This window comes from Pongo abelii, chromosome 3, assembly GCF_028885655.2.
Source record: "Pongo abelii isolate AG06213 chromosome 3, NHGRI_mPonAbe1-v2.0_pri, whole genome shotgun sequence".
NCBI lineage: Eukaryota > Metazoa > Chordata > Mammalia > Primates > Hominidae > Pongo > Pongo abelii.
The window spans coordinates 152,914,153-153,058,331 of NC_071988.2; the positions used below are offsets into that span (position 1 = coordinate 152,914,153).

At 35.7% G+C, this 144,179-nt stretch overlaps 1 long non-coding RNA gene across 1 annotated transcript; it reads right to left on the bottom strand.

The window, feature by feature from the left end:
- Positions 1 to 64,182: 64,182 nt before the first annotated feature.
- Positions 64,183 to 107,082, bottom strand: LOC134761300 (uncharacterized). The gene is made up of 3 exons (XR_010139781.1): positions 106,403 to 107,082; positions 65,329 to 65,369; positions 64,183 to 64,297 (listed from the first exon to the last, which is right to left on the bottom strand). It is a non-coding gene; the product is annotated as an uncharacterized LOC134761300 (long non-coding RNA).
- Between the last annotated feature and the right edge of the window lie 37,097 nt (positions 107,083 to 144,179).

Here is a 144,179-nt window from a genome sequence, read left to right on the forward strand (position 1 = left end):
AGAAATATTTTACTTCATTAAAGTCATAAAAACATTCTCACATGTTATCTTCCAGAACCTTTATAATTTTAATTTTCACATTCAGGTCTTCGGACTATATGAAATTGGTTTGTGTTTATTATACCATAAAAAAGAGAAAGTGTAATTTGTTTTCTGTTTTCACACTCGTGGAAACTCAAAAGACTCAGCAACATTATTGAAAATATCGTCTTTTCTCTTCGATGTAATGATATGTTTGTCATAAAACAAATATGCTTGTGTAAATTATTTTTATTTTGGAACTTCCTATGATCTAGTTGTTTATGTCAATATTATAATATTTTAATAAAAATAATTTATAATATGTCTTGAGCTCTAGTAATGTAATCACATCAATGTTCTGCTTTACATTTCTCTTTTTGTCTTTGGTTGTTTCTATTTAAAAATAATAGACTTATCAATTTATGCAACCATATTATTGATATTTTTATGAATTCTTTTCAATTAATAGATCAATTTGGAAAGATTTGATGTCTTTACAACATTGAATATTAAAATAAATTATTGATATTCAACATTTTATGATGCATTAAAATATTTTATATAATTCAACTTAATACTTTAATTTATTTGGAATAAAATAATTTAATTTACCACACTGATGGTCTGTGGACTTCTGCATAGACAACTCACATATTTTGCTAAGTTTTTCTGGGATAGTTGATGTTTTATGATTTTAAGGTCATATCTATTTTTAAGTTTGAATTTGTTACTGATATGTATACATGTACAGATGGTCCCCAACTTATGAAAGCTTGACTTACAATTTTTCAACTTTATAATGGTGCAGAAGCAATACATAGTCAATACTGTACTTTGAGTACCCATATAACCATTCTGTTTTTCACTTTCAGTATTCAATAAATTACATGAGATATGCAACATTATATTATAAAATAGGCTTTGTTCCAACATAGGCTAACGTAAGTGTTCTGAGCCTGATTAAGGGAGGACAGTCTAATCTTCTGCAGGTTAGGTGTATTTAATGCATTTTTAACTTAAGACTTTTTTACTTAGTAATGGCTTTTTCAGGACGAAATGCCATCATAATTTCAGGAGCATGTGTAATTGAATCGTCTGTGTTGGTCTTGTATTCTGCAATGTGCTCATTTTCCTTTTGAAATATTTTAATTACCTGTAGAGGCACTGAGATTTACTACATGTAAGAAAATGTAGTCTGGAAATAATGACAGTTTTAATTCTTCTTACCAATCAGCACATACTTTTTCCTTGCCTTTTTACACTATCTATGACCGCCAGGTCAAAATTGAATAGAAATGTTGACACTGGCCATCCTAGTCCACTGGAAAACTTTTACAATTTTTGACATGAATATGTTTTTTAGTGTAAGATTTTTGGTAGGTATCCTTTATCAAATGGATGTTGAATGTTATAAATTAATTTTCTTTATAAAGCAAATTGAACATTACTGTTTACCTTGTTCTTCTAATTTGTTGAATTAAATTATTTTAAATAAAATACAACATGCATTTCTGGAATAAACTCAAGTTGGTTACAATACATTATTCTTTTCTACATTACTAGATTATTGTTAGATTGTTTTGATACTCTTTTATGAGAATTTCCATTGAGATTTGTGATGTTACATTATATTTTGTGCTGTCTGCCGTATTTTAGAATCTATGTTATACTGGCCTCATAAAACATTTTCAGAAATATTTTCTTTATTTTTCTGGATAAGTAGATAAGAATACTGTTTTTTTCCTTGCTTAAATTTTTAAGGAAAGACAATAACTCCATTGGTACCCTATAGACTCCAATTTCAACTTCTTTTTAAGTTATAGGATACTACCTACATATCACATTTTCTGTAGGTTCCTGTGACACTTGTGACAGATCATGTTTATCCAAGATTTGATAAATATGTTGTTTATCAAGTGTGAAGTTTGTCAGCAGATATACTGTCCTGTATTCTTTTTAATATATGAAAAATTTCTCTTTTTACTCATGATGCTAATTATATGTTCTTTCTTTTTATATCTAGTACACTGTTGTGTCTTTAATCAATTTTATTAGTTTTCAAAAAGTTAAATTTTATAAATTTACACATTATATTGCATATGTTTTCTATTTTACCAATTTCTGCTCTTAGCTTTGTCTTAGTGCATTTTCTCACACAGTAAATTAAGCATCCTAGTAGAAATCGCCACTTAAATATTTTTTCTTTCTAATCTCTGTCCAGAATTTGTCATTTGTCTTCTTATATTATCCACACTGTTTTCAAAATGTACTTGTAATAAAAATTCAATCATGCATGTATTACTCTATTCAAATCATTTGATAGCTATTTATTGTCTATTGAATTTTTTTTAGCATGGCATACTGGACCTTGAACTATGCCTTAACCATCTAACATATTTTTTACATCATTAGCCTTGTCTAACTACTTAACATTAGTAACTTACACTAGTTACTTATCATTATTTTAAATGTTTTCTTGCTTTTAACATATCTGAAAAGCACTTTCTTTCTCCCTGGGATAATACAAACATTTACTATTGCTTTTGAGTCCTGACCTTCCCTGACTTATTCAGACGGAATGTTGTACCCAACACCAGGCTTTTGCAGAACCCTATAGATAAATATAATCAGAGTACTAATATACTGTGCTTTAATATTTGATTTTCTTGTCTGAATTTCCCAGTAGAGACTGATTGTACTGATCTCTCTGCCATGATTTGAATGTGTCCCCTCCTGAATTCAAGTGTTGCCAATGTGATAGTATTAGGAGGTGGTGTTTTTGAGAGATTATTAGGCAATGTGGACTCCTCCTTTCCTAAACTGGATAAAGGTCCTAAAAAAAGAAGCTTCCTGCAGCATTCAGCAAGCTTGCTCTCTCCCTCTTCTGCCTTCGGCCAAGTGAGGACACAGCATTTCTCCCATTTGGAGGATAGGACACCAAACCTGCCCATGGCTTGATCCTGGACTTCCTAGCCGCTAGAACTGTGAAAAAATAAATGTATGTTCTTTATAAGTTTCCTAGTCTCAGATATTTTGTTGTAGCAGCACAAATGGACTAAGACATTATTCTCAGCTCTTAAAAGAGTCAGGAAGATAGGTCAGGCTCCTCAAATTTTTTTTAGGTAAATGAATTAATAAATAAATACATTTTTAGTATTTGAATACATAAAAATACTGCCACTATATTTTGTTATATTGTTTTCCAGAATTCATTAAAATATTATTTTTGTTATTTTATGATACTCGCTCAATTCATACTTAATATACTTTTAAAAGGGGGTGAAAATTTCCGATTTTTTAAAATACTTTTTTGGAGATTAAATTTTAAATTGGCTATTTCCTGAAGATATACAAAAATATGTTTTTACTCTTGGAGTGAACAATCCTCAAACTGTAATCTATGTGGCTTTTTTTTATTTTTGTGAAAGATTTATCTTTTTGGTGGAGTCCAACTTTACAGTGATTTTAGAATTATCTCACTTTTTAAACTCTTATTTTTACTGTATATACTCACAAGAGGGTCTTTTTTTTTTTCTTTTATTATTATTATTATTATTATTATTATTATAATACTTTAGGTTTTATGGTACATGTGCCCAATGTGCAGGTAAGTTACATATGTATACATGTGCCATGCTGGTGCGCTGCACCCACTAACTCGTCATCTAGCATTAGGTATATCTCCCAATGCTATCCCTCCCCCCTCCCCCCAACCCACAACAGTCCCCGAAGTGTGATGTTCCCCTTCCTGTGTCCATGTGTTCTCATTGTTCAATTCCCACCTATGAGTGAGAATATGCGGTGTTTGGTTTTTTGTTCTTGCGATAGTTTACTGAGAATGATGATTTCCAATTTCATCCATGTCCCTACAAAGGACATGAACTCATCATTTTTTATGGCTGCATAGTATTCCATGGTGTATATGTGCCACATTTTCTTAATCCAGTCTATCATTGTTGGACATTTGGGTTGGTTCCAAGTCTTTGCTATTGTGAATAATGCTGCAATAAACATACGTGTGCATGTGTCTTTATAGCAGCATGATTTATAGTCCTTTGGGTATATACCCAGTAATGGGATGGCTGGGTCAAATGGAATTTCTAGTTCTAGATCCCTAAGGAATCACCACACTGACTTCCACAATGGTTGAACTAGTTTACAGTCCCACCAACAGTGTAAAAGTGTTCCTATTTCTCCACATCCTCTCCAGCACCTGTTGTTTCCTGACTTTTTAATGATTGCCATTCTAACTGGTGTGAGATGGTATCTCATTGTGGTTTTGATTTGCATTTCTCTGATGGCCAGTGATGGTGAGCATTTTTTCATGTGTTTTTTGGCTGCATAAATGTCTTCTTTTGAGAAGTGTCTGTTCATGTCCTTCGCCCACTTTTTGATGGGGTTGTTTGTTTTTTTCTTGTAAATTTGTTGGAGTTCATTGTAGATTCTGGATATTAGCCCTAGGAATCCAACTTACAAGGGATGTGAAAGACCTCTTCAAGGAGAACTACAAACCACTGCTCAAGGAAATAAAAGAGGATACAAACAAATGGAAGAACATTCCATGCTCATGGGTAGGAAGAATCAATATTATGAAAATGGCCATCCTTCCCAAGGTAATTTACAGATTCAATGCCATCCCCATCAAGCTACCAATGACTTTCTTCACAGAATTGGAAAAAACTACTTTAAAGTTCACAAGAGGGTCTTATGGCCAGTCAAGCTTTCAGAAAAAAGATGCATCCCTAACTATTACAGACAGTATGATAGATAATGAATTATATTATTATTATTATTATTATTTATTTATTATTTTATCCAAAAGGCTCAATTCACTAAAGACTGTCTTAGAATTAATTGATAAAATTAATTTGTTAAATATAAAACAAGAATACGTGTTATAGAAAACCAAGAAACTCTGTAAATTCTAAGAAATATCAAAGATTTTTAATAATTTCAATCACTTACAAGTTAAATACTAATGACTGTTCAATAATATAAGAAAATATTAAATGAGCTAAATTTACTTAGTTTAGACATTTATTTTCTCCAAATGGTTTTTCTGGTATAAGGGTTTGTGTGTGTATAGGTGTGTGTGTGTGTGTGTGTGTGTGTGTATACGTGGATCCACGTATATATATATATACGTGTATCACACTTATATATATATATACGTGGATCCATGTATCGTGTATATATATATATGTGGATCCACGTATCGTGTGTGTATATATATATACGTGGATACACGTATATATATACACACACACACACACACACACATATGTATATATATTGCTCTAAGAACCTAAATTATCTTCATTTTACTGACTTACTGTCCCTAATATTTCAGATAAACACGTCCAGGAATAAACATCAGCCTCTTTTTTTAACTGAAACTGTAATTATATTATGTCATCTTTTTTAGCAAAAAGCTTCTGTTTAAGTGCACTGTCTGATTATCTGTGTTCCATTATAGATTAAATATTATGTCCCATCACAAGAGAAACAATAATTCATTCAACCTGTTTTTACTTTTTCCATTACATCAAGTATGTACATTTTCCATTCTCACTGTCCATTTCATTTTTATTCCAATATAATGATATTGAATAATCAACAGTAGTCAGGACTTAAATCAAAAGCTGTATTTTAAAAAGTATATAATACATTGACCATTTAATTTTTAATCCAACTCCATCTCTAATCTTTTTTACAAAATGAAAAGAGCAGGAAGAAGTAAAGAAACCAGATTATTATTTAACTGTTAAAAACACAAATAAGTTTAAAAAGTACAGAAACACCGAAGTTAAAAATATTTAAATCAGAATATACATTTCTGCTTGCATATAAATGTCCTACTGCAATGAATTTGCTTTGGAACTTTTTCTTCCTTTGACTCAATATAACTTACATGTAGTCATAAATTATTATCTTCCTTTTCCAATCCTTTGTGGAAGAAAATGTTCAATGCCTCTTCTCTCAGATCATATAATTTCATTTTGTCCTTGGTTATTCATAAAAATCTCAAAAATTAAAGTCAAGTTTATCTCTTTTCCTTATGGATAAATAAGGCCTTACTGATATCATATTTGGTTTTGGATTACTGCAAAGATGGCTACATAGGAATAGTAAATAATACATTAAACTAAAAATTATAATTGGAGCAATTTTGTAGCAATTCTTTCAACAGTTATCCACTCACATGTAGATATAATATGGAGGTTCTATGTAAATCTCACCATAGCCAACATTAGTTTAATAATTCCAAGTCTTATGATATTGTTAAATAAAAGTTTTTAAAGGCTTTACTTGCATTTACTAACGTTTTAAATTCTTTGTAACTTACTAATTTATACTTTGATGTTATTAGCAGAGTGTAGTAAAAAGGTTTTGCACTTGAGTTTAGAACTTCAAGAGCCTGATACTATTTCAAGCTCCTGCCCTACTAAGAATTTGATTTGAGGCAAGTCACTTAAATTTTAAAATCACAATTTCTTCAGCCATAAAAGAAAATTGGGATATGGATTTTTTTGTTAATTCTCTGAACAATTTTATTGACTATAGAATCCTCTGGTATCAGAGGATTGATGTCGAATAGTCCTATTAACATTAATAAGACAATTGGGTATATTACAATTAAACTCAATTTTGACACTAACTGTACAGAGCTACTGCAGACCCTACCAAGTTAAAAGTGAAGTTCTTCATAAGACTGCCATTACTTCAAACACCAGTCACAAGTCTTGGAGATCATCTGTACTACTGACTGACCAACCATAAATTTGGAGCTTATCACACTCTGCTCAGGTTTGGTAATTTGCTAGAATGACTTGTGGAATCTGACAAAAGCACATACTTATAATTGTAGTTTTATTATAAAGGATACATATTAGGAACACCACATGAAAAGACACATGGGGAAGGCTTTCAGAAGGTGGAAGTGGAGCTTCTATGTCCTAGCCTCATAGAATCCAGGTAAGTCATCACCCAGCACATCAGTGTGTCTGCCAACCAGAAGGGTCTACTGAGCCTCAGTGTTCAGAGTTTTTATGAAATTTTCACTAGATAGGTATGCTTAATGTAATTATTGACCACATGATTGAACCGAAGCTTCAGCCCTGAAGGTTGGGATGGCCCAAAGTTCCAACCATGTAATAACATGATTGGTCTTTCTTGTGTTCATTCCCAATGATGAAACTATCAAAGAGTTCATCTTAAGGTACCCAATTAACATAATAAAGGCATTTTTATCACCCAGGGTATTACAAGTATTTTGAAAACTTACCAGGAAGTAGGAACAATTGTAAGTATACACATTTTTGCAATAGGTTCCTATAAAACTTGATAGCCATAAACTTTGTAAATATATTTCTAACTATATAACTATAGGCCTATAAAAGGCTATTCAAACTTTTTTCTCTTTGGGTTAATTTAGGTAATAAATTTGTTTGAGAACTTGTGTTTATTTCATGTTTATTTATATTGTTCTCAAATCGTTGAAAATTTAATCATTGAACTTACTTTTAAAACTGTACTGACTCTATAGATATGCCCGTTTCAATTCTAGTATTACTTATAGGTCCTTCTCTCTTTTTAATGTACTTTGGGTGAAAAATGTATTATATTATACCTTTTAGAGAATGATGTTTCACTTCATTTGATGCTCTAAGTCTTTATTGTCAATTTCATAATTTTCTGGCTCATTTTTACCCATACTTCTAAAATATGTTGAAATGATATTTCTTTCTTTTCTAACTTCTTATATTAAACAAAAGTCTTTGATTTCTAGCTTTTCTCTAATATCTGTAAATCTGTTTAAATTTTCAACAAACTTTTGCATTTGAATTATTATTTGGTTTTGATATGTATCATTTTAAATAGTAGTCAGTTATAATTCTTTTAAAATTTCCAAAATAATTTCTTATTTGCCACCCTCATTATTTAAAAACATGACTTTAAGCATCTAAAAAGGGAAGCTTTTTAAAAATTTTTGAATATACATATGTAGACACAATTGACAATGAAATTTGTAACCTCTGTGGCACACAATAATTTAATATAACAATTATAATTATTACTGATAACATATACTAGGTTATATCAGAATTATAGGAGTTTTATATAATTTTGGGACATATACCAGCACGTTTACACAAATATAGCCCAAAGAAAGCCAAACATCATTTCATATTTGATAATGCTTCTTATATAATTTTTACACCAAAAAACCAAACACATCATTTTTGGACTTCAAGGCACCTAATGTCTAAAGGATCAATTAGGTCAGAAAAAGACATACTTTATAATTTGATTTTGGAAAGTTTGTCAAATATCAAAGGCTTAAAACACTGGATATCACCAAATAGAATCACAGGTTATTCATTTATCCAAAGTGGTAACTCAAAATTTTTAAAGGTAAAAATGTTTACTCTGAAGAGAATTAGCTTTCCAAATAAGACCCAATTAGGTTAGCATGAGGTCAACTGAATACACCTCTTTTCTCTCCTCCTTTTTTTCCCCTGCCATTTACCAAAAGGGCAAACAAAACCTTTTCATTATCTTTTAATATTACATACAAACCTTTTTTAAAGGAGAAAAACAAATTTCACATTTGCATTACTGCATCTTTAATGCTTAAGCTAGTTTTTAAATTATATTTTATAAATCTATCCAGTTTTAGTCAGTTTGACCATGAGGTAAGATTTTCATAAACTTAAAACCTTTTACAATTTTTTTTTTTAAACAGCAGATGAATTTTCTAAGAAAACCCTGTTGTTTGAACACGTGGGCCCAGATTCTGGCCCTGCATTAGTGGGCTTTCATTTTAAGATTCAATCTAAGGAAAATGATTAAATAATCCCCTTCAAATCTTAGCCAACTTGCTTATGCCAACAGAACTTTCTTTACAAGACTAACCCTTCACAAATCCTTTTCACCTTGCTGAAACCATCAGTTTTGTCCCATTCTTTTTTCAGGTTAAGACAATCTTTAAAATCCTCTGTACTAGACAATATTGCACTCCCTTTAACAAAAGCCATATTTCCATGCTTTCTTATAATCTGTGATCAAAAACACATTCTACTTTCCATACAAACATTGTATGTAAAACTATTTCTCCAGTAGTCTCAATTATATGTTACAATGTACCTCCACAACTTTTATTTTTGTTAAAAAACCTGATAAGTAAGCAATTTTAATTATGTGTTAGGTGTGGAGCCTAGGACATAAGACAGAAGTGAAGATAAGATCTGCTCCTTGCAGATCTAGGTGGGGGATGGCTAATTCCACACGTTACCCAGCCTTATCTAGAATATAATGTCCCAAAGTAGGTAAATTGAACCATTTTCAAAAGTCAAGAAATGAGATTATGACTTTAAAGCATTTAGAAAGTCTGATATCTCACCTTAATTTAGACCAAATGTCTACATTTTGAAAACATTTTATTTTATTAATAGTCTTTAAAACTGTCTTTATTTCCAAAAGTTTACTACAGTCATATGGACACAATGGCACTAAAGTTTCTATTTTTCTGACAAAATATTTGATTTATACACTTATTTTTCTAAGCCAATTAATCAGAGCTCTTTTTATATAAACATCCCACACACAGCACATATAAATACACAGACAAATGGAAGATCCAGCACTTATAAGATTTTTCATTTGGCAGTCTTTTAATTAAATTACTGCTTCAGGATGGAGCCCTTGGAGGAACAGGACCAGGAAAGCGTGGAGTTTGTAGGGCCTAATAAGTAGGCAGAGCTGGAAGGCAAAGATGGATCCTCAAAATTAAGGGTGACATTTTATACTGGGTCCTGGATCCCCCTAAAAGAGGGAAATACTACAGGAGAAAATAGTGCAGTGCTTCTACTGTGCATTTTGTTGCAAGGCTACCCAAAGCCAATCAGCCCATTTTGTAATCAAGACTATCCCCCAGAGAACTCTCATCTCTCAGTGGAGGTTGGGGATGTTTTCATATCTTCCAGGTGGCCAGGAGCATGCTTCTCTAATAGAAACATCAAAGAACTGAGTATCCCCTCATAACTACCACTAAACATCCCAAGAAGTATATTCCCTAGTTAGTTATTACACACCAAGTTTCTCTCATAAGATGAAGTAATTTCTGATACCCAGAAAAGTCAAAAATGTCAGGGAACAAAATGAAAAACAGAACAGAGCCTTACAATTTGAGAAGAATCTATTATCTTTCAATTCCTGGGCTTCTGTGAGGAAAAGAGAGTTTTCCCATAATGGGGTTTGAGGTGCCTCCTCTGCTTTTCCCCAGGAGTCCCAGGATGTTAAAAATTATCTTAAGTTCTTTCATGTGGGCATCAAGAGTGGCAAGAAGACAAAATGGAGAAGAGCAATTCAGTCTACTGAGAAGGAAAAAAAAAAAAAGCTTTTTAAAGAAAAACACAATTCTGCAAAAGGAAAAAGATAAAGCCCTCTGAAATACATTTAGCTTGATTATCCATTTTTTAACTGAGCTGATTTTAACCATAGAGCTCTTTTTTTCTTAAAAAAAAAAAAATTAAATATCTTATTACCAGACTCCAGCCAGGGCAGCCAATATTTCTGGCTTTTGAATTCTACCACAGGTAATTTCCCGCATGAACTTAATAAGTTTTAACTAGGGTTATAACTTAATCATTGACACATAATGTGTCTCAAAGAGATGGTAAGCAGTTTCTTTATCTTTATTTATTTATTTTTAACAAGATTTAGAATCTCCCCAAGGGTAGTTTAGAGAAAGGAAAATCCAAGACAGGAAATCAGAAGCTATCCATGGGGAGAAAAAAGAAAAAAAAAACCTTAATAAATGGCAAAGTTACACAAATAACAAAGCAGAAAGGATTCAATCTGGAAGCCAAGAATTGAACCCCAGCCATCATGTCAAAAGACAAAGCCTTAGCTTCTGAGCTACACAGCATTGAGCAGTTTCACATGCTCTTTCCAGAAGAATCTACAGAAGGCAATTTCAAGCTTGCAAAGGCTCTTAACTGCTCAAGATAATTTTTAATGCTAACTATGATATGAACCTCCAAATTCTTGTCCTCTGGATGGTGGAAACCAACAAAAAGTATCCCCACGTGGTCACAAGATTAAGCTCTTAAGGACGCAAAACAAGACAGACTTTAACTTAAATAAATAGAAGTTTCAGGGACCAGTAGCAAAGTTTGTAACTGACTAGCCTGATGGTCTGGTTTGAAAAGCAGAATTATAGGGATCCAAAACCCATGTTCTATCCCATGACACCCCTCTCTCCACTACAGAACAACACAGACAAATTCTTAGTACAAAGTACACCAGATTTGCTACAGCCTAAGACTAGTCTCACAAATCTTTTTATATTAATCAAACCCTTGCAGAGAAGACAAATAGAGACATTTAGCATTCACACACACACACACACACACACACACACACACACACACACACACACACAGAGAAATCAGAAACTTGACTGGTAAGAATTTCTTACCCTTTTGGCTGGCATGCCAGGTTTCTGAGTTCCCTTTCTCTGCAGCTTCCAGAAGAATGGAGTGGCTTTGATGACCCTGATCACTGTGCCATAGCTGAGGGGTTCAAGCCACTTTACAAAAGAAAAATCAACCTTTTCTGTTTTATGGAACCATAGGCAAAAGATTTTCAATTTTGCAAGATGTTGCCCAATGGGCTTCATTGGAAACCAGATTAACATTTTCCATCTCAGCAAAATATACATAATAAAACAGACACTAGTCACTTTGTTCAGCACCTAATATCAACCTGGCATAGCTCAAACTTTCTCTGGTTGGTCCTTGTTTTCTTTGATCCACTCCAGGTGGGCAAAAATGACCACCGGACTGTAATTCACAATTGCGGGGTGGGGGGCGGTCTCTAGGCAAGGCAAAGAGTGGATAGTCACCCAGAGATAGGCCTGTTGAGCTTTCTTCAGGGCTCACCAAATGTTACTGGACAAATAGGGAGGGTTCTCTGAGTTAGGCCTGCTGGACTTTCATCAGCAATTTCTTCTGAGATTCCTTCCACATATACAAACACACACTAAGATGACATGGACAGAAGGCCTTCCAAATCAGATTTCTAATCAAGAACTCCAAGAGTATCCCTTCCAAACTATCCTCCTATTTTCCATCTAAGAAATCTCCCCAAAATCTTCCTGACTGGAAAGAAGTCTCCCAAACCAAGACTCTTCCTACTAGTTAAGGAGAGCCAACTGAGACCTGACCCCCCCAGGAGCTGAACTGAGACAGACACCCTGCAATGGTGCTACAGACAAACTAAGACCTTCAAAGGACCCAAACCAAGACGGACACCCATGGTCGAGCTACAAACAGACACCTCACCATGGGGCTACAGAACCAGCTGGGAGAAGCAAGGAGATATTGGCAGTGCCTAGGATACTCACCAACCCAGACACTCTGAAATGGGGCTACAGACAGACGCCCTTTCACGGGACTTCAGACAGACACCCCACAATGGGGCTACAGACAGACACCCTGTGAAAGAGCTATATTTAAGGGATGTCTCCTCAGGACTGTTTCTCTATTGCAATTAAATCCATGCACCTTGGGTCAGCAGCACCCTACCAGTGGAGAGAGTATCAGAATCAGTCTCTAGTCCAAGAGAACTAGGTGGCCACTTGGGCTGGCTTCTGGATCCATCGCCAGAGGAGGGCTACCAAACAACAGGCAGGTAGCCACAAGGGCAATCCCGACAAGCCCCCAAATTTGTAACTGCCCAATGGGTTCACCTTGCCTCTTGCCTAGATAAAACTGATTTCTCAAGATAGGGGAATTACAATAGAGAAAGTAATTCACACAGAGCTAGCTGTGCAGGAGGCTGGAGATTTATTACTCAAATCAGTCTACTTATTGTATTTTTAAAAACTGTTTTTTCTGAATAAAAATAGCAGCCCCCTGCTTTTTTTTTTTTAATTGCTTTGTAGATTTTTCTCCATCCCTCTACTTTGAGCCTATGGGTTTCACTGCATGTGAGATGGGTCTCTTGAAGGCTCTACACACAGGTCTTGCTTCTTTACCCTTGTCACTCTGTCTTTTGCAGGGGGCATTTAGCCTGTTTACATTCAAGATTAATATTGATATGTAGTATATTTGATCTTGTCATTGTGCTGTTAGCTGATTGTTATGAAGACTTGATTGTGCAGTTGCTTTATAGTGTCAATAATCTATATACTTAAGGGTGTTTTTGTGGTGGCCAGTAACAATCTTTTGTTTCTAGGTTTAGCACTTGTTTAAGGGCCTCTTATGAGGCTGATCTGGTGGTAATGAAATCCTTTATCACTTCCTTCTCTTATAAGAATTTTATTTCTCCTTCATTTAAGCAGCTTAAATTGGCTGGATGTGAAATTCTTCATTGGAATTTCTTTTCTTTAAAAATGGTAAATATAGTCCCCCAGTCTCTTCTGGCTTGTAGGGTTTCGGCTGAAAGGTCTGCCATTAGCCTGATGGCATTTTCTTTGTAGGTAGCCTGCCCTTTCCCTCTTGATACCTCTATTTTTTTTTTCTTCTTTTGCATTGATCTTAGAGGATCTGAGGACTTTATGTCTTGGGGATGGTCATCTTGTATAGTATCTCTCAGGGCTTCTCTGAATTGTTTTGAATTTGACTTTCAACCTCTCTAGTGAGGTGGGGGTAATATTTTCAAATATATTTTCCAAAGTGTTTGCTCTCTCTCTCTTTCTCTTTCAAAGATGCCAACGAGGCCGGGTGCGGTGGTTCACACCTGTAATTCCAACACTTTGGGAGGCCGAGACAGGTGGATCACCTGAGGTCAGGAGTTTGAAATCAGCCTGGCCAAAATGGCGAAACCCTGTCTCTACTAAAAACACAAAAATTAGCTAGTTGTGGTGGCATGCGCCGATAGTCCCAGCTACTCAGGAGGCTGAGGCAGGATGATCGCTTGAACCCGGAAGGCGGAAGTTGCGGTGAGTTGAGATTGCACCACTGCACTCCAGCCTGGGTGACAGAGTAAGACTGTCTGAAAAAAGAAAAAAAAAAAAGATGCCAACGTGTCATAGGTTTGGTCTCTTTACATAATTACATGTTTCTCAGAGGTTTTGTTCATGCTTTTTTCTTTATTTGTGTTTGACTGAGTTTATTCAAAGAACTGGTCTTCAAGCTCTGAGATTCTATCCTTGGCTTGGTCTATTTTGCTATTAATAACTTGTATTATATTATGAATTCTTGCAGTTTTTCAGCTCTATTGGGTCAGTTTAATTTTTTCTTAAAACAGCTATTTCAACTTTCATCTCTTGCATTATTTTACTGGATTCCTTAAATTCCTTGGATTGGGTTTCAGCTTTCTCCTGAATCTCAATTATTTTCTTTGCCATCCAAATTCTGAATTCTGTGTAATTTCAGCCATTTCACCATGTTAAGAACCATTGCTGGGGAGCTAGTTCAGTTATATGGAAGTAAGAAGACACTCTGGCTTTTTGAGTTGCCAGAGTTCTTGCACTGGTTCTTTCTTATCTGTGTGGGCTGATGTTTCTTTAATCTTTGACATTACTGTCTTTTGAATGGGGTTTTTGCTTTTATATTTTTTGTTGCCCTTGAGGGTTTGACTGTGGTATAAGTTGAATTCAGTTGTCTGGCTTCATTTCTGGATGATTTCAGGAGGCCAATGCTCAGCTTAACACTGCTAGGCTGTGTGCTCTAACACTGAGGGGCTGGGGCCTGCCTCATGGCTGCCCCATGAGGGCATGAGGGCTTCTCTGGGCCCTCAAGGATAAACACTTGCTGCACTGGAAGGGCTGAGGTGTTTTCAGTCCACTGACAGCAACACTCCTATAGGGGTTGCTTGCAAAAGTGCTTCTTTTAAGCAGTGGCAGCAAGTTCTATGCTCACATATGAACTGGCCAAGTGGTAGAGAGAGGCTTTAGGCACCTGTGTGCTTGTGAGGGCCCATCTGCTGAATCTCTGCAATGCTTAAACAAGGTCTACCAGTGAAGGAGTTCTTGTGGTGGACACTGGGAAGCACCCCAGTTGAGCATCTGAGGCTGTTCTCCAAGGAGGTAAGGCCAGACAGAAACCCTGAAAAAGGCCAGCAGACAGTGGTTGCTCAGATCAGACTTACGTTGTCCCATGGGCAAGATATCCCTGTTCTGTCCAGTTCCAAGAGTCAACAAAAGCTGAAGACACCTAAGGGAGCATAGTGAGGTGTGGTGATTAGGCGTCCCTGGCCATGCTCAAATGCAGTTGTTCCTGTGGCAAACCCTCTGAGCTCTGTAGGTGCTGGAGTCCTGTCCCTGCCAACTCTCCAAGCAGCTATCCTTGTCAGATCACACATGTCGATGGGGTCATGGAGTCTCCTGCAGCTAGGATTCCAGAGGTTAACGGCAAGAATGGGCCACTCTACACCTGTTTAACTCACCCCTTTTCTAGGAGCTGCTAAGGGCCAGCCATGAGTCCTGGTTCTCTGCAACCCCATGCAGGGTTCCCACTTTCCTCCACTTTCAGTCCAGCATCAGCATACACCCTCCTTCCACTCTCAATGTCTTTTTCAGAAGATCTGCTTGGAATGTGCTGGTCATCTTGATGGTCTTGTCTCTCAACAGGAGTAGCTCTTCCTGGCTCTATGTCATCAGCCATCTTCCAAATCTCTCATATATTTGGATATTTTGTTCTTCTAGATGTATTCTTATGTTTAAATATATTCCCTGTATATTCTATATATCTTCTTATAAAACTGGATTTCTTAATTTTCCCAGTAAGTGATTTTTTTACAGAATTTCTATATAACATTATATATTGAGTGGTATACTGTTAGATTCTTGCAAAATTTCATTTACCATCCTGTCTTCATTCTTCTGTTGGTTTCTTTGAACAATTAAACCTCAGATTATTTGTTTTATTATTATTCATCTTCTCACTTTTAGCTTGTTATTTGAATCTACTTATTTTTTCTAAGTTTTCCATGCATATTTAAAACCTTCAAAATGTTTATTTTTAAATCTTATCCCAAATTCTACAAAGACTCTAAAATATATTTACCTAAATATACTACATTTTATTTACATGATAATGTTTATCTGACCATGCATACATTTTTATTTAACACTTTCATAACATAATCTCTGTTGTGTACACTAGTTTGTTTTCACAGTTATATTCTGTAAGCAAATTCAAGATATTATTCTATTCATGTCTGGCTTCCTTCCATAACAATTGTTTACCAAAAATAAACAAACTTTGGTAAATTCAATAGTTCTTCCTCTAGCTGATTTTTATCTGATCTTTTCTTTTTCTTTGATGTTTTTTAGTTTTGCTACAATAAAGTTCTGAATTGCTTCTTTTATGCTTCTTTTAAAAAATCTGTCTCTGCCTGTGGATGTATATCTTTCACCAATTCTTTAAAAAATGCAGTGATTGTTTTGAATATTTTTTCTTTTTTAAAACATTTTTCCTTTATTTTCGCAGGTAACGTATACTGGATCTTCTTATTTTTATCTGCTATGTTTCTTAACCTTCCTTTTATCTCTTCCATGTGCTAGTTATATTTCGGTAATTTCTTCAGATCTAATTTCTAATTTATTTATTCTGTTTCCAGCACTGCCAAAATTTCTGTTTAATTCATTTACTGAGCTTTTAATTCCAATAGCATAGCCTATGAGTTTTAAAACATTACTTGATTTTTTTTCCAAATAATCTGTTATTTTAAGTAAGCTTTAATTTCTGACTCATTTTTTACTACAAGATTTATCTTTGTTTTTTCAATACTTTAAATATTTTTTAAAATTTTGAACTCTACATTTCATAATTTAAGGGTTGAAATGTAATATATTTGATATATTTGTTGTTTTTGTTGACATCAATAGTGTTAATTTATTTATATATTTGTCGTTTTTGTTGACATCAACAGTGTTAATATATTTAAACATAAATAATAGTTTATTTAATATTTATTTGTAACTTAATATTTATAAATACCAAGAACATAACTTTGTAAGTTCTTATGTCCACAGATATATTAACTTTGTTTCTCCTAAAAATTATCTACATCTTATCAATATAGGTCCACTAAATCCACCTTCAAGGATGCCAGCATGATCTAGGACGCTCATGTTTACTTTGCTCACACTTTGGTGTTCCCAGTTTTAGGGTTTGATTCTAATTTTGATATTATAATTCCTCACACCCTGAACAAGTTTGGACTAGATTAAAATATAAGTGGTACAAGATAAATGTCTATAAAATCAATAAACTAACAAAATATAAAAGAAATATCTTTCAGAAGAGATTTTTTATCTTGTTAGCTTAGACTGATAATTAGATAAATATGATATCTATGTAACATATGCAGTAATATATGTATCTATATAATACATAACACACATATATTTGTAGCATATGCGTATATGTGATATATATGTAATAAATAAATATGCAACATATAAAATACATGTGTACCATATATAGGTAGTGTATATAAATCAAGGAAATAAAAAAGAATGATAAAAGTACTTCACAAATATCTATTTTTTAAAAAAATGAATGCATTCTTAAGGTCTTTATTATGTTCAGGAACTCTTGGCAGCTTTCCCTGCATTCTGCAACACAGAGTTTAGTAGGACTTTCTGGAGTCTCCTCAAGTTTTTCAGGCTAACTTTAGCTAATTATTACTACTTAACTTCTCAAACACCATCATGAGTGCCCAACTTCTCAATGAGGCTTAGAGTGTTCTCAGACTACTGTTGAGAAGTGAGCCACATGTGTTTGAGTGCTCTGAGAGCACTCTAAAAAAATTCTCTCTCTTTTAACATTCTGACTCTTAGCATCTACACCAAGAATGTATTCTATTGTTCATTTTCCCCCCTCTAAAGATTTTCTTGTCACAGCCTTCTGAGTTATCTTTCCTGAAAAGAACACGGATAATAATTTATATTTTAAAAACCATGGCTCTTAAATTATGTATTTTTCTCTACCAAGTTACATATGACATAAAAACTATGCAAAGTACTCTGAAAATTAATATTTTAGATTTCAAAAAAATCTTTCCTTTTTCAAAAAGCTAGTTTTTTAAATGCAAAACTTTGGCAATGGTTTTATTATGAGTTCAAAAGAAATATATGTAGATACTTAATTGTCTTCTTCATCTTCTGTAGTTAATGTGTGTCTTCTTTCCCTTGGGACAATAAGACAGACTCAAGGTCTAATTTTGAAGCTCAGAACCATATAAATAAACTAATAAAAAAGTACAGATAAAAATAAATTACTTTAAATAATAAATGTATCACTAATTATCCAAATATCATGGATAAAAATTATGATCATATAATCTCATTGCATAATATTTAACATTGGTTTATCTGTACCTATAAAAGGCAATATATATATCATAACTTGTGTTAAAATTCCTTAAACTTAACCTGGTTCTTGCTTATCTCTTCAGAATTTTATTTATTTATTTATTTATTTTTTTGAGATGGAGTTTCATTCTTGTTGCCCAGGCTAGAGTGCAATGGTGCAATCTTGGCTCACCTCAACCTCTGCCTCGTGGGTTCAAGTGATTCTCCTGCCTCAGCCTCCCGAGTAGCTGGGATTACAGATATGCACCACCATGCCTGGCTAATTTTGTATTTTCAGTAGAGACAAGTTTTCTCCATGTTGGTCAGGCTGGTCTCAAACTCCCGACCTCAGGTGACCTGCCCGTCTCGGCCTGTGCTGGGATTACAGGCATGAGCCGCCACACCCGTCCCTCTCCAGGATTTTCTATAGTCAACCTTTCTCTAATACTCACTGATAGAGCTCACTCTTTACATAAACAAAATTTCATGGAGTTCTGAAAAATGGCAGATTATACTTAATGTTAATTTTGTAGTTTCCATCATTCTGAACTATATCCTTCACACAATCCCGAATATTCTTTTCCATTAACACTTATTCATTTTTGTAAACTCAATGCCATTTCAATTTCTCCAATAAAATCTTTACTGCCATTCTTAACTAAAAGGGACCATTTTCTTCTTTGTTTACTATTCATCATCTGCATATGTGATGGTTAATATTGAGTGTCAACTTGATTGGATTGAAGGACGCAAAGTATTGGTCCCTGGTGTGTCTGTGAGGGTGAGGCAAAAGGAGATTAACATTTGAGTGAGAGGACTGGGAGTGGCATACCCACCCTCAATTTGGGTGTACACCATCTAATCAGCTGCCAGAGCTGACAGGATAAAATCAGGCAGAGAAACATGGAATGACTAGACTGGCTAAGACTTCTGGCCTCTATCTTTTTCCCACTCTGGATGCTTCCTGCCCTGGAACATCAGTCTCCAAGTTTTTCAGCTTTTGGACTTTTGGACCTACACCACTGGTTTGCCTAGGGCTCTCGAGCCCTTCAGCCACAGACTGAAGGCTGCACTGTCGGCTTTCTTACTTTTGAAGATTTGGGACTCGGACTGACTTCCCTACACCTCAGCTCACAGACTGCCTATTGCGGGATTTCACTTTGTGATCGTGTGAGTCAATACTCCTTATTAATGAACTCCCTTTCATATATACATCTATCCTATTAGTCCTGTCCTTCTAGAGAACCCTGACTAATACAGCACACATCTATTTTTAGTTAATAATACATGTTATTACACTTAAATGTTGATATGCCTATTTTCTAGTATAGGCTACAATAACTTTGGAAGAATGTCCTAGTTAGTATTGTATCAATAAAACAAAGTACACAGCAAGCCCGACATAGTTATGCATAAAATTATGCTACATTTTAAAAGATAAATGATGTCTCTTGATTAGTAAGCTTTTGTGGATTATTTCCCCTTGCTTAGAGATGGAAATACTTCCTAGAAAATTAGTATTCATTTTTAATTTTATTACATATTCTAATATTAATGCATGTGCAACTCATAATGATAAGAGTAAGTGAATATAGAAAAAAAAGTGCCCTACTAGATGGAATTAATTTACTTAACTCTTTGATTTAATGCTAAAAATGCATCTCCTAGGGGATTTTTACTGAAAGAAATGTAATTACTGATTATAATAGGAAAGATCAGAAAATGAGGGCATATTTAATAATTGCATAGAAATTGCCTCATTGCATTCATGTTCTGAAAATGTTTCTTAACAAATCATCATTGTATTTATTGTTCATTGAAAATATCTTATATTTTATTTCTTTTCCAAAAATGCAATATGCTATTTTTATAGAAAACTAATGCCTGAGATTTCTGATAATCTCCAACTGGAGGCAAAACTATAATTAGAGATATGTAGGTATAGTAACACAGTACCTGGGCTTACAGAGTTCAGAATTCTTAGACCTCAAGGGCATCATGGATTCTAATTATCTTCTCATTGTTCATTCTTTGTAATGCACATTGTATCCCTCCCCTCAAACCCTTCCCTTTTTTTTCTATATTTTTAGCCAGGCTTGAAATCCTTATGAGAAAAATTTTCAGGAGAACATAAAATGATGGTATAGAATATGAAAATATTAATAAGGAAGACTTAAAAAATGTGATTCCGGAAAGCTCACCCTTAATCATTTACTGAATGTGAGTCACAGTCAGGGTTATTATCTCAGAGCTGTGTAATATTTAGCAGAAAAAAATACCTATAAATGAATCAAGAAAATATAAAACGTAATAAAATTAGTACACATTTGTGTTTGGAAATTCATTTCTCATAAAAAATAAGTCATTTTGATTGTGGGGTTTGTTTAAAGAAGCTTTAGTTTTTAATGCATTTAAATAATTTTGTCCAATTTAACCATTATAAAAACAATTCTATCATGTTCTTTCATTCTAATTGCATGTTTCATATTAATGCTGCCACCATTTACCTTAATTTAATACTCTCCATATTCATTTATCTTTTATATATCCTTTTTTTAAACCATAACCAACATGACCAGCCATCATAGTAGCCCTCTGTCCAAAGTATTCTTTTTGAAGTGAGTGAAATAACCTGTAAATATAGACAATACTTATTTTTCACAGTCTCATAGATTTGTGACCACTGTCTTAAGGAAAAAAAAAAGCAACAACTTTTCTTTATCATTTTAACTATATGTCATTATAATGGACCACACAATGAGGAGAACCTCTAGCTCTCTGGCACATGTATATCTATGTAACCTGCACGTTATGCACATGTACCCTAGAACTTAAAGTATAATTAAAAAAAAAACAAGAAAGAAAAGCAAGAAATAAATAAATAAAAATTACCACACACAAAAAACTTATTCTCTACAAATGTCCATAGATGAAAGTGACTACTTTTATGCCAAGTCTATGGGATTAAAGAGATATTTTGAGATGTTATGTCTATAAGGCTGACTATAGGGTCTGTGAAAATACCGTAAGAATGATAGAATGGAGACTGTAGTGAAGAGTTTTGGAAAGGAAAGGAATTTCTAATTTCTGGCCAGTTTATAGATTTCTACAGACACTGTGGCTTCAGCATTGTTCCTCATGTCCATTTTCTCAGAGATTTTTCTACATGCAGGTCTCACTCCTTAACTTTTGTGGCACATACAGGTAGTATTTGAATGAAGTGCCTAATCTTCTCTCAAGAATCACTGTCCCAGAATTATCCATTTCCTTAACAGTAAATTTTTAAAAATACATTTTACATGTTTGTGGGTAGCTATGTGTATGTGTGTCATTATATATGCTTATATAGAGATGTTATACATGAAATAAAAGAGAGGGAAGAAGAAACAAAGAAGCATTATTTCATATCATTATTTTTCTTCTAGAAATGTGAGGACATATGAAAACAGGACATTTCCTTCTCTGTGTTTAATGCAGCATTAAGGAAAATTTACATAACTAGGTAATTACATAATAACCTGAGATATTAAAAAATAGGTTCTTTAGATTGAGAATGAAATCTTTTATATTTGCTTTAATCATCTGTGAGCATAAAATGTTTAGGCTCACAGTAGATTTGCTAATTTCATATTCTGTTCAAAATCATTTTAATAACTAAATATGTTGTCTAGGAAATAGAGCAAGAAAAAAGAAATAAGATTCCTAAGGTTTCCTTTACTTTAAGGCTGGTTGGTAGAGTTTGATTTCTTCCTTGCATTCCCATAGTAGCATCTGTTACAAAGAAGTAGCATTTGATTTTCAAAATTCTAATATGCTATTAGTACTTGAGAGTATTAAGCAAATAATAACTATAGATTTTTAATGCTGCTAAGGGGAACTGCATGACAAAGTGTAGTTATTATGTGTTATTTTTTGAAAATCTGTGAATAACTTATTTAAAGAGTTGGCTACGAAAATGTTTTCTTAAAGTCATCTTTCTAAAACAGTGTTATTCTCCAGTGGATACCTGCATTTAAGAAACTTAAAAATCTTTCTGTTCGTAGACTATTATAGATTTCAATAAAAAAAAAAATAAGTGAGTCCCTTGGAAACAGAAACACTAATATTGTTACTACTTTAGCTGAGGCCAACGAATACCTGGATATGTATTGTTGTATTTAAATTTTTTAGAGATAAAATACTTATAAATTTATTAATAAAGAATTCAATAAGAACCCATGGGCTAATCATAATAAATTCATCATAACATAGTAGCATATTTTATTGGCTTCATGAATTGTATCTCTCTTCTTGTGAAAAAAAATGTAAGTGAATGAAATCTAACATGTATCCTCCTCTCTACACAAACCCTATGTGCTGCTCTAAACTCTGTGAATCAACTCCCATTCATAAAAGGGCTACTTCATTACTGCCTAATGAAGAAAAGCAGTCCTTTTTACTGCTATAACTGCCTAACTGATGTTCCCAATTTTATGTGGGCATTTAGTATGCTAGGTCTGTTTCATTAGATTAAAAACCATTTACAGCTACTCTTAACACAATAGAGCAGCATCTCTCCAGAAAGTAGCTTTTGACATGCAAATACAATGCTTCTGACAAATCTTACAGATTTTAATCAGAGTCTAGTAAGGGAAACAAAACCATTAATAGTTATTTCAAGAGGGTCAAGATATCTGAGTACACACAACTTGTATGCATCTCCTTCATAGAGAGGAACCAGAACAGCAAGTAGATATTTACACTTCAAACAGATTTCCTAAGAGAGAATGCTAGGATTCAACAGAGAAGTGTCAGACAGCACCAAAAGCAAGTAAAGAGAGGGTTTGAGGTAGCTTGCCCAGTTAGAAACTGGCTGGTAGCAGGAAGAAGCTCCTGAATGCAGGGGAAGAGTAAGAGAGAAACCCCTGGGACTCTACATTTCTGCAATGGGATTTTTGCCACCTTCCTTATGGGAGAACACCTTAGCCCATGTGGGACTCAGGCTTAACATAGGGTGTTGCCTAGAGATTATACAGAGACATTGCTCCAGAAAGAGAACTCAGGCAGAATTCTACAGACATCACAGCCCAGGGCAGCTACAGCTTGGTGCCATTCTGAGAGCCTAGTTACCAGTGTCAATGCCCTGCACTGAGGCAGTTGCTGCAGCTGCCACCTCTGGGCCAAAAGGAATAGGACAGACTGAGTGCTCCCACACACCCCTAAGACAATACCCATCACTCTGCTGTAGGCTGCTGTGAGACCAAGACATCAGAAGACTGCACTTCTTACAAATTCTTACCCTCGCTGCTCACCCAAGAAGAATCCTGTTCTCTCTGTTTGTGGGCTTGTGATGCCATCTTGAGTTGAACACTGAGCTGTGCCTCATCCTCAGGTCAAGATTGGAATTACATAGCTGCTGCTGCCACCCGGCCAAGGAGGGAGAAGGGAGACCAGGCACTCAGATACAGCTCTAGGACAATTTTCACCACCCTGCTACAGGCTGCTGTGAGCCCAAGGTGTTAGAAGACTGCATTTCCTATAGCTTCTTACCCACAGAACTCACTGTAGAGGGCCCACAGCTGGTACTATTCTGAGAATTCAGCCACAGGGAATCTGCATCCTGCCCTCAGGCAAGGCTTGAGTTGATGTTGTTGCAGCTACCATGCCAAGGAGGAAAAGAGATAGCAGGCACTTCCATGCATCCTTAGTACAAGTCCCACTACCCTATTATGGGCTGCAATGAGACTAAGGAATGAACAGGCTGCACTCTCTACAGTTATATTACCATGCTGCTCCAGCTAAGAATTCTGCCAACCCTGTTGGCAGGCCCAGAGAACAGTCACAACAGCCCTTACCTGAGGATTCTGGTGGTGTCCTGATGATTACCACTTGCCCTGACCCCCATCTGTCAGCAAACGTATCAAGGCACTACCAGGAGGCCTGAGGGCAAGTCTTCTAGCCTGGACCCATTCCCATAGTACTTAGGATGCACCCAGGGGCCCTGATATTTCCCAGCCCCAATCCATCACTGTTGACACCTGTTGGGTTCTGAGGTTGGGCCGGCACAACTGATGGATATCACCACAGCTAACTCCACCTGCATGCACTACCAGTGGGCCAGAAGACTATCCTGCCCAAAGCATTTTTGCCACCAACGACACTAGCATGGACTTCTTGGTTTCAGGTGGTTCACTCTACCTCTATTACTCACATCACCTACATCACTCCAGCTGCCCAGAGGCCTGATAACCAACCCCTATGCCTAGCCCACTGCTGCCACAACCAGAATCTGAGCAAGACACAAGGAGGGCCAATTATTCAGCCCACCACTACCACTACTGGGGTCCAAGGACCGACCCACCTGATGTTCCAGTTCCCAGAAAAATTTCACCATAGCCTCAACTAATAACCATACCTTAAATGACCAAGAAACTCAGAGACCACTGACCCTTATGTATTGCAAAATAAATTATGCTGTACTCAACCAACAACATATACACACCTTCAAGAAAAAATTTCTCCTACAATAGCAACTTCAAAAAACTGGAACAAGTGACTCTAACAACAGATGTGCATATATCAATATAAAAAAAAGAAAGTAAAAATGTCACATTGCCAATAAAAATTGAAAATATTGATTTAAAGAAGCTCAATAAGATGTAAGAGAAATATGAGAACCAATTAAAAAAAAAATCAGAAAATCCAGGATATCAATGGAAAATTTACCAAGGAGATAGATATCTTAAAAAAAGCAAAAAAGAAATTCTGGAAGTAAAAAACGTATTAAACGAAATACAAAATATGTATGAAAGCTTCACTAATAGACTAGAGCAAGCAGAAGAAAAGAATATCAGAACTTGAAGACAGATCTTTTGAAATAATCTAGTAAAGCAAACAGAAATAAAAAATAATAAATAGGAATAAACAAAGTCTTTGAGATGTCAGGGGCTACATAAAGTGACTGGACCTATAAATTGTCAGTATTCCCAAAGGGGAAGAAAGATTTAAAATTTAAAAATCTATTTAAGGATATAATTCATCAGAACTTCCCAAGTCTAGCAAGAGTTAGACATTCAGTTACAGGAAACCCAACAATCTCCAGGACAATGGGTCAATGAAGAAATCATGACATTAGAAAAATTAGAAAAAATAAATTAAGACAGAAGAAATGCATACAGAAGAAATGATGAAATACAGAAATTGGGTCAATAAAGATATTAAGGCAGATTTTTTAAAAAATTGAAACAGATAAATAGAAACACATAATAAGACCTCTGAGACAGAGCAAAAATGATGCTGATGGAGAAGATTATAGCACTAAATGCAAAATCAGAAATGAAATGTTAGAAATTACTACTGATACCAGAGAAATACAAAAGATCTTGAAGACTATTATGAATAGCAGTATGCTCACAGACGAGAAAACTGAGAGTAAATAAATACATTTCTGGAAACGTACAACCTCCCAAGTGTAAACAAGGAAAAAATAGAAAACCTAAACTGACCAATAACAAGTAGTGAGATTGAAGTAGTAATAAAAAAAAAATCTCTCAGCAAAGAAAAGCCCAGGACCAGATGTATTTATGGTTGAATTCTATCAAACATGCAAATAACAACTAATATCAGTCCTCCTGAAACTATTCCAGAAAATCAAGGAAGAGAAAATTCTCCCTAAGTCACTCTAAGAGGCCAGTACCACCCTGATACCAAAACCAGACAAGGACACAACAACAACAAAAACTATAAGCCAATATTCCTGATGAACATAGAGGCAAAATTTCTCACCACAACATTAGTAAACCGAATATATTAGGACATCAAAAAGATAACACACCATAATGAAGTGAGTTATATCGCAGGAATGCAAGGATGACTCAACATATTGAAATCAACAAATGTGATACATCACATAAACAGAAATTAAAAAAAACATATGATCTTCTCAATAGACACAGAAAAGCATTAGATAAAATTCAGCATCTTTTCATTATAAAAACCCTCAATAAACTAGGCATCAGAAAAACATACCTCAAAATAATAAAGTCCATGTATGACAAACCCATTGCCAACATCATACTGAATGGGGAAAACTTGAAGAAGGCTATTCCTCTAAGAACTGGAACAACATAATGCATGCACAGTTTTACTACCTCTATTTGATATAGTACTGAAAGCCCTAGGCAGAGCAATCAGGCAAGAGAAAGAAATAAAAGGATTCTAAATTGGAAAACAGGAAGCAGATTTTTTCCTGTTCACTGATGATATAATCTTATATCTAGAAAAATGTAAAAATGACTCCAAAAAGCTCTGAGATTTAATAAATAAATTCAGTAAAATTTCAGGATACAAATCAACATACAAAAGTCAGTAGTGTTTTTATACAGTAGTAATTATCCAGCAGAAAACCAAATCGAGAAGGCAATATTATTTGCAATAGCTACCAAAAAAAGAGAAATATTTAAGAATCTATTTAATCAAGAAGGTGAAAGATCTCTATAAAGAAAACTGTAAAACACTGATGAAAAAAATCATACATAACACAAACAAACGGAAAAGCATATCATGATCATGGATTGGAAGAATTAATTTTGTTAAAGTGACCATACTACTCAAAGTTATTTACAGATTCAATGCAATCCCTATCAAAATACCAATGTAATTTTCACAGAATTAGAGAAAAACTCTTTTGTAATTCACGTGGAACCGAAAAAAAAAAAAGGCCAACTAGCCAAAGAAATTCTAAGCAAAAATAATAAAGCTGGTGTCATTATATTACCTGACTTATACTTACACTACAAGGCTATAATAATCAAAATAGCATAATATTGGTATAAAAATGGACACATAGATCAGTGGAACAGAATAAAGAGCCCGGAAATAAAGCCACATTATTTACAGCCAAATGATCTTTGAGAAAATTGACAAGAATATACACTGGGGAATGCACAACATTTTAAATAAATGGTGCTGGGAAAATGGGATTGCCATATGCTGAAGAATGACACCAGACTCATCTCTCTCTCTCTCTTTTTTGGGGGGTGGGTGCGGGGATGGAGTACTCCTCTTGTCCAGGCTGGAGTGTAGTGGCACAATCTTGGCTCACTGCAAACTCCGCCTCCCGGGTTCAAGTGATTCTCCTGCCTCAGCTTCCCGAGTAGCTGGGATTACAGGAATGCACCATGATGCCCAGCTAATTTTTGTATTTTTAGTAGAGATAGGGTTTCTCCATGTTGGCTAGGCTGGTCTTGAACTCCTAACCTTAAGTGATCCACCTGCCTCAGCCTCCCAAACTGCTAGGATTACAGGCATAAGCCACCGCACCCGGCCCATATCTCTTATTATACACAAAAATCAACTTAAGATGGGCTAAGGATTTAAACGTAATACTTGAAATTATAAAACTACTGGAAAAAAAAACCTAGGGAAAACTTTTAGGACATTGGTCCAGGCAAACAAATTATGACTAAGACCTCAAAAGCACAGGCAACAAAACCAAAAATAGATGAGTGGAACTATATTAAAATAAGAAGCTTATATATAGCAAAATAAATAATCGATAAAGTAAACAGACCACTTGCAGAAAATATTTTCAAACAATGCATATTTCAGGGGATTAATATCCAGAATTTACAATTACCTCGACATAACAACAAAATAGCCCCAATAAAAAATGGGCAAAATCATTAATAGACATTTTTCAAAAGAAGGCATACAAATAGCCAATAGGCATATAAAAAATATTCATCACTAATCATCAGAAAAATTGAAATTAAAACTATGAGATATCATCTTTTACCAGTCAGAATGGCTACTACTAAAGAGAAAAAAAAAACAGATATTGGCAGGGATATAGAAAAAAAAGAACTCTTATACACTATTAGTAGGAATGTGAATTAGTACAACCTGTATTGAAAACAGTATGGAGATTTCTCAAGCAACTAAATGTAGAACTACCATTCAATCTAGCAATCCCACTACTGCATACGTACCCAAAGAAAAAGGATTCGTTATATTGAAAAGACACCTGCCCCCATGTATTTACCACAGCACCATTTTCTGTAGCAATTACATGGAATCAACAAAAGTATCCATAAGTGGAAGACTGTATAAAGAAAATGTGGTATATATACACAATGAAATACTCTTCAGCTATAAGAAAAAAATGAAATTATGTCTTTTGCAGCAACATGGATGCAATTGAAGGTAAATATCTTGAGTAAATAAGTCAGACACAGAAAAACAAATACTGAATGTTTTCACTTACAAGTGGGAACTATATAATGTGTAAACATGGACATAGAGTGTGGCATGATAGACAGTGAAGACTCAGAAGGATTGGAGAGTGGAAGGAAGGTGGGTGATGAGAGATTATTTAATGAATAGAATATATGTGATTTGGATGATGGATACCCTAAAACCTCTAACTTCACAACTGTACAATCATGCATGTAACAAAATTATGCTTGTACCTCATAAATGTATACAAATAAAATAAAATAAAAACAATTTAAAAAACAAAATAAGGTAGTAACCACCAGCAGCAGTGTATTAATCCATTCTCACCCTGCTATAAAGAACTACCTGAGACTGGGTTATTTTTTATTTATTTATTTATTTTTTTGAGACAGAGTTTCATGCTTATTGACCAGGCTGGAGTGCAATGGCGTGATCTCGGCTCACTGCAACCACCGCCTCCTGGGTTCAAGTGCTTCTCCTGTCTCAACCTCTCGAGTAGCTGGGATTATAGGTGCATGCCACCATGCCCGGCTAATTTTTGTATTTTTAGTAGAGATGGGGTTTCATCATATTTGTCAGGCTGGTCTCAAAGTGCTGACCTCAGGTGATGCATCCACCTTTGCCTCACAAAGTGTTGGGATTACAGGCATGAGCCACCCACACCCAGTGGTGAGACTGGGTTATTTATGAAGAAAAGAGGTTTAATTGACTCACCGTTCCACAGGCTGTACAGAAAGCATGGCTTGGAGACCTCAGGAAACTTACAATTATGGTCAAAGGGTGAAAGAGAAGCAAGCATGTTTTCACATGGGGGCAGGAGAGGGAGAGAGATAATGGCGAAACGCTACACACTTTTAATCGACCAGAACTTGTCACAACTCTATCAGGAGACAAAACTAGGGGGATGATGCTAAACCCTTAGAAAGGACTCCCATGATCCTATTACTTCTCACCAGGCCCCACCTCCGACACTTGAGATTGCAATTCAACATGAGATCTGGGTGGGGACACAGAGCCAAATCATATCAAGCATCATCACCTTGGAGCTTACTAAAAATGTAGGATTTTGGGCTTCACCCCAGACCTGCTGTACCAGAATCTGCATCTTAACAAAATACACGGGTGATTTGTTTGAACAAGTTTCAGAAGCACTGAAGTAGAAGTCACAGCAATATCTAGAAAAAGAACAGATGTACAGATATAATCAAACACTGAATGTGTTTCTATTGACATACATTCAAGGTTCCTTTTAAAAAATCTTCACTGGAGAGAGGGAGGAAACACAGAGTTCTTGGTCAAGTGCACAGTGTTTCACATAGACAAGAGAAATAAGCTTTCATGTCTATTTCACACCAGTGTGACTACAGTCAATAACAGTGTATTTTATATTTCAAAATAACTAAGAAAGTACATCTCAGACCTCTCACTGCAGAAAATTGTAGGTAAGTGAGGTGCTGTATTCATTATAGGTAAGTGAGGTGATGTTAATTAGCTTGGTTTGATTATTCCATATCGTATACGTATTTCAACACATTACGTCGTGCCCCATAAATGTATACAAGTATGATTAGCCGATTTAAAATAATACCAAGAAAAAGTCCATATTAAAGAAATTAATGCAGAAAAATAACTTTATTCTTAATGAAGTCATCTAGTCCCTAACTGTTATTCTATTATTGAAATAAAATTTTAACATAAAAATTGTTGTTTCAAACAGAGAGATATAAGAAATTGCTCATAAAGTGTTGAAAAATATCAATGAGCAAAAGGGAGCTAAGAGAAGTAAAGCAGGGAAATCCTAAGAAGCCTAGTCACACCAAAGACTGTTGGAGTCGGCCGGGCACGGTGGCTCACGCCTGTAATCCCAGCACTTTGGGAGGTCGAGGCAGATCACGAGGATCACGAGGTCAGGAGTTTGAGACCAGCCTTCCCAGTGTGGTGAAATCCCTTCTCTACTAAAAATACAAAAAAATTAGCTGGGCATGGTGGCGTGTGCTTGTGGTCCTAGCTACTTGGGAGGCTGAGGCAGGAGAATTTCTTGAACCAGCAGGTGGAGGTTGTGGTGAGCCAAGATTGTGCCACTGCATTCCAGCCTGGGCAATAGAGCGAGACTCCATCTCAAAAACAAAAACAAAAACAAAACAAAAACGAACAAACAAAAAGACTGTTGACATCAACAATCAACAAACTCTACTGTCACTACAGTAACCACCAGCAACTACCAGCACCTGCCTCCATGGACAAGAGCAGAATTGTGTTTTTCTTCTGCCTTCTAATGAACCAAGGTTCTCGTGGGCATATTCCAATTTAAAGCCAGTTAGGAAGTACATTCAAAATATCTGAAGCTTCAATAGTACAAAGAGAATTAATAAAAGTTATGAGGCTAAGAAATAGTGAAAAATAATTCACATTAGATGTCTCTGAATAGCAAAGAGCTTTTTGCCTTTATGATTTCTGAAGCCTTCTTTCCAACTAAAGAGGAGAAAAGTTGTGTCCCTCATTATTCACAGAATACCTTTTCTATATCTGAAACATAATTAAAATCTCCTTCTGACTCAAAACATGGTTTCAATTTATGTTTTCCAATGCAAACCACTCATTGTCTCATATATTACATTTTTCATGCTCAGTGGGGGTTGGGGAGATGGGAGTCAAGAATTTCCACTGTCTTCTGTCAACTTGAAACTGAGTACTTTCATCTGGCTCTCATTTTCAGAAATCTCAATCACCTCCACTTAATACTTCCCATTCTGAGACTTAGACCACTTTACTTTCTTTAAATTTTCCCAGGGTTCTCAAATTTTACTAAATAATTAAATCATACCTTTAAAAAAAATTCAACAGCCTTGCCAGATTCTGAACCTCCTTATCAGGAATAGATAGACTCCATTTCAGTCACCACTTTCTAGGAGCATATCTGTAACTTGTTGTCAATAATTGCTTTAGTAAAAATCTTGAACATTTACATATTTTTCCACACTTTCTTATTCAAAGCATATTATACCTTCATTCCACTATGCATGCTTTTTGACTACATGTCTATATAATTGTCTTTCCATTTTCTCTGTTTGTTAGAACTGTAGGGAAGAAAAAATTTCTCCTCAACCCTTTTAGGGTCTCTGACTGTACAAAAGAATTAAACTTATATGAGACACATTAACAGAAGAAAAGCATACAGTATTTTCTTTTTTAAAAAAGTAAGTGTTATGTCACATGGAATAACTCATAAGGAGATGAAGACCCAAGGAAGCAGTTAGCACCGCACACTTATATACTAAATTAGACAAAAAGTACTAAATTATGAAATCATGACAACACAAAAGGGCTTGAGCCAGAGCAGGTAATTCTGAAAAGTACCAGAAAGATAAAATGTAATTTAACAAGACTTATTCATACAGATGTTTTTCAGTTTTAACTTCTTGTCTCTGGTTATAGGAATAACCTCCTGCTATAAAAAGGACATTTTTTCCAACAGTGTGAAAGCGTTCCTATTTCTCCACATCCTCTCCAGCATCTGTTGTTTCCTGACTTTTTAATGATCACCATTCTAACTGGCGTGAGATGGTATCTCATTGTGGTTTTGATTTACATTTCTCTAATGACCAGGGATGATGAGCTTTTTTTCATAAGTTTGTTGGTTGCATAAATGTCTTCTTTTGAGAAGTGTCTGTTCGGCCAGGCGTGGTGGCTCAAGCCTGAAATCCCAGCACTTTGGGAGGCCGAGGCGGGTGGATCACGAGGTCAGAAGATCAAGACCATCCTGGCTAAGATGGTGAAACCCCGTCTCTATTAAAAATACAAAAAAAGTTAGCTGGGCATGGTGGCGGGCACCTGTAGTCCCACCTACTTGGGAGGCTGTGGCAGGAGAATAGCGTGAACCTGGAAGGCAGAGTTTGCAGTGAGCCGAGATCATGCCACTGCACTCCAGCCTGGGCGACAAGCAAGACTCCATCTAAAAAAAAAAATAAATAAATAAATAAAAATTAAATAAAATAAAAAGTGTCTGAGTGTCTGTTCATATCCTTTGAACACTTTTTGATGGGGTTGTTTTTTTCTTGAAAATTTGTTTAAGTTCTTTGTAGATTCTGGATATTAGCCCTTTGTCAGATGGAGTGGCATATTCTGCCATTTTTCAAATTCTTCAGAATTCATCTTTTCACTGTTTACTATCTTTTACAATATTTTCCTATTCATCTTCCTTGAGCATGCAAATATTCTGGTCATCAGAAAGCAATTCTCAAGTAACCTTGATACATGGAACTTCATTATGCTGCATTGAGTATGCACCTTTTCATGATGCACTTAGTAATAAGGAATAGAAGTTTTCCCAGCTCTGTTCAAATGAAATTGAAATATTCTTAATTTGATTGTCATGTCCTTCTTTTCCTATTCTTACCTTTATTTTCAAATGTAGAAAGTAAAATGGCTTTCTACTTGAAAACACACTGGCAAATATTACAAAATGTGATTCTTGCTCTGTCTAGCTATTACCTTTATTTTGTTAGGTTTGACCCCCTATAGAGACTATTGAATGAGTTTGATTCAAATACATGCCGATAGCAAGCTACAGCAAATGATGTTTCTCTTATGGCTTTCTCTTTACTCCTATGTGGGGCAGACAGGAAGTACTAGGCTTTTGGAAAGTAGGGGGATGTATCTTCCAATTCATATTCATTATTGGAGAAGGACTGTTTATCTACTAATAATTGTGAATTGGAAGATACATCTCCTTACTTTCCTGACGCTGATGTGAAAAGACTCTTAGGCATGTTCTACGATGTCTCCTGGAGTTCTTTAACAGGTGGTCAGCTGTTCAGAACTGTAACCTTCTCAATGATACTCCTTTGACAGAATTCTTTTATTTTCTCTCTCTTACCAGTGCTTTCTGAGATCAACTGCAAAATAAGTTACTTGTCTTTGATTCTTATTCTCAGGGTCTTTTTCTGGGTAAATCCAAATCAAAACAATATATCAAAGGAAACTTAAAAGTATTAAAACACTATCTGTATTGATTTTCATAAATTTTTCTGTTAGAAAAGTAATTTCAAAATTAAAAATTAAAATGAGTTTTGTGGAAATAATTTCTAATTATTTGTAACAATTAGAATAAGACATTCAGATGATAAAACTATGTGCCCAGAAGACAGTTGTGTTTTAAAGTAACTTTTACATATTTATGTTTTTATAATAAAATATTCACAAGATTGGATCACAGGATAAAATAATATACTTCAAGGAAACCTTATTATGACTATATAAATCACCATTATATACAACTTAAGACCGGTTCAGCTTGTATTAGTAACAACTCTACATCATGAGTGTCTGGTATATCCCATGGAATTACATTTTGGCTACTTGTGCATATTTAGTCTTTTCATGAAAAATATTACATTTTTTCAACCTTAGCAATTCAATTAAAAATATTAATAAAACAAGATACATTGGGAAACGAGAGTGTTGAGACGGTTTCAGAGTTACAATAACTTGCTCTTTGCTCTACTTTTCTACTGTCTCAGTTTACACTTTTGTCATCTCTAATTTGGGCCAACATAATAAATTCAATCATGTTTAACAAAAATTTGAGCAATAATTGGTGATGCACCATGAATTCTTACCAGATACTTATGAAGAAATTAATGAAGTTAAAAAACATTGAGAAAAGGAATGGGACAAGTTTTATTCTACTGTGAGACAAACAAGCATGCAATCTGACTTATGTACTTTTCTAAAGATCTTGTTCCAAGGTGCTAATATTTGAAAATACGTTTGTTTTAAATGAAAACTACAAAAAGGTAGTCTCATTTCCTCTATTTATAAAGCATACTGAGATGGCTACTACTAGTCACAGTGCCTTACAAGCATGCATTTGTATTTGTCAGCACATATATACTGCTGAAGAGCCATATCTTATGTTTGTATGCTACACATTAAAATATTTTTCATACTGTATTTGAATTTCCATATTGCCTCTTGGCAATAAAATAAAATAAAATAAAAACCCTTCAGTGTTTGGAAAGATTGACTATTTCAATCTTTAGTTTATCACATTTTGATGGCTAATATGTCAACTGGGCCATATAGTACCTAGATATTTGGGTAAATATTATTCTGAATGTGTCTGTGAGAGTGTTTCTAAGTGAGATTAGTATTTAAGTAGATATATTAAGCAGATTGCCCTCCTCAAAGTGGGTGGGCCCCATCCAATCTAGTGAAGGCCTAAATAGAATAAAAGACTGAGTAAAAAAGATTTCTTTCTTGCTGCCTAAAGTCTTCCAACTGGGACACGGGCCTTTTCCTGCCTTCAGACTTGGCATATAATTGGAATATAATTCAATATACCATTGGATCTCCTGGGTCTGTACTTCACATCCTTCATAATTGTGTAATCAAACTTCTCATCATAAATCTCTCTCTCTTCCTCTCTCTTTTGATGTGTGTTTGTGTAATCTATTATATACAAGTATAGATGTAAAAAGATATATCATAAACAAATGGATATGCAAATATACACACATCCTATTAGTACTGTTCCATTGAGAAACCCTGAAGAAAACACACATATTATATTTAGAATACCAATAGGAAATATCAAATAATTAGAGTAAAACAATACTGGTTTGTAAACTTTAAATAAAACCGATAAAATTATTTGGCAAAATACTGAACTAATAACTGAAGAATAATAAGAACTACAAATTGAATTAGACCTACAAATTAGAAAAACAAAATGAAATAATAATCTGAATAAGTCTTGATTTGAAAACAATAAAACTAATTAACAACAAAAAATATGCAGCATATATTGTTAACGACTGTTAAATTTATAGAACCTAATGTTTCTGAAATTCTCAGAAAATGTATGTAATGAGAGAGATTTTCATGGCTTCCAGAATCTCAAAATGATTGCTCATAGTATGGGAACACCACGATATTCCGTGAGCTACCTGGAAGGAGTGAAAGTAGATATTTCTTATGTATGATTATCAAAACTTTAGCACTTCCAAATTTAATAATCTTATTAACTAATATTTTAATATTCCAAATTTTAGGACAAGCGGTAAAGTCACATCATCTATCTGCTCTTAGGTTATTCTTATAAATGTATTAAACACTGTGGCGCCTTTAACCACCCGTAACTTCTAAAATAATCCTAGATCAATGGAAGTTATTTTTACATGTTGATATTTTCTTGTATACCTTAATATTACCATCATCATTAGATGAGATTAATTCAACATACCACAAACATTATATAATCTACCAAATGAAAGTGAAAGTAGAAAACAAAATGGAATGCAAGCTCTTAACAAATGTGCCTGTTAAATAAAAATGGAAAACATAGCATGTTAAAAAGCTTAATAGTCTTAATAATGGGAAATGGAGTAAAGAGAAATACTGGTCAAATAAAGAAAATTTAGAAACACACACTTAAATATATTTCCAAAAGACCTTATTAGCTTTTCTAGTATCTGTACTGAAAACAAGTGACTAGAAACAAAAAATAATTTTGATACATTTTATTTAATTTAGTTATATCCAGAATATTGTTTCAACATTCAATTACTATACATTATGATGAGATATTTTACTTTTTTTTCCTATGACATCTTTGAAATCTGGTATACATTATATACCTATAGTATATCTCAATTTGAGGACTCTACCTTCCAATTGCTCAATAGCCAGAGATAGCTACAGACCACCATATTAGACAGACAACTCTTGGGAGCTTTCTAAGACCAATTATCTTTTTATTACATTTTCTGAATATATATATATATTTTATATTTTATTGTATTTATATTTTATTATATATATGATATATATTTTATATACATATATGTATTTTTTTTTTTGAGACAGAGTCTTGCTCTGTAGCCCAGGCTGGAGTGCAGTGGCTTGATCTTGGCTCACTGCAAGCTCCGCCTCCCGGGTTCATGCCATTCTCCTGCCTCAGCCTCTCTCAGCTGGGACTACAGGCGCCTGCCACCACGCCCGGCTAATTTTTTGTATTTTTTAGTAGAGCCAGGGTTTCACTGTGTTAGCCAGGATGGTCTCGATCTCCTGACCTCATGATCCACCCACCTTGGCCTCCCAAAGTGCTGGGATTACAGGTGTGAGCTGCCGCGCCTGGCCCTGAATATATTTTATTATAAAAGACTCATGTAACTTCTGACTATTGTGGATTAATATGGTAGCAGAAACTAGTATTAATTATAAACATATTTTCTCACTTTAATATGACAAAAATTTTGCTTTTTGGTGTTATTTTGTATTTCATTTAAATTTATTTTATTTCTTAAATTTTCATTTTTATTTTAGATTCAGGGAGTACATGTGCAGGTTTGTTACAAAAGTATATTGTGTGGTGCTGAAATTTGGGCTTCTATTGATTCTGTCACCCAGATAGTAAACATAATAACCAATAGAAAGTTTTCAGCTATTGTTCTGCTCCCTCACTTGCTGCATATAGAGTTCCCAGTGTCTGTTGTTCACATCTTTATGTCCATATAAACCCAAGATTTACCTGCAACTTGTAAGTGAGAACATTCGATGTTTGGCTTTCTGTTTTTTGTTAGTTTGCTTTGGACACCAGCCTCCTGTTGCACTGATGTTGCTACAAAGAACATTATTTCACTCTTTGTTTTATGTGGGTAGTATTCCATTGTATGTATGTGCCCCATTTTTCTTTATTCAATCCATCATTGATGGGCACCTAGGTAAATTCCATATCTTTGCTATCATGAATAGTACTGCAATGAATATATGAGTACATGTGTCTTTTGGGTGGAACAATTTATTTTCCTTCAGTTATTTCCAGTAATAAAGTTTCTAGGTCAAATAGTAGTTCTATTTTTCTTTGTTTAGCTTTAGTTCTTTGAGAAATCTCCAAACTGCTTTCCACGAGGGCTGAACTCATTTGCATTTCCAACAGTGTATAAGCATTCCCATGTCTCCACAACCTAAATAACTTGTTTTTTTGACTTTTTAATAATAACCATTCTGACCTAGTGTGAGATTATGCCTCATTGTGGTTTAGACTTGTATTTCTGTGATGATTCATAATGCTGAGGATAGTTTCATATGTTTGTTGCAGTATGTATGACTTCTTTTGAGCAGTGTCTTTTCATGACCTTTTCCCACTTTAATGGGGTTGTTTGTTTTTTCCTTGTTGATTCACTTAAGTTTCTTGTAGATTTTAGATATTAGTCTATTGTCAGCTACATAGTTTGCAAATATTTTCTCCCATTCTTTAGGTTGTCTGTTTTCTCTGTTGAGAGCTTCTTTTGCTGTGCAGAAAGTCTTTAGTTTAATGGCATCATATTTATTGACATTTCATTTTGTTGCATGTGCTTTTAGAGTCCTCATCATAAATTCTTTGCCTGGGGCAATGTCTAGAAGAGTATTTCCTAGGTTTCCTTCTAAATTTTTTAAGATTTGAAATCTTGAATCTTGCACTTAAGTTTTTAATGCATCTTCAGTTAATCTTTGCATATGGTGATAAGTAGGAGTCTATTTTCATTCTTCTGCATGTGGTTAGCCAGTTTGCCCACACCGTTTATTAAATAGGGAGTCCCCTTTCTCGCTGATTATTTTTGGCAACTTTGTTTAAAATGAATGGACTATAGGTGAGCAGTTTTATTTTAGGGGTCTCTATTATGTTCTATTGATCTATGTGCCTGTTTTTGTACCAGTACCATGCTGTTTTGGTTACTATGGCCTTGTAGTATAGTTTGAAGCTGGGTGGTATGATACCTCTGCCATTTTTCTTTTTGCTAAGGAGTGCCTTGTCTATTCAGGCTCTTTTGTGGTTCCATTTAAATTTTAGAATAGGTTTTTTTTTTTTTCTAATTCTGTAAAAAATGACATCAGTAGTTTAATAGGAATAGTGTTGAAAGATAGATTACTTTGGGCAGTATGGCCATTTTCACAATATTGATTCTTCCTATTTACAAGCATGGAATATTTTTCCATTTATTTATGTCAACTGTCATTTCTTTTAGAAGTACTTTGTAGTTCTCTTCATAGAGACACTTAACCTCCTTAGGTGCATTCCTAGGTATTTTACCTTTGTGGCTATTGTCAATGATATTGCATTCTAGATTTGGTTTTCAGCTTGAACATTACATGTATATTAAGATGCTATTTATTTTTGTTCATTGATTTTATATTCTAAGACTTTGCCAAAGTCATTTATCAAGCCTAGAAGTCTTTTGGCAGACTCTTAAGTGTTTTCTAGTTATATAATCATATTGTAAACAAAGAGAAATGATTGGAATTCTTCTTTTCTTACTTGGATGCCTTTAATTTTTTTCTCCTGCCTGATTGCCTTGGCTAGGACTTCCAGTACTATGTTGAATAAAAGTGGTGAGAATTGACATCCCTGTGTTTTTCCATTCTTAAGGGGAATATTTCTGGCTTTTGCCTCTTTAGTATGATGTTGGCTGTGGGTTTGTCATAGATGGCTCTTATTATTAATATTTTGAGGTATGTTCTTTTAATACCTAGTATGTTGAGAGTTTTTACCATTAAAAGAATGTTGAATTTATCAAATGTTTTTTTTCCAAATCTATGAGATGATCATATTTTTTGTTTTTATTTTTTTGTTTATATGGTGAATCACATTTATTGATTTACATATGTTGAAACATCCTTCCCTCCCAGGATTAAATCCCAGTGGAACATGGTGTAATAACTTTTTTTTTGTGCTGCTCTATTCAGTTTGTTAGTATTTTGTTGAGGAATTTTGTTTCTATGTTCATCATGTATATAGGCCTGTAGTTTTATTTTGTGTGTGTGTGTGTGTGTGTGTGTGTGTGTGTATGCACAGTTTTGGTGTCAGGATAATACTGTTTTTGAAGAATGAGTTAGCCAGGAATCTTCTCTTTTTAATTTTTTGAAATAGTTTCAATAGGATAGTTACCAACTCTTTTTTGGGGAGCTGGTAGAATTTGACTGTGAATCTCTCTGGTTCAGCACATATTTTGATTGGTAGATTTTTTATTACAGTTTAAATTTTATTACTTGACATTGATCTATTAAGGATTTCAGTTTCTTCTTGGTCCAAGTTTGAGAGATTGTGTGTTTCTAAGAATTTATCCATTTCCTCTACAATTTCTAATATATCCATATAGATGTTTATAGCAGTCTCCAAGGAACTTTTATATTTCTGTGGGATCAGATATGATGTCAACTTTGTTATTTCTGATTACGTTTATTTGGATCTTTCCTCTTCTTTGTTAATCTAGCTAACAGTCCATCAATTATGTTTATTCTTCTGTAGAACCAACTCTTTGTGTCGTTGATTCTTTTTATGCTTTCTTGGGTCTCAATTTCATTTATTTCTAGTCTGATTTTGGTTGTTTATTTTCATCTTCTAGCTTTGGATTTAGTTTGTTGCTGTTTTTCAAGTTCCTTTAGGTACAAAGTTAGTTTGTTAATTTGAAATCTTTCTATCTTCTTGATATGGGTGTTTGGTGTTATAAACTTTCTTCTTAACACTTATTTTTCCATATCCCAAAGGTATTGGTATGTTTTGTCTCTATTTTTGTTTGTACTATTTTTTGTTCTACTTTTATTCCACTGTGGGCGGAGAAGATGCTTGATATGATTTTAACTTTTAAAAAATTTGTCAAAACTTACTTTAGAATTAAGTATGTGGTCAATCTTTGAGTTTGTTCCATGTTCAGATGAGAAAAATGTATATTCTGTGGTTGTAGAGTGGACTATTAGGTAGATTTCTATTTCATCTAATTGGCCAAATGTCAAGTTTAAGTACAGAATTTCTTTTTTAGCTTTCTGCCTTGATAATATGTCTAATGCTGTCAGTGGGGTGTTCAAGTCTCCCACGGTTATTAAGTGACTATCAAAGTATTTTCTTATGTCTATAAGTAATGGTTTTATAAATCTGAGTGCTCCAATGTTAGAGGCATATATATGTAGGATACCAAAATCTTCTTTTGAATTGAATCTTTTATTATAATGTAATATCCTTATTTTTTGTACTATTGTTTACAGTCTATTTTATCTGATCCAAGAATTGTGGCCCCTGCTCTTTTTTGTTTTCTATTTGCATGATAGATTTTTCTCTCTTTGAGCATTTAGTCCATTAATGTTCAAGATTCATTTTGATATATGAGGTTTTATTCTCATGATAGAATTAATAGCTAGTTTCCTTGCAGTCACAATTGTGCAGATGCTTTATAGGATCTGTGAGCAATGTGCTTGTGTATGTTTCTGTGATGGCAAGTATCATTCTTTTGTTTTCATGTTTAGAACTCCCTTTAGCATCACTTGTAGGGCTGATCTGGTTGTGACAAATCTCCTTAGTGATTGCTTGTCTGAGAAAATTGATTACTCCATCATTTCTTAAGCTTGGGTTTGGCAGGATATGAAATTCTTAGCTGGCATTTTTTTTCTTCTTTAAGAATACTAAAAATGAGCCCCCAACTTCTTCTGGATTGTATAGTGTCTGCTGAGAAGACTGCTGTTAATGTAATGGGCTTCTCTTTATAGATAATATGACCCTTTTCTTTAGCTATCTTTTTTTTTTGTACATTGACTTGAATAGTGTGATTACTATGTGCCTTGGAGACGGTTATCTTATACAGTATTTCACAAGGGTTCTCTGCATTGCTTGTATCTGCATGTTGACCTCTCCAGCAAAATTGAGGAAATTGTATTGAATTATATCCTCAAATATGTTTTCCAAGTTGCTTACTTTATCTTCTCTCTTAGAAATGCTAATAAGTTTTATATTTGGTTGTTTTCCATAATCCCACATTTCTTGAAGGCTTTGGGTTTTTATTATAATAATAATTATTATCACTTTACCTGATTGGGTTAATTTAAAGGGCCTGTCTTCTAGGTCTGAATGTCTTTCTTCTGCTTGGTCAAATCTGTTGTTATGGCTTCCAATTGTATTTTGAAATTTATGTAGTGAATTTTTTAAATTCTAGAAGTTCTTTTGGTTATTTTAAGGTGGCTATGTTGTCTTTCAACTCTTGGATTATTTTAGTGTTTTCTTTGGACTGGGTTTCAACTTCTGTATTTTATTGAGTTTCTTTGCCATTTATATTTTAAATTCTATAACTGTCATTTCAGAGATTTTATTCTGGTTAGAATTCATTGCTTGGGAGCTAGTGGAGGTGACCACTCTATTTTTTTGTATTGCTAGAGTTGTTTTGTGCTGGTTTCTTTTCATCTGAGAGAGCTGATGTTTCCTGTTGTGTGTGTGTGTGTGTTTTTTTTTTTTGAATTGCTATTTCTTGGATAGGGCTTGTTGATTTTCATTCTCTTTTCCCTTGAAGGTATGACTGTAGTATATATTGTGTGACTGATTGGCTTTGTTTCTTGGTGCTTTCAGGTTGCCAAGGCTCTGCAATTTTTCCTTCATCGCAGATAGGTTCATGCAGTGGCTTTCTCAGATGTTGCTTATTGTAATAATGTAATTTTGTTTGGTAGTTAGCTTAGAAATACATTCTTCAACAAATACCATCTACCAAGATTGAGTCATGAAGAAATAGAAAATCTGAACAGACTAATATTAAATAAGATGATTGAATCAGTAATAAAAAATCTATCAAATAAAATACTAGGAATTGATGGTTTCCCTGCTGAATTCTATCAAACATTTAAAGAATAACTAATACCAATTATTTGCAAATGCTACCAAAAAATTGAAGACTATGTAATAACACATTTTATGTTTGCAGCATCACACTGATACTGAAGCCAGACAAGGATAATAGAGAAAAGAGAATTACAGACGTATCTCCCAGATGCATAAATCTTCAATAAAAGGCTAGAGAACTGAATGCAACAGTATCTTAAGAAGATTATTCACCATGATCCATTAGAATTTATTCCCAAAATGCAAGAATTGTTCAACATATGCAAATCAATAAAAAATACACATCACATTAACAGAATAAGGGTCAAAAACCATATCAGCATTTCAATAGATGCAAGAAAATGTATTTGACAAAATTAATTTTTTTCATAAGTTCTTAACAAATTCGATGTACAAGGACTGTATTTCAACATAATAAAAGCCATATATGACAAACACATAGCTAACTTCATATTAAATGGGAAAGCGCTGAAAGCTTTTTCTCTAAGATCTAGAATAAAACAAGCATGTTTACTCTTGACACTTATATTCAACATGGTACTAGAAGTCCTAGCCAGAGTAAGCAAGAGATATCTATATTTGACATAAAAAGTTCAATTTTTCCTCCCTGTTAGTAGACAGCATGATCTTAAATAGAAGACCCACAATACTCCACCAAAAAAACTGTTAATTACAACTAACTAAAAGATTAGTAAAGTTAAAGTTTACAAAATCCACATATTCAAATCAGTAAGTCTTTTTTTTTTTTTTTTTTTTTTTTTTGGTGCTAGTAGTGAACTCTCTGAAAAAGAAATCAGGAAAACAATTTTATTTAAAACAGGTATAAAACATTTATTTAGCAATAAATTTCACTAAGAAGGTAAAAGAGCTCTGCACTGAAAAGTATAAAATGGTAATAAAAGACAACGAAGAAGACACAAATAAAAAACTCCCATGTTCATGAATTGGATGAATTAATATTTTAAAAATTTCCATACTACCCCAAATTATCTAGATTCAATGCAGTCCCTATCAAAACACCAATAGCATTCTTCACAGAAGGAAAAAAAAAATCTTACAATTTGTATAGAAACACAAATGACTTCAAAAAGCCATAACAATCTTGAGCAAAAATAATAAAGCTACAGGCATTACACTACCTGACTTAAAAATATACTACCAAGTATACTAACCAAAGAGCATTGTACTGACAAAAAAACAGATACATAGACCAATAAAATGAAATAGACATCCCAGAAGTAAATCTATGCATATACAGCAAACTGATTTTCAACAAAGTTAACAAGAACATACAATGATGAAATGAGTCTCCTTAACAAATATTTTGGGACAACTACATGTAGACATGCAGAAGAAAAAAAATTAGACCCTTATCTTATGCTTTAATCTGAAAATAAGCTTAAAATAAAGACTTAAGTGTAAGACCCAAAACAATGAAGCTACTAGAAGAAAACATATAGGAAAAGCTCAAGGACATTGGTCTAGGAAATGATTGTTTTAGCTATGACCCAAAAACACAGGCAGCAAAAGCAAAAATAGACAAGTGGGATTGCATTAAACTAAAAAGATTCTGCACAGCAATGGAAACAATCAACATAGAGAAGAATCAACCTACATTACGGGAGAAAGTATTTGCAAACTATACATATAATAAGAGGTTAATATCGAAAATATATTAAAAACCCAAACAATTCAATATCAAAAAAAACACAATTTTTAAAAGTGCAAAGAATCTGAATAAATATTTTTCAAAGAAAATCATACAAGTGGCCATAGGTATATGAAACAAAATGTTCAACATCAATAATCACCAGGGAAATGCAAATTATAACCACAATGAGATATTACTTCAACCATGTTAGAATGGCTATCATCAAAAGGACAAAAGATTAGTGTTAATGACGATGTGGAGAAAAAGGAACCACTGCACACTGTTGGTGAGAATATAAGATAGCACAGCCATTATGAATAACAGTATTGTGGTTTCTTACAAAATTAAAAATAGAACTACCATAAAATCCAGAAATCCCGCTACTGGGTATATATTCTGATATGGTTTGGTTGTGTCCCCACCCAAATCTCATCTTGAGTTGTAGCTTCCACAATTTCCATGGGTTGTGGGAGGGACCTGGTGGAAGATAATTTAATCATGAGGCAGTTCCCCCCATACTGTTCTCATGGTAGTGAATAAGCATCATGAGATCTGATGGTTTTATAAGGGGAAACCCTTTTGCTTGGCTTTCATTCTCTTCTCCTGTCTGCTGCCATGTGAGATGTGCCTTTCTCCTCCTTCTATGATTGTGAGGCCTCCCCAGCCCGGAAACTGTGAGTCCATTAAACCTTTTTCTTTTGTAAATTGTCCAGGCTTGGGTATGTGTTTAACAGCAGCATGAAAACTAACTAATACAGTAAATTGTTCCCAGTTGAATGAGGCACTGCTGAAAAGATACCCAAAAATGTAGAAGTGACTTTGGAACTGGGTAACAGTCAGAGATTGGAACAGTTTGGGGGGCTCAGTAGAAGACAGAAAAATGTGGGAAGTTTGGAACTCCATAGAGACTTCTTGAATGGCTTTGACCAAAATGCTGATGATATGGACAATGAAATCAAGTCTGACATGGTCTCAGATGGAGATGCAAAACTTGTTGGGAACTGGAGCAAAGGTGACTCTTGTTAGGTTTAGCAAATAAACTGGCAACATTTTGTCCCTACCCTAGAGATTTGTGGAACTTTGAACTTGAGAGAGATGATTTACGGTTTCTAACAGAAGAAATTTCTATGCAGCTAAGCATCGAAGAGGTGACTTGGGTGCTGTTAAAGGCAGTCAGCATTAAAAGAGAAATAGCATAAAAGTTTGGAAAATTTGCAGCCTGAAAATGTGATAGACAAGAAAAACCATTTTCTGAGGAGAAATTCAAGCAGCTGCAGAAATCTGCATAAGTAATGAAGACTTGAATGTTAATCACCAGGACAATGGGGAAAATGTCTATGATGCATGTCAGAGACATTTGAGGTGGCCCCTCCCATCACAAGTCAGAGGCCTAGGAGGAAAAAATGGTTTTTTGGGCTGGGCCCAGGGCCCCCTTGTTGTGTGCAGCCTAGGGACTTGGTGCCCTGCATCCCAGCCACTCTAGCCATGGTTAAAAGAGGCCAAGGTACAGCTTGGGCCATAGCCTGAGTGTGCAAGCCCCAAGCCTTGGCAGCATCCATGTCATCTTGAGCCTGTAGGTACACAGAAGTCAAGAATTGAGGTTTGGGAATCTCTGCCTAGATTTCAGAAGATGTATGGAAGTGCCTGGATGTCCAGGCAATTGTTTGCTGCAGATGCGGGGCCCTCATGGAGAACCTCAGCTAGGGCAGTGTAGAATGCAAATGTAGGGTTGGAACCCCCACACAGAGTCCCCACTGGGGCACTGCCTAGTGGAGATGTGAGAAGAGGGCCACCATCTTCCAGACCCAAGAATAGTAGATCCACTGACAGCTTGCACCGTACACCTGGAGAAGCGTAGGCACTCAACTCCAGCACAGGAAAGCAGTCAGGAGGGAGGCTGCACCCCACAAAGCCATGGGGCAGAACAGCCCAAGATCATGGGAGCCCTCCTCTTGCATCAGTGTGACCTGGGTGTGAAACATGGAGTCGAAGGCGATCATTTTAGAGCTTTAAGATTTGACAGCTTTTCTGGATTTCGGACTTATCTGGGGCCTGCAGCCCTTTTGTTTTGGCCAATTTCTCCCATTTGGAAAGGCTGTATTTACCCAATGCCTTGTATTGTATTGTATTGTATTTAGGAAGTAACTAACTTGCATTTGATTTTACAGGCTCATAGGCAGAAGGGACTTGCCATGTCTCAATGGGACTTTGGACTATGGACTTTTGAGTTAATGCTGAAATGAGTTAAGACTTTGGGGGAACTGTTGTGAAGGCACGATTGGTTTTGAAATGTAAGGACGTCAGATTTGAGAGGGGGCAGGGGTGAAATAATATGGTTTGGCTGTGTCCCCACCCAAATCTCATCTTGAATTGTACCTCCACAATTCCCACATGTTGTGAGAGGGACACGGTGGGAGATAACTGAATTATGGGGGGCAGTTTCCCCCATATTGGTCTCGTGGTAGTGAATAGGTCTCACGAGATCTGATGGTTTCATAAGGGGAAACCCCTTTCACTTGGCTCTCATTTTTTCCTCTTGTCTGCCTCCATGTGATATGTGTTTTTTCCCTTCTACCATGATGGTGAAGCCTCCCTAGCCACGTGGAAGTGTGAGTCCACTAAACCTCTTTCTTTTGTAAATTGCCCAGTCTTGGGTATGTTTTTATCATCAGCATGAAAGTGGACTAATGCACATTCAAAGCAAATGAAATCAGTACGTCGAAGAGATATCTGCACTGCCATGTTGATTGTTGCATTATTCACAATAATCAAATTATGAAATCAGTGTTCATCAATGGGTAAATAAAGAAAATGTAGCTTAAATAATTAATATATAATTATATATAATTACACAAGTAATCTTCACACACTTAAAATATTCTGTCATTTGAGGGAAAAAAATGCTTAACCTGGGAGACACTATGTTAAGTGAAATAACCTAGAAACAGAAAGACAAATGCCGCATGATCTTACTCATCTAGAATCTAAAAAAGGCTACCTTATGGATAGATAATAGAATGGTGGTTATCAAAAGATTGAGTGTTGCATGGGGGTGTTTGGGTTGATGGTCATAGGATACAACATTTCAGATAGGAGGAATAAGTTCAAGGGAGCTATTGCACAACATGATTACTATATTTAACAATATATTTTATTCTTGAAAACTGATGAAAGAGTAAATGTGAAGTATTATCACAAATAATAACTATAAAGTAATAGACATATTAGATAGAGGTAGTCACTTCATAATTTACACATACTTCAAAACAATATGTTGTAAATGGCAAATACATGCAATTTTAACTATCAATTCAAAAAATAAATATATATGTAAGGAAAAATTGAAGCACCTTCTTTTTCAACTTTTGTGTTTAGTTCTCATATTATGATGAATCAATCAGTCAACCAATCTGTAGGGAGTAGAATATAATTTCCCATTTTCACCATTCTCCATTTCTTCTGGCTACCAAGGAATTTTTGCCCTTTCTTCTGATTATGATTATTTCTTTCATCAAGCTGTAAGTCAAGTCATAGGACCTCCCCTCTCCTTTAATAGCTTATGAATTTCCAAAATGTTAGTGAAAATTAAGTATGTTTTACATTGCTTTAAGGTAAAATTTAGCCATCTGTTACCTGGGCTATTGCATTTTTCAAAATCAGGTTTTGCTACCTTCCCCTTGTCACATTTTTTATAGTTTCCATACCAATGTTTCTAAAATACAATTCCAATAGTTCCACCCACTTGGTTACATATTTAGAATACTTTCTGGCTTGCTATACAAAAGTTACTAAAGACCTTTATGTTTAATTAGAAGCTCTTTTATGTTATGGCTCTTTTATGCACCTTGAAATTAGGTACTTGTATCCTCTCATGTCCTGGACCAAAGACTCTTTCCATTCTCAGCTACACCGTATTAAGTGTTACTCTTCTATGCTTTTGAAGATGTTGTTGTTGTTTGTCATCTTTTCTCAAACCTTGTTTTCATGCAATGCCTTCAAGACTATCACTCTGTTTTTGTTTTTCCTTTGTTTTCTTCTGGAAATATTTCTATTATCTTGGTAGATTATTGTGGAAAGGCACAAACTCAAAAAGAAAGTAATCTCATTGCATCTGCCCTGAAATTTATGCTCTCTTTGCTAGAGAAGATTACAGAATAATATAGTATTTTCTATTACTATCAGGTGAAGGTTAAGACTGTTTAGGTTCATAGGCAATGTACAACAGTATTTATCTATAACCTTGCTCCAGGGCTATGTCAGTTTTTCTCCACCGTAGCCTTTCCTCAGAACATCATGCTTTCCACCATCTTAACCACCTCATCTTAATAGGATAAAATGATTTTAAAAAAGTCCAAAGCACATTAGAAGCCTTAAAAATGACAGATGCACTTTACAAGGTAGAAGATAAACCCTGATGCCCTAATTTTCTGTACCAAATGTATATTTTAAAGTAAACCCCCCCCCCAAAAAAACAACTCGTGCTTAACAAAGACAAAAGCAATTGTTCTTACATGATGGTCCTTAAGCCTGTTATAATTAGTTGAAAATTATAAACCACACCTTTATTCATAGTACCTGAAATAATAGATGCTCATTTTCTAAAAAGATATTTATCAGAATACAGAAGAGGTAGATTACTAGGCTATCTATTATATAATAGTGCTTCAATAAAGATATGAGCAATTGCATGTTTAAAATGAACTACGTTATTAAACAACTAAGTTTAAGTTTTTGATTTGAGATTGTAGAATTAGAAAATGATTACTTAATTGAAAAGACAATGTAAGAGAGAAAAATCTCTTATCCATTACTCAAAGGGTTTAGTGTACAAAACTTTTGGGTCGTAGAAGTAAAGAATGACTTAGGAAAATATGAGAATTATTAGAATATCAAATACACATTTTAATTTTTGGAAGTTTTTTTTTTAAATGTGGGAGTGAATTAACTTAATCTCCAGGTATGTATGGCTTTTAGTGTGCTCTTCCCTTCAGTTTTCTGAGTTTCTGCCTTGCAATGTTTTCTCTGGAGACTAAAATATTTGCATGATGTTTAACTAGCCAACTGAAAAAATTATCTGGGTTATTAGTGAGAATATTGTTAAATGAAGAAAAAGTATGAGGGCGCCAGTTGGCTGTTAGCACACTGCCACTGTTTGACATGTGTGCATCTGCTTCTTTAGGAAGGCTATCATTCTGACTTGAGACCTCTCCTCTGATTTTTGCCTAGCTGTCTTCAAATTTTTTACCTATAACCTAGTATTTCATATTAAGATTTTATATTTTGAATCCTAACATGCAGATGCAAATGGATTCCTTTAATATATTCTCTTTTTCACATTTATGAACACTGACTTTTTATCTTACACAAATTAGTCAGAACCCTGTCATATTCACCTATGTGGCCATTGTTTAAAGTTGCTCATTTAATGCTGGGTTCACATATCCCAGGCTTTCTCTACTTTTCTTACTAAATTATATTAAATTTCACTGTATATTTTTTGTCCTTATAGGTTAACAGAGGGGAAAATTGAATTAAAGTATGTAAAGTAAAAGTAGCTCCATTCTCAATTAGAAACTCTATAAAAATAAAATATAAAAATCCCTATTCTATTAATCTGCATACAATAAATGAGTTGTAATGATACCGAGGAGACTTAATTCAGTGACCTAATCAACAAAGGCTTATAATTCTCATTTGAACAGCTGAATCAGCATCATTTATGATTAGCCTAGTAAACAAATTATATTTGATTATGTCTTATATTTACTGCTAGAAATACATGAAAAAAAGCAGAACAGTATAGTGGTTCATGTATTAATAAATCATTCGTTTTATTACTCCTGAGTATCTTTCATTTTATCCTTTACATATTAGCATCCTTTCAGCTATTTTTTATCTGTGGAACAAAAATTACGTTTCCTAGATGTTATTAATGCTGACATATGAACAAATGTTTTGACACTTGATAATTTAGAAAAAAATGTGCAATCAGAGTTTTAAAAAAATCAATGTTTAAAGAGCATGCAAGTAGAATTTCAAATATTTTCATATTTAAAAACATTCTCATAGTCAATTGAAATTTTTTGTCAAAATTCTGTCTACTGTAAGTTATATATATTTGACATATATTAACTGTTAATTACATTAATATTAGTGCAAATGTTTTCATTTTGTTTTAATTAGGACCATAAATGCCACTGAAAGTAACATTCTCCATTTTTAAGTTAGCATATGCTATAGCATGATCTTTGGAAAAACAAATTTCAAAGCTTTTCTTTTATAGAAGATAATTGTCCTGAGATTGAAGAAAAAAGATTGAAATATATAGAAAACTACATTAAAACAGTTTGAATTTGTCACTAACAACTACTGCCACATTTGCACATTTAGATGTTGGACATGTAAGTAAAAAAGTGCTATAGTCTCCTTAAAAATTGAATAATTTGAAGTATTAACAGTTTCAGTTATATTATAAAATAATTATTGCCAAAGTTCCACCTTTGAATTCCCTGTATGCACTAAGGAGGAAATAACTAATATTGCAATTTTAAGACAAGGTCCATTTATTTCCAAATGTACAGAGAAAAATACAGGGACCTCCCAAATTGTCTTTTGCATAACAATCTGCCTTCGATATTGTGTTCTCCAAAAGCTTTTTTTCTTAACACTAAACAGGTCTAATATAATGTATATGAGTTCATCATATATAATACATTAAATTACTAAATATATGATATATATTTCTGGATCTAATTATTTATATTTCTGAGATTTATTCCTGCATGTTTTTCCAGCTATCATAATTTTAATGCAGGCTTGATGATGACATGTCTTCGTTACATTTGTCTAAAAGTGTATTTTTTTACTTTGATTTATTTTTATTGAAAAGCCTATATATTAATTCTGTTTTGGGTCCTCTGATGTTATTTACCTGCTTGGTGTTACCTTTCATCCATTTTTGAAAAAATACCAGCCATTAACTCTTCAAATATCTTCTTGAATGTGTCTTCCATGTTTTTAATGCTCATGTGTTGTTCTTGTTGTACTGTGTACTCTGTGTACTTTAATTTGGATATTTCTATTGATTTACCTTATAGTTCTCCAATTTTTATTCTATTCTGTAGCCAATTCCATCTATTGATTGTGTGTTAATTGCATATTTTATATTTTGCATTCTGGGACAAATTCTTTGAAAATTCTTTCAAATTCTTTGAAAATTGAACAACTTTTAACCTATTCTGCACATATTTTCATCAATTTCTTGATCTTTTAAAGCCTTCGTCTGATCAATACAATATCTAGATCGCCGGTAGATATTTTAAATTTTTTCTCTTGGTTGTAAATTATGTAATTACGGATATCATTACTATGTTAAGATTTAATCATTTCACAGAGTTCAATATTTTCTATAAAATGCATGCATAATTAATAGAAGGTGGCCAATTATATATAAATTCTTACAACATTTAATTTAGCTGTTAATTAAATGGTGTTGATGGCTTATATTTGTTAATGTTTCATTATATAAGTAAATCAGACAGGAAAAAATAGTAGACCCTACAAGGTATGATGGGCTAATTTTTCCTGGTGCTTCATATGTTAGAAGACAAAAAAACAGACTTTAATTTAAAGACAATTCATCTTTGAGTTAAATCTTCAATTTGAGATTTCCATTCATTTTGATGATGTCTTGCAAATATCTTACAAACTTTACTATTCAAGCAACATAAATCACCATTTTATTGAATTATAGATTTTAAACTCTATGAATCACTTAAAAAAACAGAATAAATAGTCTCCTTTTTCAGATGAGCAGATTAATATTCACAACAGTAACATCATATGCTTTTAATGCTATATAGCAAAAAGTGCAATTCCGATTTCGAGATTTTTAATCTTATATTTTACTACATGATAGTTGTAAGATTTTATTTCTAGTTCAAATACATTTTGTATTATATTTGTTAGTATTTCTTACGACAGAGTAATTGTGAATTTTTTTTTTTTACCCTCTCAGATTGGTCAGTTTTTTCAGACTTGCTCAGTTACAGGTACTACTGATAATTCTATCTGTCATGTAAGAGGCCAAGTGTTGGGATTGTAAGATCAAAAAATTAAATTGAGTCCTACCATGGAAGAATTTTAGCCTGGAGAGGTGCTTCAAGCTCATAAGGGTCTTATGTGAACATGAAATATACACTTACTGTGCTAAATCACAAAGATTTAGGGATCGTATGTTGCTGTAGGACATTTTTTTTTCTAGCCAGCCTAATTCAATGTTTTAAAAAATTTCTGTTTCAAGCCTAGAACCTAGCACATGGGGAAAAGAATGTTAAATATATTTAAATTATATATTACATTGTAAACTTAGGATTCAGTATGGAAATATCAATCAGAACATCTTAGAATATTATCTCATCTATGTTGTTGCTACTTGGTCTGGTCAATGTGTTGTGATCAGGAAATATTTGTATGTGTTATATGCCTTCTATCTAATATATATATTTTTTCTAATTTAACGTTAAAAAAAGTTTAAAAAGTGTAATTATTTTATAGCTTAAAACATTAAAGCTCAAAAATTAAGCCATTCACCTGTTACACAGCTACTAGCTTTTAGAGCTAGAAATCGTATCTGTCGTTGACATTACTAATTTTTACTAATATTTGGTTCTTGTCTCCTTCCAGCTAAGTGATGGATTATTCTCCACCCAATATTAAAGTATTCTGTGACCATGTGATAGGCTTTAGCCAAAGAAATCTTTCACTTTTGGTCCAAAGCTTTTCATTGTTGGATCTTGATGTTCTATCCTTGTTGTCCTCTATCATGGTAATTCCAAAACCTTGTACTTATGTAGCAGCATTACAATATGGTGGAACTTCCACTCCCCACTCCACCAAATGTCTAATTGGCTACAGTGTATTTATGCCAAAAGATAAACACATAGCATGAATAAAAAAAAAAGTCCTTGTATTTAAAACCACTGAGAATTTAGAATTTATTAGGACATTATATCCTAGCTATACTGATATAATGCAGTATCCAAATCTTCTTATATAAAGCTTTTCTCTTCCACAAAGTTATTGTTATCAGACAGCAAGATTATGTTCCCTGTACATAGTTCATCCCCATGCTTTTTTTAAAAGTATATGACATATAAATTCATGGTACCTGATAATTCATAAAAGATGTATGTTTCAAATCTAAAAATCAGTGTTAAAAAGTAAAGTTTATAATAAATAGCTGAAATTTAGTTCCTAGCTACTTTAAGTGTATTATTTATGTATATAGAGTATAATTAGAATGTCCAAGAATTACATTTATTTAAAAAATATAAATAGAGTGTGATGTTAAGACAAAACTACTGTCCTGATTGCTATAATAAGCAAATGTTCCCTGTGAAATGTTGAGAAAGTGGAAACACTTAAATTACTGAGGACAAAGAAAACATGCTATGTATGTTATTGTATTTCATCTTTATAGTAAATCTAAGACACCATTACTCCTATTATCATTTTATATCAAGGAATAGAGCTAAAGGAATTGTATAACTTTATACAAATTTATATAGCCTGTGAACATCAGTATGATTTTAAAACAGATTTTACAAGTAAATTTAGAATTATGCTTTAAACCTTATACATAGAGCTACTAAACAGAGGCATATTTTCCTGGTGGCTATGATGTTGCTTTCTATGTACAGTTAACAGATATTGGGAAAATCCTCTTCTGTAATCATCTTTTTCATAATATGCTGAATCAAAACTCAATGAGTTTCAATAAAACATTTATGTGGTATAATAAAAAGCTAATTCTTTCATCTATTTGCCAGAAGTTGGCTTAATTTTTCTAATTTGTTAAATAGCTGGTGATCAAGGTTAAGATACATTTAGCTGCAATAACAAAATTTACAACTAAGATTATTTAAAATAATAAATTAACACATTATCATATGTATTACAAAATACAGAGGTGGTATGTGTTTAGCATTAGTTGACCAAATCAGTGTGGTCATTGGTACTTCTTTGCTCATGGCCAGTGGCACATTCTTTCTTTGTTAATCTTGAATATAAGTCCACTCATCAATATTGTTGTGCCAACTTAGGTTAATACCCTTGTGTGTGTGTCTGTGGTGGGGATGGGGGGTGTCTCCAAACAGCTTCAAGCTGTTTTACTTAACCAGGGTTCTTAGATCACATGGCAGGAATGGTAGGATTATCATGATTAGTTTAAAATAATTGAGGGAGGAACAAGGAAGAAACTTGTCAAGCAGGCAGGCAGGGTGAGTTGTCAGTACAACTTCAACACAAGCAGCCTGAAAATCAAGCTGCAGTCCCCAGATAAGAAAGAGCCCATGTCCTTGAATTGCAACGCCTAGTCTGTGAACCTAGATGAACAAATGCCACTTCTCTTTTGGACACATTTTTCTCTCTTTGGCCAGCCTTTGTCTTGCTTCATGTACTTCCTCCCGATTGGTCCTTACTTTTCATTGATTTTATATATATTTAATACCTCTCTTCCTGTGATTGGTCCTGGGCCAAGGTACAGGGCCAACGTTCCAGGCCAAGCCTTCACCTCTGCCTCCAATTGGTTCTTTTCACTATCATATCTTTTTCTGAGTGGTGTCTTTTCCAAGATGGCATAGAGACCAGTAAGCACATTCCTCCCACTCCTCAGACCACTAAACCTTGGGCACTTGGCCCCACAGCGGCAGCCCTCATTCTGGTCCCCTCTCCTTGCTGAGAACTTTTCTCTCACTTAAGAAATCTGACTCTGCCTTACTCACTGTCTAGTGTCCACATGCCTTATTCTTCTTGGTCGTGGAACGAGAACCCCAGAACTCGCCAGCGGTGGCAGTAAAAAAGCTGTAACACTCCCTCCCACTCGGGACAACAGGAGTGAAAAACCTGCAACATAATCAGAGTTCATCTTTGGAGCCAGTGATAGGCTTTGATTTCCTCAAATCATCAGTGCTATTAAACCCTTAGAAAAATATATGGTTAACTTACATTCAGTAGTCCATACAATAAAACATTTTTGAGTGTCTATTATAAGCACAGCTCTCTACTAGAAACTGAGGATATAATATACTAAACAGTAAAATTGACATGGCCATTGCCCCTATGGAGATTACTGCCTTTTGCTAATAACTGCCAATTACAATTGTCACAGTGTAAGTCTGTATGCCGTGTGCTTTATAAATTCTCCTCAATTTCAACCACATTTCCATGAAAAGGATATTATTTTAATCTTCATGTTAAAATGAGGAAAGTTAATTTCACTAGCTTTAGGTAAAATGCAGAAGACTGCGCAGTTATTAATTGAATGGGCCAGGTTTCTAATCCACTCAGTCTCATTCTGCTGCCTGAATATAGAACTTATCAGTGCTATCTACCCTTATTTATCACATATATTTCAAACTGCATATACCCTTAAAAAGAGCTGTTATCTTGGGGATTGTCCATTTTTCTTTATAGTCCATTCATACTACATGTGTATTAAATGAACAGTTGCTTAGAGTTGCATAGGTGTTGTACCCAGTTTGTGTTTACCAGAAATCTGGATATGTTCAATATTATGTTTATGTATATTATGTTATTTAAATGAGAATTGAATGAGTTGCATCTGTGTTGTAGTAGAAAGAACACAGTTGCTGGAATCTCATGAACATGAATTCATTTTCTGATTTTTTTTCTTATAACAGTTCAGTGGCCACAGACAATTCAATTAGCATTTATAGATTGATTCCCAGCTTTAGATAAAGAGATGTGAACAGTCATATATAGGTATTAATCAACATTAAATTACACCCTAAAAAATTTCTGTTCAATCTGGCATGTGACATTAAATAATTCTTACTTATGCTTCTGCTTCTTTTTCATTTTCTGTTTTGACAGTCTTGCTTTGGTTCAAACATTTGATTAATAACATTTATATTTGCTTAATGAATGATAGCTACTTCCCATGCTAGCATAGTAGTTTTGTAAGTCATTTTCTAGTTGACTTGGATTTGTAAACCAACTTTGAAGTGGGGATCCTTACCTAATCTAGAAATGGGGACTCAGGCCAGAATGGGTCTGTCCTAGTTGCTAGATAACATGATGACACTTCTTGGTAGAAAGTTGTCATGCAGCCACCATTATAGACTAACCAAAAATCAGAAATCTAGTTTATTTAAATTATCATCTGACTTGGAGTCAGAAAGAAATATTTTAGACACATTATTTATCATTTTGAGTCTGTATCTTCCACCATGAAATTTCAGGGAACAAGAATAATTACCATTTCTCTTCAAGTGGTATAGGTCAAATTATCTCACATGCATAAAAAAACTTTATGAATTGTATAATAAAACAAATGGAAACTAGTGTGTTAGAATTTTCATCAACATTATTAATAGAACCTGAAATTATAGTACACTAAGAAGAAATAGCCATATGTAGGCAAAAACATATCAGAATATTATCAAGTTCCTATAAACAAGGAGCTTTATTACTTTGGACCTAATGTATTTCTGAAATAAATAAAAGATATAAAAACTGTCATCTTGCTTACTATATAGTTTGCTTTTAAATTTATTTGACATTTCTCTACGATTTAAATTGAAAGAGTTATGTATCATAAATATTTTAACTGAAAGCTCACCTTTTTCAATGTGGCAAACACAATAATATTTGAAAAAATATCTATGTAAACATAAGCCTTTTGTTGACTGAATATGGAAAATATAATAGAAACTGATGATATTAAATCATAAATGTGTGTGTACGTATTTTTCATCTTTTAAAAAAGCTTCTCCTTTTATGGAAATCAGACATGAAATCAATTTCCAATATGACTTTAGATAAAGAGATATAAATGGTAACATACATTTTTTAATACCTGGGCCCAGATTAAAAAATTAAGTGCTTCAATATTTCAGCTGTCACTTACTGCTCTCCATGAGGGTTTACATTTGTCATCTATGCTATACTGAAAGAAAAACTATTTTTCAGCTACAAGTGACTACATATATGACAACAAGATGAAATAAAATAGAAAAATACCATTTATGTTTAGAAAAAAATACACGTTAAGTCTTTATGTTTTTAAATAGTCTGTCCAGGTTAATAATTGTGATAGTGACTGATATATTCTCAAAATTCTTCAGAATTTTGTTGTCCTGGAAACTTTGCTTATAATCTTGCAAAAATATATAAAAACATATATAAAGCTTGTAATATTTAAGTATTTTGACACTCAAAAATAGTGTTTCATTTTAATTACACAATTTTTCATTGTATAGAATAATTAGGTTCCAAACTTTCATTGACACACGTATCATGGAGACAAATATTTCATCAACACAATGTTGGATCTAAGATGTTCAGTAATTGATAACATTCTTTCTCCCTATGAAGAAAGTTTTGGTATAAGTTATATTCCTAAGATTAGAGAGTGTGCATCAGCATCTAATGGTATTCAAAGAAAATTTATTTTATAGAGAGAAAAATTTAAATATAAATTAATATCATTTCAAAAACTCTAAGATTTGGCTTAGATTTCATTTTATGGTAGTGAATTAAAGTAGCATGGTTCATTCTTTTAAAAATTTTTGTATTAATATTTATTTTGAAGAATTGAATTACTCTTGACTGAGGAAAAGGATGTTGTATTCATCAAATCTAGTACTAGATCTGCCCAACATGACATTAGTGGAATAGGTACCATTTCATTTATGATTATATTTGAAAAATATAAATAATTCAATGAAAATTAAAAATACAAAGATAAATACCAAGTTTACAGAATCAGGCTGAGTCAACTAATTGTTGTAAGCATACTTTACCCAATGGCCACAAACATTTTTAAATACTTCATATATAGATTATATATGATGTATTTTATAATAAAAGCTTAGTTTGACCTATATTTGGGAAAATCTTAAGTATTTTGACATGGATTGCTGCCAATTTATCAAGTTTTGGATTTGGAGAAGTTGAACAATTTGGTAGTATTTATGTGGGAGGTATATGTGTGTATACAGAAACTTGACATTTAAATAAAATTTTGTGTTGGAAATGTATTTAGTTGAGTGCCTACTCTCTTTGGATTCATATATGAAGATATGTTAAAAATTTATACAATATGAAATATTTAGAACCAGCTAGAATAACTGAAGAGATATTTCATAGTCTTTGGCTTATCATAATATCTTACCATAGTTAGTAGTGATCTGAAAACCAGTTATTGTGGATAAAATGTATAGATAGCTATGAACTAAATCAGATGTTAAAATTGAGGATTTTGGCTGGGTGTGGTGGCTCATGCCTATAATCCCAGCACTTTGGGAGGCTGAGGCAGGTGGACCAGAGGTCAGGAGTTCAAGACCAACCTGACCAAGATGGTGAAACCCCATCTCTACTAAAAATACAAAAATTAGCCGGGTGTGGTGGTATCTGCCTGTAATCCCAGCTCTTCAGGAGGCTGAGGCAGAGAACTGTTTAAACCCAGGAGGTGGATATTTCAGTGAGCCAAGATCATGCCACTGCACTCCAGCCTGGGTGACAGAGTGAGACTCTGTCAAAAAAAAAAAAAAAAAAAAAAAAAAATGATTTTTTTTTTTTCGTTTAAGAATGGAGAATTTGTGAATTCTGGGTTTGTTGCATACCTCTGGCCAATGAAAACAATATTTCTTGATGCAGTAGGGTTATAAAGTTCATTTGTAAGAATTTTGTAATACTCTGAGATCCTTTTTTGCCTACCTATGCCTATTTCTTCTTAGTAGATGCTAAAAATATAGTTTAGTTCTGAGTTCTTATTAGCAAATCATTTCACCTTTGTAAGGAAAACATAATTTCTTAATGGTTAGTAATGATTACTATGTCCTACAAAAAGAAATGCTGGGAAAAGTAATTATATATTTAGCAGTAATATTCAACAGAGTTAAAGACCGGAGAAAAAATATTTTGTAAATCAATAAAATTGTACTTTCATATGGGATATATGTTTTTCTGACTGATATGGCATTTAACAGCAGGATGTACCTTCAGAGAAATAGACAACTTTGCTCAACAAATGTTGATAAAAATGATAAATTTTGTTGAAATCTCTCAAAATCTTTCACACAATAATAACTCAAATTTGTTTCAATGATTTGTACTTTTAGTTTAAATGCACATGCACATTAAGAAATATTATAAAGTAGCATAAAAGCACAAACCAGGATTTTCTCTTTCACAAAACTATTGAGCTCTTGAAACTTAAAAAAAAAATAACAAAAGCAGAAACATAAAACCAAGTATCTTAGCATGACTGTTTTAAACTACTTACTAAGTGACCTCTTCAATGCTGCTTAGCACAACTATTAAAATAAAAAAGAACAAAACACATCTCTGCTACTAGTTACATTTTGATGTCTTCTAATGACGTACATTTTTTTCTGGTAAAACAATGCCAGGAATACAGAATATTAAGTCTTTGATTCATCTTGTTTTGGATTCACATAAGCAGTCACTACATGTTTCTTTGCCACAGGCATATTAATTTCATGTTGTGTCTTTGATATGGTTTAGCTGCGTCTCCACCCAAATCTCATTTTGAATTGTAATCCCCATAATTTCCACGTGTCAAGGGCGGGAACAGATGGAGGTAATTGGATCATGGGGACGTTTTCCCTCATGCTGTTCTCATGATAATGAACGAGTCTCATGATAGCTGATGGTTTTATAAGTATCTGGCATTTCCCCTACTTGTACTCACTCTGTCCTGCCACCCTGGGAAGAAGGTGCCTGCTTCTCCTTTGCCTTCTGCCATGATTGTAAGTTTTCCGAGGCCTCCCCAGAAATGCAGAACTGAATCAATTACACCTCTTTCCTTTATAAATTACCCAGTCTCAGATATTTCTTCATAGCAGTGTGAGAACGAGCTAATACAGCCTTACTCGAAGAATTGCCACAAAAGATCTGATTATACCTCCCTTTAAACAAGTCTAGGAGATAACTGCTTCACCCTTTAATGTGTTTTACCAGTGCACACATAGTAAAATGGGCATATAGCACCAAAGTTATATTTGAAATATACTTGCTCTAATTTAGAAATTTTTAAATACAGCCATGTGTCACTTAATGATGGGAAAACTTTCTGAGAAATGCATTCTTAGGTGATTTCATTCTTGTGTGAACATCACAGAATAAATGTGCTGACACAAACCTAGACAGTGTAGCCCACTACACAGGTAGGCTATATGGCATAGCATATTGCTCCTAGACTACAAACCTGTTACAGCATGTTTGGGCACTGAATACTGCAGGCAATTATAACAGAGTGGTAAGTATTTGTGTATCTAAACATATCTAACCATAGAAAAGGTACAGAAAAAAATATTGCATGGCTGGGCGCAGTGGCTCATGCCTGTAATCTCAGCATTTTGGGAAGCCGAGGCTGGTGGATCACCTGAGACTAGGAGTTCAAGATCAGCCTGGCCAAGATGGAGAAATTCCATCCCTACTGAAAATATTAAAAATTAGCTGGGCGTGGTGGTGGTGCCTGTCTGTAATCCCAGCTACTTGGGGGGCTGAGGCAGGAGAATCGGTTGAACCCAGGAGGCAGAGGTTGCAGTGAGCTGAGATCGCCACAAACATCCAAATGAATAACCAACAAATACATTTACACCTTATATTTTAGTTCTCCTATACTATTAATAATAATGCAAATTTTAACTAAGTCTGTGATAATATAAATAATATAATTGGTAAAATAACATTGGCTTAAGCAAGGTGAAATGTATTTCACTCTCTCATAAAAGTTCACATGTGCAGTGCAGTTCTACTCCATGATGTAACCCTGACTGTTTCCTTCTTCATATCACCTTCATATTCATATTCATAAGATGTTTCACTTTCTGTGTGAGGTTCAGAATAGCTTAAACTCATGTTTATATTCCAGTTTAAGTGAGGAGGGAAGTGAGAAGAAAAGGGTCTCCATTCTTTTTAAGGACACCGTATCACTTAGACTCAGCTCCTTTTGACCAGAATGATTAAACATAGCTTTAAGAGGGCCAAGGTTTGAGAACTTTCTTTTGAGTAAGCATAAGTAACAGTAAAAATTACAATGCTTATTATCATGGTAATTGAGGTTATAACAATCCTATCATCTGTCAAAAACAAACAAAAATGCTACATAAGCTACATTAGGTGTTTCATATTAATGTAATTTAATAAAAAATTGATAGGCATCAGTGATCTAAAAAGGTATGAGAGACAGATGTAAAGAATAGAAATTTTAGCAAGCAGGTATCATTTTTATAACTGAGGGAACAAAAATAGAAGAGGTACAGTTTCTAAAATCTAGGAGCATTGTTGAAGGGCCTCCTCCCCAGGAGATGTGTCCACGTGAAGAATTCACACTTTGGAGAACAGACTGTGACTATTGGAGAAGAGATCATTTAGGATAGAGCTAGAAGCTTGAAGGACCATTAGCTTAGAGAAATAGGAAGAAGTAGGAAGACAGTTGGAATGCAACAGGAAAATAATACAATTTCTCCTGTCCTCCTAATAAGAAAACAATTGCAAAAGGACTTTGGAATGCAGAATCCTACAGTATATTACTAAAGAGTGGGCTGATTCTGACTAGTATATTCTGAAGGCAAAAATTACCTTATTCTCTTTCCAAAAATAAGAGAAACAATAGCTACTATATCCATTTTCAGTTTTTATTAAATCTGATTTTTAATACAATCCCACTCTTGTATATTCCATAATTTGAAGACTAACATTTGAAATTAACCACCACTACTAATTTGAAATCAGAGAAATAAAAAAGAAGGTAAATATGTAGTAGATGGACAGATAACAGACAGATAATAGATGGTAGGTAAATTAGATAGATAAATAGATAGATACACAGATAGATTGATAGATCACCAAGAGAGGGAGAAAATACACATAGTAATACTGTTTTGTTTGTGTCCATGGTAATAAAGCTACAGTTTGTTATAATAACTTTATTCTTCCACGAGTTATTCCATATTTTCTTTATTCTCATCTAGTACCTCAACTGGTCAGGGTTCTATATCTGATAAGGTAATCAAAACTTCATTCCCCAATACTCTAGATTCCCAAGTACCTCTGCCTTTGTAAGGTTACACTATTTTTTTAAATTAACTTATGTGGTTGATCATCAACTAATAAAATCCCTAAAATACTTCCAAGTTTCAGATATCGTTCTCCCTGTTCTCATTGTGTGTCAGCAACCCAAAAAGTTCCCTCTGGCAATTGTGATCAGTTGTCATCCCAGCCAGTACAGATATTTACTTTTTTGACTAAATATTCAGTGGCATGTGGAGCCTCAAACTGCAAAGTTCTAGTGTTGCACTTCCATTTAATGGAACCATTATTTTTTCTATTAAAAATATTCCTTTTTTGGTAACCCTGAATTCTATACCAATCAATGATAACCACAAATAACGTTTTACTAGATAGAATTCAGGATTCTGACAAGTGGGAAAGATAGAGGGACAGGAAGCTTTTCTCAGAAGAAAGTAATTATCTACAGAAGGGAACATGGCTTTACCCCAAAACCCTAAGTACTTGCACCATAATATTCTGAATGTGGCTTGGTAGTCACTCTGTAGAGTATCCTGTTTCACCATAAATGCTTCAAGTACCACTGGATGTACTTAATTACAAAAACTAATAGGAAGAGAAGTCTAAATATCTTTCAGAGCATTTTCTTGCTTTAGGCCTCACTGAAAACTGGAAATCTTACGAGCTTTTCAGTAAATAGGACAGACAAATACACACAAATGTTGCATATGGTATCTCAATTTTCAATATGCTCAACACATTTGGCCTATTTCTTGATTGTAAGGATTACAAGATTCAGAAACATATATATATATATATATATATATATATATATATATATATTTTTTTTTTTTTTACTTTAAAGTAATTATTCTGGCATGCCAGACACCACTGGAACCTGAGAAATTTAATTGGCATTACTGGTTTTGGCAACTTCCTGAGTTTAACTCAGCTTACTGCGTACACATCTTAGGGAGGCATCTTTGAGCTTGTTACTTTCCTATCATCAAATTCAGTCAACTTATGTCCTCAGTAAAGTGGACCAGAATAATAGTTTAATGTAATGTCAGCCTGACTATAATATGGCAAGAAGCAAGAATATTGACACAGCCCCAAAAGAGAGTGAAGTTGCACTTTTGTCTCAGCTAGTAAAAAGAAAATGCTTCTGCTGTTCTTTGCAATAGTTACATAGAAATGTGTCCCGGTGTTTGGTGCTATAATACATTTCACCTGCAACTGAAGTCACCATCTAATTAGGTTCATTACAATTAATAATCCTTATCTATGATTCAGCAAACTTTTGTCCAAGCCAAAGAGGCAGAAAACGGGGAAGGAGAGATGCCATCCTTACATTTCCAAGTCTTGGATTGTGCCAATGATCTCTGAACTTCCACGAAGATAATATATTATGAATAGCTCATTATTCTGGTAGGGAGAAATTCCTGGAATTTACATTGACCCTTCCTCAAATAATAGTCTCACTCCATGGGTAAACGGGATGATGCAGAGATTTCACCATTTGTTGAGCAGGCCTGTGGTACTCAATTAGGTACTGGGAAAATAACCCAAAAATATATTTGTAGGCCCTCTGAACTTGATGTGAGACAGCTCACAGTAAAACTCCATAAATCATTTGACCTCCAGAGGTTCACATCATAATCTTGGATCGCAGTGGAGTTTTGGAACCTAGGATTTAGTGTAAATTCTTGAAATACAAGAATATTTTCTCTGTCCTCTACAAACAGTCATCTCACAAAATGACCATGGGTTTATTTAAAGATAGTTGAGAATAGGTTGAAGAAAATGATGCCACATATTAGTCAAAGTCCAAAGGAGGAAAAGTGAGGAAGGAAGAAGAAAATTATCTCTTTTTCTATCTTCTAATCTCCTTGTACTGCCTTCCACTGGCAAAAATTAATAGCTAGGGTAGGTTGCCAAGGAGCTTCAGAAATCCAATTTGCATACACCCAGCTCCAGATTTACAGAGCAGCACACAGATAGATAGGCTAGGGACTGAGATACAATAAAAACATAACCAGCAATGCTAAGCAACTAGCTATTTCTGTCATAATGAGAAATTAATAGCATAAACCTTAATTATATAACAGAGAAACAATTTATTTTTATATATTTAAATATTTGCATCCAAACAACTTTCTTGCACCATTCTTGAAGAATATATTAGGTATTAATTGATAGGTAACATACTACTCAAAATTTAATGGCGTAAAATCACTGCTTATGGATAAGCTATGCTTGTTTTTAAGCTTCAGTTGGACTGACTTACCTGTTTTTGATAAGCTGCAGATTGGGTAGGTAGCTCTAAATATATTGGTTCGGTCTCATATCTAGAGCCACTGGGACAACTGGGCTTTCTTCCACATAGTCTGTTAATGTTTATCTAGTTAGAACAGGCAAGAAATGGTGGTGGTTTATTTCTAAGTGAGTGAACCAAATCATTCATGATTTTATGATGATTAGGCTTGACACTGGCAAATAATCCCTTTCTCTACATAGTCTTGGTCTAGCAAAGTAAAACCAGAACTGATAAATAAAGGGTTAAAAAAAATAAACTCTACTTCTTAATACAACAAGATGAAAGACATGTTGTAAAAAAAAGCACTGTGGCAATCAGCTTCCATTAATTCCATCGCTTGGTATATATGACTTTGTCTATTCTCCTACATTGTATCAGAGTTAGTCTCTAGACAAATGGCATATGGCAAAAGTGATGATATGTTACTTTAGAGACTAAATCTTAAAGATGGTCTAGCTATTGCCATGCCCTCTCTCTCTGATTATTTGTTCGGAGTCATATGTGGTGAGGAAATGAGTTGTACTGCCAACAGTGCTCAGAAGAAGATTCTCAACCAAGTCAAGTATTCAGCAATGGCAGCTCTGGCCGATATTTCAACTGCAATCTTGTGAGATGCCATGAGCCAGATTTATACAATTAAGCTTTTCACAGACTGCAGAAGCTCAGGAAACATTTGACATAATGTGTGTTGCTTTAAGCTTCTAAGGTTTGGGATAATTTGTTACATACTAATATATAACTAATCCAGGTGTGAATACGAGAAGATGGCTACTTTTGGCAAACAAGCTGAGACACAGAACTTTGAGAGACATAATTCACTTTTTGAAAATGAATTCAGGTATTATTAATCTTGTTGTATAATTTACCAGTACAGCTTATCTGCAACAAATAGACATCTAAGTTCTTCTAATTCAATTTCCTGAATGCATCATAGTTTAGCTCATTGGATGCCTTTTCCAAAGCAAAAAAAAATTTTAAGGAAAAATTTGGTTCCATATCAATGAAGAAAATATTATCACGATCTAGAAATAAGCAGCTTGAGGAATGGGCAAAATACCAAAATTTGAGCAAATGTCAAAGGACTTTGAGATAAAGTATAATGACTAAATACATACTGTTTTTTGAAGAGGCTGATGTAGAGACTTAACATATAGCCCTATGGCAAAAATAAAAGGACTAAGAGTTATTAAACTTTTCTTATGTATCAAGTGCTTTTTAAAAAATTAGTCTAAATTTAACAACAGAAATCTTATGTTATATTACAGATATGAACACTGAAATTCAGAAATAGTAGTTATAGCACTAATCCAAGGGCTTTCTAAGTAATACTAAAATTCATAAGCATTACAGAAAAAAAAAGACTTTATTTGATAACAGCTTGATGAAACAAATACAAAGAAACTCAAAAGGAAAAAGCCAAAATACATATGACAAGCTGGGATATAAAAGAGTGGAATATCTTTGAGATAAAAACTTCAGCTTTCTTAATATACAAAGAGATTTTACACAGCATTTTTTTTAAAAAAATCAGAAAACCCCAAACTAATATCTTATTACAAGAATATGTAAGTGGCCTATAAGTATAGGAAATGGGTTTTCAACAGGAAAAATGCAAATCAAATAATAAAATGTTATCATCTATAAGATTTTTAAGAATTAAAATTTATCAGTGTTGGCAATGAGGAAAATTCAAGCACTACAATACCCTGTAGAATAGTGTAAATTGGTAAGTATTTTCTAAACAGCAATTTTTGTATATTCGTAGTTTAAATGCATACAATATGGTGTTGAAAAAAACATACTACCTGTCAGAAATTTAAATAAGTCTCCAATATGAAACCAAAATTCTAAATAATTCAATTGTAAAGAGAATATGAAGTGCTCTAAAAGAGGCATTTTTATCTGAATAATTTTCATGGTTAGATCATTTGCCAACCTTCCCTTCTACCTTCTAGAGTTGGGAGTAAAATGGAACAAGATGGTAAAGTTAACAGGTTAAATAGCTTTTGAAAGATGTGCATGTTCATTGAGAATATGCAAATTTATCCTGGGCAGAATGGATCCGCCACCTCTGCAGATGGCTGAACTAATGCGATTTAACTTGAAAGAAGACAGTGTTCTGTCAGTGTCAGGAGTAGAGGAGAGGAGGATGAGGTTTAAAAAGAGCTTGATGTCCCACATAAGAGGACTATAGGGTGGAGAAGCATCAGAGTCTCTGAAAAATCAATATGTGTTTTCCACAATAGAGTCTATTTACATAAAAAGTACGAGGGCAGGCAGCTTGTCCTTATTCATATCTCAATAAAAATAGAATTATAATTCGGTTCAGTTAGGTAAAACATAGTTATCCTTTTTTATTAGTCCCTATTCTACTTTTCTTCAGTAACCCCAGAGGAGTTGGAACCTGGACAGGGATTGTCTGTACGTACACATATACACACTGACCTTTTTGGTCCCAACGTATCTCTAGCATGTATTTGGAAAATAGCTTTGCATTAGCTTAACATTTTTAAGTTAGGATGTACTAATTATTGCTAGCTAAAAAAAAATAAACAAAAGATATGCTCATAATGTCAGTAAGCTATAATAAGGATGATTCAACATCGCACAGTTGAGAACACTGACTATAAAAGAAAAACATCTTCATGTGTAATCCTAGCAATTTGAGCACTTTAATAATCCATACTTTAAAAAGTGCTACCAGCTACGTGTGTATTGATTTTCTCACTGCAGCATTGTCTGCAATAGAGAAAAATAGGAAGCAGACAAGATACACAGTCATAGTAATTTTGAACCTCATTTATCCTGGTGACATATTTTCATACTCTAAAAACAGACTTAATTTGGAAAAAGAGAAAAAATTACTGTCATTCACTCCCAAAATTTTTATTATAATTTCCCTTGTGTTACTCACAAAATGACCGGCATAATAATAAGAAAAACCTACCAATGGTTTCTTCATTGTCTGAAATATTAGAATCAGTATATAGTCTACTCATGTTAACAGTCTGACAAAACAACAGGTTTATTTTTGCTATGGAGGTTATCATATGTCTTGAAATTTAAATCATCCTCATCTCTTTACATTCAATAATTTTCAAACAAATGTTTATAAGCTTTTCTTTTGTTTAAACAAAAATGTCTCCAAAGTTTGAGTCATCACTTAGGGACATTGAAAATATTTCAAAAACAGATACACGAAAGGTTTATTTTTATGCTTAACCTTTACATTTAAAGATTTAAAAACCAAATGCCCTAATAAGATATAAAATACTGTGTTCCATTCCACTTTTTCATCCCCCCACAACACACACACACACACACACACACACACACAAAACAGAAAGAAACCAAACCCCACAAATAATTTTTTAATTTTTTCTTAAACATCCACTAATCCTAAATTTTCACATGTGGGTACAGCTCAACCCATGAAGCAAAGCTTATATAGAGAGTATCGACTGTTTTAATTACTAATGGTATCAATGTTTGTATAAAAAGAGAAAGATAAATTGAGTTTAAGAGAGGTATAATGCTACCACAACTTTATAAGTAAAGGAATTGGAATCAGGCACTGGTACTTCTTTTCATAAAAGTCTTCAGAGAAGTTCTAGAGGGTAGCCCTGTCTGTTTTCTGTCCTATTTCTTATTGTCAATATTTGTTAATGTAAATGTCACTTACCAAAGCTTGATAAACTGAGCTCTAAACTTTTGCTTCTTTCCTTTCAGTGAGGAACTCTGACAATAGGGCCTAAAGGTCTCATACTATTTCTCATGTGCGTCTGTGTGAAGAGACCACCAAACAGGCTTTGTGTGAGCAACATGGCTGTTTATTTCACCTGAGTGGAGGCGGGCTGAGTCCGAAAAGAGAGTCAGCGAAGGGAGATAAGGGTGGGGCCATTTTATAGGATTTGGGTAGGTAAAGGAAAATTACAGTCAAAGGGGGTTTGTTCTCTGGTGGGCAGGAGTGGGGGGTCACAAGGTGCTCAGTGCGGGTGCTTTTTGAGCCAGGATGAACCAGGAAAAGGACTTTCACAAGGTAATGTCATCAGTTAAGGTGGGGCAGGGCATATTCACTTCTTTTGTGATTCTTCAGTTACTTCAGGCCATCTGGGCGTATAGGTGCAAGTCACAGGGGATGAGATGGCTTGGCTTGGGCTCAGAGGCCTGACATTCCTGCCTTCTTATATTAATAAGAAAAATAAAACAAAATAGTGTTGAAGTGTTGGGGTGGCGAAAATTTTTGGGGGGTGGTATGGAGAGAGAATGGGCGAAGTTTCTCAGGGCTGCTTCAAGCAGGATTAGGGGCAGCGTGGGAACCTAGAGTGGGAGAGATTAAGCTGAATGGAGGTCTTGTGGTAAGGGGTGATATTGTGGGGATGTTAGAAGAAACATTTGTCGTATAGAATGATTGGTGATGGCCTGGATACAGTTTTGGATGAATTGAGAAACGGAATAACAGAAGGAGAAAAACAGGTATAAAAGGTCTAAGAATTGGGACGACTCAGGATATCTGATTAGAGAGTGCCTAAAGAGATTCAGCATAGTCCTGCCAGCAAAGATCATTTATTTACCTCAAGTTAAGAGTGACAGTTTGGGGATAGCACCAGGAGATATCAGCTGTGATGGCTTGGAGAAACGGTGTAAACCGGCAGTGTAAACAAGAGCAGGACATGTACAAGTAGTTGAGAGCGGTGAATAGGAGTATGACTAGACAGAAGATAGTAGGGATGAAAAGTTTTTTTGGGGCACAGTCTAAGTTGGTCTGGTGCCTGGAATGAGACTGGGGCCTAATAAAAAGGAGCATCTATACAGGAGCTCAAATGGGCTGTACCCTGTAGCATTCCAAGGACAGGCCTGAATTCTGAGAAGGGAAAGTGGTAAAAGTATTGTCCAGTCCTTTTTAAGTTGGTGGCTGAGCTTGGTGAGGTGTGTTTTTAAAAGACCTTTAGTCCGTTCTACTTTTCTTGAAGACGGAGGACCGTAAGGGATATAAAGGTTTCACTGAATACTAAGAGCCTGAAAAACTGCTTGGCTGATTTGACTAATTAAAGGCTCGTCTGTTATCAGACTGTATTGAGGTGGGAAGGCTAACCTGAGGAATTGTGTCTGACAGAAGGGAAGAAATGACTGCGGTGGCCTTCTCAGACCCTGTAGGAAAGGCCTCTACCTATCCAGTGAAAGCATCTACCTAGACTAACAGGTATTTTAGTTATCTGACTCACCGCATGTTGAGTAAAGCTAATCTGCCAGTCCTGGGTGGGGCAAATCCTCGAGCTTGATGTGTAGGGAAGGGAGGGGGCCTGAATAATCTCTGAGGAATAGTAGAATAGCAGATGGAACACTGAGAAGTGATTTCCTTGAGGATAGATTTCCACGATGGAAAGGAAATGAGAGGTTCTAAGAGGCGGGCTAGTGGCTTGTACTATAGCATAGCCTGCCTTTGCTGGTGTGTGGCGATTAGGCCTGGTGGAACCGCCATCAATAAGTCAAGTGTGATCAGGGTGAGGAACAGGAAAGAAGGAAATTTGGGGAAATGGGGTGAATGTCAGGTGGATGAGAGAGATACACTCATGGGGGTCAGGTGTGGTATCAGGAATAATGTGGGAGGCCGGATTGAAGTCTGGGCCAGGAACAACAGTAATTGTGGGAGACTCAACAAAGAGTGAGTATAGCTGAAGGAGCCGGGAAGCAGAAAGTATATGCATCAGGTATGAGGAAGAAAATAGATTTTGGAAGTTATGAGAACTGTAGAGAGTGAGTTGAGCATAGTTTGTGATTTTGAGGGCCTCTAAAAGTATTAAAGCAGCGGCAGCCGCTGCACGCAGACATGAGGGCTAGGCTAAAACAGTAAGGTCAAGTTGTTTGGACAGAAAGGCTACAGGGTGTGGTCCTGGCTCTTGTGTAAGAATTCTGACCCCGCTAACCATGCCTAGGAAGGAGTTGTTGTTTTGTAGAAGGTGCTGGGGTTTGAGAGATCAGTCGGACATGATTGGCAGGGAGAGCACGTGTGTTTTTATGAGAATTATGCCGAGATAGGCAACAGATGAGGAAGAAATTTGGGCTTGATTGAAGTAATAGGGGCTGTCTGTGAAGTTTTGTGGCAGTACAGCCTAGGTAATTTGCTGAGCTTGATGGGTGTCAGGGTCAGTCCAAGTGAAAGTGAAGAGAGGCTGGGATTAAGAGTGCAAAGGAATAGTAAAGAAAGCATGTTTGAGATCTAGAACAGAATAATGGGTTGTAGAGGCAGGTATTGACCATGGGAGAGTATATGGGTTTGGCACCACGGGGTGGATAGGCAGAACAATTTGGTTGATAAGGCGCAGATCCTGAACTAACTTGTAAGGCTTGTCTGGTTTTAAGACAGGTAAAATGGGGGAATTGTAAGGAGAGTTTATAGGCTTTAAAAGCCATGCTGTAGCAGGCCTTTAATCTTTTTAAAGCATGCTGCGGGATGGGATATTGGCGTTGAGTGGGGTAAGGGTGATTAGGTGTTAATGAGATGGTAAGGGGTGCATGATCGGTCACCAAGGAGGGAGTAGAGGTATCTTATAATTATGGGTTAAGGTGGGGGGATACAAGAGGAGGATGCAAAGGAGGCTTTGGATTGGGAAGAAAGGCGGCAATGAAATATAGCTGTAGTCCGGGAATAGTCAGGGAAGCAGATAATTTAGTTAAAGTGTCTCAGCCTAATAAGGGAACTGGGCAGGTGGGAATAACTAAAAAGGAGTGCTTAAAAGAGTATTGTCTAAGTTGGCACCAGAGTTGGGGAATTTTAAGAGGTATAGAAGCCTGGCGGTCAATACCCACAACAGTTATGGAGGCAAGGGAAACAGGCCCTTGAAAAGAAGATAATGTGGAGTGCGTAGCCTCCGTATTGATTAAGAAGGGGACGAGCTTACCTTCCACTGTGAGAGTTACCCAAAGCTCAGCGTCTGTGATGGTCTAGGGGGCTTCTGAGGTGATCGGGCAGTGTCAGTCTTCAGCCGCTAAGCCAAGAAGATCTGGGAAGTAGTCAGAGAGCCTTGGGCCAGAGTTCCAGGGGCTCTGGGAGTGGCTGCCAGGTGAGTTGAACAGTCCGATTTTCAGTGGGGTCCCACACAGATGTGATGCGGCTTAGGAATCCTGGGCTGCAGGCATTCCTTGGCCCAGTGGCCAGATTTCCGGCACGTGTAGCAAGCTCCTGTGGGAGGATGTTCTGGAGGAACGCCTGGCTGCTGTGGTTCAGGCGTTTGGAAGTTCTTGTGTGCTGGAGATGTGTGGCTGGGGTTTGTCTTACAGTGGAGGCAAGGAATTGCAACTTTTTTCTATTATTGTACACCTTGAAGGCGAGGTTAATTAAATCCTGTTGTGGGGTTTGAGGGCTGGAATTTAATTTTTGGAGTTTTATTTAATGTCGGGAGCAGATTGGGTAATAAAATGTATTTTGAGAATAAGACGGCCTTTTGACCTTTTAGGGTCTAGGGCTGTAAAGTGTCTCAGGGTTGCTGCCAAACAAGTCATGAACTGGGCTGGATTTTTATATTTGATGAAAAAGAGCCTAAATGCTATCTGATTTGGGATAAAGAAAAAGGAGCATTAACCTTGACTATGCCTTTAGCTCCAGCCATGTTTTTAAGAGTAAATTGCTGGGCAGGAGGGGGAGGGCTAGTCAGAGAATGAAACTGTAAGCCAGACCAGGTGTGAGGAGGGGAGGTGATAAAAAGATTATAGGGTGGAAGAGCGGAGGCTGAGGAAGAATTGGGACCTAGCTTGGCCTGGTGAGGAGGGGAGAGGTCAGATGGGTCTGTAGAAAAGGAAGATCAGAAAGACCCAGTGACGCTTGGGGTTGGGACTGAGGGGACAGGCGGAAGGGAAAGAAGATTTGGGACGAGTTGCACTGGGCACAGAGACTAGAAAGGGACTGATGTGTAGAAGAATGCCTGGACATCAGGAACCTCAGACCATTTGCCTAATTTACGACAAGAATTATTTAGATCTTGTAGGATGGAAAAACTGAAAGTGCCGTTTTCTGGCTATTTGGAACTACCGTCGAGTTTTTATTGGGGTCAAGCGGCATTGCAGAAGAAAATAAGATGCTTAGATTTTAGGCCAGGTGAGAGTTGAAGAGGTTTTAAGTTCTTAAGAACACAGGCTAAGGGAGAAGGAGGAGAAATGGAAGGTGGAAGCTTGCCCATAGTGAAGGAGGCAAGCCCAGAAAAAAGAGTAGAGACACCGAGAAAGGGGGAGGGGGTTTCTTGCCCTCCAGAAAAGCAGAGAAAGGGTTGGGGCACGGAAATAAGGGATTGGGGCACAGAGATATAAGAAGTTGGGGCATGGAAATAAGGGATTGGGGTGCAGAGATAAGAGGTTGGGGTGCGGAAATAAGGGATTGGGGTGCAGAGATAAGAGGTTGGGGCATGGAAATAAGGGATTGGGGCACAGAGATAAGAGGTTGGGGTGCAGAAATAAGGGATTGGGGGTTCTTGCCCCCTAGAAAAGCAGGACTTGCCGCTAAGGGTGAAGGAGAAGGGGTTGAGGGGTACTTGCTCCTCTCCCAGAAAAGCGGGACTTGCCGCTAAGGGTGAAGGAGAAGGGGTTGAGGGGTACTTGCCCCTCTCCCAGAAAAAGCAGAGAAGGGGTAGAGACAAGGAGAGAAGGGGTTGGGGTACTTGCCCCTTCCCCAGAAAAGCGGGACTTGCCGCTAAGGGTGAAGGACCAAGGCAGGCGTCCCTGCGTGGTCTGACACCTTTGAAACGTGGGTGAATAATCAGAGAGGGATCCCTGCCATTATTAAATACCAAGGGAAGGCTGCCTTCCCAGTCCATGACCGGCACCGGAGTTTTGGGTTCAAGGATAAAACGTGTCTCCTTTGTCTCTCCCAGAAAATGAAAGGAATTGAAATTAAGAGAAGGGAGAGATTGAAGAGTGGAAAGGAGAAAGTGGTTGAGGGACAGTGAGAGAGGTTGGAGAAGAGAGTAAGAAGAGGCCGCTTACCCAATTTAAAAGTGGTGAGATGTTCCTTGGGCTGGTGGGTCTGAGGACCGGAGGTCATAGGTGGATCTTTTTCATGGAGCAAAGAGCAGGAGGATGGGGGATTGATCTCCCAAGGGAGGTCCCCTGATCTGAGTCACGGCACCAAATTTCATGAGCGTCCGTGTGAAGAGACCACCAAACAGGCTTTGTGTGAGCAACATGACTGTTTATTTCACCTGGCTGCAGGCAGGCTGAGTCCGAAAAGAGAGTCAGCGAAGGGAGATAAGGGTGGGGCCGTTTTATAGGATTTGGGTAGGTAAAGGAAAACAACAGTCAAAGGGGGTTTGTTCTCTGGCGGGCAGGAGTGGGAGGTTGCAAGGTGCTCAGTGGGGGTGCTTTTTGAGCCACGATGAGCCAGGAAAAGGACTTTCACAAGGTAATGTCATCAGTTAAGGCAAGGACCGGCCATTTATGCTTCTTTTGTGGTGGAATGTCATCAGTTAAGGTGGGGCAGGGCATGTTCACTTCTTTTGTGATTCTTCAGTTACTTCCGGACATCTGGGCATATACGTGCAAGTCACAGGGGATGTGATGGCTTGGCTTGGGCTCAGAGGCCTGACACTATTCATATGTCTTTGCTTCTGATGTTTGCTGACTGGCAGCAATGTATCCCTAGATCACATCTACCTGCCTAAGTCCCAGGAAGAACCTGTTAATAGCACTGCCTACAAATTGAACAGGCTGTGGACCTCTTTAAGATTTTAAATAAAATGCATCTGTGAAGCACTGATTCACTTTGGCAACTGAAAACCAAGCCTTCAATTCTGTAATTCATTTCTTGAAAGAGAATATTGACTTGCAAAACTCTAGGGATGGGGAGAATTCTTCTCCCAACCCTCAAAGGTTTGAGTCTACTGAAATAAACTGACAATAAATGGATAAACTGGAGAAAAGACATACAAAGTCAGTGATGCACATAGCCATGAGAGCCATATAAAATATGAGAAACAAAGAAACAACAGATGGTTGAAGTTTATAGGGGAGCTTCACAGGGGAAAGGGAGATGGGGAAAATGTAAGTAATTTTGAGAGGTTGTAAATAGTTTTTAGAGAAATTGAATGGATCTAAATAACAGACAATAGTTTGTAAATGATTCTCTTTGGACACTGAATGTGATCAAATTATGGAAGGTGACAGGTAGAATTGCAATTTAAACACAGGTTGTCTTGTTATGTGGATAAAGTCTCTTAGTATCTCTGGGCTTCCCTCAGAAGAATAGATTAAAAGTCTGTCTGGGCATGAGGACAACTTTCAGTCTCTTCTTTTCTTCGGTAGTCAGTCCAACCTGCTTATTTGATAAGATTCCTGTGGAGAATTTTTTAAGACAATTGCATTTCTTTTGGAAGAATGAATGATTGTAAATGAATTATTTCATTCAATTATCTAATCCCTTTGCAATTCTTCAAATTGCCTGACTTGTAAATCTTTATAGCAGTATTCAGCAAACTGCATTTTGTGGAAATTCAAGTTTTCCAAGCTACATTTTTTTTGGTGGGGGAAGAACTTTTCCTCAGGTAAAGGAACTCCCAGAAAGACCCCTTCCTACCTTTGGGAGAGGGGCAAGAGAAGATTAGAAAGTCCTTGGTTCTGAGCTTCTAAAACCTTCTGATTTTCTTTCATTCAAAAGTGCTCAGCATGCCAAAGAATCATACTTTAGGATATCATTCTTTGTGCCCCAACTATGCAAAATTAATATGGATGTGAACTCAATTACTTAAAATTACATTAGTTAAATATGCATGTAATATGTGAGCAATATGTTTACGATTTACTGCTATATTTTAGGAAAAGTAAACATTAGATAAGATAAATTACAAGAGAAATCAGAAAAGAAAGAGGTATAAGAAAATATAGGTTGAGAATAAACGAGTGGATGGTGAAATAACTACAAAGAGAAGTACAATAGTAGAAACAGTGTCAAAGAAAGCAGATTATGAAAGAAGTCAATAGGCAGATAATGAAGAGAAAGTAAAAGAGCAACCAAGGACTATGAGAAAGATGGAAAGGTAGTAAGTTCTAAGTTATCAAAGCACATTGCTCTTAACATGTATTTTTAATTAAACAATGCATTTTAGTAGAATTTCACACTGGGTTTTTATAAATGAATGATCTAATTACCCTCTTTTCACAGTTTTTCAAATTGCCTAACTAGAAAATCTTTAAAGCAGCATCTGTAAATTGTATATTGCAAAAATTCAGGTTTCCCCAGAAATGCCTCAATGCTCTGTTAACATAAATCTTCAGACAAATTAAATGTAGAAAATTTTAATTGCGCATAGAGTGATTCGCAAATTGAGCAGCCCCCAGACCAGAATAAGTTCAGAGCAACTACAGGGCTGCCACATGGTCTGGTAACATTTAAGGACAGAAAGTGAAAAGTGATGCAAACAGAAAATAGAAGTGAGGTACAGAAACACCCAGATTGGTTACAGCTCAGCATTTGCCTTATTTGAACCTGCTTTACACACTTAACTGCCTATAGTTGACTAAAGTTTGGCTACTGTTATTGCCTGAGACTCAGCTACTTGTTACAAGCATAGGTTAGTCCATTTACACATCAAGTTGAGTTACAGTTCATTATGTATGAAGAAACCTTCAGGCCAAACTTAAAATAAGTGAAGGAGGCAGCTTTAGGCCAAACATAATTTAACAGCTATAGTGTTTAATTCTAATTCAATTTAATTTTAAATATTTTAAAACATCAATAAAAAACACAAATGCTCAAAAATACTACGTACAAGTCTGTAACCCATTGTGATCTTAGCTGCTGGACTGTTTATTTATACATATTTATTTTTTTTTGAGACAGAGTCTCACTCTGTTGCCCAGGCTGGAGTGCAGTGGCACAATCTGGGCTCACTGCAAGTTCCACCTCCAGGGTTCACGCTGTTCTCCTGCCTCAGCCTCCCTAGTAGCTGGGACTGCAGGTGCCCACCACCACGACCAGCTAATTTTTTGTATTTTTAGTAGAGACGGGGTTTCACCGTGTTAGCCAGGATGGTCTCCATCTCCTGATATCGTGATCTGCCCGCCTTGGCCTCCCAGAGTGCTGGGATTACAGGCGTGAGCCACTGCTCTTGGCCCTGTTTATATTTATTTTTATTTTTGTTTCAGACATCAGGATAAAGTTTCTCCTGCCATTTCTGTTTAAATAAGTTGCATCTTTTAAAGTAGAAGGCATAATGTTAAAAAAAAGGCATTTATATTTTTAACCATTCATCTGAGTGAATCAAGATTATTTCATAGTTTATGAATTTAAAGAAAGAGAAACCTGATTCAATGTTCACATTAAAATAAACATTATAATATTAATTGTTTAAGTATAAAATAAATCATCATTTATTTTGATCAGAATTTACTGAAAAGTTTTATTTTGAAAACAAACAATCAAAAAGCCAAACTGAGTACCAGTAGAGCAGTTTTAAGCAATTAAATCCAGGTCAGATTTCAGCCCAGAATAGTAGTGCTCATGTTTTACTACCTCTCTGTGAAAGAAGGGCATTTTGATTTTCCTCTTCATATTCATTTCAGGAACTGGAAAAAATTCTTTCTTAAAAAATACACTAAAACTAAAACAGCTCATCATATTGATTCCCCAAGGAAGTTTTGACTTATAGAGAGCAAATTAAGAGCAAGTGCAGGGTCCTTGTGGTTATTTCTTTCAACATGCAAAACAATTTTCCTTTTATAAATGAGTTTAGCTAATGTGCCTTTGAGATGATTCATAGTTCACTGACAGCTGTTTACCTTCAAGCCCACATCAGATAATTTACCCTTCTCTCCAGTTGCATTTGAATTCAAAATAAACATGCTCAGTAAATTCTCTTGATAACAAGTTAAAGATTAGATTGTCTTTTGGCAATGGATTTCCAACCAGGTGGAAAGCAGAGAAAGAAGTTGCAGATACTTGCAAGAGCAAAATTAAAGACAGGAAATTTTAACTGGCCTCTAGGTATGACTATTATTGGTTAAATTCTGATTAAGTGGTGTAAATTACATTTTATTAGTATGTACCTAATATTATTCAGATTTACCATATTCTATTTTCTTTATGTTTGTATAATTTCGAGATCACTAACATTAAAATATGCAATGTGATATAAAACCCAACTATATAATTCATATATTTAAAGTTTTCAATGTGAATACCACTCAAAAATCATTCTGAGGATATTATTTACAAAAAGTTCTGAAATGATGCCTACTCTTTAAGGTCACATTAGAAAACTGTAGTGTAGAACACATTATGATATATATTTGATTTATTTTCTTACAGTGGTGGATTGAATATCATAGGTCACATTATGGCTTAGAAAATATTTTGAGTATCATAAATATTCTGTTCTCCAAACACTCAGTAAGATAGACTGCAAATTTTCTTATTTCCATTTTAAAATAAATAATACTAGAAAGCTCAGTGACTTGACCTTTGTTACACTACTGGTAAAGTAAAACCAGAAACCAAGCATACATACTTCAAAACTTTAAACCATACTGCTTGTACAATGTATTTTATTCTAACACAGATGCCCAAAGTAAAGCACATATTTTTGTTTTATTTCTCCCAGTTCTAAAATACTGGGTTTGCTAATTTTTTTAAATCTTTTATTATTATTATTATTATTCTTTAACTTTTAGGGTACATGTGCACAATGTGCAGGTTAGTTACATATGTATACATGTGCCATGCTGGTGTGCTGCACCCATCAACTCGTCATTTAGCATTACGTATATCTCCTAATGCTATCCCTCCCCCCTCCACCCACCCCACAACAGTCCCCAGAGTGTGATGTTCCGCTTCCTGTGTCCATGTGTTCTCATTGTTCAATTGCCACCTATAAGTGAGAATATGCAGTGTTTGGTTTTTTGTTCTTGCGATAGTTTACTGAGAATGATGATTTCCAGTTTCATCCATGTCCCTACAAAGGACATGAACTCATCATTTTTTATGGCTGCATAGTATTCCATGGTGTACATGTGCCACATTTTCTTAATCTGGTCTATCATTGTTGGACATTTGTGTTGGTTCCAAGTCTTTGCTATTGTGAATAGTGCCGCAATAAACATACGTGTGCATGTGTCTTTATAGCAGCATGATTTATAGTCCTTTGGGTATATACCTAGTAATGGGATGGCTGGGTCAAATGGTATTTCTAGTTCTAGATCCCTGAGAAATCGCCACACTGACTTCCACAATGGTTGAACTAGTTTACAGTCCCATCAACTGTGTAAAAGTGTTCCTGTTTCTCCACATCCTCTCCAGCACCTGTTGTTTCCTGACTTTTTAATGATTGCCATTCTAACTGGTGTGAGATGGTATCTCATTGTGGTTTTGATTTGCATTTCTCTGATGGCCAGTGATGGTGAGCATTTTTTCATGAGTTTTTTGGCTGCATAAATGTCTTCTTTTGAGAAGTGTCTGTTCATGTCCTTTGCCCACTTTTTGATGGGGTTGTTTTTTTCTTGTAAATTTCTTTGAGTTCATTGTAGATTCTGGATATTAGCCCTTTGTCAGATGAGTAGGTTGTGAAAATTTTCTCCCATTTTGTAGGTTGCCTGTTCACTCTGATGGTAGTTTCTTTTGCTGTGCAGAAGCTCTTAAGTTTAATTAGATCCCATTTGTCAATTTTGGCTTTTGTTGCCATTGCTTTTGGTGTTTTAGACATGAAGTCCTTGCCCATGCCTATGTCCTGAATGGTAATGCCTAGGTTTTCTTCTAGGGTTTTTATGGTTTTAGGTCTAACATGTAAATCTTTAATCCATCTTGAATTAATTTTTGTATAAGGTGTAAGGAAGGGATCCAGTTTCAGCTTTCTACATATGGCTAGCCAGTTTTCCCACCACCATTTATTAAATAGGCAATCCTTTCCCCATTGCTTGTTTTTCTCAGGTGTGTCAAAGATTGGATAGTTGTAGATATGTGGCATTATTTCTGAAGGCTCTGTTCTGTTTCATTGATCTATATGTCTGTTTTGGTAGCAGTACCATGCTGTTTTGGTTACTGTAGCCTTATAGTATAGTTTGAAGTCAGGTAGCATGATGCCTCCAGCTTTGTTCTTTTGGCTGAGGATTGACTTGGTGATGCAGGCTCTTTTTTGTTTCCATATGAACTTTAAAGTAGCTTTTTCCAATTCTGTGAAGAAAGTTATTGGTACCTTGATGGGGACGGCATTGAATCTATAAATTACCTTGGGCACTATGGCCATTTTCACGATATTGATTCTTCCTACCCATGAGCATGGAATGTTCTTCCATTTGTTTGTATCCTCTTTTATTTCATTGAGCAGTGGTTTGTAGTTCTCCTTGAAGAGGTCTTTCACATCCCTTGTAAGTTGGATTCCTAGGTATTTTATTCTCTTTGAAGCAATTATGAATGGGAGTTCACTCATGATATGGCTCTCTGTTTGTCTGTTACTGGTGTATAAGAATGCTTTTGATTTTTGTACATTGGTTTTGTATTCTGAGGCTTTGCTGAAGTTGCTTATCAGCTTAAGGACATTTTGGGCTGAGACAATGGGGTTTTCTAGGTATACAATCATGTCATCTGCAAACAGGGACAATTTGACTTCCTCTTTTCCTAATTGAATACCCTTTATTTCCTTCTCCTGCCTAATTGCCCTGGCAGAACTTTCAACACTATGTTGAATAGGAGTGGTGAGAGAGGGCATCCATGTTTTGTGCCAGTTTTCAAAGGGAATGCTTCCAGTTTTTGCCCATTCAGTATGATATTGGCTGTGGGTTTGTCATAGATAGCTCTTATTGAGATACGTCCCATCAATACCTAATTTATTGAGAGTTTTTAGCATGAAGGGTTGTTGAATTTTGTCAAAGGCCTTTTCTGCATCTATTGAGATAATCATGTGGTTTTTGTCTTTGGTTCTGTTTATATGCTGGATTACATTTATTGATTTGCGTATATTGAACCAGCCTTGCATCCCAGGGATGAAGCCCACTTGATCATGGTGGATAAGCTTTTTGATGTGCTGCTGGATTTGGTTTGCCAGTATTTTATTGAGGATTTTTGCATCAATGTTCATCAAGGATATTGGTCTAAAATTCTCTTTTTTTGTTGTGTCTCTGCCAGGCTTTGGTATCAGGATGATGCTGGCCTCATAAAATGAGTTAGGGAGGATTTCTTCTTTTTCTATTGATTGGAATAGTTTCAGAAGGAATGGTACCAGTTCTTCCTTGTACCTCTGGTAGAATTCGGCTGTGAATCCATCTGGTCCTGGACTCTTTTTGGTTGGTAAGCTATTGATTATTGCCACAATTTCAGCTCCTGTTATTGGTCTATTCAGAGATTCAACTTCTTCCTGGTTTAGTCTTGGGAGGGTGTATGTGTTGAGGAATTTATCCATTTCTTCTAGATATTCTAGTTTATTTGCATAGAGGTGTTTGTAGTATTCTCTGATGGTAGTTTGTATTTCTGTGGGATTGGTGGTGATATCCCCTTTATCAGTTTTTATTGTGTCTATTTGATTATTCTCTCTTTTCTTTTTTATTAGTCTTGCTAGTGGTCTATCAATTTTGTTGATCCTTTCAAAAAACCAGCTCCTGGATTCATTAATTTTTTGAAGGGTTTTTTGTGTCTCTATTTCCTTCAGTTCTGCTCTGATTTCAGTTATTTCTTGCCTTCTGCTAGCTTTTGAATGTGTTTGCTCTTGCTTTTCTAGTTCTTTTAATTGTGATGTTAGGGTGACAATTTTAGATCTTTCCTGCTTTCTCTTGTGGGTATTTAGTGCTATAAATTTCCCTCTACACACTGCTTTGAATGTGTCCCAGAGATTCTGGTATGTTGTGTCTTTGTTCTCAATGGTTTCAAATAACATCTTTATTTCTGCCTTCATTTCGTTATGTACCCAGTAGTCATTCAGGAGCAGGTTGTTCAGTTTTCACGTAGTTGAGCTGTTTTGAGTTTCTTAATCTTGAGTTCTAGTTTGATTGCACTGTGGTCTGAGAGACAGTTTGTTATAATTTCTGTTCTTTTACATTTGCTGAGGAGAGCTTTACTTCCAAGTATGTGGTCAATTTTGGAATAGGTGTGGTGTGGTGCTGAAAAAAATGTATATTCTGTTGATTTGGGGTGGAGAGTTCTGTAGATGTCTATTAGGTATGCTTGGTGCAGAACTGAGTTCAATTCCTGGGTATCCTTATTAACTTTCTGTCTTGTTGATCTGTCTAACATTGACAGTGGGGTGTTAAAGTCTCCCATTATTATTGTGTGGGAGTCTAAGTCTCTTTGTAGGTCGTTCAGGCCTTGCTTTATGAATCTGGGTGCTCCTGTATTGGGTGCATATATATTTAGGAGAGTTAGCTCTTCTTGTTGAATTGATCCCTTTACCATTATGTAATGGCCTTCTTTGTCTCTTTTGGTCTTTGTTTGTTTAAAATCTGTTTTATCAGAGACTAGGATTGCAACCCCTGCCTTTTTTTGTTTTCCATTTGCTTGGTAGATCTTCCTTCATCCTTTTATTTTGAGCCTATGTGTGTCTCTGCATGTGAGATGGGTTTCCTGAATACAGCACACTGATGGATCTTGGCTCCTTATCCAATTTGCCAATCTGTGTCTTTTAATTGGATCATTTAGTCCATTTACATTTAAAGTTAACATTGTTATGTGTGAATTTGATCCTGTCATTATGATGTTAGCTGGTTATTTTGCTCGTTAGTTGATGCAGTTTCTTCCTAGCCTGGATGGTCTTTACAATTTGGCATGATTTTGCAGTGGTGGGTACCGGTTGTGCCTTTCCATGTTTAGCGCTTCCTTCAAGAGCTCTTTTATCGCAGGCCTGGTGGTGACAGAATCTCTCAGCATTTGCTTGTCTGTAAAGTATTTTATTTCTCCTACACTTATGAAGCTTAGTTTGGCTGGATATGAAATTCTGGGTTGAAAAGTCTTTTCTTTAAGAATGTTGAATATTGGCCCCCACTCTCTTCTGGCTTGTAGAGTTTCTGCCAAGAGATCTGCTGTTAGTCTGATGGGCTTCCCTTTGTGGGTAACCCGACCTTTCTCTCTGGCTGCCCTTTACATTTTTTCCTTCATTTCAACTTTGGTGAATCTGACAATTATGTGTCTTGGAGTTGCTCTTCTCGAGGAGTATCTTTGTGGCATTCTCTGTATTTCCTGAATCTGAATGTTGGCCTGCCTTGCTAGATTGGGGAAGTTCTCCTGGATAATATCCTGCAGAGTGTTTTCCAACTCGGTTCCATTCTCCCCGTCACTTTCAGGTACATCAGTCAGACGTAGATTTGGTCTTTTCACATAGTCCCATATTTCTTGGAGGCTCTGTTTGTTTCTTTTTATTCTTTTTTCTCTAAACTTCCCTTCTCACTTCATTTCCTTCATTTCATCTTCCATCACTGATACCCTTTCTTCCAGTCGATCGCATCAGCTCCTGAGGCTTCTGCATTCTTCACGTAGTTCTTGAGCCTTGGCTTTCAGCTCCATCAGCTCCTTTAAGCACTTCTCTGTATTGGTTATTCTAGTTATACATTCGTCTAAAGTTTTTTCAAAGTTTTTATCTTGTTTCCCTTTGGTTTGAATTTCCTCCTGTAGCTCGGAGTAGTTTGATAGTCTGAAGCCTTCTTCTCTCAACTCATTAAAGTCATTCTCCATCCATGTTTGTTCCATTGCTGGTGAGGAACTACATTCCTCTGGAGGAGGAGAGGTGCTCTGCTTTTTAGAGTTTCCAGTTTTTCTGCTCTGTTTTTTCCCCATCTTTGTGGTTTTATCTACTTTTGGTTTTTGATGAGGGTGATGTACAGATGGGTTTTTGGTGTGGATGTGCTTTCTGTTTGTTAGTTTTCCTTCTAACAGACTGGACCCTCAGCTGCAGGTCTATTGGAGTTTGCTAGAGGTCCACTCCAGACCCTGTTTGCCTGGGTATCAGCAGCAGTGGCTGCAGATCAGCGGATATTAGTGAACCGCGAATGCTGCTGTCTGTTCGTTCCTCTGGAAGTTTTTTCTCAGAGGAGTGACCGGCCGTGTGAGGTGTCAGTCTGCCCCTACTCGGGGGTGTCTCCCAGTTAGGCTGTTCAGGGTTCAGGGACCCACTTGAGGAGGCAGTCTGCCCGATCTCAGATCTCCAGCTGCGTGCTCTCTTCAAAGCTGTCAGACAGGGACATTTAAGTCTGCAGAGGTTACTGCTGTCTTTTTGTTTGTCTGTGCCCTGCCCCCAGAGGTGGAGCCTACAGAGGCAGGGAGGCCTCCTTGAGCTGTGGTGGGCTCCACCCAGTTCGAGCTTCCTGGCTGCTTTGTTTACCTAAGCGAGCCTGGGCAATGGTGGGCGCCCCTCCCCCAGCCTCGCTGCCACCTTGCAGTTTGATCTCAGACTGCTGTGCTAGCAATCAGTGAGACTCCGTGGGCATAGGACCCTCCGAGCCAGGTGCGGGATATATAATCTCTTGGTGTGCCGTTTTTTAAGCCCGTTGGAAAAGTGCAGTATTTGGGCGGGAGTGACCCGATTTTCCAGGTGCTGTCTGTCACCCCTTTCTTTGACTAGGAAAGGGAACTCCCTGACCCCTTGAACTTCCCGAGTGAGGCAATGCCTCGCCCTGCTTCGGCTCACGCAGGGTGCGCTGCACCCACTGACCTGCACCCACTGTCTGGCACTCCCTAGTGAGATGAACCCAGTACCTCAGATGGAAATGCAAAAATCACCTGTCTTCTGCGTCGCTCACACCAGGAGCTGTAGACTGGAGCTGTTCCTATTCGGCCATCTTGGCTCCCCCTCCTGATTTTCAATTTCTATACAAATATAACTGGTGAAGATATGTTTCCTATAGACCTTTTTTCATTTGATTGGCTGATTATTATCATTTGAGGATCTTAATTTACCTTCTTAAAAAAATCTTTGATAAGGTTGGTTGTTGGAGTGGGTTGTAGGATGTGGTCAGGGTAGCCATAGAGAAAATAAAAAAAGATTCATATTTTCACTGACCTCTTTACATATTTTGCTGCAAGATTATATTTACACAGTTCTAGAGAAAGTTTTGAGTGTTGTATGATTGAGGCTAATAAATGAACTTTTTTTTTTTCTGAGTTTTGGGCACTAGGAAAAGGATTACTCTAACAGAAAAGACAGATACTGGAAGAAATCTAGATTTTTTGGAAATCTTAATTTTGGGTAATATTAATTTGATTTTAACCGATAGAGAGTAGATTAATGCCAAATGCCGCTTTTCAGCAGCATAGCGTTAAGATTCGTAACCCTGGCACCACCTCCAGAGATTGTCCTTCAATTATTTGGTTAGAGCCCAGACACTGCTATTTGTATAAGCATCCTGTGAGAGGCTAAAATGCTGCCATGGTTGAAATCCAATGGTGAAACTCATGCTAGTTTTGGGGCTGAAACACCTGGGCTGTCTCTCATTAAACACAAGTGTGGATCATACTGCTATTTAACTTTTTTAAAATACCAGATCCTTTCTCTGTAAAATGAGGTTATTAAAGCTTATTTTGAAGAGTTTCTGTGAAGATTGTTAATTATCCATATCTTCCTGTTTTGTTGACCATTACATACTGGATTTTTTTCTTACTAATTTTTTATTAAGAAAACAAATCTAAATTAAAAATTTGGAAAAAAAATCAATTTTTAAAAACGGAATGCCTGCAAAGGAGATTAGGTGGAAATGAACTATTTTCACACAACACAGAGCAACATTTCTCATAAAAGTGTTTCAGATATGGGACTATCTCTAAGTCCCATTTCTCCAGGAGCCTTATCTCCAAACCCCTTTGCTCATTGTTAACTGTACTCCCAGTGCTAGTTCTCTCTGATTTTCCTGTTGCTTCTCTTTTCCTCCAACTTCCATACTTTATATATTTTCTCTTCTTTGTAGATCTCCTTTTTTTGTTTATGTCAATCTATTTAGCGTCTCCCAGCTTCTCTTAAACCTCTTTTTCACAAACTAATATAATCTTCACTATAAAGGCCTAGAAGCTTAAGTGTTCAGATAAAACAAAAACAAAAACAAAACAAGACAACTCTTTTAATGGCCACTTACAAAGTGAATAATTTTCAAGAATTCTTATATAGCTAGAATGTTTTTATAAATGAATAAAGAGTACTAATTAAGATATAAAAACTGAAATTTACTATGCCCCCACCAAAAAGTTTAAACTACCTAACCAAAGGAAGATCCCTGTTTTCTGAAGCAGAGAGAAAGTGGCCCAGTTGCTAGAACTTAGAGCAGCTTTATTTCAGTCTGTAGGCAATAGTAACAGTATAAATTTGGGGGTCATGTTTCTTAAATGAATCTATGCTTGACTTCTTTAGAGGTATTATCAGTTGTTGAAATTTTATTTGAAAAACAATTTAAACTACATAAGCACAGTCTGGATCATCTTTATTATCTTAGCCTTACAGAGCAGTTCTATTCAAAATTTACTGTGGATATAAAACACCTGAGTTCTTGTTAATTTGAAAATTTGATTTAGTAGTCCTAGCATGAAGCATAAAATCTGCATTTCTAAGAAACTCTAGGTGTTTCTCATGATGACTAATTCCTATACTGTGGGTCTGTGAACCACCTGTTTTTGTATGTAGGCAAAGACCTAGACACTGCTTTTATATTCCAAGAGAAAAAAAAACAACACCAAGAAACAAAGAAGTTACAGTATTTTAATGATGAAATATGCATTTCTAAATAATAGCTTGGACCCAAAGTGGAAATGTTTAACTCTCACAGCCTAGTAGAAAATAATAGAAGCAGACGCAGTACATTTATAATGTCAACACATGGCTCAGTGACATCTCACTATAAGATCTATATAAAAGTTTCAAAGGAGTTTAAAGAATGATGGAGTGAAATATATTAGCATGAGGGTATTATCGTGTGTGTGTGTGTGTATAAACAAAAAATATACATATAGAGAGACCAAGTTAAAAATAACCCTGTAACATATTTATGTTAAAAATGTAATTTATTTTAGTGATAAAAATCAAACATCATATTTAAATAATTATGTTCATTTGAATATCAGAGGTTCTGAAATACAGTTTGTACAGATTTAAAGTAAGTTTGTACTTTATGGCTGGATATGTTATAATAATGGGGACTTTATACTTACTAATAGATTTTTGAATATTTAAGTCTTACAATAAAAATACTTTAATTCAACATTATGGATATGAAAAAGTATACATACAAAACATCCAGAGAAAAAGTGGGAAGAGAAGTTAAAAATTAATTTTCATTTAAAAATAGATAGAACATTCTGTCATGTCTACATAAAAAAAAAAAAAAATTCACTCTGGCTGGGCGCAGTGGCTCACTCCTGTAATCCCAGCACTTTGGGAGGCCAAGGCAGGCGGATCATGAGGTCAGTAGATTGAGACCAGCCTGGTCAACATGGTGAAACCCTGTCTCTACTAAAAAAAAAATACAAAAATTAGACGAGCATGGTGGCATGAACCTGTAATTCCAGCTACTTGGGAGGTCGAGGCAGGAGAATCGCTTGAACCCGGGATGCGGAGGTTGCAGTGAGCCAAGATAGTGCCACTGTACTCCATCCTGGGCAACAGAGCAAGACTCCGTCTCAAAAAAAAAAAAATTCTATATATATAAAAAAAATTGCTACTTAAGATACATGGTAGGGTAATTACTTTCCTTTATAATTTTAATTTATTTTATTAAATCAAAAGGGTAAGATGGATCTTTTATGTTTGAAAATTTATTTGAAGTCAATTTGCATTCATATCAAAAATTAGATTATGCTGTTTGTATTTTTGATTGTAGTAAGAAGAGTGATTTATGCTCTTTAAAAGTAATTTTTAGTGAGAAATGAGATGTTTACCCCTAGAATTAGAAATGAGACAAGGATCATCCTTCTTACCTTTCCTTTCAATATCTTACTGGAAAAGTTTTGTATAATGTAATAAAATGAGACGAGGGAATAAAATATGTACAGACTGGGAGCAAAGACATGAAGCCATCTTTGCAGATCACATGATTGTCTATGTAGAAAATCACAAAGAATAAAGAAAAAACAAAAACAAAATAATTCTCCTGGAAATAATAAGTGATCGTAGCAAGGTTATAGGATACAAGATTAATATACAAAAGTCCATCACTTTCCTATATACCAGCAGTGAACAATGTGAGCTTTGAATTAAAAGCACAGCATTACTTACATTAGCATAAAACACAAATGAAACATTTCGCTCTGACAAAATTTATACAAAATCTATACCAGTAAAACTACAAAATTTGATTAAAGAAATCCAAGATCATCTAAAACCAGAGATTTTGTTAATAGATAGGAAGTCTCAATATTACTAACATGTACTTTTTCCCAATGCGTTTTAGAAATTCAATGCAGTCCAAATGAAAATTTTAGCAAGTTATAAAGTTTATATGGAAATTGATTTTCCTAGAAAAGCAAACACAGCACTGAAGAAAAACAAAGAGAGGACTTAACACTACCTGCTTTAAGACTGACTAAGAAGATACAAGGATCAAGACAGTGTGGTATCAGTAGAAGAATAGACAAGTAGATCAATCGAATAGTATGGGAAGTCCAGAAATAGTAACATACACACAAATACTGTCAACTAATCTTTGATGAAAGAGCAAACACAATTCAATAGAAAAAAAATAGACTGCCACAAGTGGTGCTAGAAAAAGTGGCATGCACATGTAAAACAGTGACAGCTAAACAACCACCAAACAAATCTATACACAGATTTACAACTTTCACAAAAACTAACTCAGATTCAATCATATAATTAAATGTAAAATGCAAAACTACAAAACTTCTAAAAGATAGCATAGAAGAAAACCTAGGTGACTGTGAGCAATGCCTTTTTAGATAGAACACCAAAAGTACTAGCCAAGAAAGTGAACAAATAAGTTGGGCACTGTTAAAATTAAAAAAAAAAAATTGATCTCTGAAAGACATTTTTATTGTTAGAATAAAATGCCAACCAACAGTCAGGAAGAAAATATTTGCAATTCATACCTGACGATATACCTGTATTAGTCTGTTCTCATTATTTCTACAAAAAACTACCTGAGTGAGATTGGGTAATTTATAAAGAAAGGAGGTTTAATTGACTCACAGTTCTGTAGACTATAAAGGAATCATGGCTGGGGAGGCCTTGGGAAACTTATAATCTTGGCGGAAGGCAAAGGGGAAGCAGGCATGTTTTATTTGGTCGGAAAAGCAATCAGATCTCATGAGAACTCACTATCATTAAAACAGCAAGCAGGAAATTCACCTCCATGATCCCATCACATCTCATTAGGCCCTTCCTTCAACACTGGAGATTACAATTTGAAATGGGATTTGGGTGGTGACACAAATTCAAACCATATTAGTAGCATTATACAAAATATACAAAAAAACCCTTAAAACTCAACTGTATGAAAACAAACAATTTTAAGAAGACAGACAAAAAAAATCAGAAAACACATCTAACCAAAGAAGATACAAATAGCAAATAAGCATTTGAAAGATGCTCAAAATTACATTTCGTAAAGGAATTAAAAGTTACAGCAACAATGAAATTCCATTACAAAGCTAACAGAATGGCTAAAATCCAGAACACTGACAATACTAAATTCCAGTGAGAATGTGAAAGAACAGGAATTGTTTTTTATTGCTGATGGAAATGCCAAACGGTACAGCCACTATGGAAGACAGGTAAGCAACTTCTTTCAAAACTAAACCAAGGCTTGCTATACAATCCAGCAATTACACTCCTAGATATATATGCTGAGTCGAAAACTAATGTCCACACAATACCTTGCCCATAAATGTTTACAGAATATTTATTCAGAGTCACCAGAAATTAGATGCAATCAAGATCCCTTCCAAAGGTGAATGAATAAACAAAGTGTGGTACCTCCACACAATGAAAATATATTTTAGTGATAAAAAGAAATGGGCTATGAAGCTGTAAAAAGACATAGAGGAACCTCAAATACATATTGCTGAGCAAAAGAAGCCAATCTGAAAGACTCTAAATTGTATGATTCCAACTATATAACATTCTGCAAAATACTGCATTCTGAAGATCTAGAAAGATCAGTGTTTGAGAGGAGTTTAGGTATGATAGGAAAGGATGAATAAATGTACCACAGGGCATTATTAGGGCAGTGAAAATACTCTACGATACTGTAAAGGTGGATTATTGACTTTACGCATTTGTGAAATTTCATAGAACTATACAACACAAAGTGTGTAAACTAATGTAAACCATGATGTATCAATATGGGTTCATCACTTGTAATTTGGTAATCAAATCTACCAAACTGATGCAGGATATTAATATGAAGCAAATTGGCAGTGTAGGAGAGAGGAGAGTATATGGAAACTCTGTACTTTCTGTAAAATGATTTTGTAGCTTAAAACCGCTCTAAAAATAGTGTATTCAAAATTATTCTTGGCAAAACTGGAAACAACCAGGCTTTTCTTCAAGAGTATAGCAGATAAACACATCATGGTATACCCATTCAATAGAATACTTTTCCATAATTACATGAAATATGCTCCTTATACATATACCAACATGGATGAATATGAAATACATTTTTATAGGTGAAAAAAGCCTGACCCAAAGACTACATGTTGTATTCCATTCATACAACATTTTGGGAAGATAAAACTGTATGAATGGAATTCAGTGGTTTTCAGATACTGGAGAACGGGATTGACTACAAAAGTGATGCACGGGGAACTTAGAGGGTGATAGAAATGTTCTATATAGTATTAGACTAATGGATACGTGCTTCTAAGAATTGGTCAAAATCTAGAGTTTACAGATTGAAAAAAAAAAAAACAAGCAGGATGCCAGAGATCTCAAGATGGAAGGCAACTGTGACAAATTAATTAAACTATATTTTTATTGTACGAAATAACCTCTCTGAAGGGGATGGGGATAACAAAGGAACTGACCTAGGTAACTTTGGAAAATAATGTTTTGATTGTAAATGCTAGTCCAAAGACAAAATGTACTATATAAACACCATACTATGAATATATTTATCATTTGGCAGGAGAGAATATGAGTTAATAGCCATGAACCTTCTTTACACTTAAAGTGGGATTGAACAAGTAAGTAAATGAATGTAGGATGGTAGGAACCAGGTGTCTTATTGTAATAGACAGAAGCTACAGATATGCAAGAAGATAAGTCTAGGATAAACCCTTTTGTCCTGAATTTGAGTCACAGAAATAAAAAAGGCATATTCTCAACTTAAAATATATATAGATACAGATTTATTGACAGATACAGAAATAATATAAAGTTAAGATGTTAGGATAGAGCATATATTTCCTAGATTTGTCTGCTGAGGAAGCAGTGACCTTACTAGCAAAGAATGCACCTAGCACTTAGATCTTGGTTTCTAAATACCATTCTCCAATTAGAGGAGCCAGACCTCCTTAGAGGAATTGCTGTTTCCTAGGTTTAGGACAGAGGAAATAAAGTAAAGATGTGCTCAAACAATAGAATGACAGCATATCAAAGGGAAACACAAGTTAAGCTAAAAGAGCTCCTGATGACCAGACCTGGAACAATAAATTAAGCAACAAAATAAATAGTGTGGCACTGGATTACAACTCAAGATATAAAATAAATATGCATGAGACTATACTGATACAAATAAAAGCTGGAATATAAACACTTTGGCTTACAAAAAATTACTGAAAATATTTGTTGTTATTGTTTAAAGAGCAGATACATATGAAGGTAGGAACAGCAAAATAACTAAACTAAAAAAACATATTGACTTTCAAAATTATGAATAACACTGAGTAGTGTATGGGGCACTGGACTGCTGAAATTCATTTTAATTTTGCTCACACTTTGACATGTTAATGCTTGTTTTCACTTCTGATTTAAGTTCTTCTTTACAAAATGGTTCAGATTCACTGGCAGGGTGTGAAAGACTCCACCAATGGTCAATTTCAAGGATGAGACACATACTGCAATGTCATGTCAGATACAATTCTGTGTTCTCTGAACTAGGTTTCCAGAGTAAGTTTTTTTGTTTGTTCATTTTTTGTTCTTGTTGTTCCTCATCTTATCGTCATTTAAAGGCAGGCCAAAGTTTCCATTCATCATTATTCCCAAGATTATTCGCAGTTAAAAAAATAAAGAATTGCCTGTACTAGGTGAGTCAACCATAATTCTGGTTAGAAATATACATGTTGAATTTCTGCCTTGACACCAATCCAACAGTAGTGATAAACTCATGCATCAAAGGTTTGCTTTTAATAGTTCAAAGAAATTAATTATATGTAGCAATATATACTTCGTTATAACATACCCTCTATTTTTCTGTAATACTTATTTCTCTTCATCTATTTTTTGTTTACTCTCGGGATAAAGTATAATGAGTTCTAAGTAAATGCATTTTCGTAACTGGGAATGAATATATTAAAAACAAAATATCTAATCAAAACTAGTCTATTATTTCTTCAATATGTTCATGAGTTTCAAGTCTTTACTAAGATATACCAAAAATCTGGCACATGCTTGAAAGCATTCCTTTCAAATTAAAAAATGAAAATATAATCCAAATATTTTAACACATTTTATTACCTTCATTTTGTTGAATGTTGAAATCAGAGATCCACATAAGCAGAGAAGCAGCCTAGATTTCATATTAAGAATTAAATTTCTAAATTAAATAATACAATCCTAAAGCTGTGGGTCTACGTGCGCAGTCTTTCTTGCATGTTTGCCAAATAAAGTTGGCAGTGTTCTATGGTTGATTTTTGCATTTGCAAGGGAAGTAGCACATTTTACATGCAGATGTTGAGGAATTTTTTTGGTGATTTGCAATATTTTGTGAACAAGCACCTAACAGAGCACTGCGCAAAAGTATATACAATGGATTATTTAATAACGTTATTGAGTTAAAAGTATCACACGGTGCAATGTGGTCTTTTCTGATATAAAGCCTTTGCCCCATGCATGGCACAGTGAAAGTGCCATAGCTCGGCTGGGCGCGGTGGCTCATGCCTGTAATCCCAGCACTTTGGGAGGCTGAGGCGGGCGGATCACGGGGCCAGGAGATCGAGACCATCCTGGGTAACACGGTGAAACCCCGTCTCTACTAAAAAAAAAAAAATATAATAAATTAGCCGGGTATGGTGGCGGGTGCCTGTAGTACCAGCTACTCCAGAGGCTGAGGCAGGAAAATGGTGTGAACCCGAGAGGCGGAGCTTGCAGTGAGCCAAGATCGCGCCACTGCACTCCAGCCTGGGTGACAGAGGGAGACTCCCTCTCAAAAAAAAAAAAAAAAAAAGAAAAAGTGCCATAGTTGTACATATAGCATTATAATTAAGATTGAAAATAAAGAAGAGGGTTTGGTGGAGAGTTAGCAGTTATTATTCTCCATCTAATAGCTTTACCATGTTGCTGGTGGGTTACTCATGTTTTTTTAGTTTAAACAATTGCATATTTTAGTCAAATATGAAATGTTCAAGCATTAGAAATAAATGTTCAAACAAAGCCAAGTCAAAATTTAAAATTCAACATCAAATAATGAATTTCTAATATACAAAAATAAAACATTTTTACTCAAAAATTAGATCTTTTTATTAAAAACTAGATTAAAATTTCTTTTGAAATTTTATGTGTAATTTTGAATTTCTGATCATTTTGGAATTTGAGAAAACAAAGTTAATACTCTACTTTTTATTGATTAAATGATCTTTTCTTTAAAAACTCAGGGTCTAATATCACTGTATGTCCAATAATTCAAGGTTATTTTAAGTGATAATTGGCATGTTATTACCCCAAACAGTTCTAATCTATTATTCTGTCTTTCCTTATTACATAAATGATTATTATCATTAATTAAGCTAAAATGAGAACATTCTCTTCCTAAATTTATTTAGACATTGTGCTGTTCTTAATAGTTGTCTAGTGGTCAATTTTTTTACTATATATATCATTACTTTTAAATTGCTCACATTTTTTGAATGTTAAATTCATTGGTTTCATAATTTTAGTTAATTATGGCTGCAATAATAAACCTTTATTCTTCAATTGACCAATTATTCATAGATAATTCACATAGTTTACAAGTTATATCTAGAATTCTCATCTATATTCTGATAATGAATACATATATATATTTTCTCATCTATATTCTGGTAATGAATATAGCTATTTAAAATGATTTAAATGATAGTTTTTGTTCATAATAACTGACATTGTTATTTAAATTAAATTAGATATAAGCTATGTAATCCCTGATGGATGCAAAATCAAGATTGAAATAAAGGCACAATCCAAATCGAGTAGAAAATAAAATGTGTTCAAACATAAAGATTAAAGTCAATACTTTCATTTTATGTTGACATTAATTTACGTACCATTCAACCTCTGTAACTTTTGCATTTACAAAATGACTTTTTCTATTGCTCTTAGAAATTAAGAGCAATAGAAATTACAGTCTGAGAAAAATTAGCTAACAATAAAGTTTAACAAAACATCCATTTCTACTCTGCAGTTTACACATACACATAAGCACATTCACAAATATGTAAAGATTTAATAACAATACTAATAACAAAAACAATGTTAAATACTATAATATCTTAACTGCCAGTCTAAGACTGATCCAAAATGGGATGCTGAACATTCTTCCGCTGGCTGTAATGGAGAAGATAGTATCAGACTAAACTGCCTACTGATAACAATAAGAAATGCTGGGTAAATGAAACAAAACAGCGGTGTAGAAGAATCAGAAAGCCACAGAGAGGACGTGAGGAATTAAGCTCCTTGAACAAAGGAAAGCATTGGAATATGAGTCCTATAATTCTGATTGCCGGGTTATAGTGGGTAGCCGTGGAGTATAATTTACAACAGATTCACTTGCCACAGGAGATAAAATGTTGTTTTCAGAGCTACTAAATAAGTGACGAATTAGGGGTTAATATTAAGGAAAGTGGAACTGCAAAGAATGAAGCCCAGTAGCCTCTGTGCAATCTTTTATGAAGAAAATAGCTGATTCATAAGTTTCAAATGCATGGAGTGAGAGGTGGAAATTTCCAAGCATAAAGAAGTTCCTAGAAGACTGAAAGCCCAAGCAGAGACTTTGGCAGTTTGAAAGTTATAGTACAGGCAAAAATTAGACATCAGCATTCAACCAAGAGAACAGACTTAGTAAATAACCCCTGTACTTAGTGGAAATGCATGAAGGTCAACCTCTAGGAGAAAGAAGGAAAAAAGAAATAAGTATTTTATCACAAGGACTGAAAATTAAGTCTTGAATCAGCTGAATGTCTGGTGGGGTCAAGGAAATTTGCATATACTATTACTCTTTCAGAAAAATATTAAATTTTCTCTGAGCAAAATTCATATAATTCAGACACTGGCAATTGTCTGGCAATCAATCTCAAAATTACAGGTTCACCAGGACATAGGAACAACTGAGAGAAAACCAGAGAAAAAAATATATAAATAAAACAGACTAAAAATCATTCCTCAAAATGGAAACATCAGCTATAAACTTCAAAATAATTGCTGCTGACAAGACCAATATGTGCTAAAATTACTGGACAAAAAGTATCATGGAAAAGAAGATACTTATATTCTCTCAAAATATCCCTTTACATCTCAAATTATCAAACACTAATTACAAAGAGACAACATAACTTCATGGTGGAGAAGCTTGACAAGCACCACCTTATCAATGTACTCAAAGTTAGTATTACCAGCAATAAGATATTAGGATGACATCATACAACACCTGACACGATTCACTGAGAAAGGCACAATAGGGCTTCTGTGGTAATCTTGCCCCCAAAAAAGAAAAAAACATCAATTTCATCATGAGAAAACATCACACAAAACCCAGTTTACAGGGAAAATGGCTGATGGCTGGCCAATGCTATTCAAAAGTTTCAAAGTCTTGAAACAGCAGGAAAAATCAGTAGATTAATTAGTAGTATTTTTTTCAATGTAACCTTTCTTCTTCTTCTTTTTTGTTTGTTTGTTTGTTTGTCTGTTTGAATCAGGGTTTTGCTCTTTCATATAGACTAAAGTGCAGTGGTGTGATCATGGCTCAAGCAGCCTCTACCTCCTAGGCCAAAGTGACCCTTCCACCTCAGCCTCCTGAGTAGCTGGGACTGCAGGCTTGTGCCACCATGTCTGGCTAACATTTCATTTTTTGTCAGTGGGGTTCTCACTATGTTGCCCAGGCTGACCTTCCTTCTTTCAGTAATCTTATGTGGTTATGGGAGATATTAACATTAAAAGAAGCTGGATAAAGAAGAATACTTTCCCTAGACTTTTTGCAACTTTTCTGCGGTTCCAAACTGTTTCAAAATAAAAAGTTTAAAACTGTTGTGAGAACATATTAATAAATTAAAATACTTTCTTGAATAGTATCTTTTTTATGTAGACAAGGTTATTTTAATCTAATGTATACAAAGTGACTTAAGATACATGTATTACAGATAAAATAAATTCAGTACTATATACCTACAATAAAATTAGTTTTCTGAGGGCAAAGTTTTTGTCAGGCTGGGTGTGGTGTTTCATGTCCGTAGTCCCAGCACTTTGGGAGGCTGAAGTGGGAGGACTGCTTGAGCCTTGGAGGTGGAGGCTACAGTGAGCCTAGATCACTCCACTGCACTCCAGCCTGGGCAACAGAACCTGTCTCAAAAAAAAATTGTCAGGTTTGTTCATCATTGAATCTATGGAAAGCACAATACTTTTCGTACGTTCAGTATAATACTTTCCATACATTAGGCCCTAAATAAAAACTTGCCAATTAACTGACTAAATAAATGAGTGTCTTTCCCCAAGGCAAAATAATTACAATATTCCTTTGGAAATTTTGCAAGCCTTCTAAAGATAAGGCAGTGTTGCCTTCTTCTCTCCCCATCGTGGGCACACACTCCATTACTCTCATGCTTAGGTAAGAAGAATTCTCAGGGATACAGCTGATTTGTTTTCTTATTTTGAGAAATAATGCATTTATGTGATGGGATGATCCTTTCCAAAATGGACCACTGAATTTTAGGAAAGTTACAAAAAACGGTGTTCACCTCTCATTTTTTAAATAGTAGCTGCTGAATTAAAGATTAACAACAACAAAAATGAACAAACGTATATTGAGAATATAATGAAATCTAGTTGTATGATGAGAGAGGAGATTGAGGAAAAGCAAGAAGTAATAAGTTTTTACTAAAGACTGAGGCTGATCTTCTGTGTTCCAAATATTAGTTATACAGCCAATACAAACATGGGGACTCGATTACTTTGACAGGGAGAGAATGTAAGTCGCTGCAAATGGGAAACACAAATATACTTGGTGAGAATGAAATGTAAGTGGAAAAAACTGGAAAGGAAGGAGCAAAAGCACATAGGTGAGAGAATTTTAGAAGTCCATATTTAATGGTTCCCTGAAATCTGAAGGTGTTCCCTCTTTCCCCAGATAGTCGATGAGACCTCTCACCCCTGTTATAATTAGAAAAAGCAAAGAAGTTGGACTAAAGGAACAATTTCAGATTTCCACAACACTTACATACACACAAACATACACACACATGCACACACAGACCACACATTATTTTTCAGTTTTGAAACATTTATTCCTGCAGTAAAATTTTTTTAAACTTCATTTTGGTCATGATTTGATGTATATTCACTTTAAGAAAAGGTTGGTGTCCCCCCCTCATTTCAGCTGGGGGCATCTTTCTGTATTAGTCCATATATATGTGTGCCATATTATTTATAATAGCCACATCTTTCTATATTGTTTGACTCTAATATTATTTATTTAATAAGGAACCTTAAATCTTATGAGAAACTGAAATATTATGAGACCCATCCTGATAAATTGTTGGAAGCTATCTTTCTGTGCAGTCTGTTCACCTGTAACACATTTCTATAATAAAAATTAGTTCATAAGCAACTAATACATAGAACGATATCAGTATAATGTAATTATGAACTTCAGCAGAGGAAGGAAAATTTATTCACCAATTTAGCTGTTGCGCTGGCATCAGTGAACATGTTAGTTCAATTTTGAGAAAAATAAGAGCAACCACCTGTACTAGGATTTTCTCCCCAGAAAGGTACACTGTGAGTGTGGAGTGGTTATCTGTTCCTTCCAGGTTGCCTTGAATCCCACAGAGAAGACCTGGGTGGTAGTGGGTGCAGATAGCAACAGAGATTTAACACAGCTTTTGGTTTACATTCTTACTGTTCATTAAATCCTCTGGTTTAAAAATTGCATAGATTTTGCATGGATGCCTCTATTTTCCCATTAATTTTACTTATTATTTCTCATTATTTGTACTTATTAATCTCAGTATCTGATTTTATAAAGCACGAGCTTTTCTAAGAATGCATAATATTATTTCCAAAGAGAAACTCCTCATGTACCATATTCTATTAAATATTGTAAGTGTGTCAAATAGCAAATGAACACAAACTCTTTCCCAATGTAAAATATTACTTTTACAGATTTGAAACTCTTAGCCTCTATTTGGTAATTGAATCTGAACTACTCTGAATTAAATGATGTCTTTTCACTTACAAGGTGATATTCCTTACCATCCCAATAAACAAAGATTCAAATCTATTAATAGAGAAACATCCAGTTCATTGTGATTACCTCCAATATTTTTCTCTTTCTCTGACTATTGCTTTTTAAAGGTTTCTGTCTTAGTACTTAATACTTCAGTAGTACTAAAACAACTCTATCTTGTGGGGGAGCATTTGTATCCAGAGTCTCAGAGAAAGTCTAGGATCCTTTGCCCTCTTCTTACTTTTTTCTCCATCAGCAAACATTATTTTAGGATAGAAAAAAATAAAATCTCCATTTAAATAGTCCATAGATCTTTCAATGTCAGTGCATCCACATTGAAACTCAGTCTTTGTCTTGAAACATGATTCTTTTCCATTTATTTATTTGATCATTAGCAATTAACTCATCCAATAAATACCTGTGGAGTCTTTGTCAAGTTGTCAATATTGCACTGGGTGCTGCTGAGAAACAGTTTGCTAAGCATTGTTTCCTATGCCTTCACAAATTTGCAGTCTGGTAGAAGATGCCTCCTCTGAGGAATCTGACATTTGAGCTGAGACTTGAAGGATGAGTAAATATTAACTAGGTGAAGGCAGTAGCAGAAAATAATTAACTCCTGGCATCCTGCCAAGCAGGAGCTGAGGCAGAACCAATTACAGTATGCCAGAAGAAGAAATGAAAGGTGGCTAGTGTCCCTGGAGTGCCAGGTGTAAGGGAAAGAGTGCCGCTGGGCAATCATGGAGACATGAACAGAGATGCCCAGAGCCTTAGTAGGGATCAGTAGGCCATATTAGTGAAGTTTAATTTCATAATTAACTGTTATTGTATGCTTGTGAAGAGTCAGTTATTATGTAAATTTTTTTCACATTGTTTTTAATCCATATATGTGCCAACACTCTGAAACACATACAATTATTATAACCATTTATACAGCCAGAAACCAAGGGAGGTTAGGTATTTTAGACTGAATTTAGGCTGCATATATTCTAATTAAGAAAGCTCAATTTGAAAGTACAGGGAATCCAAATTAGAGTACTTTTTTTTTGAGACAGAGTCAAGCTCTGTTGCTCAGGCTGGAGTACAGTGGCATGACCTCAGCTCACTGCAACCTCTGCCTCTGGGGTCCAAGCAATTCTCCTGCCTCAGCCTCCTGAGTAGCTGGGATTACAGGCACATGCCACCATGCCTGGCTAATTTTTGTATTTTTAGTAGTGACGGGGTTTCACCATATTGATCAGGCTGGTCTCAAACTCCTGACCTCGTTATCCACCCACCTCGGAATCCCAAAGTGCTGGAATTACAGGCGTGAGCCACCGCGCCTGGCCAGAGCACTTATTCTTTTAGCCACTAGCATCAATCTTCATTGTCTTGGCAATGGAAACCCATGATCGAATTTTAGGCAGAGGAGTAGGAGTAATTCTCATACCCTGTTCCCCTCTGTCAGTTTACCAGCACCTTTATACTTAACAGCAGCATCTCCTCCTCCTTACTCAGAATCTTAGTGGTTTTAACTACAAAACATAGCTCTAATTCACCATACTGGGCTAAATCCATGGAAACTATAGTTGGCTTTCTGTCTGACCTATTATGTGTTTCTAATGCCTTCCATTACAACCAATATACCCAATATTATTGTCCTAGTCTAAACTCTTTTCCATCAGCAGTGCAATCATCTTCAGTACCAAGGCTGATTATGTCAAATCATATTTAAACACCGTAAGCTCCTTTCCATTGCAGGTAGAATAAAATCTTCATCCTTCACTCTCTTAGAAGCTCTGTAGGATCCGTTCATTGACTCTGACTTCAGCTCAATTTTCTGCCAATCTCCCTTTCACTCATTAAGCTCCAGAGATATCAGCCTTGTCTCCATTTTTCAAACATCAAGCATGCTCCCAATTTATCGTCATAGACCATGCTCTGTCTTTACTAAAATGCTACCTCTCCGTGCCCACCACATTTTCCTACTGGCACTCATTCATCTATCAGGTCTCAACACACAATTATTTCCCCAAGGACATATTGTGTTATATTCTGGGCTAGGTTAAGATTTACTTTTTCTTACAAATTTCTGTTTTGTTTTGTCTGTTTTATCCTCACAAACTAATTACTTAAACACAATTGTTACTAAATGATTTTTGTATAATTAATTATCCAATGACTGGCTTCCTTTGCATTTGTTTCTTGCCAAGTTTCCATGAGAACAGGGGTTACATATCAGTTTTGATAACTATTTTATCAGCATTGTATAGCACACTCGTGGACACCAAGATACATATTTGAAAACTAGATATGGTTATTAATTCTATCCTGTATTTGGCAATAACAGGAGATTGAGCTTCAAATGTGAATTCTATAAATTCTGTGCAACACTTGCCTCACTGTGCGAGAAAGCTATGTGTTCTATCTAAAAGTAAAAACAGTTTAAATGTCAGAATAAAACTACCAAGTTTTCACACATGAACTCTCTGCCCTACTTGTATTTGTAGTTAAATGTTGAAAACTGGTTAGAAACTATGACAATCATATTAGTATAGCTGGATGAGGTGAATACGAGAAAGTGCTTCAGACTAGCAATTGCTATGTTTTCTATTAAGGATTATTTTTTTAAAATCTTCCAAATGTTATTAAAATCATATCGTATAACAGAAGGCCCATGACCCAAAGGAAAACAAAATGGTGACATGGACTATTTACAGATGATCTTACAACACGGTAAGAAATACCATATAAATTAAGAACAATAAATATCTAGTTTTCCAAAAGTTAAAGGAAAAGGTTTAAAGAGCTAATGTTTTCTTGGGTCTGAAAAATATGTATGCATGAGAAACAGGAAGGTTTGCTCTTGAAATTATTATTCCTCCCCTCATTTATTGCCTGTTCTAAAAGGGCACCAGGTCAAAACAATGAGATACTTTGCTGATAGTATCGCTATAAATACATAGATTTATTGATGGAATTATGACACTGCAGAAGCTTTTCAATTAGTATTAGAGTCATTAACTAGGCAGGGAATATATGGATAGTGGCACTTTTTTCAATTATACTTATAAAGATGTATTACTGCAGATAAGAAGAAGTAATAGAAACACTTGTATATAACAGTGTTTAAATGAAATACCAATAAAATGCTGTTTTTTTTTTTTTCTCTCAAACAATGTAGCTGATAGCATTTTGCTACTCCCACAACTTTAAATCTTGAGGATTGGATCTGTTCCCTGAGTGTTCTTCGCTTCCTGCAAGTCATTGAGTTTAGTGGTATTAACAGAGTCATGTAAAATTCTTTGTGCCAGCTTTTCATAGCTTGTTATTTCATATCATTCAAATATCTGCTCAAATATCAGTTCATCAACGAAACTTTCTCTTACTAGCCTACCAAAAATGTCCACAACTTTACGAATACTACTTACTCACTGTTCCACTGTTTGAACTCTTAGGGGTAAAACTATCCAGGTTTGTGGAATTTAGCAACTCTTACCTTTGACACGTTGTGAGGTAAGCATTACACAGAATTCAAATTACTTGCTTTCATTATAGCATGCTAACTATAATGGGGTGACTCAATAGCCCACATATACTGCTTATTAACAACTAGTAATAAAAGAAATCTCAGTAAAATTAGCAGAGTGTTTTTTCATATACAAAGAATATAATAATAGTAATAATAAAGATATATAAAGAGACACAATAAAATGAAAAACTAAAACCGAATGTCCCCAGACTTTGGCAAATAAAACCATAAATACAGGCAGATTGTAAAGATCCAAAAGGTATTACAATAAATTAGGCAATGCTGGGCTACCACAACTCATAGACTCAAGTACATAGTGGTTCAACATAATAGAAGAGTAGATCATCTAACAGTCCAGGGTAATTGGTGAGGGGATGACAGCATATTTTCCACAGTCATTCAGGGACCCATGCTGAGGACCACTCTGCCATCTTCAATTGTAAGGCTAGTCCAGACCACCAGCGTGATTATTCTGTTGCCAGAATCAACCAGAGGAGGAAAAGGACAGGCCTAGAAGAAGGATGCATTATTTTTGTTCTCCTTCCATTGACCTGAATTCAGTCATATTATCACAGCTAAATGTAAAGAATTCTAACAAATTTGGCTCAGTTGTCTTCCCAGGGAGAAGAAACAGATTTTTATGGTCAATGAGCAGACTTTGCCATAGTAGCACAGATTGTTGGTATGTTGGTGATAGCTTGCACAAAATCTTCCATAACTCAGAATATGTTCTGCAAAACTCCATATTCTCTAAAATTAGTAGGATGACTACCTGTTCTAGGTTGTTTGAGGTAGTACTAAACATGCTGTCCCCAGAAACTATCCAGTTATTATCCCCCTTCCCTTTCAAAAATGCCCAGGTTAATTTTGTGAATTATATGGCAACCTTACTTATGAGAAAATAATAGGATTAGCACAGTCCACTCAAAATCTTGGCCCTAATAAACAAGAACAGTCATTAAAAAAAAAAATGCCAGCACAGTTACATTTCCACTAACATTAGTAGCCAGCATTATAATCAGTCTATCCATTGAAGCCTTAGTCCTTGGGTCTCATGTTTCTCTTTTAGTTAACATTTGGCTTCACATAATCTGATATACACTCTTTCTGTGTGGTTATTTAATAATTCAAAACTAAAATTAAAAATTTACCCTCAAGCTATGATTATCAAAATACTTTAGCTACACTTACTGCCATCTATACCAAGGATTTATTAAATAGTATAATGGACATTTGTAAATATTTTTCACTTCTAGGATGAGTAATAATTAAGATGTGAATCAGTAAAAGTATTGGGAAGTCACTTCCATGATTATGCAAAGTAGAGAAAACAAAGGATCCCACGTAAATAGGTCCTTATGCCTGTAATTCCTATGGGTTATGCGCTGACACTGATTAGAAGGTTCATCAAATTTTGCTGCTAGAGTATTGTTACTTGTGACTCATATGAATCTTGAAGATTTGGGGAAGACACAACACTTGGAATTCATTGAGCCTCTAGAATCGTTTTATATATATATTTTTTTGCCTAAATGACAATAACATTTCCCAGCACAGCAGAATTTATTCTGAGACTTGTTTTCATTATAACATATCATCTGACAGTAGGGAGACTGATAATGCTTGCATACGTCCTACGACTGAAGAATTACTACAAAAAGACATCTAATGATTGTGAATGACCGTACTTACATCAGTTTCCAATGGAAAGTTCATCAGTATCGGGCTGGGCATGGTGGCTCACGCTTGTAATCCCAGCACTTTGGGAGGCAGGGCGGGTGGATCACCTGAGGTCAGAAGTTCAAGACCAGCCTGCTCAACATGGTGAAACCTTGTCTCTAATAAATATATAAAAATTAGCCAGGCGTGGTGGCAGGCACCTATAGTCCCAGCTACTAGGGAGGCTGAGGCAGGAGAACGGCGTGAACCCGGGAGGTGGAGCTTGCAGTGAGCCGAGATCAGGCCACTGCACTCCAGCCTGGGAGACAGAGTGAGACTCTGTCTCAAAAAAAAGAGAAAGTTTGTCAGTATCTTGTTTTGACAAAATTTATAGTGTAAGTTTGGCAGTAAGCGGCTGAGCCCATTTGAGAGAAAAAGCATTTATTTTTTAAACTTGATGTTGAACTTCTCAAGGATGCTGTCAGCAAATGGTCAGTCAACAAATAAAGTACGTCAGACACAAAAACCTTTAATGTATGAGTACATACTAGAAAGAGAAAGGTAATTGTGTAAGTGAAAATATAAATATCAATGTGGTGGAGGTTTTGTTTTCTCCATGAAAGCTGCGCTTAATTGAAAGAGAAGTAGAGAAAATTTAAAAGATACAAATCCTATCACGTAATCCTATGAATGGTGGAGTATAAGAAAATTAAGAGGTATCATAAAAGAACACCTTTTGAGGCTAGGGCATAAAATGTGTGTATTTCAAAGGGATTTTGCCGCAATAAGTGAATATGCTGAGCACAGTGTCGTATCTTGGGGCACACAGGGGTATTTAACGGTGAGTGTGTGGAAAAGAGATGAGATCTGGGTCACAGCCAAGGGAACACAAAGTAATAGTAAGTAAAGTGCAGCACAGCCGTGATAGAAAGTAGTATGCATTCCATTGACTATATGCATGATTATAGGTGTTATCTAGGCACTGTGTTTAAATGATAATTTAAAATGTTTGTTTTAAATTGCAGTACAAGAGGAATACGTAATACTTCAATATATCATCAACATAATTATTGCATAAAATAATGATAGTAAAATGAATTTATTTAACATATGAATTAAATAAGATAATAGTGAGGCGGTAAAATAGGTTCTGGGGGCAGGGGACATGAGGCCAATTCACACTTCAGCTGTAACAGGAAATATCCTCTCCATAGGGCGTACACCGTAAATAACTTTGTAAATTTACTTCATCCTCTCCATTTACATAGGGTGTACCCAAAGTAACCAACGGAATCCTCTAGGAGGTATTAAAACTCCCAAAAATTCTGTAACGGGACCTTTGAACCCCTATGTTCAGGCCCACTCGCACATTGTGGAGTGTACTTTCATTTTCAATAAAACTCTTCATTCCTTCCTCGCTTTGTTTGTGCGTTTTGTCCAAGTCTTTGTTCAAGACGCCAAGAACCTGGACACCCTTCATTATTAATAATAGTACAAGATGAAAGCTGTATTTAGTTGATCTTAAAAGAGGTATTCCAATGAATCAAGTTAGGGCAACACTGAAGTCAGAACAAATACCTAGGGTATTCTTCTGGTGAATGATTAATACGTGTAGTTTGGATGTTAAATACTTCCAGAGGAAGTATCCCAGCTTAAATAGCTGAAGGATCTTGTTGAGGATGGTGGGTAATGAATTTAGCAAAATAAGTGTGACTTATTTGCCTGACAGTGGTTTTCACAATAAGTTTTGGGCAGAATGTGGAAATGAATTTTTCCTTCAGCAATATCAAAATGGTGTATTTCCAGGTATTTATAATCTTCTTTAGGGGCAGGAGTGGAACACTTTTACTCCTGTAGACTCCATGCTCTTCTTCTTTTTTAGATATTTATTTAATTTTAAGACTAATTGACACAATAATTGTACATATTTATCAGGTACAATGTGATATTTCAATGTATGTATATATTATATAATGATTAAATTAGGGTGATCACCATATCCATCACTTTTAAAATGTATCTTTTCTTTGTAATGACAACATTCAAAATCTTTACTAAACCAATTTTACTTTGTGCAGACACAATGTGAAAATGATATATTATCTCTTTTTTGTGTTTCTGTACTCAACTTGCTAGTATTTTTTTTAGATTTCTAGAATCTATACTTGTGAATGAGATTAACCTGTGATTTTCTTTCCTCATACTGTACCTGGCTTGTTTTGTTATCAAAATATAAAATGTGTTGGTGGTTTTTCCTATTGTTAATCTGCCGGCCAGTGTAATTATTTATATAAGATTAGTGTTTGGATTTATCTGAAACAGTATCATAAGTGCCTTAGCCTATTTTTATTTTAGTAAAAACATTTTAATTTACATTTAAGGACATGTTCATGTCAGGTTCTTTATTTCTTTTGCAGTTTGAGTAGGTAATAAATATTTTGTATGTATGTATAGAGAGATAAATGACATAAGTTAAATATGTATATGTATTATTTACTCCAAAATATCAAGCTTATCAAAATAAAAGTTTTTACAAATATTACATCTTATTATTTAGTATCTTCAGACTCTATGTCTATATTCTTTTACAATATCTAATATTGTTTATTAAGCCATATATACACAAACACATATGTATGTGTGTCTATATGTGTATAAAATGTATAGCTCAGCCAAAACAGTACTTAAAGGAGCATTTATATTTGAAATTATATTTTTAAATAAAAACTAATAAAATATGTCTACATAGCTATATTAATAAAATATATTAAATAATATATATAAATACATACACACAAATGTATCTTTTTCTTAATATTGACAAATATTTGTATAGTTAATTCATCTTTTAGGAACCACTGTTTTAACTTGCTTGCTCTTCTCATATAAAATTATTCTGGCATGATTTTCAGCTCTAATTTTTATTATTTTCGTTATTGTATTATTTTTGGTTTTATTATACTGTTCTTTCCAACTTCCTGTTAAATATTTGGCTCATTTAGTGTGAACCACTCTAATTTTCCTTTATATCATTTCAAATATAAGTGCTCCTCTAAATGCTCCTTTAGTACTGTTTTGGCTGAGCTATGTATTTTATAATCATATAGATGAACACATATATACGCACACACATATATACATACACATATACATACACACATACACATATATACACATGTATATAAACACATACATACATGTGTGTATCCTTAACAGGCCAAGATATTTCTATTCTATACAGTAAGATTTTTAAAGTAATCAGTTGCTTAAAATGTGTTTTCGATGTATGTTTATGTTCATATACTTTTCAAGCTATATGTAATTGATTCTAATTTAATTGTACTGTGATAAAAATGGCATATATAGCACTGTTCCTTTTATTTATTTTTTGAGGCTAGATCATGTTCACTTTTCATTAAGTCATCAAAATGTTTCTGAAAATGCCATCTATTTCCCAATGTCATGGTGCAATGTCCCATATATTTTTATTAAATCAAACTTACTCGCTTTTTATCATTCATGTCATCGAGATACTTCTGAGAGGTGACAACGTGCCAGCAGCCCTTGCTCGCTCTCTGCTCCTCCTCGGCCTCGGCGTCCGCTCTGGCCGCGCTGGAGGAGCACTTCAGCCCACCGCTGCGCTGTGGGGGCCCCTCTCTAGGGCTAGCAGAGGCCTGAGCCACCGGCTCTCTCTGCTGGCGGGGAGGTGTGGAGAAGGAGGCGCGGGCGGGAGCCGTGGCTGCGCAGGTGGCGCTCCCGCCAGTGCGGGTTCCTGGTGGGCGCAGGCTCAGCTGGCCCCCGACTCGGGGCGCAGCCAGCCAGCACCTGCTCAGGGGAGTAGATCCCTCTGGGCTGCTGGAGTGCCCCGGGCTAGGTGCCGCAAAGTCGAGCAGGGAGTGCCATTGAGAGGTGAAGCCGGCTGGGTGGGGTGGCGACTTGGAGAACTTGTCTGTCTAGCTAAAGGATTGTAAACGCACCAATCAGCACTCTGTGTCTAGCTAGAGGTTTGTAAACACGCCAGTCAGCACTCTGTCAAAACTGACCAATCAGCTCTCTGTAAAATGGACCAGTCAGCTCTCTGTAACACGGACAATCAGCAGGATGTGGGTGGGGCCAGATAAGGGAAGCAGGACACGGAAGCAAGCGGTGGCAACACACTTGGGTCCCTTTCAATGCTGTGGAAGCGTTGTTCTTTCACTCTTCGCAATAAATCTTGCTGCTGCTCACTCTTTGGGTCTGCCCCGCTATTATGAGCTGTAACACTCACAGCCAGGGTCTGCAGTTTCACTCCTGAGGCCAGCAAGACTACAAACCCACGGGGAGGGACAAACAACCCCGGACGGGAGGAATTAACAACTCTGGACGCGCCACTTTTATGAACTTTTATGAACTGTGACACTCACGGCAAAGGTCTGCAGCTTCACCCCTGAGGCCAGGGAGACCACGAACCCACCGGAAGGAATGAACAACTCCAGACGCACTGCCTTTAAGAGCTGTAACACTTACCGCGGAGGTCTGCAGCTTCACTCCTGAAGTCAGCGAGACCACAAACCCAACAGAAGGAAGAAACTCGCGACACATCTGAACATCTGAAGGAACAAACTCTGGACACGCCATCTTTAAGAATTGTAACGCTCACCGCGAGGGCCCACCGCTTCATTCTTGAAGTCAGCGAGACCAAGAACCCACCCATTCCGGTAGGTAAAAAAAGCTTGTGCCAGACTGTAAGTTAAACCACTGCCTCTTTCATGGGAGAATGTCTTAAAATTAACCAAAAGAAAAAAATTGTAACAGATAAAAGTGTGCTTAGTGAGAGAGTTCGTTTACATTCTAGCCCAAGCTCCAGAACTTGTTGCAGATTTATAAAGGTTTGGAGAAAGCATTGATCATGGTCCACTCAGTACAGATCATACTTTGAGGATTACTTGGGCAAGTCAGATTTTGCTAACAAGCATCCCCAACCTGATGTCTACAACAAGGACATGAAGTAATTTAGGGAATAGTAGCCTCCAGTTCATGTCATCCTCACTGAGGGATGCAACTTTGGAAGATTTCACTATGGGAAACAATGAGATGGGAAAAATAGAAAGTAGTGAGTCATGCACTGGGCCATGAGGCTTTTCTTCAGCAGGGACTCTGCTCTTTTCATGGACTTGCAGTAAATAACACCAACGTGTTTAACTTCAAGGAAGCAGGAAAGAGAACTATAGATATTTAGTGACTGACATGAATTACCTTCATGAATGTCATGTTTTTGTAATAGCCAATGGCTATGTATTTTTTATCTTTCCATTACTGAAGAATATTAAAATCTCCCAATATTAGTACAGTTCTCTATCCAAAACTGTGGGTTTTGAATGTATACATTTTTCAGACCCTTTATTTGGTGCATCCAAACATAGAATCTGGATAGTTATAAGTGCATACTATGCAGTAAACCTATTTAATTCAAGCATAAATTTTGCTTTAAAATAATGCATATTGACGTGACTACTCCAGAATTATTATGGTTATTATTTGTCTGCTGGATATTTTGTATTGTTCTCATATTGTTCCATAAGACTTTCAATTTTGCTGAGGTTTCACATTTTAAGTGTAAAAGTAAATTTAGATGGATTCATTTATGAATAAATAAATGGATTGGATTAATACATCCATTGGATTATTAATAAATCCATTGGATTAATAAATAGATGGATTCAACTTAGATGGATTCATTTATCAATAAAATGTAATGTCACAAGATTTTCTTTTAGTTTGTGTAGTTGGTACTTTTTCATTTTTACTAATTTCCCCTGTTTTTAATTTATTTCTAATATCTTATTTTACAACTTCTGTATTTTAAACATCTTTACATTTGCATTCCCCTTATCTTTTAAAATATTTTTCCGATTTTAATTCCTTCCTTCTCTTACTTGAAACATTAACAATTTCAATATTAATTAACCAACGTCTTACACTCCTCTTGACCAGATATCAGAATAATTTAGATAACCTACTAAACATACAAGTTTTCCTAGTCTAGTACTTCAGTTCAAACTTAGTCCTATTAGATATATTATTATGTTAGGCAGTTATTGTTTATTTGGATTTACCAATGTCATTACTCTTTCTTAAAGCACAGCTTTTCTATTTGAAATCTTTTCCCTCTGCACCCAGAAACTACTTCAGAAAATGTTCTCTTTTAAATGGGTCTTGCATATGTATCTGTGTAGTAGACTTTTACATTTTGTATAAAAGATGTCTTTCATTCACATTATGTTTTTTTGTAGGTATTTTCATACTTTTTTTTATTTTCTGCATGTTTACTATTTAAGACTATATTTAAACTTCTTAACTCATTTCTTTTCCTGAACCTGATAATTATTGTTTTCCAACAGTTGTAGAGAATTATCAGAGAATTATCATCAGTTGTCTCCTTAAACAATGCCTCTCATTTTCTAATAATTTCTAATAATTTTATTATATATATGTGTGTGTGTGTGTGCACGCCTCATCTTCTTTTACCTGTATCTCTTATGTCATGTTTTAAATATTTCATCTAGGTTTTTTTTTTTCCATACAACATTGTGCATGAATTTTTCAGTTCTAATTTCTAGTTTTCTTATTTTTTATTAAAATATTCTTAATTCCTTAATCAGATCTTCGTTGTTATTTGTTTTTGTAATTTATAAATCATACTTTTCTATTTTGGAAGTTGTTTTTTTTAATATTCATTTTACAAGTCAGATACCTGAAATATCTATGTTATCCTTTTGCCATTTCTTGTTTCTGCTGTTTCTCAATCATGGTGACTTATTTCCTGATGTGTTTCACAATTTCTGTTTTCTATCTGCTTATATCATTTAACCTGAGTTTTTTCGTATAAGTTTTGCTTAATGTCTGCAAGTTTTTTGTAGTTGCTATCAAATTGGATAAATTTTTAACTGTGTTTCTCACTTAAGATTTTTGATAATACTCAGACACCAAGAAATTGGATTGAAAGTTTGCATTTGGGGCAGATTATGATAACCAGTTCTTAGTGACAACTCTTTTTTTCTACTCAGTTTCCTTGCAGAGTGATGTTTATTTCTTGTTCCAAGTTATGATGCAGTCCAGCTCTTTGTGGAACCATCTGTGTGCTGCTATATTGTTTTGGATTCCTTAATGCAAAGCCGTCCTGGCCTTATTACTTTCTCTATATTTCATGAGTTCCTTGATAGGAAAACTCCAAGTGTCCAGCATTTTACAGCGACCCTCAGGATAAAGTTCATTGAAGGCATTATTCATAACCTCTGAGTTTCTCATTTTATTGTAAAGCTCAGCATATTCATCATTTTCAAGGAAGCTTGTATTTGTGTTTTAAAATATGTTTTAGCACATTAATTATTTTTGCTGACGGAGTCATTCAGCTCATTTCATTTTTGTTTGCTATTAAATCCATGTCTGTGAATATCTACTGTTACACCAATGAGGTCATAAGATATTTGAAGGAATGGGTAGATCTTACATATCCTTTTACCTGTAAACAACATTAGATTTAGCTTTTCTTTCCAACCAATACCAATCCAATTCCAGTCACTTCCTCTCCCCAAATAACAATGTAACTACTTGTAGTTTTAAACAAGAGCCATGTTTTCCTTCATTATCTTGCATGTGTTTCTGTCAACATGTCCATTGTTTTACCTGCAATACTATTCTTCCTTTATTAAATATAAAAATATACATATATATTTATATGTGTGTATTTGTATATTTATATATTTACTGGATTCTTTGTGCCTAGTACTAATTTATGAGATTACTATACACATCTTAAACACATACAAAAAGACTTTGCCTTTCATTCTTCTAAGACTATGTTGAAAGAGATGGACATTTGGAAACAATCACACCAGTACCGAGAAAAGTATTAAAAAAGGAAAACGATTTTATATTGTGGGATGTAAGAAACTGTTGCAACAATCAATTTGTTGTTTCCTAGATCCAGATCAACCCTTCTATGTCCTGACTTTAATACAAGAGAAGTACCTTGTAAATATTTCTTCTTTGCCAACTGGTGCAATGTTAAGTCTTGGAAATGGAGGGCACCAGAAGAACACTGAACGAGGAAGGAACTTCTCTTTGTGGTTGTGATCATTTATTTTATGCTCCCATGGCAAAGTTGGCAGCAGCAGAGTATTCAAGCCAGGCTCCAGATTCCATGGAAGTTTTGTGTAGGAGACTCAAGGGCACCCAAATTGAAGAAAGTTTTAGCAGGGGCCTTTGAAGAGGATTCCCAGTGTGTTTCATCAGTGCGCAGCAGGCAGATTCTCTGAGAGATTTTCCATCACCCAGCATGTGCCTTTCTAGGGAGGCTCATTGTCAACTTACTCAGTGGTTTCCTAGAGTTTTGCTTGTACCTGAGTGGGAAGTTTTCTACTTCTCTCTTTCAATCTATGACATCTCAGTAAACATCTTTGATATCTAGTAGGCCACACCATACCTTGTTTAATAAAGTTTGAATCTCATTTTTTTAAGTTTGTCTCTTTAGCATTTGTCCTTGATCCTAGAGGTTATAGATTATTCCTTACACTTGTTATGTCTGTATTCTTTAGCTTTGTCTATGCAGTTTTAGTAGTTAATTAGGTATAGTTAGTTAATAATTCTTCATATTAGATGCTTCTTATTCCATTTGCTGATACAATTTCTATCTCCTTGATGAAACTGCCCAATACAAAAAGGCACATGACAGCAGAGAGCTCTATTATGCTCTGTGATATGAAGCATAAATTAAAAAGATTACTCAATTGATCTTGTAGGATTTTCATTTTGGAGTAACAACATCCTACTTATCCTTATACCTGAAATTAATAAAATATGAGGATATAGAAATATATATATATATATGAAGTAATATATTTCAGCATATTAGGCATCGATCAGTGGAAAACAGCAATCCTTGAAACACTGGGAACAAATCACACTCTACCTTAATCCCAGGTCACTTCAAAGCTATAGCACATGGAAAGGAAAACAAAGTGGAGCTTATTAGCTGCCCTGAGTTCATGTGATAACCCTGAGAACTCAGAGAAAGCCAAGTGGGTAGAATATGCAGGGCAAAGTATCAAAGAGAAGAGAGGTGCACAGAGAAAAAAACTGAAAAATAGTTCTTCCCCTCTTTTCTCCTCTTTCTCTTCCTTCTCATCCTCTTTCATCTTTTTGTTATCCTCATCTTCTTCTTTTACTTTGTCCTTCTTTTCTTCTTCAAAAGAAGATACAATCGTCCCAGTATCATTTGTTAAAAAGATTATCCACACATTACTGAGTTGCCTTTGTACATTTGCAAAAAATGATATGTGAACACAAATGTGGATCTATTTCTGGACTCTGTATTCACCCGACTTGATCTATCTTATGGCCAGGACCACAAGCTCTCAGTCACTGCAGCTTTATAACAAGTCTGTCTAAAGCTTTCTTCTTTCTCAAAGTTATTTTGGCTAATGAATGTCCTTTCCATTCCATATGAATTTTATAATCAGCCATTTGTCAGGGCATAAGGTGTTAAATGGTCAATTATGGCAATGAGCCAAATGGAAAGTAACAAAACTTTATTCACTTACTACAATAGTACCGGAAAGAAAGAGACAAAGAGAAAAAAAGGATTGTTTCTTTTTTTTCTTTTTAATTTTAATTTTACATTTGGGGGTACATGTGAAGGTGTGTTGCATATATAAACACGTGTAATGGGAGTTTGTTGTGCTTATTATTACATCACACAGGTATTAAGCTCAGTACCCAATAGTTATCTTTTCAGCTCCTCTCCCTCCTGTCACCCTCTAGTGTCAAGTAGACCCCAGTGTCTGTTGAATCTTTCTTTGTATTCATAAGTTCCTATTATTTAGGTCTCATTTATAAATGAGAACATTCAATATTTGGATTTCTCATTTATAAATGAGAACATTCAATATTTGGATTTCTGTTTCTGTGTGAGTTTGCTAAGTATAATAGTCTCCAGCTTCATCCATGTTTCTGCAAAAGACGAGATCTTATTCTTTTTTATGGCTGCATAATATTCCATGGTGTGTATGTACCACATTTTCTTTATCCAGTGTGGGCAGTTAAGTCGATTCCATGTCTTTGCTATTGTGAATATTGCTGCAGTTAACATTCGTGTACATGTGTCTTTATGGTAAAATGTTTTATATTCTTCTCGTTATATACCCAGTAATGGGATTTCTGAGTTAAATGGTAGTTCTGCTTTTATCTCTTTGCGGATTTGCCATACTGCTTTCCACAATGGTTGAACTAATCTACACTCCCACCAACAGTATGTAAGGGTTCCCTTTTCTCTGCAACCATGCCAGCATCTGTTGTTTCTTGGCTTTTTAATAATTGCCATGCTGACTGGTGTGAGATGATATCTCATTGTGGTTTTGATTTGCATTTCTCTAATGATCAGTGATGTTCAGCATTTTTTCATGTTTGTTGGCCACATAAATGTCTTCTTTTAGGAAGTGTCTGTTCATGAATTTTGCCCACTTTTTAATGGGGTTGTTTTTCTCTTGTAAATTTGTTTGTGTTCCTTATAAATGCTGGGTATTAGACCTTTATCAGATGCATAGTTTGCAAAAATTTTCTCCCATCCTGTAGGTTTTCTGCTTACTTTGCTGATAGTTTCTTTTGCTGTGCAGAAACTCTCAAGTTTAATTAGATCCCATTTGTCAAATTTGCTTTTGTTGATTGCTTTTTTTATCTTTGCCAAATCTTTGCCTGTTCCTAGGTCCTGGATGGGATTGCCTATGCTGTCTTGTGGGGTTTTTATAGTTTTGTGATTTTTATTTAAGTCTTTAATCCACCTCGAGTTAATTTTTATTTATGGTGTAAGGAAGGAGTCTAGCTTAAATTTTCTGCATATGGCTAGCCAGTTATCCCAGCACCATTTATTGAATAGGGAGTCTTTTCCCCATTGTTGTTTTTGTCAGCTTTGTCAAAAATCAGATGGTAGTAGATGTATGGCCTTATTTCTGGGCTTTCCATTATGTTCCATTGGTCTATGTGCCTGTTTTTTATATATATATATATATATATATATATATATTTTTTTTTTTTTAACAGTACCATGCTGTTGATTGTTTCCCTAATGCTCCATTTTTCCCAATAGAATAACACTGGACAAGGTTCTGTCAGATGACATGAAGCCCAGGAGGGGGGAATAGAATAATCTCTCTGCTGAAAAGCCCTACATACAAGGCTCCTTCTGCATTATGAATCCAGGAATAGGACAGGTGAGGGAGAGGAAGAAGGGCTAGGAGTGGAAAAGTACTGACTAAGAGTGGAGGAAAAAAGTATCTTAGTCAAGTCTACAATCACCCCTCAACAAGACCTCCTTTGAGGTTCTTGAAAAGGCTTCAGCCAAAGATTCACAACAAGGAGACCTCCAGCAGGAATCTCCTAGGCTAAGAATGCAGAAATCCATATGAGCATGGCTGTACTGGTGGATGCCTTAGTGCTTGACTGTAACTCTCTCCAGAAAAGTAAAATGCACTGGCTGTGCACCAAATCTGATGAGGAGGGCAACTTTCCCTATGAGGCCTACCAGTAAAGTCTTTGAAACTGCCTAATTACAAAGGTCAGGCTTAAAGAATCACAGATAGGATTCTGCCCCAGAACCAGACTCTTCAACTCCACCACTTGATTCTTCCGGGCCTGAGCCTGAAGCATAGGCTGTCTCATAGGAATCAAAACAGTTCAATTTAAAGGACTATAATTACACTAGTTAATTTGTCTCAGACAACAGTTAATGACCAGAATGATGACAAAACTTTAAGTAGGGTAATAAGACATGCCATGGAAGAGTGAATATAGCCATAAGCTCCAGTCATTATTAAGTCAGAAAAAGATGTCCCAAAGCCCAATAGAATCTATTCTAGAGATCCAAGAGACCAATTGATATGCTTTGGCTCTGTGTCCCCACCCAAATCTCATCTTGAATTATATTCCTATAACTCTCATGTGTTATGGGAGGGACCTGGTGGGAGATAATTGAATCATGGAGGCAGTTCCCCCATACTGTTGTCGTCATAGTGAATCTCACAAGGTCTGATGGTTTTATCAGGGGTTTCTGCTTTTGCATCATCCTATTCTCTTTTTGCCTGCTGCCATCCATGCAAAACGGGGCTTGCTCCTCCTTACCTTCCACCATGATTGTGAGGCTTCCCCAGCCACGTGGAAGTGTAAGTCCAATTAAACTTCTTTCTTTTGTAAATTGCCCAGTCTCAGGTATGTCTTTATCAGCAGCATGAAAATGGACTAATACAGCAATCTTCTTATGTTTTTATATGATTATTTTTAAAATCTGGCCTGAGACATTAATCAGTCATAGCACAGCTCTGGCCAGTAAGTTAAAGCTGCCCTAAATGCTTACTAGGATTGACGCTGTGTCATGATGGTCAGGGTAGAAACATAAAGTACAATCCCAGCGGGCATACATGGTGCCACTGTAAATAAATAGTTTACACTGTTAGGGCATCCTGATTAGGATATACATTATTTAGTCAGTCAGGTTACTAGCACCCCCATGATGTTCTTGCACCATGGGGTTTTTTTGTCCACTCAGAAGAATTTAATTTAGTCCTTGCTTTTAAAAGGACTAACTGAGACAGTCAGTTGTGAACAGTTTTATTTGTTCATGACATTAGTTTATCAGCCTCAGGAGTGTGAATGGCATCTGGAGCTGTTCTCCATGGAAAATCCAAGAGCTGAGGTCACCCCCTGCTGTCTCATAATCAGCATTATCAGGTGTGATCCTAGTCTCAGCAGTCACTTTGAACTTGATGTGTTCACAGCAGTTTGGAAAGGTAGTGCAAGGAGGTGGTGGTGGTGGTGGTGGTGTTTGTGGGTGTGTGTATGTGTGTCTTTCCCCAGAATGAACAGAAAACTGTCAGAAGCTGATCTGGAAAATAAAGATCATTAATGTCCTGGCCTGACCCTACCTCTCACCCCACCACACACATCTCCCTAGGTGTCAGCTGGGGCTTTGTTTGTTTGCCCACTGCCACTTTGTTGCTTCATTCAATAATCAAAATTTCTTACTTTCTTAATTTTCTGCTATTCTCACCAGACTTTTTATTCAAAAGAGTTACAAGCAAGATGTAAAATAAAAGCAGTTTAACATAAATAGTTTTTATACAATATATCCAGAAAGACACAATATGTTTAAGAATTGATTGGGACAAAATTCTGAAAAATTTAAAATGGGTTTGTATAACCTCTTTCAGTCCTTCCTGTTTAAGGCCATTCTGGTCTGCTATCCATTTGAGCCTTCATAAAAGGGTAAAAGAGAATGAAAGGCCGTGATAGGGTCACGCATGGAGAATTACGTATCAATAATTATAAAAGAAAGGTATAGCATTGAAAAGGGGGTGGCAGCATGGTCAAATATAAGTAGCAAATGAGAAGTGCCTTTTTTAGGGAATTGCTGCAGTGAGACCCTACATTGCTTCCCCATGATGTACAGTCTAGGCTGGTTTTCTTGTTTCCTCCCAGTCGTCACTTAAGCCTATCATTTAATTATGACTTGAAAGGTTAACCACCCCTGCAAGTTGGGATTGTTATGGAACATGGAGATTCTATCATAGGATCCATGAGCTCAGTGATATGCAGCTTTGGCTGCAAATATGGGGCTATTAACAGATGCATTGTGCCGAGGGAACATAAACAGAAAACAAATGTGGACTTGCCAGGACTGGATAGTGTGGCTTGAGTTAATGGAAAACATTGGAATCCAAAAAAAGTGTTGATTCAGTGGAACCCTGTAGATGGGATGGGAAGCCTGGTGTGATCTATTTGCCAAGAAGTCCCTTCCTCACTGGCTCAAGAGATATATCCCTTTGACTAGGATGTGGCAGGTAGGGCAGTTTTGTTTTGGTGGTGTTGATATGGTTTGGATACTTGTCCTTTCCAAACTGCAATGTTAAAATATGATTCCCAATGTTGGAGGTGAGGCCTAGTAGGAGGTGTTTGGGTCGTGAAAGAGGATTCCTCCTGAATGGCTTGGTACACTCCCCACCATAATGAGTTCACATGAGATCTGATTTTGTAAAAAGAGCCTGGCATCTACACTCCTCTTGCTGTCTCTCACACCATGTGACACACCTGCTTCCCCTTCACCTTCTGCCATGATTGTAAGCTTTCTGTGGCCCTCACCAGAAACAGATGTTGGCACCATGCTTCCTGAATGCCCTGCAGAACCACGAGCCATTAAAACCTTTTGGTTTCTAAGAAACAGAAAACAAACAAAACACCCCACTGTTTTTCTTTATAAATTGCCCAATCTCTGGCATTCTTTCATAGTAGTGCAAATAGACTAAACAGATTGTCTTCTGATAGGGTAGCAGTTTGTGTGTATAGGTTCAAGGTAGGATGGTGTCTGAATTTCCATGGGCCATTCTCTTACAGATCCAGAAGGCTATCAATTCTACATGTGCTTGTTCTGGGAGAATAATTCAGTCTCATGTTCAGCTGATGAGGTTGGGTTTGCTACCGTTTATCAGCATAGGTTTTGTTTGTTTGTTTGTTTGTTTTTTGACAGTCTTACTCTGTCTCCCAGGCTAGAGTGCAGTGGTACGATCTCTGCTCACTGCAACTTCTGCCTCCTGAGTTCAAGCGATTCTCGTGCCTCAGCCTCCTGAGTAGTTGGGAGTACAGACATCTGCCACCGCGCCTGGTTTATTTTTGTATCTTTAGTAGAGACGGGATTTCACTATCTTGGCCAGGCTACTCTTAAACTCTCCACCTCATGATTCACCTGCCTTAGCCTCCCAAAGTGGTGGGATTACAGGCGTGAGCCACCGCGCCTGGCCTAGCATAGGGTTCTTTTTTTTTTTTTTTTTATTTTTTTTTTTGAGACTAAGTCTCGTTCTGTCACCCAGGCTGGAGGGCAGTGGCGTGATCTCAGCTCACCGCAAGCTCCGCCTCCCAGGTTCATGCCATTCTCCTGCCTCAGCCTCCCGAGTAACTGGGACTACAGGCACCCACCACCATGCCCAGCTAATTTTTATTTTTTATTTTTTTTTTGTATTTTCAGTAGAGACGGGATTTTACCATGTTAGCCAGGTAACCTCCTGACCTCATGATCCTCCCTCCTCAGCCTCCCAAAGTGGTGGGATTACAGGCATGAGCCACTGCACCTGGCCTAGCATAGGGTTCTTTGTAGTGAGCATCCACATAAGTAACAATGAGTTTGTAAGCAGCAGATCTGATTTTTGCACAAATGTCTTGTTTCCACAGGGAACTTTATTTTATATGCTAGTCTAAGGCTTGCCAGTGGCCTGATCAAATACTCAGGCCATGGTGTGACAAAAACCAAGAGTCAAATGAAATATAACATACTATATTCGTATGTTTAAGAGTTGGTCAGGACAAAAGGGGCCTGGACCATTGATGTGGCCTGAATAGCCATTCCTAGCACATGATGCTCTGCCCATTGTTTATGGGAGACAACAACACTAGATGCTGATAATCAGGTCTGTGTTTTATTTTGAACAGCATGTATTTATTTTAATGCTTCTTTGCATGTCTGCTAATTTCAATTGAATGCTATATATTATGATTTTTTGCCTTTCAGGATGCTGTATACATTTATATTTCTATTAATGTCTTTTAGCTTTGTTCTATCATACAGATAAGTTATTGGGAAATAATTCATTTTTTAAGGACTTACTTTGAAGATTTGTAAGATGAGACAACAGCAGCATTTTGTCTAAGGGTAATTATCACGTACTACTGAGGCAAAACCCTTTGACTATTATCACCAATCCCTTTGAATCATCAGGTTTTCTGTATTACCTGGAGAAAGTTGTCACTCTCCTGGCCTGTGTAATCTCTTGGTACTGTTTTCACTTAATTCTTATTGGGACTGTGTAATCCCTTGGTGCTATTTTCACTAGTTCTTATTGGTGATTTGTTGCGTAACTTCTGGTAGTTTCTTCACATACATTCTTGACAACTCCTGACTACCTTAGGAGGATCTAGGTCCATCTATTTAGGACAAATGGCTCATAAAACTAAATATAAATTGAAAATTTATACAATGTCTAAGAGGGAACTCAAGAAAAAATCTTAAAGACCTTTGCTTAAGTAAACATTGTTTTATTTCATTTAAGATGAAATGAAACCACCAAAAATATACATTAAAAAATTTTGATAAATTCTACTTCATTAACATGAGAATCTTCTTCTTTTTAAATATACAAGTAATAGAATAAAAAAGCAAGCTACAGGCCGGGTGTGGTGGCTCACGCCTGTAATCTCAGCACTTTGGGAGGCTGAGGCAGGTGGATCACTTGAGGTCAGGAAATTGAGACCATCCTGGCCAACATGGTGAAACCCCATCTCTACTAAAAATACAGACATTAGCTGGGCATGGTAGTGTGCATCTGTAGTCCCAGCTACTCGGGAGGCTGAGACAGGAGAATTGCTTGAACCTGGGAGGCGGAGGCTGCAGTGAGCCAAGATTACACCACTGCACTCCATCCTGGCAACAGAGCGAGACTCCATCTAAAAAAAAAAAAGGTACAGCCTGGAGGAGAAAAGATTTACAAATAATATAAGTAACAAAGGTTTTGCATTAGTAATTCATTAAGAACTTTCAAAATTCATTAATAGAATCCATCAAAAAATTAAAAAATATATAGCTAAATGCAAAAAATTTGCAGCTACGTCACAAGATTATATATAGTTGTGTGTGTAAATATGACCACAGAAACATTTTCAACATCATTTTAAACATTTTCCACATCATTTTAATTAATGTAATTAAAACCACAATGAAATACAACTATAAAACTGCTAGAATAGCTCAAAGTTAAAAATAAGTATAACAGTGTTGCAAGTGTTGGCAAGGCTACTATGAAACTTGAGCTCATACACTCCTTGTAGCAATGTAACATGGCAACCACTTTAGAAATCACTTTGGCAGATTGTTTAAAAATTATATGCATCTAGCTTATAGCCTAGCTATTTCATTCCTAGGTATGTGTACAAGACAAATAAAAGCATGTATCCATGCAAGGACTTGTATATGACTGTTTATAACTGATTTTTTGTGATGATCAAAATGTAAAAACAAACCAAATGTCCACACACATGAATGTATGAACAAATTGTGGCATCTCCATACAATGAAATTCATCTCAGCAATGTAAATGAAAAGTACTGTTAGTACCTGTACCCACATTTTTAAGATAACTCTTTAAATTATCATATTGAGTGAAATGCACCATGTAAAAGAGTACATATTGAAAGATTCCACTTCTGTAAAGTTGTAAAAACCAAACTAATTTATAATGACAGAAATTTGAGCATGTGCATAGGTTCTCATAATTAGGACATGAACATCATTGGGGGAAGGAGAGGGAGACATCATATGATTTACACAAATGTTCAACAATCATGTGAAAGAAACAATTGTAAAAATTTTAAGACTATATTTAGATAAACTATTTTTTAAATTTATTTTTGTTTGTATACACTTAAGGGACACAAGGATAGTTTTGTTACATTGATATATTAAATAGTGGTGAGGACTGGGCTTTTAGTATATCCATCTAAATGGATATACTATAAAGATAATAATGATATAATGTATGTTTTACTCATAATTTTCTCATACCCCACCCCCTCTCACCATCCCACCTTTCTTGAGTCTCAAATGTCTATCATTCCACACTCTATGTTCATGTGTACCCATTATTTGGCTCCCACTTAGAACTGAGAACATGTGATATTTAACTTTCTATTTCTGAGTTGTTCTACTTAAGATAATGGCCACCAGTTCCATCCATATTGTGGCAAAAGTTATGATTTCATTATTTTTTATTGATGAACACTATTCCATCGTGTTTATATACCACATTTTCTGTATCCAATCATCCATTTATGGACATTTAGGTTGATTCCAAAGCTTATTGCTGCAATAAGCATAGGAGTGCAGATATCTCTGCTATATACTGATTTCAGTTCCTTTGGATATACACTCACTAGTGGGATTGCTGGGTCATATGGTAGTTCTTTTTTTAATTATTATTATACTTTAAGTCCTAGGGTACATGTGCACAACGTGCAGGTTTGTTATATACGTATACATGTGCCATTTTGGTGTGCTGCACCCAGTAACTTGTCATTTACATTAGGTATATCTCCTAATGCTATCCCTCCCCTCTCCCCCCACCCCACAACAGGCGCCAGTGTGTGATGTTCCCCTTCCTGTGTCCAAGTGTTCTCATTGTTCAATTCCCACCTATGAGTGAGAACATGCGGTGTTTGGTTTTTTGTCCTTGCGATAGTTTGCTGAGAATGATGGTTTTTTGATCAAAATAAATTTCTTGGAGAAAGGCATAATTTCAGAAATAGTATCATTGCCATTAGATATTAACAAATAAAAGTAAAATGACTACTGTTTATTCTCTGTTATATTTTCTCTGAGTTCTAATTTTATGATTTATGACGGCATTTGGGTTTCTTTTGTTTTTCAAATTTTCACTTTATCTGGAGTGGGGTGAATAGGTAGCTGAAATATTAAAAACAGTTCAAAACAATAGTAAATAATGACATACATTCCAAAGAACATGGGATTATTACTATTCTTAAATGATGCACTCTTATAATAGGTTTTCCAGTTTTCACAGACAAGCCAATATGAGCAATTTATTGTTATGAAATCATGTGTTTTTAACGTTTGAATGCTGAAATTTGTAAATGATATTTCTGTTCACTCCAATAACCTGCTATAGATCAAATTTATCTCCTTCAGAGTTTCTTCAGAAGGACTAGAGAAAGCCTTCAAGACATAAAACCATAATAAATAAATTAGTTGTACTTAGCAGGTTTAAATGTTTTCATGTTCCATTTGTAGTCATATATAAAAACATATAATATGGAAGATCTTTGACATTTTGTAGGTCTTTTGTATCAATACAAAAGTCAACTTAATTCCAGTCTTTGAAGCAAGTTGAATTTGTATTTTAACTTTTTATTAGTTTTCTTTTGAAAAGAGTTAAAAGATTTTTTGAATCCTTTTTGGAATAGGCTAACATGATTTATGCTTTCTTTTCCTATTTTCCTTAAAGCTCTCCCCACCCCTTAACACAGGCTTCCAAACATTATCTTTCTAAAGATAACTCTAGGAAGGATTATGATGAAGTGTCTGAAACATAGCAATGTTCACCTTACCATGTGGTAATAATTTTTGTATGCGTAATAAACCATATTTAATTTTAAAACTAAATAGAAAATTGAGAATTATTCAGAAATAAGAGTAATCATTATGCAATTGCTATCATTAAGCATGGTAGCAATTAGAATTAGAAAGGGGAAATAATTCAGTCTCTCTATGTTGGATAATTGAGGAGGCTGGTACTCCTGATTATGGTTGTCAAACCTAAGAGCAGGGTATATTTTTCACAAAGTGTCCTCTGAGGAGTTAAACACCAGAAAAACTTTAGGCTGATAATTAGAAATGAATATACTAAGGTGTCAAGGACTCACTCATACCCACTAATGAGGTGTTACATGAGCAGGACAATAAAACTGCATTTACATAGAAATTCATCAGTTGGTTGTTAATTATATCATTATTTAAAAATACAAAATTATTGCATATTTTCCAGTGGATTACCTTTAAAACTTTATTTATGTTCTTTGATCTTGAAAGAGCAGTTGTATACTATATTGGAATTTAATAATTCTTTCTCTGTTATAACACCATTTAGTTATCTATAACCATTCTCAAAAGTAGAGGTAGTCCCAGCCCTGGCTTCAAATTGGGGCTTGTAAACCAAAAATGAAATTCTTAACCCCCTGAGTCCCTCAAGGTCTGATACGAGACATTTACCATCTACTATCTCTGAAGCCTACTACTTAGAGGCTTCATCTATGTAACAAGAACCTTGGCTTTCACAACCCCATTTATCTTAACTCTGGCATTTCTTTATGCTGCCTTCAACTCTTCAAGCAAAGTTTAAGTCTTTCCACCAATTGCCAATCAGAAAATCTTTGAATCCACCTATGACCTGCAAGACCCTACTCTCCACTCTTCAATGTGTCTCATCTTTCCAGGCTGAATCAATGTTATTGCTTTATGTATTTGCCTGTAAATTCTGACTCCCTGAAATGTATAAAACCAAGCTGTAACCCAACTACCTTGGGCACATGTTCTCAGGACCTCCTGAGGCTGTTTCATGGGCCACACTCATATTTGGTGCAGAATAAACCTCTTCAAATATTGTACAGAGTTTGGCTTTTCTCATCAACAGGCTTAAAGCTAAACCTCCCATCTCTCATAGGAACCAGTTTCTTAAACTCCACTACACAGTTTTATTGCCTGAATTTCTATAGGTCTTCAGTTTTATTTAGCTCTGCTCAGTGTTTTGTTTTGCTATTACATTTCTGGTTAACAAATATTACTATCTTGTATTTGAATCTTAATTCTATTTTCTTTTTTCTTGCTTATGTCTATTATTCAGTGTATCTGTTGAAGTCAGTGTCATTCAAAGCTGACTCTCCACATTTCTTGATCTAGAAATTGCAAATACTTCTCAATTTACTGTAAAGAAAAATTTCAGTCCTCAGGAACACACATACAGTATGTTTTTGTTGAGTGGAACAGGTTTAGAAGAAGTAGAAAGCAATGCTGCTTAGTTTTGAACTTGTGAGGAAAGATCTTAAAGCACACACAACACAACAAAGTATACATCATAAGGAAAACTACCAATATATTTTATTAAATATATTTTCCTTTGAAAAGAGTTAAAAAAATTTATATTTATATATCTGTAGATATAGAGATATAAATATCTGTAGAGAAAATAATTATCTATAACATAGACAAGTTGAAATCTGGAAGAAGGTGTTTTAAATGTATAAATATTTAAAAGGATAGATATTTAAAATATATAAAGAATATTTGAAATAAAAGAACCAATAGAAAATAATGATCTTAATGTTTGATTGTTGACTTTAAGAAGAATAAATTCAAATGGCCAATAAACTATATAAAAATATTTTCAACTTTTTAATAAATTCAAATTAAAAGAAGGTAGCATAATCATACCTATCAGATGTCGTATACATCGATGGTGATATTATTATACGTGTTGGTCCAGATATGGAGCAAAAAGAACTCTATGCTATTCTAGTGAAGAGCAAATTTGTCAAACACTTTTCAGGCTTTGCAGTGTCTCACTTGAAGATTATTTGGAAATGCTATATAAATCTAACTTTTGTTCATATTGTAAATACCTCATAGAAATTCCTGTGTACAAAGGAACTTCCATAAAAATATTTGTTGGACTATTGTGTGTTATATGAAAATGTTTAAACAATCTAAAATTTCATGAAGAGAGCAATTAAATTAAAGCTTATTTACAAGATGAGATTTTTATAGAAAAAACTACAACTACATATATCAACAAGTATAAATCTAAAAAAATCAAAAAAGTATATTACAGAATATTCATACATGTTGATGCCACTTTATATATAGTCGTATATGTTGATACCATTTACAAACAATTAAAAACCTGTTCATGGGTGAATATATTCTAAAAACATGCAAAAGAATTATATATCCTGATTTAATGGTAGTGGTTATCTCTGAAACGGAGTGAAGAGAATGTTATCAAGGAGAATATCACAGTGGTCTCAAGTACATATGTAGCATTGTATTTTTCATAAAAACAAGAATATGACACAATATTAAGACTTTTTAAAGTTTGCTTGTGTGTAAATGACTACTGATTGTATTGACTTGTATGCTTATTTATATACTTTAATGTTCACTATTATTTTAAATTTATAATACATGCAATAATTATAAATTCACATATTTAGTATTTAAAATACATTTGTCTTGCAGAATCTTGAGTAATCACTAAGTTTATTTTTTTTATTATACTTTAAGTTCTGGGATACATGTGCAGAACGTGCAGGTTTATTACATAAATATACCTGTGCCATGGTGGTTTGTTGCACCCATCAACCCATAATCTACATTAAGTATTTCTCCTAATGCTATCCCTCCCCTATCCCCCACCCCCGACAGGCTCCAGTGTGCGACGTTCCCCTTCCTGTGCCCATATGTTCTCATTGTTGAACTACCACTTATGAATGAGAACATGCGGTGTTTGGTCTTCTGTTCCTGCGTTAGTTTGCTGAGAATGATGGTGTGCAGCTTCATCCATGTCCCTGCAAAGGACATGAACTCATTATTTTTTATGGCTGTATAGGATTCCATTGTGTATATGTGCCACATTTTCTTTATCTGGTCTGTCATTGATGGGCATTTGGGTTGGTTCCAAGTCTTTGTTATTCTGAATAGTGCTGTAATAAACATATGTGTGCATGTGTCTTTATAGTAGACTGATTTATAATCCTGCTGGGACAAATGGTGTTTCTACGTTGAGATCCATGAGGAATCGCCATACTGTCTTCCACAATGATTGAACTAATTTACACTCCCACCAACAGTGTAAAAGCATTCCTATTTCTCCACATCCTCTCCAGCATCTGTTGTTTCCTGACTTTTTAGTGATCACCATTCTAACTGGCATGAGATGATATCTCATTGTGGTTTTGATTTGCGTTTCTCTAATGACCAGTGATGACAAGCTTTTTTTCATACCTTTCTTGGCCTCATAAATGTCATCTTTTGAAAATTGTCTATTCATATCCTTTGTCCACTTTTTGATGGGGTTGTTTGTTTTTTTCTTGTAAATTTGTTTAAGTTCCTTGTAGATTCTGGCTATTAGCCCTTTGTCAGATGGATATATTGCAAAAATTTTCTCCCATTCTGTAGATTGCCTGTTCACTCTGATGATAGTTTCTTTTTCTCTGCAGAAGCTCTTTAGTTTAATTAGATCCCATTTGTCAATTTTGGCTCTTGTTGCAATTGCTTTTGGTATTTTAGCCATGAAGTCTTTGCCTATGCCTATATCCTGAATGGATTTGTTTCAGTTTTCTTCTCAGGTATCCATGGTTTTAGGTCTTACATTTAAGCCTTTCATCCATCTTGAGTTAATTTTTGTATAAGGTGTAAGGAAGGGGTCCAGTTTCAGTTTTCTGCATATGGCTAGCCAGTTTTCCCAGCACCATTTATTAAATAGGGAATCCTTTCCCCATTTCTTGTTTTTGTCAGGTTTGTCAAAGATCAGATGGTTGTAGATGTGTAGTGTTATTTCTGAGGCCTTTGTTCTGTTCCATTGGTCTATATATCTGTTTTGGTACCAGTACCATGCTGTTTTGGTTACTGTAGCCTTGTAGTATAGTTTGAAGTCAGGTAGCATGATGCCTCCAGCTTTGTTCTTTTGGCTTAGAATTGTCTTGGCTATACAGGCTCTTTTTTGGTTCCATATTAAATTTAAAGTAGTTTTTTTCTAGTTCTGTGAAGAAAGTCAATGGTAGCTTAATGGGAATGGCATTGAATCTATCAATTACTTTGGGCATATGGCCATTTTCATGATACTGATTCTTCCTATCCGTGAGCATGGAATGTTTTTCCATTTGTTTGTGTCCTCTCTTATTTCCTTGAGCAGTGATTTGTAGCTCTCCTTGAAGAGGTCCTTCGCTGAAATCCCTTGTAAGTTGTATTCCTAGGTATTTTATTCTCTTTGTAGCAATTGTGAATGGGAGTTCATTCATGATTTGGCTCTCTGTTTGTCTATTATTGGTGTATGGGAATGCTTGTGATTTTTGCACAATGATTTTCTATTCTGAGATTTTGCTGAAATTGCTTATCAGCTTTAGGAGATTTTGGGCTGAGATGATGGGGTATTCTAAATATACAATCATGTTATCTGCAAACAGAGACAATTTGACTTCCTGTCTTTATATTTGAATACCTTTATTTCTTTCTCTTGCTTGATTGCCCTGGTCAGAACTTCCAATACTATTTTAAATAGGAGTGATGAGAGAGGCCATCCTTGTCTTGTGCCAGTTTTCAAAGGGAATGCTTTCAGATTTTGCCCATCCAGTGTGATATTGGCTGTGGATTTGTCATAAATATCTCTTATCATTTTGAGATACACTCCATCAATACCTAGTTTATTGAGTGTTTTTAGCATGAATGGGTGTTGAATTTTATTGAAGGCTTTTTCTGCATCTATTGAGTTAATCATGTGGTTTTTGTCATTGGTTCTGTTTATGTTATGGATTACATATATCGATTTGTGTATGTTGAACCAGCCTTGCATCCCAGGGATGAAGCCGACTTGATTGTGATGGATAAGCTTTATAATGTGCTGCTGGATTTGGTTTGCCAGTGTTTTACTGAGAATTTTTGCATCAATGTTCATCAGGTATGTTGGCCTGAAATTTTCTTTGTTAGTTGTGTCACTGCCAGATTTTGGTATCAGAATGATGCCGGCCTCATAAAATGAGTTAGGGAGAAGTCCCTCTTTTTCTATTGTTTGAAATAGTTTCAGAAGGAATGATACCAGCTCCTCTTTGTACCTCTGGTAGAATTCAGCTATGAATCCTTCTGGTCCTGGGCTTGTTTTCGGTTGGCAGGCTATTAATTACTGCCTCAATTTCAGAAATTGTTATTGATTTATTCATGGATTCTACTTCTTCCTGGTTTATTCTTGGGAGAGTGTGTATGTCCAGGAATTTATCCATTTCTTCTAGATTTTCTAGTTTATTTGCACAGAGGTGTTTATAACGTTCTTTGATGGAAGTTTGTATTTCTGTGGGATCAGTGGTGATATTCCCTTTATCATTTTTTATTTGTCCATTTTATTCTTCAAGCTTTTCTTCTCTATTTTTCTGGCTAGTGGTCTATCTATCTTGTTGATCTTTTCACAAAAACCAGCTCCTGGATTCATTGAGTTTTTGGAAGGGTTTTTTGTGTCTCTGTCTCCTTCAGTTCTGCTCTGATCTTAGTTATTTCTTGTCTTCTTCTAGCTTTTGAATTTGTTTGTTTTTGCTTCACTAGTTCTTCTAATTTTAATGTTTGGGCATCCGATTTTAGATCTTTCCCACTTTCTCAAGTGGGCATTTAGTGCTATAAATTTTTCTGTAAACACTGCTTTAGCTGTGTCCCAGAGATTCTGGTACATTGTGTTTTTGTTGTCATTGGTTTAAAAAAACTTATTTATTTCTACCTTAGTTTTGTTATTTACCCAGTAGTCAATCAGGAGCAGGTTGTTCAGTTTCCATGTAGTTTTGCAGTTTTCAGTGAGTTTCTTAACCCTGAATTCTAGTTTGATTGCACCGTGGTTGAGAGACTGTTTGTTACGGTTTCTGTTCTTTTGCATTTGTTGTGGAGTGTTTTAATTCCAATTATGTGGTCAATTTTAGAATAAGTGCTATGTGTTGCTGAGAAGAATGTATATTCTGTTGATTTAGGATGGAGAGTTCTGTGGATGCCTATTAGGTTTGCTTGGTCCAGACCTTAGTTCAAGTCCTGAATATCCTTGTTAATTTTCTGTCTCATTGTTCTGTCTAATATTGACACTGGGGTGTTAAAGTCTCTTACTATTGTTGTGTGGGAGTCTAAATCTCTGTGTAGGTCTCTAAGAACTTGTTTTATCTATCTGGGTGCTCCTATATTGGGTGCATACATATATAGGATAGTTAGCTCTTCTTGTTGCATTGATCCCTTTACTCTTATGTAATGCCCTTTGTCTTTTTTGATCTTTGTTGGTTTAAAGTCTGTTTTATCAGAGACTAGGATGGCAACCTCAGCTTTATTTTTGCTTTTCATTTTCTTGGTAAATACTCCTCCATCCCTTTATTTTGAGGCTATGTGTGTCTTTACACGTGAGATGAGTCTCCTGAATACAGCACACCAATGGGTCTTGACTCTATCCAATTTGCTAGTCTGTGTCTTTTAATTGGGGAGTTTAGCCGGTTTAAATTTAAGGCTAAGATTGTTATGTGTGAATATGATTTTGTCATTATAATGCTAGCTGGTTATTTTGCCCATTAGTTGATGCAGTTTCTTCATAGTGTCAATGATCTTTACATTTTGGTATGTTTTTGCAGTGGTTGGTACCAGTTTTTCCTTTCCATATTTAGTGCTTCCTTCAGGAGCTCTTGTAAGGCAGGCCTGGTGGTGACAAAATCTCTCAGCATTTGCTTGTCTGTAAAGTATTTTATTTCTCCTTCACTTATGAAGCTTTGTTTGGCTGGATATGAAATTCTGGGTTAAAAATTCTTTTCTAGCTTGTAAGGTTTCTGCAATGAGTTCTGTTGTTAGTGTGATGGGCTTCCCTTTGTGGGTAACCCAACCTTTTTCTCTGGCTGCCCTTAACATTTTTTCCTTCATATCAACCTTGGTGAATCTGACGATTATATGTCTTAGGGTTGCTCTTCTCAAGAACTATCTTTGTCATGTTCTCTGTATTTCCTGATTTCGAATGTTGGCCTGCCTTGCTAGGTTGGGGAAGTTCCCCTAGATAATATCCTGAAGAGTGTTTTCCAACTTGGTTCCATTCTCCCCATCACTTTCAGGTACACCAATCAAATGTAGATTTGGTCTTTTCACATAGTTCCATATTTCTTGGAGGCTTTGTTCATTCCTTTTCATCCTTTTTTCTGTAATCTTGTCTTCATACTTTATTTCATTAAGTTGATCTTCAATCTCTGATATCCTTTATTCTACTTGACAGATTCGACTATTGATACTTGTGTATGCTTCATGAACTTCTCGTGCTGTGTTTTTCAGCTCCATCAGGTTACTTATCTTCTTCTCTAAACTGGTTATTCTAGTTAGCACTTCCTGTTACCTTTTATCAAGGTTCTTAGCTTCCTTGCATTGGATTAGAGCATGCTCCTTTAGCTCGGAGGAGCTTGTTATTACTCAACTTCTGAAGCCTACTTCTGTCAATTAGTCAAACTCATTCTTTGCCCAGTTTTGTGCCCTTGCTGGCGAGAAGTTGTGATCCTTTGGAGGAGAAGAGGCATTCTGGTTTTTTGAATTTTCAGCATTTTTGCTCTGTTTTTTCTCATATTTGTGGATTTATCTACCTTTGACCTTTGATGCTGATTATCTTTTGATGGGGTTTTTGCTTGGGTGTCCTTTTTGTTGATGTTGATGTCATTGCTTTCTGTTTCTTAGTTTTCCGTCTAACAGTCAGGCCCCTCTTTTGCAGGTCTGCTGGTGTTTTCTGGAGGTCTGCTCCAGATTCTGTTTGCCTGGGTATCACCATTGGAGGCTGCAGAACAGCAAAGATTGCTGCCTGCTCCTTCCTCTGGAAGTTTCACCCCAGAGGGGCACCTGCCAGATGCCAGCCAGAGCTCTACTATATGAGGTGTCTGTTGACCCCTGCTGGGAGGTGTCTCCCTGTCAGGAGTCATGGGGATCAGCAACCCACTTGAGGAGGCAGTCTGTCCCTTAGCAGAGCTTGAGCACTGTGCTGGGAGATCCTCTGCTCTTTTCAGAGCCGACAGGTAAGAATGTTTAAGTCTGCTGAAGCTGCGCCCACAGCCATCCCTTCCCTCAGGTGTTCTATCACAGGGAGATGGGAGTTTTATCTGTAAGCCCCTGACTAGGACTGCACCTTTCTTTCAGAGATGCCCTGCCCAGAGGGCTGGAATCTAGAGAGGCAGTGTGGCTACAGCAGCTTTGCTGTGCTGTGGTGGGCTTCGCCTAGTCCAAACTTCCTGGAGACTTTGTTTACACTGTGAGGGGAAAACCGCCTACTCAAGCCTCAGTAATGGTGGATGCCGCTCCCCCCACCAAGCTCAAGTGTCCCAGGTCAACTTTAGACTGCTGTGCTGTCAGCGTGAATTTCAAGCCAGTGGATCTTAGCTTGTTCAGTTTCATGGGGGTGGGATCCACTGAGCAAGACCACTTGGCTCCCTGGCTTCAGCCCCCTTTCCAGGGGAGTGAACTGTTCTGTCTTGCTGGCATTCCAGGCACCACTAGGGAAAACAAAACAAAACAAAACAAAACAAAAAAAACTCCTGCAGCTAGCTCAATGTCTGCCCAAATGGCCGCCCATTTTGTGCTTGAAGCTCAGGGCCCCAGTGACATGTAGGCACCCAGGAGAGTCTCCTGGTCTGAGGTTTTGAAGACCATGGGAAAAGTGTAGTATTTCAGCCTGATAGCACCATCCCTCATGGCTTCTGTTGGCTAGGGGAGGGAGTTCCCTGACCCCTTGAGCTTCCCGGGTGAGGTGATGCCCTACCCTACTTCTACTCGCCCTCTGTGGGCTGCACCCACTGTCTAACGAGTCCCAATGAGATGAATCAGATATCTCAGTTGGAAATGCAAAAATCACCTGCCTTCCGTGTTGGTCTCACTGGGAGCTGCAGATCGGAGCTGTTCCTATTCAGTCATCTTGCCCAGGCCCCAAGTTTCTATTTTTGAAGGACTGAGAATGTTAGTCAGCAACACATAATAATTAATTAAAATTCCATGATAGAAAGGAAAAAGTTTGAAATCTGATTGCTCTGTCATCAAATACTAACTCTGCGTTTAACTTATTTATGACATTCATGACATGAGCATTCGTAAGCATGCCCATTCATAAGTAAGCCACTTTTTAAAATTTATTTGTATTTTTATTTTTTTGAGACAGAGTTTAGCTCTCTCACCCAGGTTACAGTGTGGTTGGCATGATTATGACTCACTACAGCCTTAATCGCAGGGGCTCAAATGATCCTCCCACTTCAGCCCCCCACCCCAAGTGGCTGGAAATGCAGGCAAGCACCATTATACCCAGCTAATTTTTCAATTTTTGGTGGAGACAGGATCTCACTCTGTTGCCAAGGTTGGTCATGAACTCTTGGCTTCAAGCAATGCTCCCTCTTTGGCCTCTCACAGGGCTGCTATTACAGATGTAAGCTACCATGCCTGTCAGATTTTTAGGCTAAGCTCTTTTTGTTTTGTTTTGTTTTAGAGATAGATGGAGTCTTGCTCCGCTGCTCAGGTTGGAGTGCAGTGGCCCAATCATAGCTCACCGCAGCCTCGAACTACTGGGCTCAAGTGATCCTCCTGACTTAGCCTCCTGAGTAGCTGGGCCTACAGGCATGTGCCATTATGCCTGAATAAAGCCACATTAAAAAAATGTCTTCAGTAGAGCCCCCATAATGCTAATAAGACAGAGATAAGAAGATAACAGAATATTGTCAATGAAAGATCAGAGATTTCAGGATTAAGATGTTTGTCTATGCAAGATCTTTATATCAAAGATAGATTCATGTTTTGTATCATTTCTTAAGCATTTAATTCATTTAAAAATAGTACTAAGTGCTATTATACCTCTGTGGACTTTCGCAGGCGAGATATATTGAAGAAATATTCTTTATTTATAATGTAGGATTAATCTATCATATCTGACACAAGTAAAATTAACAAAGCAGCAATAAAGTGATAGAGAAAACACTTGTTTTAATAGTCAATGAGCTAGTTATATTAGGGATCTTGATTCTCTATACCAGCCCTGATCACTTCACAGAACATAAGTGAGAAGGAATTAGCATTACAGTTTTTAAGACATTGTATTTTTGTGACTTTTCTTTATAGTGTGTTAACCTCAATTCTACCTAATAAAATATTTGGATTCAAGCAGTGAAATGCTATCATAAAATAGCCCAAAAAAGGCATTTTTTATCAGTTGAGAAAGAAACAGCAAATACACAGATGCTATAAATTAGAAAGCTGTAACTTTTAGTAGTCTATGATAATATTTGGTAGTATTATCACCTACTTTACTTTGAAAAACATACCACATGCAAACTGAGCTTAGCTTTGGGGCACTATTGAAGGTCAGAATTTTGGCATATAAGGCTACCTCCTGTTTCTTTTAATAAAGCCTGATTGAATTCCTCATTAACAAGCTGAAATGAATGTGTTTATTTCTGTCAAGAAAACATTCTTCTTTCTAGTTCCCCAAATCTAAATTATCTGATGATCTATTCGTTTGAGTCTTCATAAGATTAAAAAAGCTAATTATTTCTGCTTTTCAAACTGAAGATCTTCTATGATGTGGCTTTAAAAATTAAGCCTCATCAAAAGATAAGCCAATGGATGCAAAACTTTCTCAAAAATGTCAGAATAAATGCTTTCTGTTAGACACTATGAAACGCTTCAGAGAATAAGATCAGATTGACAATCTTTCATTTATAACCAAAGTTCTTTAAAGAAAAGTTCTCAATATAGCCTCCATTAAACTGACAAGAAAGATGAGATCACAGAATGCTATAAATACAAGATCAGAGTTTTTAAAACTAAGAGGTATGTCTACACGTGATCTTTGGCTATGTCAGAGGTGAATACAAGTTTTGTGGGGAGTCAAATGTATGCAGTACGTAGCTAATAGGCCACTGAAAAGAATAGTACAAAATTATGAACACAAAATTAGGTTCAGAGTCTTGGATGGAGTCCATGGAAGTGAGGGGTCTTGACACTTAAACTTTATTAGCTTCATGGTAAATTCTTTCCTTGAAACAGTTAATTTTGCATGGAGTTCGTTATAAGTAAATAAGTAAACAGTGCATCTCAAATAATTATTAAACATAGGCTACAACAACCTGTGGTAGTGTGAAAATAAGGCCAAAATCTGTACAGCTAAAGGACACTTTGAAGTACTTCAGAGGACAGTGGATAAGGAGTACATTAAAATCTCCCACTATAATTGTAGGCTTACTTCCTTTTTGCTAGTAGTTACTCTAATTTTTTATTTATATGTTGTAAGATTATCATATTAGGGTCATGCAAATTGATATTTTTACCTTTTAATTGCATTAGCTTTTTGCTTCATCATAATGTTATTTTTACCCATTTTCTCTTCTAAGTATTGCTCTGTCTTTGTCTCTTCTTATTCTGGGATTCTAATTACACATTTCTTAAAACCCCTCATTGTATCCCCATGTCTTTTACAGTCTCTTTTATATTTTTTTTTGTTTCTTTACATTTTATTTTACATAACCTCTTCTTTCTCTAGTGAACTAATTATTCAGACATATTGGATTTTTTGGTAAGTTAATTTACTAAATTTTTGATTTTTTCAATATTGTGTTGTTGTTTTGGAGATAATTTTTGTTTAGTTCTTTGCTTGTAGTTTCTACTTTTTTGCCAAATCTGCATGTTTTCTGAAACATACAAGTGTACTTATTTTAACAACTGATTCTAATAACTTCATGTCTGAATTTCTTGTGGCACTGATTCTATTTTTTTTCTTAAATTTCAATCATCTGATGTTGACTCTTTGTGATTGTATTTATTTTTACTTGTGTGCTGAAACTTATATAAAATTAATTGTAGAAATAATGTCAGACTTTTAATGAAAGTGTCGTCTTTATGCCATGAGTTATGTTTGTTGCTGCCTGCAGTCCCTGATTGGGCTGGTCTATATTCAACTTACCTTTCTTAAACACTGTAGCCCTCTGACATCCCATCAAAATTATTTTATCCTCTGATTCTGTCCCCTCAACATAGGTAATTCAAACCACCCTTCCTGCTGACAATGACTAAAAAGGCTGGAAAAGAACTAGAAAACGTCAAGACAGCTACTGAGGGAATGAATAATAATGAGATCGGTATTCAGAATTAAGAAAAAAAAATTTAAAAGACAGTGAAGTGCTTTTATGGAGTTTTGGCCAGTTTTCTCTTAGGATTCAATTCTACATGGCACAGCAAAACTGAGGAGCTGAAGAGCATTTTTATGATTTACACATAATTTAAAATATTTTAATTTAACTCGATATTACAGTGTGGGGAAGTAAAGAAACCTAATCCATTTTAAGAATAAGTCTGCAGGTGGCAATTTTATAGCCCTTTCCTAACACATAAAGACAGGAAACAACAGTAACCATATTGAGACCATATGTCAGCAAGAAGGACATGAGCTCATAATTATGAGTCCACTTTAATATGAAATCTTAACATCCAAATTGTCTTTCTGGTATTTATCCTTGAAGTAGACAGACCACTGTCTAACATATACTCTTCTGCAAACACAAAGAAGTATCACACATATTCTGATTTGTTTTTTTATTCAAGTTGTCTCAAGATAGTGAGAATGATTGGCTACATTAAATTATTCTGCTTTTTCTATTTGATATGTATGTTTTAGCATTGAATCCTGGCAATAGTGATTACAAAGGAATTTTATTCTGCTTGAAAAAATGTTTATTAAACTGTTGATTTTTATTACAGTAAATCTGCTTTTTGATCCCAACCTATTAAGCTCTGATTTATCTTTCACCCTTTAAACAATAACACTTATTTGAAGCACCATTTTCCTCCTCAGAGCTCAAATTAACTTTTATTCCACGAATGATGGTGATTTTTAAAAATTTTAGTGAAATTTTATTTCTAAATGTATTTGATAGTATAAAACACAGTAAACAATGTCAGACAAGTCTGCATAAGCAAACAGGTTAATACATGTTACCTTCTTTAACTCAGCTATATAAAGATAATGATGTGTCCTAATCATGGTACCAATATGTCACTGAAAAATCAAAACCCTTTGGTATGTAGTTGACTTTAGGTATATATACAGGCATTTGCCTTCTGGTTCTGGATATGTAGTAATGAAATGAGAAATGTTCCCTTGTCCCTCCAGCAGGGCATGCAGTGGGGCTATGGCTGGCTTCTTCAGTGCCCCGATGCTCACACCTCTAGGGGGAGCATTCAGATGGGCAGACTGTGGGGGTCTGACCCCATAGCAGTGGCTAGGGACGAATGTTTACAGCTGCAGTGCCAGTGGTCGTGTGTTACAGTGTCTTCTTTCAGTTTAGCCGTCCATAGGTGGCTTGTGTTAGTTTAATTAGACCCCCTGCCTTATCGCAAGGCCAGAGGACTTTTTGTATCCCAGGGTTCCTTGCCTTGGTGTACCAAAAGAATCGGATCACACGTGGGCTTGGAGAATGAGTGCAAGGTTCTATTGAGTAGTGGTAGCTCTCAGCAGATGGATGGAGAGCCAAACCAGAAAGGGGATGGAGTGGAAGGTGGTTTTCCCCTGGAGTCGGGCTGACCAGCAGCTGGGCTCTCCTTCCACTACTCTGGCCAACAACTCTGTGTCATTCCGCCGGTCAGCCTGCCAGCATCTGCTGGTGTCTCGGTGTGTTCTGCCAGCATGCTCCTCTCGACATCCAGTTGCTTGTGTGTTCCTCTGCTGGTGCGTTCCTCTCGATGTCTAGCCGCTTGCGTCTCTGCCTGCTAGAGTCTCAGGGTTTTTATAGGCACAGAATCGGAGTATGGCAGGTCAGGGTGGTCTTAGAAAATGCAACATTTGGGCACAAACATGGGAGTGCCTGTCCTCACCTAGGTATGTGGGCACAGGCCCAGGAGTGGAGACCTCTCCAGGGACCCCGCTCTTCTCCTCCCGGCACTTCCCTACCCCTTTTGAGTATCAGTAATATTGTTCCTTCCCACCCCTATGAAATTGGGTATTGCCATGTGGTGTTTTAGATGCTGAAGAATTTGATGGAATGGTTATTGTCATTTCAGAGCAAAAGCTTTAAAGGATGTTATAGTATGTGTTATAATGCTTTCCCCACCAAAATGATAGTATTAGGATGTGTGGGGATGGCCTGCATCAGCCTGGATCTTTAAAGGACAATCACAAGCATTCTCCCCAAATCCATCGCAGACATACCACATGGATAAGAAATAAACACTGCTTATTTTAAGACAGTTATTTTAGAATTGTCGTAACTGCAGCAAATCTGGTCTATTTTGAATTATGTACTACCAAAGGCTCCCCATCTTCCACATCTAAAAGCATGTAGCTATAGATCTAGTTTATTTGGGAACTATGATACTATTCTTCAACAGTTTTCTTTCATCTGACCACAAATTTTTAAAGACGCATGAACACACAAAAGTCATATCTATGTATTTTAATCTAGCCTGAACAGTAATACTAATAGAATTTACTATAATGAAGACCAATGAAGAAGCAAAATAACAGTAGGTGAACAAGAGTTAATTCTGAATTGGAGAAAATGAAAGTTAGGTATGATTTTAGAATTATATATTTATAAGAGCTTAAAGCTCAGACATACCACAGATATCAGTTTTTTTCCTGTTCTATATTTTGTAAATTGACACATTGGATCCATTGAGTTTACTAAAGATATATCAGGAGTGGGAGAGCTAGATCTAGAACTGTGTTTTCAGTATTCCCAATCCAGTTCCCTCTTCAGACAGAAAAGTGAAGTCAGTTTAACTGCTTCTAACATTTAACTGCTTGGTTTATTAATGGGCCTTAATTTACTCAAAATATATGAGTAGATAAAAGAATTGAAATCATTTTCTATAACTTTCTGTCATTAGTTCCAGGTCATTCTAAATGACAAATGTTTTATATGAGAAAAAAAGTAAGTCCTGTCTGAATTTTACACCCAATGGAGGCCGAACAAAACCATTACCGCCTAAAACATACATAAGTAATGGATAAATTATGAAGAGAGAAGCGTAGGTGAGCTCAAGAACAAGAACGTGATCTGCCGTAAACAAAGAGGTATCCCAAAGGCAGAGTAAGAAATAGGGGCTATCAAGATTGCAAGTCTCAAGCCCCACAGGTGGTTAAGTAGCAGGATGTTATTCTCTACATAAAGCAAAGAAAACTGTCAGGATAAAGCTATTTCGCCTTCATGAATTAGGATTAGAAAAATTCTACTCATCATCCTAGAGATATATTCTAGAAATTGGTTGCCCATTCTGGATGTAAATGGAATAACACACAAGATTTATGAAGCCTTAGACACTATTCTGCGTGAGTGTGGTAACAAAATTTGCTGTGTGCATGTGTACTGAGACTCCAGGTTAAGGAACAAACCCCAGAATTGGTCTTGACCCAATAAATGACACACAGCACAGACTGAGATAAATGGGAAATTACCCCACAATATTTTATTTACAAAGAAGATCACGTGAATGACTTTTATGTCTGTTACCCAAAACACCAGGGGTTTGGTCTAGGTCCTGCTCCTTGCCACACAGAAAGTCAATCACTGAGACAATGAATATTCCCAGGAAAGAGGGTTTTAATCTGGTGCTGTAGCCGACGAGATCAGTCTCAAATCCATCTCCCTGACTGACTTAAGGGTTTTTACAGCAAGGAAAGAATGCAAATGTGTGAGGAAACAGGAACTAGGGAAGGATAAGGAAGAATAGTTGGTTAATAACAAGCAGGTGGTCAGTTAGGAAAATATGAACTGAGAGGAGTAAGGAAGCAGTCATGACAGATGAGAGTCCTGGTATCTCATTGTCTGGGTGCTGTGATATAGTGAGTTTTATTTCTTTGATACTTTTGAAGAGGCTGAGGGTCTTCTGATAAAGGAACTCAGATAAAACAAATGGAAGTTTCAAGCCTTAAGACCAGAAAGATCGATTTCTATGTTTATCAAGAAAAAAATGTCAATGAGACTATTGGGTTGGTTTCAGATCTTGCTAATGTTCTGTTAAACACACACGGACATTCATACACATACATACATACAGATATGAGTAAATCCTCTAATGTTCCATTTAGTCAGTGGATAAAAGAAGAAGCACAATTGTACTACAGTAAATGAAAATGATATTAAAAAATACAGAGGGCATTAAAAAACTAGGTTAAGTTTTTTTAAAGACTAGAGCAAATAGAATGCAAAAAAATAAATCATTAAAAGATAATGACAGTAACAGATGATTAATAGATAATATTAATAAATAATAATAAATAAAAACTACAAATCATCTAGACAGAAAATTAAAAGAAATGTGTGGAAATTAAATAATCATTAAAATAAAATAAACATTCAATAAATAGGTTAAAATAGACTAGTAATACATAAAAAGAAAAGTAAGAAATTGAAAGTCTTATCTAAGTCTGAGAAATCTGTGTCCTGACCAAAAAAACCACATGTGATTTTTCAGGCTGAATTATGGCTAATTACAAAGGCTTGATGCACAGTCAACACTGACAGTCTCAGAGGGGAGTTGCAGTCAAGGACTCAGGCTTCTCTTGCCAGCCATGCTCTTATACACATTTACATTCCTAGCCAGGCACCTTTATCTCTAGGTCTCTTTACCTGAGGCTTTGCCACCACTGATAAGACCTTTCTATGGAAGAGGAAGAGTAGAACCTTTAAGACACTGTGGGGGAAAAATAAAACAAGGAAGAGTCTAAATTTTCTCTGGTTTAGCCTCTTGCTTATACTATTATAATAAGTAATTAAAAACTATTCTATATAGTTATAATAAGTAATTAAAAACTTTACCATTACTTCCATTTTTAATCTACTAATCTGACACCTGGCAGCTCAGCTATCCCTCTCCAGGTGGTTCAACTCCTGTCAAAGTCAATAGGAAAAAGTGCTACATAATAATGTATTAAATAATGTATTAAATAATGTATTAAATGTATTAAATGTATTTAATACATTTAAATGTAATAATACATTTAAATGTAATAATGTATTAAATGTATTAAATAATGTATTAAATTATTAGATAATGTATTAAATAATGTATTAATAATGTATTAAAATGACAAATACAAAAAAATTAAGAGATGTGAAGGGTGAGATAAAAAAATACATCTAATGAGTCTTACGAGGTAGCACTAGAGTGATAAATAACAACATATACTAGTTATTTGAAAAGGCAAATAAATACATCATTGGAAAACTGAACAGAATTTTAAAGAGTAGAAAAGAAATAAATGATGAAAATATAAGAAAGGACAGCAGTAGATTATTTATAGTATTAAAAAGTTTTCAAAACTAAGAATAATTTTATGCCAATAATTCTGACAATATAGATGAAAGAGATAGAGAATATCTAAGTTATTCATAATAACCCAAATGATAGAAATAGTTAAATGGCCTAAGCAAAATTTTAAGATGGCCCCACACTCATTGGTGTGGAAGTCCTCAAGGGAGTCCTTTTAAAGAGTATTTAGAGTATAGAGATGAAAGAAGTCATAGAGACTTAAAGCTGCAGCAGCTTCTCTTGTTAACCTTGAAGAAGCAAACAGCCTTGTAAAGAGGTGCAGAATCCCGTGGGCAGCTTCTGAAGGGTGAGGATAGTCCTCGGTTGACAACCAGTCAAAAAATTGTAACCTCAGTCCTACAACCTCAAGAAACTAAATTTTACTAACAGCTTTAATGAAGTTGAAAGAAGACTTCAAGCCTCTGGAGATACTACTCTTCTGGCCAACACTTGATTTTAGGCTGGTGTGGGACCCAGCTAACCCCTACCTGAATTCCTGACCCACAGAAATGAACATAAAAAATGGGGGATATTTTCCATTACTAACTTCATGGTAATTTGCTATGGATCAAGAGAAAACCAATAAAATAAACAACTCACCAATTTATTCTATGAAGTTACAACCTTGTTAAAATATGTAAATATTTTGAAGGAGAACGAAATGAAAGATAAATATATGACAATAATTTAAAATAAAATATTAGCAAAGTAGCAATACAAGAGGGCCTCTCTCAAGAAAAAATTTTTACTAATAAATCTTTAAAAATATTTGCCTTCCATGTAATCATTTATATTTTTGTTTTAGGGTAAATGAGTTCCCAAAGTGCAAATTATGTCAATTTAACATAAAGACAATTTTGCCAATTATTTTTAAAGTTAGTATTCTTTTGTTTTTTAGTCAAAACTTCCAATAATGTTGTCCAATATTTTTAATTCACAGTTCTACCCCATCTATAATTTAATACTGATTAAATATTTACATATGTAATATGTTTTTAATCAATTGTTGGAAAAAATAATATAATATTTTCTCATTGCAAAATAATTTATTGATAAATTAAGTAACGACTAAGGTATGTGCCAATCATTGCCTTATACTCCTTTAAACAACAAATGTAATTTCTAAACAAAAAAAAACTTAAGTAAAATATTGTAACAAATTTAATATTTACAACTGTTTTATGACATTGGAGTATTATCTTCACAAAGAGATGAGTGTCTTTTCCAGTGTTGTATAGCTGCTAAATGGTAGAGCTGGGATTTGAACTAAAGCACTCAGATTTTAATACCACATCGTTAATCATTATGTTACTGGTCTATGCTAAAAATAGTAGGGTAGAGAAAAAGGTAACTCTTATCTATATCTCCATATATTAGTGTTGGAAAGATGAGTCACAATGATAAGTATTAACACATTTTTCAGTGTAGAAGTTTATTTAAAAATAATCTGTAGGGTAACAGTTTTCAAATGGAATCAACAAAATCAAAACATATGTGACAGACTTGAAGAAAATATTACCAAAATATGAATAGAGATGTGAATAATTCATAAAATCTAGACAAGCAAAACAAGCACAATAAATCGACACGCAAAAAGATGAACATTTCACGGAAAAGAAATATTAGAGGAGAAATAAATGTATACAATTATTTTTATCCTAGCTGGGGGAGAAGTGACAGTTGATACAATAAGATAAGTCTTATAACTATCATATTGTAAAAAATAAAACAAAATTTTCTAAGATCCAGGATTGTTGAAGGTATAGAAAAAAATAATAATTTTATATTTTGTTTATCTGACAGTGAATTGAACCCACCTTTTTCAAGCAGAGTTTAGCATTCTTTAAAAATAATTTCTGGGAAGTGGCTAAGATGGCCGACTGGAAGCAGCTAGTGTGTATGGCTCTCACGGAGAGGAACGAAAGGGGCAAGGAAACACAGCACCTTCAACTGAAACATCCATGTACTTGGGTTAGGACTAATCAAGAAAACAACTTGACCCATGGAGAATGGAGAAAAGCAAGGCAGGATGACCATCCACCAGGGAGCAATACGGAACCAAGGGGACCTCCCCTGACCTGGGAAGTGGTGAGTGAATGTGCAACCCTGGGAACCCACACTAGTCCCACTGATCTTTGCAACTCTCGGGTCAGGAGACCCCCGACATGAACCCACTCCACTAAGGCCTTCGATCTGAGTGGAGTCTCGGCAGAACAGCCACTCAGGCACATGTAGAGACCCGGGAGCTTTAGATACTCTAGCTGTCTGGCAAAAGTAGCTGCAACTCCAGCAAAGTGGGAGTTTAGACCCCCGTGCATACCCCTAGAAAAGAGACTGAATTTAGGGGGACAAGCAGTGACAGTTTGCAGGCCCCACTTCCACAGTGCCTCATAGGATAAGACTTAGAATTCCAGCCGGGCACTGGTAGCAGCATTGCACCTCCCTGGGACATGACTAGACTAATTTTTTAAGTGGATCCTCAATCTTGTTCCTACTGACTGGGTGAGAATTCTGAACAGGGGTGTTTAGCCAGCATTCAGGCTGGCAACAGGCCTGTACTTTTCTGGGACAGAGCTGCCAGAGGGAGGTGCAGGCTGCCATCTTTGCTGTTTGGCAGCCTTCACTGGTGATACTTCCAGGTACTGGAAAATCCGAGTTGACTAGGGACTGAAGTGGACCCCCAGCATACTGCAGCTGCCCTACAGAAAAGTGGACAGAATTTTACATGGGTGCCCATTCCCATATTTCCCAACTGAATAGTTCCTCCAAGCCTGAGCCTCTAGCCACCCCCTACTAAAGCTACTGAGCCAGTAGCAGCTCAGCAACTCCCTGGACAGACCCTCCAGGGGCAACTGAAAGACACTCTAATGCTGCCTCTACAATTGAACTGCCCTTGCCACCCTTTGACTAATGAAGGAGCAAATACCCTAAGTGCCTTATCCACACTTCCGACAAGCTGCAGTCAACCCAAAGAGAGGAAGACAGTCTGTCCCCCATGGATCCCACACATCCCCCACCACTTATCACCAGACAGGGAACCCCTGGCTTGCTTTTACAGCACAGACCCTCCATCCAGGGCTGATTGCACTAAGCAATTGCTAACCCACATCTGTCTGGTGTGGAGCAACCAGTAGACAAGCAAAGTGGTGGAGCAGCAAGCCAGCTGTTGTGGAGCCCACAGAGTTTGGTGCAGGAGCATCTGTAGCAGAGCATGGCCAGGGTCAGCCATCCTTCTAAGCCCGACTTGCTCCCATAGGAGACTTAGCCCTAGGAAATTGTCAGACCTGATCTCTGCAGGGCAGTCTTGCACATCAGATGGGACTGGTCAGACCTGAGTACTCCTTGGTGTGCTGGCCTCTCCTGGGAACCCAGCCTAGTCTTATGTGCTTACAGGGCAGTTGTGGGTTCCCTGAGGGCCCATACCATAGCTTCTGTGCTGGTGCATTATGCCTGACTGGTGGAGAGTTCCACTGAGGCGGCCCCTACACTCACACACCAGCCCACATGTTTCCTCCCCATGCTACAGCTTCCCCCAAGCCATGGCAGCAGCTCTGCACATCAATTTGCTGGTACCTGTCTGCACAGAAAATTTTTGCTTCACTTGCCAGCACGCAGGAGTGCAGCACATCCCCTACCCCCACTGACCACCATTGCAGACTGACCGTTGGTGGGTTCAGAGTCACCAAGCCCCACATCTGCCAGCATCCTGCTCTTGCACTAACGCTGTGCAAAGAACAGGAGATCTTCCCACACCGTGAGTGATGGCTTCTGCCTGCAGGGCACAGAGAAGGCACCTAGACCTGAGCTGGCCAGCAGCCTGCTCCGAATAATGAAATTAAGGCAAAAATTCAAGAAGTTATTTGAAACTAATGGGAACAAAACTACAACATACTAGAATCTCTGGGACACAGCCGAGGCAGCAATAAGAGGGAAATTTATAGCACTAAATGCCCACAAAAAGTTAAAAAGATCTCAAGTTAACAACCTAACATCACAACTGAAAGAATAAGAGAACCAAGAGCAAACAAATTCCAAAGCCAGCAGAAGACAAAAAATACCCAAAATCAGAGCTAAATTGAAGAAGACTGAGACACAAAATATCATTCAAAGGTCAACAAATTCAGGAGCTGTTTTTTGAAAAAATTAATAAAATGGGTAGTTTGCTAGGTAGACTAATAAGTAAGAAAAGAGAAGATTCAAAGAAACAGAATCAAAAATGACAAGGAAGACATTACCACTCACCTCAAAGAAATACAAACAACCATCAGAGAACATTATGAATAATATTATGAATATTATTTCCAGTTTATATTATGCACATAAACCAAAAAAACTAGAAGATGTGATAAATTCCTGGACACATACACCCTCCCAAGACTGAATCAGGAAGAATTTGAATCCCTAACCAGACCAATAACGAGCTCTGAAATTTAGTCAGTCATAAATGGCCTACCAAGAAAGAAAAAGCATAGGACCAAATGGATTCATAGCTGAATTATACCAGATGCACAAAGAAGAGCTGGTTCCATTCCTACTGAAACTTTTCAAAAAAAATTTTAAGAGGAAGGACTCCTCCCTTACACATTCTATGAGGCCAGCATCATTTTGAT